Raw genomic sequence first — 107,334 nt, forward strand, 5'->3', positions numbered from 1 at the left:
GCCGGCCTGAGCCCTCGGCTATGTGGCAGGCCTGTCCTCGGCTGGTAGCACAAGGTAGACGAAGGGTGACGGCGGGGTCCCTCACACCTGGGCCTGTACTCCATGCCGAGCCTTGTCCACCCTGTGGAGGCGGGCTTCCAGGGGTTGTCCCGCTGCCTGCTCCACCCAGGGCATCAGTGTGGGGTACACTCGCGTCCTCGTGGCTGGACACGACTGTCATGTGTGCCTGGGTCACATCCATGCCAGCGATGAGCCAGGACTGCATCCCAGCATCTCCCTGGGAGGGCCCGATGGGAGGATGGTCCTGACTCCCAGGGGTTCTGAGAGCCGAGCAGGGCCTGGCTGGGGACTCTGTGCAGCTCACAGCCGGGGGTTTCTGGCCCCACTGAAACCACTTTTGTGCCTCTCTTCTCTTCCCTGAGATAAATGTCTAGTCGTGGACTCTTGTAGGAAATGCTGTCCCTGCCTCAGGGCATGTGTGTCCCTGGGGGTTCTGCACACATTGGGGTGGGTGGGGACCCTGGCCTTAGGTGGGGGAGGGCACCTAGACGCCAGGGGCCCCGTGGGTGTGGCCACGTGGCCCAGGCCACAGGTGCCACCTTCCACACTTTCAGCGACTGTGCCCGGCACTCTCATGCCTGGGACCCCCTGGGGTCAGGGTGCTCGGTCTTCGGTTCCCTTGACTGAACTCAGGGCAAGGCAGAAATAGTTTGAAAAAAAGCAGCATAAAAGTACTAAGGACGATGTAACAAGCACTTTGAAGGAAACCCTTCCTCTAGGACATAGAGGGTTAGGGTTAGGGTTAGGAACTAGTGTGACTTGGATCTTCCATGAAGGAGAGAATGGCCCTCAGTGAAGACCTGCGAGTCCCTCCCCTACCCAGTGTCCCCTCCGGCCCGCCGGTGCAGCATCCACAGATCCTGTTTCATTCCTGATTGTACCGATCTCTAGTTTCGCATAGAGAGTACTACACTGCACTGGGTCAGTCTGCATTTTCATTCAGTGTAGGTTTTTCCAAGCAGCCACCCCCCATCTAGGTCTAGTTTATTTGGCTGCTCGTTGAGGACATGGGTTTTCAGTTCTTTGCCACTGACTAGGGCCGGGCTGCCGGGGGGTGTCCCCAGGGCACGGGCGCCCCCCGACTGCCTTGGTGGCTGCGCTGTCCACAGAGCGGGAAGGCCCCTCCCCTCCTCCTCAGGCTTCTCAGACCTTGTTCTCTGTGGGAATCTCACGGGGAAATCAGAACTAACACCAAGCCTTAATTCATGATGGGCATTCAAGGTGGTGGGCGGCGGGACCTCGCTCCTCCCCCAGACCCAGGGCCCCAACACCTGTACCCCTGATCTAGGGGACCGTGGGCGGGGGGCTGAGTGGCACTCCGGGGAGATTCCCGAAGTCCACGCCCCCACGGCCAGTCCGGGAACTCTGGGCTCCTGGCGGAGGTCATGGTCGCCACGTGCGGACGTGGGTCCTAGGGGCGCGGCCCTCTCCCGCTCCCCACCGCCCGCGAGGAGGGCGACCAGGAAACGGCAAGCCACGCGGGGCAGGTGTTGGGGCGCGGGGGGCGTGGCCACCAGGAGAGGTGGGGGACTTGCCCGCCGCCCCGACCCCCGTCACCATTTGAAACCACTTACGACACAAGCTAGAGGGGGCGCACGGGGCGCGGCGGGGGCAGGGGTCTTGGGACCCAGGGCGCCAAGGCCATGCGCGGACTTCCTCTGGCTCAACACGGCCTTGCCTGCCACTCCTCCACAGACCCTCGCGCGGCCCCGGGGGCTCCCGGCGCGAGACCAACGCGGGCAGGACGCGGGGGGCGGGCCGCCGGGTCTGGAGGCGTCCCCGGCCCCGAGCCGGAGGGGAAGGCCCCGGCGGGAAGGCCCCGCCAAGTCGCGGACACCGGGCTCTCTCTTGCTTCAGAGGGACCCTCTGCTCCTACTCAGACCCTGCTCAGCACCCCGGTCCCCCCGCCCTCTCCGCACAACTCCCGTGGTCTCCGAGGCCGCGGCCCCCTCCACCCCCGTCCGCTCGCCCCCACGCGGGCCCCTCTCCGTCCAGGCCCGTGGTCCCGGGCCGGCCGTGTCGTGGTCGGGGCGCTCTCTCGAGAGGCGGCTCCGCCCGCGCCGGGACTCAGGGACGCAGTTGGGGGGCGCAGTGGAGGGCGGGGGCGAGCCGGGAGGGGCGGGGCCGGCGCTAGCTCCACCCCGTCCACGCGACGCCGGGGCGGATCTTGGGCCCCCGCTGGAAGCAGGGTGGTGACCAGAGGATCCTGGGGACCTGCGCTCGGAGCCAGGCCCACCGGCCCGCAAGCCGACCCCGGATGTGTCGCTCGTGAAGTCGGTGTAGCGCCCACCCCAGCCCTTCCTCTGGCCCCAGCCTGTGGCGGTCGAAGAGTGGGTCCCCGTGCACCTCCATGTGCGAATTACACCATTCTTGCTCTTCTAACCCAAGCCTACCCCAAATCCACCCGCTCACCCCTGCCCTGCCCCTTCGTACCTCTGAATCTCCTGCTCAGACCAAACCCCCAGCTCCACCTTGGTGAGCCCGAAAGTCCCCAGCCTTCTGTGTTGTCTCTGACCGCCTCCTGCCCTCTTCCCAGGATTCACCCTGAAGCACTTGGGGCCCAGGAATCCGAGCATCTTCCAGGATGCGTCCAGGCTCCAGGCGGCCCCCGCTGAGGCCCCAGGCGGGGTGGAGTCTTTCCCCAGGCCACGCCAGCCCCCAGCCCCTGCTGATGACAGCCTGCTTGACCTGCTTCACTCAGCGTGACAACCATATGTGCCCAGCGCTGGGACTGGGGCCCCATCTCCTGGCCGGGGCGCGCCCGAGCTTCCCTTCCTGCCTTATGGCAGCCGCCGCTGGGGAAAGGGGTAGCACCTCACAGGCTGACGAACCTGAGATTGACCCTGGAGACACCATTCTCAGGCTGGACAGTCCTGGAGGCACTGCCCAGGGACGGTGGGCGAAGCCCTCAGCAGGCCGGTGCATCATGGGAGCTTCTGGACTAGTGTATGGGGTGGTCTGCACCCCCCTCCCCCTATCAAGCTGTGACCATATGTCCAGGCTGTAGCTCCATCTTCCCAGCTCCCCTCAACTTCTCCCCCAGGCGCCTGCCCCGCCCCTCCCCCCAGCCTCTGCTGGGCCCCAGAGGAGCCCAGATGCCCAGAAAGGCAGCCCAAGGGCCACCTGGCTCCCAACCCCCAGTCAGTCCACCAGAGAGTTTCCTAGGGATGGGCTTGTCCATCCCTGGAGAGAGCCTTCTCCCCAGACTGGAATCCCTTGATGTACCCAGTAAGCTGTGTTGAGTGTTACCCCAGGAGAGTCTTGGACCTCGGTTCTGGTCCTCTCTCTGGGAGTAGGAGGCTCCCAGGGGCTGGAGGCATTGCTCCCTTTCATCGGCATCCTGAAGAACCTCCCCCTGTGCTGTTTGGAAAGTGACCCACTTCTACCACCGCCACTGGGGCCTGGCAGGAAATGGGTTCAAGAAGTCCCCTAGCCTGTGGCCTAACCTCCCCAAGCTGCCTTGGATGAGCGGACCACAGCCTGAGGGGGCAGATCCTCTGGTTCAGGCCACCTGCCTCCCAATTCTGCCCTAAGCCCCCAGTGTTGTCCTCTCCCAGGGGCTGGGGGCCGAGTTGGGTGGGGGCAGCTGGGCCCTTTCCTTTCAGCTGCATCTGTGTGCCATAGCACGTGAGATGTGTGTGTGTGGTGTTGATACATGCATGTGCATGTGTGGGTTTGGTCTATCTCGGGGAGCTGGTCAGCGCCTAGCTGGACTCTGGGGAGGCCTCCAGGGAATGACCTAGCCCCTCCCTGGCCCCTGATTAACTGTCCCTTTTCTGGGAAGACCTGGCTTGACAGAAAGGCATCTTCCCGGCCTCAGGGCCCCAGCACCCCTCCTAAGCAGGGCCCAGCCGGGTTCCCAGCACACAGCACGAGAATGGCAGAGTGAGTGAGTGGGGGCTCTGGAACATGGGAGAGGAGTCCACTCACCAGCTTGGGCAGGAGAAGCTCCTCCTGCTGACCTCTGGGCCCTGTGTTGATTCTCTGCCCCTGGTGTCTGGCCACCCCTTGGACAAGCCTCCTGCCTTTATCTGCCTGCCCTTGGCCTGGCCCCCACCCAGTGACTTCCTGTCCCCGCCCCCACAACAGGTTTTTCCATGACATATGGCCTTTGGTTGGGGGGGGGGACCAAGGAGACCAGGAGGGCAGGAAAGAGGCAAGACACAGGTCGGGACAACAGAGGGGTAGGGAGACTGGGGGTGCCTGACAGCCCATCCCCAGCAGTCCAGAGGTCTGCCTACCCTACCCAGGCAGGCCTGCCAGACAGGCTGTCTGGAGGGAGCCAGAGAAGCCTGCCTCTGTCCTTGAGCCCAGAAGCAATGAAGACAGGGCTAGAGGTGGGTTTCCGGCCCTGAACAGCATGGCTGGCCCACGGAAGCTGTGTGGCCATCTCCCCTGCAAGTGGAGCTCTTGCCAGTGGTAGGTACCAAGGCTTCACTCCCTCCTACAGCCGCCCACACACTGATTTCCGCTGGGTTCCCCGACAGTACAAACACGTGGTGGGGGCGGGGGTGGTGGATGGCTGCAGAGGCTCCCTCTTGAGATCCAGAGTCCTAGGTCCAGGCCAGGGGGCCGCCAAGGGGCCCCCCTAGCAGAGCCAGGAGCTGTGGGCCCCAGCTCTGTTCTCCTAAATCTGACACTGCACCTGGACTGTAGGGAAAGCCCAGCGCGGGCCTAGGAATGCCTGTTCTGCCGCTCATAAGGCGAGGTTCTGACCAGGCTCCTCAACTCCCTTCCTCTCTATGGTGCCCTGCAGCCTGGGGGCTGGGGCTACTCCTCACGCCCAGGTCCCAGGCAGGACAGCACCCGAGGGCCCCCAGCTAACCAGGCACGGCTTCATTTTCCCAAACTTTATTGTATAAAACGTACAGAGTAAGTTACAGCGGTCATATCCTTTTTAATTAAAATAAGTTAGGACTTGTCTGGAAGCAAGGCCATGAGGCAGGAAGAGGCGGGGCGGCGGCAAGAGCGGGCAGGCTCAGGGCGGGCGGCTAGCTCGTGGAGGCCCCTTCCTCCTCATCACTGCCGTCAGGCGCCGCGTCCGTCCCGAAGTAGCGGTCACCGAAGTTACCTGCGGCAAGAAGCAGGCCCTTGTGGTGGGGACTCAGGCCCACCAGGCCCCGGGGCACCACTGGTCAGCCCCGGGTCAGCCTCACCAATGCCGGGGATGATGCGGAACAGGTCGTTGACGCGCTTGTCCACCGCCGTGGTGATAATCCTCACTCGTGGGAAGGCGTAGGCCACCGAGTGAACGCCCATCTCGGCCATGAGCAGCGACAGCAGGAAGATCTTGTCTTCCGGAACATCATGGTCCTGCGCCGTAAGGGGCCAGTGTATCCCCACCCGGGCCTGCCGCGCAGCCCCCCGCGCGCAGCCCCCCGCGCGCAGCCCCCCGCGCGCAGCCCCCCGCGCGCACTCACCAGGAGCACACGCACAGCCATCATGGCCGCCGCGCCCGTGGACACCGTGCAGTCCATCAGGATCACGTGGTCGTCACTGATGTCCTTGGGCAGCCGCAGGTAGTGGAGCTGACAGAAGCCAGAGTCAGAGCCAGCCCAAACCTGGAGCTGCCCTCCGGGGGCTCCCACCCCCGCCCCTCGGGCCACCCCGCTGCCCCCTTCCCCGCCCTGATGTCCCTCCCCCAGGCCCCCCAGACTCCCTCAGCCCCTGCCCTCTAGGCCCGCTCCCCCCACCCCCACCCCCCCGCCGCCACACCTCGGGCTCCCCGGTGAGCTGGTTGGTCTGGATGAGGATGGTGCCGATGCGCACGTCTTTGCACACAGCCCGCAGCGCCGGCTCCATAGTCTCACCCGCACGCAGGATGGACACGCCAGTGATCTGCGGGCCCGGAGGGAGGGGGAGAGGAGCTGGCCGGACCTCCCACCTCCCGGGCCGCCCCAGCCCCGGCCCCCGGGCTGCGCCCCAGCTGGTACCTGCTTCCCCGCATAGCACTTGCCCGCGTAGTCCTGCCCCTGCGGGGTCTGCACGACGCAGTCCTGCGCACAGAGGGCGTGAGGGCGCTCGTGAGCACGGGGAGCCGCGCCCCGCCCGTCCCAGATACCTGCCCCACACCCCGCTCCGCACCTGGAAGGGCAGGAAGGAGAGCGCGTGCTCGATGAGCAGCCGCATCAGCCTCTTGGAGTAGAAGATGAATTCATCACGGCTGGTCTCCTTGTCCCTGCGGACCGGTTGGGTTAAGCAGACGTGTGGGCCGCCAGGGGCCACCTCGCCTCACGTAAGGGCCCTCACCTGATGATGGTGTGCATGCCCCGCACCTGCGGCGTGCTCTTGAGAACACTCAACGTTCGCGGCAGGGGGTGGCACTGATGCGCCGAGGCCAGCGCGGCCCTGGGAACACAAACCGATTGGGGACTCAAGAAGGGGGTGTCTTCTCCCAGAGCCCTATCCTCCCACTCCGGACACTGTGTGGGGGCGCATGTGATGGGACAATGAGCTGTGCAGGTGGGGGCCGCCGCCTCCCTGTGGCTGATCTGGAGGGAGGGCCCCAACCCCCGAATACTCCCATCAGGCGAAGGTTGGGCAGAGCAGCTGACCATCAGGTGGGAAAGGGAGGGGCTGGGGTGTGAGCCTCCCCTCCCAGCCCAGATCCCCTCCTGCGCTTGCACGGAGAAAGCAAAAGGGGGACCAGGCAGCGGGAGGGCAAAGGAATCTCAGCCCCCAGGATGGGCAACTGGTCCTCAATCCCAGAACATGTCTCTCTGGGGAACAGCTGAACCTCAGAGCCAAGTCTCGCCCTGACCCTTCCCTCCAGGTGATGCACGGCTCCCCCCTCGGGAGACGCGGGCAAATCTGGCTCAGGGCCAGCCCTGCGGCACCATGCCCGGGGTGGGGAAAGGAGCAGGGGGCGGGAAGGGGCGGAGCAGAGGGGGCGGGGAGGGGCAGGGGCGTGCGGGAGCAGCACCCCCCGCCCTCCCCCCCCCCCCCCGCCCGCCGCACACAGCGCACACCGCAGCACCACAACCAGCGCGCACTCTGTCCTCACATATCCCAGCGCAGCTTCCTCTGCTCGCCAGGTGAAGAGTGTGTTCAGGGAGGGTACAGGGCAGGAAACCCAAGGGTTTACAAAGAGGAGGAAAAGAACAAAGAGAAAAAGACCATTTAGCAAGGGAGCGAGTCCCCGCGGCCACCAGCTGGCCTGAGAGAGAGAAAAGGCAGGTGGCAGGGCGACAGGGAGACCCGGGGAGGCTTGGCCCACACCCTGCTGCCGGGCCCCGCTTCCTGCCCACCAGTCACCACTTCCTTGGCTGGCCAGAGAAGGGGAAATAGCCGGCTGCATTTAGGCGTGTTTTTTTTTTCCCCAAGTTTGAAACTTGATTCTCACGACAAAGGCTTCCAGGGGGCCCGGCAGGGCAAGACCTGCAGTTGCCTTGGTCTGGATGAGAGCCAAGTGGTGACTCGTGCGAGGGCGGCACGCTGCAGGGGCCATTCCCAACGCAGCAGCTTCGGGGCTCCCAAGTGTGAATTGGGGGCTCTCCTGGTGCTCCCCGATTCCACAGAAAGCCTGGGCTAAAGGCAGGTCATTCATGCTGGGGACTGTGGGGGATGGTGCTTCATCGGCTCTCCCCTGGTGCGTTCAGAGGCCCTCCTGGCTCTCTCTCTGCCCTGGGTCCAGGGCCAGAGCAGCCATCTGGGGGCATCCAGACTGGACCCTCAGATCAGGCAGAGGACCCTCTGGCTGCTGAGAGATATGCCTGTGACCACTGACCTAGGGGGCCCAGCAGTGCTGGCTCAGGACAGCTGTGCCCTCTGGCGTCAGACCCCATGCAACCAGCCCCATGTCGGGGAGAGGCCTCCAGAGAGGTCTGACCAGCATAGAGTCAGGGCACTGTGTGATCCTGGGCAAGTTCCTTAACCTCTCTGTGCCTGAGTTTCCTCATCTGCCAGCAAAGACAGACAAAAGCAGTGTGGGGGCCACCACACCATCCTTTCTGCACCTGGGCCAGGGCTGCCATCAGGGATGGGCATGACAGGAGAGGACCCCCCCCACCTGCCCAGGTGACAACCCAAATTCCGCGCTGCCTGTGGATGTTGGAAGTGCCTCCGTCTGTGCAGACAGGTGTGGGAAATCTTACCTGACACTGAGCTCACGCTGCAGCGGCAACACAGGGAAACACAAGGGAATGGGGTGGCGCGTCAGTGGTGGTGGCACTGCTCACCTCGCAGTCACCGGACAGCACGGCCCGTTGCCACCGTGCACCTCGGCCCGCCGGGCCACCCCCACCCGGGAACGGACCTGCCACAGTCCCAAGTGGCTGCCAACCACGGGAGGGAGCCAGCTCTTACGGCCCGTGACCTGGGCACTCTCTGGACCGGGCACAAAGAGCCAGGGCTTCTGAGGCTCCATTCCTCAGACCTCGGGCCTCCAGCACCCCATCCTGAAGCCTGCCCAGAGTGGCAGTGCCCTTAGCCGGCCCAGGGCATGTAACCAGGTTGGGACATCCCTCCTGCAGTGCTCAGGATATGGGACCCTGCACTAAAACCCAATAGTTTGGGAGGGACAACTCAAGGCCCAGCTCAGGCTGGGAGTACCAGAAGGCACCTCTGCACCCCACATTTTCTCAGGGAACCAGCTGCCTCTGGCCGGCACAGGGACATTGGAGGGCCAGAACATGGCAGGGACATGAACACACGGGGGCTGCAGAGCAGGCCTCTGACAGTGGCAGCGGGGGAGTAGGGCCTGGGGCTGGGGGCGCTGCAGGGACCCCGGACCCTAGTCCAGCTGGCTCACCTCCTCCAGCTGGCTGTGCATGTGCTGCACGATCAAGTCGATGGCCACCGTGTTCCCGCTCCCTGGGATGGGACAGATAAGGAGGGTCACATGAGGTCCCAAGGCCCCTTCTGCCCACATTCCCAATGGCAGGTGGGTCTGCAGGCTCACCCCAGGGCACCACGATGTCTGCCACGCGCATAGTGGGCTGGATGTACTGGTCGAAGGCAGGTTTGACAAACTTGTTGTATTGCTTGATGACACCCTCGATGTCTCGGCCTCGCTCGCTAATGTCCCGACGCAGCCGCCGCACAAGGCGGATGTCAGAGTCCGTGTCCACAAAGATCTTCATGTCCAGGAGCTGGATGGGGAGAGCGAGGCGCTGAGCGGGGCCGGTGTGGGTGACCTGGGGACCAGCTCCTGCAAAGACTTCTGGCCCGGGAGCAAACCAGGCCCTTGGGGCACCTTGCAGGTCCAGCTGGCAGTGTGCATGGGTGTGGGGAAACGTAGGGGGGCGTGTACATGGTGAGTGGGGGGCACTATCCACCAGAGGCTTCAGTCAGAGGGCACCGGACAGACCCTGGCTGCAGACGCAGGATGGAACTGGTACCATTACTGCGGGTTGTCAGCTATCTGTGTGCCCTCACACATGTCAGGGGAACGGGGGACATGTCTCCTCCCCACCATACCCCCCACCACAGTGCTTGGGTTTGGTGAGTTCAGGTCTGGCCTAAAGGGGCTGTTGGGGGGCTAGGTACTGCTGCATGGTGGGCAACAGGGTTCCCTGAGCCTGAGCCCAAACTCACTGGCCTCAGAACTACAAGGAACAAGAACCAGAGCACAGGCCTCCCTCATGGCCCTCAGCGGCAGCAGGAAGAAAACCCACATACGGCAGGGCCTGGCGGGAAGGACACAGCTGTGCATGCCTCCCAGGGGTCGGACAGCACAGACACAGGCCATCTCCATCCCAGGCAAGAGCACGCACGCGTGAACCAGCACGCACTACCCCAAGCTCACTCTGACCTCAGTGACTGCATGGGCTCCAGAGAGCAGCAGAGGAAACACAGACAAGAAAGTGAGCAAGCATTAAGAAGAGAAGGTCAAGGCACTGACCCAGGGCTTGCACCCACACCTGGGAGTGAGCCCCTCCTCAGGCTGCCTCCCCCACCAAGGGCATTCCCATTCTCTCTGTGGGAGTGGGGGGTCTGCTCCACCCAAAGTCCTTGACCCACTCTCCGGACAGCAGCCATTCCCCACCCAACGCCCGGTGACTGCACCACCGGGGTGACACAGGTGACCATGTACCACGGGGACAGAGAGAGTGGCTTGGCCTGCTTGGAGGAAGCAAGTTTAAGGTCAGAACCACAGGAGAAGCAGGGAGATGAGCAGGGATGGGCATTCCCAGCAGGACCGTCAGCCTTGAGCCCTGCCCTCACCTCCAGCAAAGTCTTGTCAGCAAAGGCCATGATGCCCTCGAAGATGATGACGTTTGCACCGTAGAGTGTTTTCTGCAAAGGAGTTGTGCAGCCGGTCACCTGCCATGCCTGCCCCGTTCCCAGGCAGGCACGCACAGCCCGAGCCCACGAGGCCTACCCAGTCCTTCTTCCGGCTGTGGGTGGTGAAGTCGTAGACAGGCACCTTGACACTCTTGCCCTGTTTCAGCTTCTTGAGGGTGGACACAATGAGGTCAAAGTCGAAGGCGTCTGGATGGTCGAAGTTGAAGTTGTTGTGGGCAGCCTGCTCCTGTTGCTGCGTGGTCAGCACCTGTGGGGGGAGGCGCCAGGGGCTCCATGGGCCCCTCCACACCATGCCAGGGCCGGGGGCGGGGGCAGGGCCAGGGGCATCCAGGCCCTCCACAGACGTGGCCTGCATGGGCCGGCATGCCCCTCACCTTGTAGAAGGAGTCCATGGACAGCAAGACCACCCAGGGCACGTCCAGGGCCTCGATGATCATCCTGGCCACAGTGGTCTTCCCAGAGGCGCTGCCTCCTCCCAGACCTGCGGAAGGGGGCAGCGTGACCCTGGGCAAGAGCAGCAGGGCCAGCCCCCCAGCCTGGCTCCAGGGGCCCCCCCCGCTCAACACTCTGTCTGCAGCTCCCCTCCCCTGCCCCCCAGGCTTGACAGCCCAAGGGGCCCGAGGCAGCTCACATCAGTGGCAGTGCCACTCGGGGGTTCAACGGCAGGTCCTGCCTTGCTCACCGATGGCAAAGGCCTCCTTGGACTGTGTGCCGTGCTCATTATACCAGGGCGGGCGCCCGGCTGTGTAGATGGTGCGCTTGCTGGTGCGCAGCAGGGGCGGCTCAGACTTGCACTGGCTGGTGGTGCGCTTCCGGGGTGAGCGCCCGGTGCCCACAGGTGGGAGGAGCCTGTCCAAGGATTCCGCATTGCTGCTGCAGAGAAGGACACGCCTGCCTCTGCCCAGGGCCACCAGCCACCCTGCCATCCTGTGTCAGGCCTGGCATGGCCGGCCACGGGGTCCACCCCCCACGCAGGCACACGGGCACCGCCAAGCTAGGCAGATCCAATTGGGGGGCACACGAAAGCCGCCTGCAGCCCATCCACAGGGCTCCTGGCCTTGAACTGTCACTGCCCACACACGTTCAGAGGGACAGCAAACAGCATTAGGGGAAATGAAGAGTGCCATCCTGGGCCTGGCCCGTCCCCTCAGATGAGAGGGGGGCACAGCAGGGCAATCAGGACCCCATCAAGGACCATGTTCCCTCCCACGACACTCTCTGTAAGATCCAATCCCTGCCACCCTGAGGGGCACATGGGGAGGGGGGTTCCCGGACAGAGAGGCTGCTGACAGGAAAGCTGAGCGGGCTGGCAGAGGGGATGGGTGCAGGAGGGAGTCCCTGGGCTTGGAGGCCCGCAGGGCAGCCCTTGCTTCTTGCCGTCCAGCACACTGCAGACCGAGAAGGCAGGAGACCCCAGGAGCCGCAGGCCAGAAAACCCAACCTGGGGGAGGCACGGACAGCATCTGTGCCCTACTCCAGCCGGTGCTGTGCCCCCATGCCTGGTGACATGCTGGCTTCCCCGCGGGCTCATAAAGGGCACAGTGTGACTGCTGGCCCAACGCCTCGAATCCCAGCAGTGAGAGCTCTGGGGAGGCTCCACTTGGCTGGGCGGTAGTGTGTGCTGACGGGCTGGGTCACAAAAGCCTGGCGTAAAGACGGCCGCAGGGCCAGGACAAGCTCGGGGAAGAGAGGGGCCGGGCTGGCCAAACTATCACCTGCTCCAGAGGCCTCCAGGCCGGTGGTGGCCACCGCCGCTGCTGGCTGTCCGGGCAGAGCCCCTGGTGTGTGGGAGGAACGTGCAGGAAGTCATGCAGACGTACTGGGCAAGTCAGGCCTTGCAGGATGCCACCTGCAGCACTGGCTTGTGCACCCCTGGTCTGGGACCCCAGGGATGCACACTGCTCACCGTACTAGCATGAAAGCCTGGGAAGGACACAGACAGGGAAGGTGTCCTGAAGTCCGCTTAGCTGAGAAAGCCAACTGCGGTAGAACGTGAACCCGTGTCTATAAACCCAGCAAAGGGAGAGCGCTCACCTGCACACACCTTCGTGTGAATACATGTGAGCAAAACGGGATGCAGAGAAAGATACAGGCCTGCCAAGACTGCCCTGGGGACCAGGATTTGGGGCTCCTGCCACACTAAACATCTTAAGCACAGACCAAGCCCACTACCACGGCCACCCCCCCCCCCCACCCACGAGCAGTGCGAGGCCACGGGGTGCCAGGAATCCGGCTGGCGAGGGCCACGAGAGTGCCTTCCTGCGTCTGGAACAGCCTGGGCATCTCCACCCCGGGAACGCTGGTGTCCCCGGCTGTGCAGTCCTCCCATAGCACCTGGTGTTGCCGAGAGCCAGAAGGACGGTGTGCATGTATGTTTGGGGGTCGGAGGCAGTGGAAGAAATCCACTAAAGCCAAAGGCGGGACAGGTCACACCAGTAGCACTTGAGAGCCCTGAGGACAACCGCAGCACAAGTCCTAGCAGACAGAAACCAGCCATCGCAGGGCAGGGGCCACGGGGCACCATCCTGGGGGACAGGCAACACACGGCTGCCACGGCTCCTCGTTGTCAGGACAGCACAAGGAGCCAGCAGTGGAGGTAATTAGCCAGTCTATGTGCTCGGTGTCACCTCTGCAGCGCTGGAGACAGGCACTGCCACCCAACAGTCAGTGTGTGGGGGACTCTGCCCAGCCTGGAGCTATCCCAGGCATGCTGCCCACATTCCCGCTCCGGCAAGCCAGAGATGGACGCGGCAGGTGGGGGAGACTGGGGGAGGGGGCCAGGAGGGAACAAGCAGAGGTGTCTCCAGGCCCCGGACAGACTCCTCTAACAGCACAGAGCACGTAGCCTCTGGCGCTCACCAGCACACTGCCCTCCCAGCAGCAACCCACATACCCCGCAGAGGACAGACGGCCCTGGAGGTGATGGGGGGGGCAGAAAACAAAGTCCAGCCCGGCCCCTCCCTCTGTGCCTTCTGGGAGAAAGCTCTACTGTGGAAAACCTGACTTGCAAAGGAGGAGGAGGGCCTCACCATCTCCCGAACACGCTCTTGTGTGCTGGTGCTGAGCAAGTTCCCTCACAGCCGGGCCTGCCTCAGGGCCATGGAGGCCTGTTCCCATCCCCCGCTTCTCACCCCAGTGCACCTCTCCAACAGGAAACTCTGAATCCTTATTTGTGAGGGTTCCTCGTCCCATTGAGGTAGTGATGGCCACGACCACGGACGACTTCTGAGGCTCATGCTGCCGACAGCCTGGGGCAGACACCATCCCAGGGAAGAGTGCCCATGCGCCAGGAAGAGCAGAAAGTAGGCCAGAGAGAGCTTTGCCAGAAACCCGCCCCATCTAGGGCGTGTGATGGGTCTGAACAGTATCAGGCTGGGTGTGCAGCCAAGCCCAGCTCCACGGTCTTCTCCAAAGCCCCGTCTCTCTCTGGGAACCAGGGAGGAAGCCTCGCTGTGACCTCAGAGCAAGCCTCACCCCATTTTCTCAGTGACACGACCTTGGAAATGGGAATGTCGCACCAAAGACCTCTTTACCCAGCCCACAGAAGAACGGGGTGCGTCTGGCTACAGTGACAAAAGGTAATTTCAAACCAAAGGATTATGAGCCACAACGGACAAAGACTCACCTGTAACAGACAGCCCCGGGCAAAACGAGCCCCTGCTGGTGGCCAGCCCAGCCTGGCCCCTCAAGAGCACCTACCCAGCTTGTTTGTCTCCTGACGTCCATTAGACACATGATGCACAGGGCTGCAAGCGGCCAAGACACAGCAAAGGCAGGCTGCCCCACCACAGCCACGGGAGACAACAGGCCTGCCACTCACCTGCCTTCTGCTCCAAGGGCCCAGCACCCCGAGATCCTGATGCCAGGGTAAGCTGGGGGGCTGCTCATGGCTGGGACACAGGGGACACTGGACAGCAGGGTGATCCCAGGTGTGTACAGGAACATCTCCACTGTGCCTCTCAGACCCACAGTAGCCCCCCAGGACAGCTGAGGGGCCGCCTGAACTGCCCCTCCATGGGTGGGCGGGCGGCAGAGCAGGTGAGGGGCTGGGGGAGGGGTCGGAAGAGCCCCGTCCGGAGAGAACAGGACCCACGGCCGCCTCAGAGGCTGAGGCCACAGGCATTAAGAGGATCACCCGGCTGGGGGCTGTGTGCTCTCCTGATATTAATAGCACTGACCCTGCTGAAAAGAACACCGTCGTGGGGCCTGGCAGAGCTCAGGCCGGCCCTGGGTGTGAACTGCACCTCCTGTGCACCGGCTGGTATACTGCTGGCCCAGGCTTGCTGAGGACCACAGTACACCCCGCCCCCCGCCCCCAGAACACCGTGGAAAAAACTCCAGACCCTGCGCCTGCTTGGGACTGTAGAGCCAACCCCCTCCTACCCACCCACAGCAGAACGGGGAAATCTGGGGAAATCGGGAGCTTTGCTGAATGTCAATGCTGAGCCCTGCGTCACACCCTTGGCCCCAAGGTGCCTTCTAGAGGCACAAACAAACCTGAAACTCTAGCTGCCTGCCCCGCCCCTCCAGGGCTAGGCTCCAGCACATCCCCCAAGGCCACCCAGAGCTCAGCGTTCAGCCAGGGGACACAGCCAGTCTCCAGCCTGGCAGCAGGAGGAAGAATGGGTTCAGTTTGCTGAGGATGGGTCAGCCAAAAGATCTTTACTTCAGTGTGTAAAGGGGTCTGCATCCCTAAGTCCCTGGCCTCCTTTCCAGCTTTCTTCCTGACTTGGCTTCTAACAACACGGAGGCTCAGAAAAGAGAAAATTCCAGGTAGGGTTTACATACCTGAAGAGGGGCCACTCCTGGAGGCTGCCTCAGGAGCAGCTTCTCCTGGCTGCCCGGGTACCAAGGATGTATCTGCCTCCCTGTCCGGAGGCACCTGGAGGCAGGACTGAACTGTCCATCTTTGCCCACAACAGCTTCTCCCTCCTGACCCCTGGCCTGGACACATGGGCAGGGGCTAGCCCCCACTTTGGAGGCAGGAGCTGTCCTGGGCAGGGCTGCAGAGGTGGGGCGTGCAGCACCAGGGCCTCCACCCGTGCCTGACACCTTGTCCGGGTTTAGGGAAATTTGCTGGATGAGTGAAAATGAGGCCAGATGGAAGAGGGAGGAGCTGATCCACGGGGGCCTGGCCCCAGGGATCCCAGACTGGCTCAGGGACAGAGAGGTATCGGGGCTTTCTCAGGACAGATCAAGTACTGGGGGGGCTGCGCGGCTACAGCCCTGACGGAGCTGAAACAGGCTTCGGAGACTTGCGTGGCCCCTATCCTACCACCCTGGAAACCTCCCTGCAGAAGCCCCTTGTTCCTGCTGCTCTGGACAGGTCCAGTAGGCCTCCCTCCATTCCCACAGCTTCAGACCCATCTCCACCTGGACCGCGCCGGGAGACTGCCTGAGGGGTTCCCCGTGTTATCACCACCATGCTCATTTCTCTACCAGCACGTCCAGTGCTAAAGTGTCCGAGGTCCTGATCCTCTAGAGGAGCAAACAGACAAAGCACACGGAGGCAGCAGCCGCCAATGTGGATGGAGAAGCTGGACTGACAGTCAGGAGCAAGGGCACATACACCTGGATGCCGACCAGACCCAGCTCTGGGGCCCTCGGGGGGCATACAGGGAAAACAGCCCTCAGGGTACCAGCATCGGGGAATATAACTGTCAAGTCCAGAGGCAGTTCCGAGGCAGACCCCATGGGCCTCTGGAGAAGCGCGCCAGAATCTACACGTGCCACTGCCGGGTCCTGGCTCCCTCCGACCTCTGCCTCCCTGGGCACTGTGAGGGGCACCTGTGCCCACTACCTAACTCTGCACATGGGGTGGGGGCCAGCCTGCAGCTGCCACCGGTCCGTGTCTTCAGGGAGTGCTTCTCTCAAGACTTCATCTGGCCTTACCCTCTCCGATCTCGGCCTAACTCAGACTCTTTGGAACTGCCGGGTGTCACAGACTCAGGTCTACGAGACTCGGTCACCCTGTGCCAGGATCTAGTCAGTTTTCGCTGGGAAGGTGTGAGCCTCCTCAGGGCAGCTCCTGGACCCCTCGCCTCGTTCCTCTCCCTGCCAATTCAGTGGCTCCCTGGCACCCAGACCATCCTGGAGGAGTCCAGGCACACAGCATTTCTGCCGTGGAAAGATCATCCAATCCCCGCGATGAGATGCCCGGGAGGGAACGAAGACTTCCTTGGAGTCCGTGCCCCACCCCACCCCCCCACCCCCCGCCCCGTGGCTGTCGCTAAGCCTTCCTTAAGGGACAGTTCAGGCCCAGAAGTGAGGAGCCAGCCCTCAAGGGTGGGTCTCCAGAGGCCCACCAGGGGGCAGGGCCCCACAAGCACTGAGTAGGACCCCATTTCCTCTTGGCCTCTCCCATCTCCCCGGTCAGGGTGACAAAAGGGCTCTTTCCCCGCTCTACTCCTCCAACTCTTGCAGAGCCTCCAGAGCCTCGGGGTCCGGCACAACAGTGGGCAGTCGGCAGGCCCTCCAGATTCACGAACCCTGGCCTCTCGGCTTATAGGCAGGAGCGGGGACAGGGCCTGGGTCCCCCTCAGAGCGTAAGGGAGGCACACGCTCCAGCCCCGGGGACGGACACCAAAGTCAACTTTAGGAGAATGCGCTTTATCCGGCAGGCCTGCCCACGGGCCCGTCTCCGCTGGCCACCCGGGAGCGGCGGTGCACGCACAGCCTCACCTCCCGGCCCCGCGCCGCCGGCCCCGCCAGGCCCCACCGCGGGCGCCGGCAGCCCTCGCGCGTCCAGATCCCGCCGGTCGTGGTCGCCCCTGCCCTCAGGCCAGCGCCCCACGGCACGGCGGGCGGGGGCTCCGGCTCACCGGGCCTCCCCCTCCCGCAGCAGACGCGAGGGGGCGTGCGCGGCCCCCAGCCCGTGCTCGGCGCGCCGCGCCTACCGGTCCTCGCACGCGGTCTCGCTCCTCTCCGCCGGCCGGTGGGGCCCGTCTCCGGCCGCAGCGGGCGGCGGAGGTAAGCGGGGCGCGTCAGCAGAGGCTGGGGGCGCCGCCATGGAGCTCGAAGGCCTCGCCGCGGGCCGCCGGCCGCAGGGCAGGCCTCTGGAGCCAGCCGCACTGGCCTCCGGGAGTCGTAGTTCGGGGCTTTGCGCCGCGCCCTCGTTGGCGTGCCCCGCGAACTACAAGTCCCACAAGGCCCTCCGGCTGTGCATGCCGGGACTTGTAGTCCGGCCTCACCCGCCGCGAGAGGGAGTCTTCCGCGGGGAAGGATTCCCACCCCGAGCTTTACCACAAACTCAGCCGCACAAAGCCCCTGGAAAAAAATCAATAAACATTTATTTGATACAGTCATATTTAATACATACAGTTGATGGCCCACCCCCGCGCCACTTTGGGCCGGGAGGCGGGGACGAGGACCGGGGACAGATGGTCACAAGGTGGGCAGGGCCCGAGCTCACCGTCAAAACATCTTGCAAATAAACACTTTGTAGATAGAATATATATGTATATATATGGTTACAAGTGATAGCTGGAACCTCTCTTTCAAAATGCACTTATGTACGGAGAACTGGCATTAAAAAACCCAAACCAAGAAACCCAAAGCACAGGATGTGTGGTTGCCGGGCCAGAGCTGCTGGCCAGGCCCCCGAACCCCAGGCCTCCGGGGCAAGCCACCTGGGGCCCACCGACCTGGACACACCGGGACAGCCCTGCCCTCCGCAGACCAGAGCGCACCCGTTCTCTCCCTTCTGAACCGGAGGGACAGCAGGGGGGCTGCAGTGGGAGGGCCACTGGTCACACCAGGATGCACCCTCATCTGCCTTTGCACAAGCAAATAAAGTGCATCCTCTTTTTGTGTGAAGTGTCAGCCCCTTGAGTCGGCCCCTTCCTGTTCTCAGGGCAGGATGGGGGAGGCGGTGGGCTGGGCCAGAGGTAGATCTTCAGAAAGGGACCTGGCATTGTGCCCTGGGCTTGGGTCTTGGGCAGGGTCCGTGCCCACCATGCCCCGGGGGGTCTGCCACGCCAGTCCCTCTCATCGAAGGTGTCAATCAAGGCCAGGTGGTTACCTGGCTGAACGCCCACCAGAGCGGGAGATGGGCAGATCCTGCTGAGCCCCCCCCCAAGGGCTCTGCTCCCTTTGGAGGAGGGCTCTGCCGACCAGCTCACCAGTGCCACTCACCAGAGCATGGGAAGCAGGCAAGGAAGAAGGGAGAGAGGGGTCCGACCCAACAGCCATGTTTGGCAGCAGCTCCCCACACCCACTTTAAAGACAAAGAAGGGGGTTAAAGTGCTAAACATCAAGTTACCCAGGACCCCACCTCTTCCCACACATCTCGGCGGGGTTCCCAAACCGGGGACCATCTGTGGACTTCAGGGGGCGACCTGGAAACTCACCCCCCAGCAAAAAACCAGCCCCCCACTCCCCAAGGGCCAAGTACCTGAGAGGCTGGGGCGGACGGCCGTCCCCAGCAGAGGTGTTGAGGTCCAACCTCCTCCAGCCACTGGTGACAAGGACAAAATGCACCTAGGGCTCCTGCCAGCCCTGCCCAAGGCTGCCCCTGCAGTGGCTGCCTGACCCCACCTCTGCCCCCACCAGCTGTACACCATAGTGACCCCCAGAACACAGAAAAGAAAACCCTTCTGCCCATGCAGTCCAAAGCCCTGCCCACACTGCCCTCCCTTGACCTTTGACACTGGATCACACCCACCTGCCCATGCCTCTACCCTTTGATCAAATCAAGGTGTGTGTGACTGGGGCTAGCCCATGTCTCTATACCCCCTCCCTACATCAGGCCAGGATTGCCCAAGTCAGAGCCTTTTGGCCAAAGGAAGAAGCTGGAGACAGGCAGCACGACATGCCCCAGAGGCCCCCCTGGAACCTGTCTCCTTACTGCAGAGCTAGGAGAGCTGAGCCCGACTGGGAGCCTCTCCTCTTCTGGGACTAGATGAGGACGGGAGCTGGGGGGGGGGGGCAGAGAGGTGCCCAGTCAGCACTGCCTCCCTGAGCAGGGGAGAGACACCCCCTCAGTCCCCAGATCCACCGTCGGCACCAGGAAACCCTTAGCACCAAAATGTCAGATTGTTGTGTTTTTGTATAAAAAACAGAATAAAAAAAAGGTTGTTACTTGTCACAGCAACAAGACTGGCATCCACTACACCCAGGAGACACACGCACACGGGCAAATATCAAAATTCACATCGTCCAGGATCGGCAAGACCGAGCCCTCAGCCCACCCCCACCCCCCAGTGGGAAATAGCCTCTGTCCAAACCCAGGGGCTCTGAGGATCCTCCTCCTCCCTACACTGCCAAAGTTGGAAGGTGGGGCCCAGGGAGGAGACCAGAGGCAGTGTGGCCACCTCCTCTGGGTGCCCTGAACCCTAGTCAACCTGCACACCTAGCCATCCCCTTTGGGGCCCAACACAGAGCCACAGAGCTGCCACCAACACAATGTGACCTTGGGCAAGCTCCCTCCCTGGCCTTTAGCTCTCATATCAAAAGACCACACAACCAGAAACAAAAGGGCAGGTAAAAAAAGGGGGATGGGGACTCCCACGGGAGCCTAGCTACAAGCCAACCCAGACCAGCAGACAGAAGGCTGATTCCCACAGGGATTACTCCTCAGGGCTGGGCCCCAGTTCCCCACCCCACATGCCTGTGGGTCCCAGGCTGACCCCAGAGCCTAGACTGGCCCATCTCTAACCTGTTGGACTGCCCCAACCTAGACCAGTGGCGTTAGTGAAGCTGGAGACTGGAGGCAAAGCTGTGCTCCACGCGGCCCCCCACCCCCTGCTCCTGCAGCCCTGCAGGTCAGACCAGAACCCTCCCCTCGCCCCAGGCAGGGAGCACCCATGGAGATGGGACGGCAGAGAGTCCACCCACCATGATGGACAGGGGCCAGTGGGGCAGGAGCCCAAGCACAGCAAGGGTTGCACAGGCAGGGGAGGGTAGGCCTGGAGAGGTAGAGAACAGAAGCAGAGGACCGAGGCGGAAGGACAAGGGAGGCCACGGTGGGGCAGGCTGTCAGGTCAGCACGGTAGCAGTCAGACTCAGGGTCTGTCCTGGGAGGTAGCTGGGGGTGCTGGGGCCCAGTGTCGGGTGGAGAGGTGAGGCTGCTCAGGTGCCCTCATCAGCCCAGAACCATGGGTCACCAAGGACCCCCAAGCCTTGGGCCTGAGAAAGCAGACAGGGCATGGAGCTCACACGGTGAAGGCCCGCTGCCTGCCCTGCACCGCCCTGTGGCCCTGAGGCCTAAGCTGCAGACCCTCCTCCTGCCCACCCGGGGCCCCCGACTCTGCCAGGCCCATGAATGTCCCTGCACACTACTGCGCGTCTGTTACTGCCACAGGCCCTCCCCCAAGGGACCCCCAGCCCTGTGTGCCCTCCACAGCCTGCACCGGGGGTGGGGGGGGCACCTTCAGGAAGGAGAGAGGGGCTGGCTGCCTCCACTGGACAGATGAACAGGCAGGGGTGGGGGATGGAGAACTGGAGAGCAGGAGGTGCTGGAGCTAGCTACCCCTGCCCTCAACAGAGTGGACCTGGCATCCAGTGTGGGGGCCAGGCCCCACCCACCTGCCAGCCACCACGCTCACTTCTCAGGGGCCTTGCTGGCTCCCATCTTCCGGCCAGTGGAGCCCCGGGCTCCCTTGTCTCTGCCTCCTGGGGGCCAGTCGTCCCGACGGGGGGGGATCTTGGGCGCGGGCTCCTCAGGGGTCCGCTCCTTGGGCTTTCGGCCTCTCTTCTTTCCGCCCGCCAGACTCCTCTTCTCCTCTTTCTTGGGCGCCAGTGAGTCCTGGCTCCTGTGTTTGGGAAGTGGGTCTGCCGAAGTACGAAACCAGTTCTGGAAAGAAAATACACAATGTAGACCCTGGGGCAGGAAGTGCTGGCCACTGCACTAAGGTGGCTGAGCAGCACCCAAGCTTCTCTGCTCCTCCAGGGAAGCCAGAAGCCCCGCTGAAGGGAAACCAGCAGATCTCTCAACTTTGGCTGCTCACTCCAAGGCCATACAAGCCGTCGCCCCCCCCCACCCCCGCACTCCCGCCCAGGCCCAGCAGGGCGCTCAGCCCATCCCACCTCTGCATGGGTCTTGAGGATGTGGTATTTGACGCCACTCTCAGAGCTGAACTCCTTCGGACACAGCAGACAACAATACTTCCCCACCAGGTGGTCTCCCTGCAAGGCACAGGGCGGGCTGGCCCCCAGAGATTGAACCCCACCCCCACCCCTTGGAAGACCAGAAACACCAGCTCCAACCAGGGCACCTGCCTCTCTGCCTGCACCTTTGTGCCTATAGGGTTGAGGCACCCACAGCTCATCTGGCTGGGTGCTCAACAGGTGGGCTTCCGGGACCCATGAGGCTTCTCTGTGGCAGGACCTTGGAGTTGCCCCCACTACGGGAAGATAAGGGACACAGAGAGGATGGGAAGAGGCAGGTACCCCGGGAAAGGGTTGCAGCCTTTTCTTGAGGGCCCTCACCCCAAGCCCAGGTCAGTGTGTCCACTTACACCCTCACACACAAGGAGCCCCTGTGGGCAGAACAACTTGGGGCTGACGGACTCATGGATAGGGCTGGAGTACCCTCGGCAGGGCTGGCCACTGGGCCCTGGCCAGTCCCTGCGCTTATGGAGGAGGCTGCCCCATGGGGGTAGGGTAGGGTCACACACCCAACGTGTGGGGACCTCTAGGGGTTGGCTGGGAGTGTCAAGCACCCGCCCCACCCTGACAAAGGGCCTGGGGACTGACCTTGCTGCAGCTAGCAAGATGCGCCTTAAGACCGGACACACTGGAGTAGATGGCTTCACAGCACTGGGGACAGAAGGCAACCGTGAGAGAGGGCCTCCCAGCAGACGCTCCCAACAAATATACACGCACCCACTGCCCACGGGATATGAGTGCAGGGCTTGGCCCCAGGAATCTTGGGGTATGGGCAGGCGGGACCTCTCCATCTAAGGACCCTGCAGAGGCCCAGGGATCACAGGTGAGCTGGTCACTTGGAGGCCCCCTCCCCAGGGCCATACCTGAGCTCTTTGTCCTTGAATATCCCAGTGTGCCCACAACCCACTCCACCAGCCTGCCCCAACTCACGTCATTGGGGCAGTTGACATGGCCTTTCTCCTTGACTTCATTCTTCCATGCCTCCAGCAGCTGGGGGTTGAGCGTGGGGAGGCCTGGCCGAGTGTAGTTGAGCTGTAAAAACAGGTGCACACCGGGGTGAGCCCAGTGGGCCTGCGTAAGGGGAGCTCCCAAGTGCCAGGCCGGGGCTGAGCCCAGATACCCACAGCTGCTCGAAGGACCTCAACTGCACCCTCCACATATGTAAGATCTGAACCTGGACAATCAGCCAATGGCCCAGGTCACAGGGGCAGGGCTGCCACAGGGGACCCGGAGCTAAGTCATGTCCTCACCCGGGCAGTCTCAGGTACCAGGTCGTCCTTCACCCGCCGCTTGGTCCAGTCTCGAGCCAGTTCGTCCTCCGCAATCTCCTGCAGGTGGAATACGGCCACCTGGGCTGACGTGCGGCGGATGCGGCCGCTGGGGGTCCGCTCGACTCCCAGCAGGTCCTCAGTTTCAGGGGGCTTGTCCTCAGGCTCCTCAGGTGGCTGCAGAGCAGGGAGGCTGGAGTGAACCACGGGAGCCACGGGAGCCATGGGGCATATGGGCCATGAGTAGCAAACACAGAGGCACCTTGGCAGGGGGGGTCCCAGGCTCACGACTCCTCATGCACTCGGCCCCCAGGAAGGGAGGACCCAGGCCACGGGCTGCTCACCGGGGCCGTGTGCTCTGAGCGCATGTGGTAATCGTGTCCAGCCTTGGAGCGGTAGGTCTTTCCACAGTGGGTGCAGGGGAAGGAGGGGCTGTCCACCTCACACGGAGGCTTTCCACAGCGTCGCTGGTGGTACTGGTAGCCCATGAGGCTGGAGAAGGCGGCCCCACAGCCCTGGGGTCGGGCGTGGGTAAGTGGCCAGCAAGAGGCTGGGCCCCATCCCACACGTGGGCCCCGCACCCCGCCGTCCCACTGACCTCCTGGGGGCAGCGCAGCCTCCCCATCTGTTTCAGCACCTTGCGCAGCCGCTCCCGCTCCTCCTGCTCACTCCCCTCCGAGGCCTCAGCGTCAGAGGGCTGGGGGGCAGGCCCAGCCTTAAGATCCCCACCACCACAGGGCCCCTGCCCCTGCCCAGGGTCAGGGCCACAGATGTCCAAGGTCAGGCATGGGAGCCACTATGCTCTGCTGCCACATGGTGATGAAAGGTCAGCAGGCAGGGCAGGGGGGGCGGGAGGGGGATGGACTAGGAAGCCAGCGGCGGGCGGGTCAGGGTGTACCTTGGCGCTGTGTTCGGCCATGGTGTGGTAGTTGAGGCCGGCCTTCGATTTGAACTGTTTCCGACAGTGCTGACACTTGAGAGCGTCCTGCAGCTGCAGACACGTCCCGGCCGTGAGACGCTGACTCTGAGCCCCTCCCCACCCGGATCCCCGGGCAGCTTTACCTTCTGACACACTTCCATGTGCTTCTTGAGCCCCACAAGGGTCTTTCGGGTGACCACATTGCAGGTGGGGCAGACGGCCTCCCCCCGTTCATGGATGGCCCGCTGCCACTGCTCCTCAGGGCCACCTGTGGGGCAGGGCCAGGGCCTCAGGGACTGGTGGGGGCTCCCGGACGCCCTGGATGCCAAGCACAGGACCCACGGTCCACACTCAGCCCCCAGTCCCTGTGGTCCAGGATCTGCCCCACAGTTGAGATCTGTCCTGGGCCCCGCCTCCCGGCAGCCCCCCGACCTGGAGCTGGGTGGGCCGTGGGGGCCGGCACTTCCTTGCTGACAGTGCTAGCCGGAGCCAGCACCTTCTTCCGCACGTCCTCAGGGCCCGGCCCCTCCTGCTTCTTGGCACGGTGCATGCGGGATTTGTCCTCTGCCTTGGTTAGGCCTGCGTGCACACACAGGAGAAGGCAGCTGTGAGCCAAGGGTGCAGTCACACGTGTGCATCCAGCTCCAGATGCTCAACGGGCCAGGGCCCTACCTTTGAGTCCGAAGGTCCCTGAGATGGACGGCTGCTCCCCTGTAAACTTCTTGGGTGTTTTCTGTTTCCTTCCTGACTCGGGGGAGAGAAGACAGGGGCCGAGGTTCTGGTCAAATAACCATCGGGAAGCTTGGGCCAGCGGACGGCTACCCCACGCCAGCCACTGCCCCCCCGCTCTCCTCTTACTGTGCTTTGTGCGCTCTGCTCCCGCCTCGGGTGGGGACACAGGGCCTGCGGCCCTCGGTGCTTCCTTGCTCCCCAAGAGCCTGCTGCCCAGGGAGAGGGGGCTGCCACCGGGGTCTGTGCTCAGCTGGAAGGCCGAGCTGTGGCCCGTGGTGGAGGGGCCATACTCCCCGTTCTCCGGCCTCGCCTGCTTTGGCAGGATGGGGCAGGCATCCAGGCTGTCCGCTGCCCTGCAGGGAGCAGGCAGGTGAGGGGCAGGAGGGCCCACTTTGGGCCCTGTTACCACCTCCAACCCAGAAGGAGACCCCATACCTTTTCTTACCGCTGCTCCTCCCCGTGGCACGAGGAGCTTTGTTCTCAGACTTGGTCAGCAGCACCATTTTGCAAGGTGGTGTGTGTCTGCTGATGGCGATGGGCCGGCTGACCGTCACTGGCTTACTGACCACAACGGGCCTGCTGACTGTCACTGGCTTCGTGACTGGCATGGGTTTCGTAACCGTCACAAGCTTTGTCATCGGCACCGGTTTGTTGATGGTCACTGGTTTGGTAACCGGCACAGATTTGGTGACTGGCACTGGCTTATTGAGAGTCACTGGCTTGGTGACTGGCACAGGTTTGGTGACCGGCACAGACTTGGTGACTGGTATGGGTTTGGTGACCGGCACAGGCCTGCTGACCGTGACAGCCTTGGTGACCGGCACAGGCCTGCTGACCGTCACTGGCTTGGTGACCGGCACAGGCCTGCTGACCGTCACTGGCTTGCTGATGCCGATGGGTTTGCTGACACCCACAGGTTTGCCAATAGTGACAGGTTTGCTCACTCCAATGGGCTTGCTGACCCCAACGGGCCGGCTGATGGTGACCGGCCGGCTGACTGGCCCAGGCTTGGGGGCAGGCAGGGGTCGGTCCATGTGGTTCCAAATGCGGTGCTTCTCCAGCTGGGTCTTGGAGGTGAAGGCAGCCTCACAGAAGGGGCAGGGAAAGGTCAGCCTTTCTGGGATGGCGCCCTGAGGGGAAGGGCAGACATGGGGAGGACAGCCTGAGGCCACTGCCCGCACACACCCTGCACAGGCAGGTGGGGCAGGGTGGGCCCCGGGCTTCTCCCTCCTCCCTGCCCCACTGCCCCTTACCCCTTGACACCGCTGGTAATGATACTTGAGCCCGTAGATGCTGGGGAATTCCAGCCAGCACCCTGAGTTTGGACACTTCACCCTTGAGTGGGCCTTGAATTCGTCTTTCCACTGGTTCATCAGGGAGAGCTGGGCATGGAAAAGGCGAGGCTGCTGACCCTTCAGCCAGCTGGGCCTCTGCCAAGCCCAGCCCCAGACTCAGCACCCTCCCAGGCCTGCAGGGCAGACAGGCAGCAAGAACCCCCGCACCTCAGGACTGCAGACAGACTCAGGCTGCTCCAAGCAGCGACTGTGTACTAGACCTGTTCTAAAGCCCCACAGACGTGGTCCACTAGGTCCCAGGCCACAACACGAAGCCTTAAAGCACGGAGTGACCCTCTGACACAGGCTGGGAGGGCTTGGGGCTGGATGTATGGCAAGCTAGCTAAGGCAGGGCAGTGGTCATGACAGGCAGATCCCAGCGTTGAGTCCCACCCCAGCCTTCAAGGAGCTCACAGGAATGTCTCGGAGGGCCTGGTTCTCAGCTTTCGGACGCCCCTTCTTCTTCCCTTCAGTCCTGTCACTGGCTGGACTTCCCGAGTCAAAGCAGAGTGGGGCCTGGCTGGGCACTGTCTGCCCACCCCGGGCCACTGGCATCCCTGCAACACATGATATGTCAAGACTTAGAAGCTGTGCTGCCCACGGCCTCGCCTGCCACCCAGGGGGCTGGTCAGGCCTGGAATAAGCCCCACTTCCCCCATAGTGAAGCATGGGGAATGGGAGACTATGGTCAGCCTAGGACAAGAATCCAGGGCCCCAGGCTGCCCCCACCCTGGGAAGGCTCTCAAGAGCCCAGGCAGCCCAGGAGCCGGACCACTGGGGAACTGGGAGCCAGGCAGGAGTCCCACACCCAGCACTGGCTGCCCACGATGATCGCCTAGAGTTGACCTTGGCCTGACCTCTCTTACCCAACTTTGGTGGGTCGTGCAGCACAGGAAGTCGGACCTCATTCCGGCCTCCATCCTTCCCAGGTCCACTCTTGGTGGACCCTGGGAGCCGGCGGCCTCCTCCAACGCAGAAGGGATCAGTCATCTCTGCACAGCAAGTGGACAGACCTGTGAGGCCTACCAGGCCTGAGTCAAGACTTGAAATGGGCTGGCCCTGAGCCCCGCCCCCCCAACAGGCCCCTCTCTGGCTCAGGAGAAGAGAGACTACCTGCTTATGTATTTGGCCACATGGGAAAATAGATGATGGAGGCCCCTGGCTTAGGGGACGGGCTGCCCAGATGAGATCCCCCCCAATTATACAGGAGACACAATTATCTTGGAAGCATCTAACACTGTCCTGAAACCCTCATCAGCTCCCACAGACTTCTTCTGTCCCCAGACACACAGTCCCAGAGAGTGCCAAGAATCACACCTGCTACTGGGCTGGGGGGGGGGGGGCTAGAGAGTGTTCAGAAGGAAAGAGGTCAACAGCATCCCTCCTAGGGGCCAATTATGGCACCAGTATGGCTGCTAGCTCACGGGCTGTGCTGGCCCAGGACCTTGGGACACCTTTCTCCACAGCCCCACCCAGACCAAAGGCAATGCCACACTACTTGGGTAGGCGTCCCTGGATACTTCTCTCCACGACACAGGTGGCAGATGGCCAAGATGGGCACTGAGGGCCCCTAGCCTACTCCCCAACTTAGCAAGTTCCCCAGGCGACGTAGGTGGCTAAGGACCGGGCACCCTACAAGCACCTGGTTCTGGTCCCCATGCCAGCTGAACCTTCCGATCTGACCCTCTTCTCAGCCTTGTCTCCAGCAGGAATCCCTCAGCCAAACCTCTACCTGGCTGACCTCCTCCCCACCTCCACCCTCAAAAGCCTCTCTGTCCCCCACCTACAGGCCCACCAGCACCACTCCTCCAGAGACCACCAGCCACTGGCCACAAGGAATACCCCACTGCCCAAGGCTGGGTCTCCATAGGCCTGTTCTGCTGGGGGACCCCAGACCCTGAGAGCTGGGGGGAGGGACTCTGAGCTCAGCCCTTCTGGATCCTCCCACAGGGACACCCAAGGCCACAGGAAGGGGGCTGGGGGCAGTTGTGTGGGTAGGGGGCCCCTCTGGCAGTTCCCAACTAACTTTAGATCAGAGGAGATGGGGAGGGACTGCAGTGCCTAGAGGGGGTCCAGAGGCTGAGGTAAAAAGGTAAGGACAGTCACTACCCGCTGCCAAGGGGGTGCCCGTACCCTAAGCCTGGGGGGAGGTACGGGTCTACGTGGGCCTAAACAAACTTCTCCGAAGTCCTCACGAGGAAACTTCTAAAGGAGACTGCCAGCATCAGTCACCCCAGCCCCAGGATAACTCCAACAGCCTGGGGTGTGGGTGCCTGCCAAGAACCCACTTTCCAATCTCTCTCCAGCTTGGGTGGAGAATTCATAGCTGGGGGGTTGGGGACAGGGCTGCCCTAGGAGGCTGACACCCTCTTTCCATCCGGGACCTGTCACTTGCACAACAGGAGGAAGAGATTCCACCCTGCCTCAGGGCCCAGCAGGGTCGCAGGGGTGGGACCCTCGCGGGGGGGGGGGGGCGCGCCCCAAGCAACCCTGGCGGCAGGACCGGGGCCCAGGCTGGGCGCACGGATGAGGCTGGCCAGGGAACGCACACCTGGAGGCTGGCCTTGCCACCCACCTGCCACCTGCGGCCGAGGTGCGGAGCCCTGACTTGGCCCCAAAACGGCCGATTGCAGGCGCCCGGGGGGGGGGGGCGGGGGGGCGAAGGCAGTGAACCAAAATGGCGACTTTTTCTGGAGAAGGAGGAGGCAGGAGCGCGGCGCCGGCGCGGGGCGCGGCGCTGGGTGGGGGGGGCGGGGGGGGTCCGGGCGCGGCGGGGGTGCGGCGGGCGGGGGCTCCGGGCCCGGCCCCCACACACCCCCCCCCCCCGACCTGCGCGCGGGGTCAGGGTCGGGGACGCGGCCGAGCGACGGCTGCTCCGGGGTCCGGCCCGGGGCGCGGCCGGGGGCTTACCTGCGGCGCCCAGCGGGACGGCGGCCGGGGCGGGGGCCGGGGCCGGGGCGGGGGCCGGGGCCGGGGCGCTGGGCGCGGGGCGCGGGGTCCGGGCGGCGCAGGCTGCGCGCCGCGCTGCGCACATGCGCGCTCCCGCCCCTCCCACCTTTGACAGTTTTACTGTGGGGGGGAGGGGGCGAACTCTCGCGGTATTCCTGCAGCCGCTCCGCGACGGGGAGGAACGGGTTGGGGGGAGGGGGCCCATCGGCCGGGCCGGCCCCCTGTCCCCGCTCCCGACTCCGTCGGTCAGGGCTCCGGTGCAAAGTGGCCAGTTATGCCGCCCGTGGGGCAAGAGGCGTTTTTCAGGCAATGGGGTAAACTGAGGCACTATAGGGGCTCTGGGAACTGCTCGAAGCCCAGGGTACGCGGATCCAAGCGACCAGATGCCTTTAGGTGCTGGCTCTGGGAGGGTGCAGCCATGGAGACTACCGTCCCCTGGGAGTCGAACTCCTGGCCCGTGGGAGTCTTGCGCCTGCAGAGCAGGATCTGGGTGTCTTCCAAAGAGCCCCGTGGCCACACTCAGAGGATTGCCTGGCTCCTAGCAGTGCTGGGGCAGTTTGAGGCCATGGGCCCTATTGGGGCTACTGACCGTTGGACCAGCCTCCGTCTGCTTCGGGTGGAGGTGATTCTAGGCCAGTCGTGCTTTGCTACACGGTACCCCAGAACCCGGGCCTGTGAGGGCACCCCAGTATCAGGTCTGGGGGAAATGGGGCACCAACCCTACCAGGACTTGGGAATAAATGAAGTAGGGGAAGAGGTACTAGTTGGGAAACAGTTGCAAGGTGCACCCTTCCCCACCCCCTACTCCTCTCCCGACTTCACACTTCTGTGTACCCTGGAACAGGTTGGGTGCATTGCTTGGGGGCAGGGCACAAAAGGTCAGATTGGGGTCTGCCTGTTCTCACAGGGATTCTTGGGACCTGCTTCTCTAATGGCTGGCACAAAGTGCTCACAGAGAGAGGGGTGGGGGCCCTCTGTGCAGGGTTCAGTGGGTTAGAACTTCCCTTGGAAATCAGAGCCAGAGAAAGGCCCACGTGACCCCAGGAGGAAGAGGGAGGGTCCTGTCCTTCCCTTATTGACGGAGCCCACACTGGGGGCAGGACATGCAGGATTTGGGGAGGGGTCAGTGCATGAGATGCAGACAAGTTTGTCATATTTCCCCATGTAAGTCTGCATGTTCACGTGTGTAATACATCAATGCCCATTGGTAGGTGTGTGTCTGAGTGACCATATGTGCTGGGCTGTGTCCTGTGTGGACGACTGATCTCAGCGTCTGTCTCTGTGTCCTGTACTAGTGGAAAAGGGTACCTGTCTGTATGTTAGTATCTGCATGACTAGACGCAAGGTGTGTGTGGGTGGAGGGACACCTGTATCTTAGATGTGTGTCCAGGCTACAGCATGCCTGGATGTCAGGACATTGTGTGCTGTGCCCCCTGTGTTTCTGTATGTTAGGGGGTCATTGTGTGTCAGGGGGTACTGTGGGTCTGGATACTAGCATCCTTGTGTCTCTGTGTGTCCAGACTCCGGTGGTCAGTTTATGCCTCTGTGTTACCGTGTGTCTGGTGGCCGTGTGAGTACCTGTGTCGGGGGTGTCGTGACCTGTGTGTTTCTCATGTTAGAGCATTACCCTGTGTGGGGCGCTTAACGGGGGCCCTCCAAGATTGCCACGTCAAATCCCTGGAACCCATGAATGGGACCTCATTTGGGAAAAAAAGGTCTTTGTAGATTTGCTTAAGGGAAGGGTTTGGAGATGAGAAGATCGTCCTGGATTGTCCAGGTGGTCCTTAAATCCGGTGACAAGTTTCCTTGTAGGAGGAAGATTTGACACAGACAGAAGGTGATGTGAGCACCGAGGCTGGGACAGAGTGACATGCCACGCGCCCAGGAGTCCCTGGGGCAGCCACAGAAGCTGGGGGAGGTGAGGAAGGGTTCTACGCGGGGCTCCAGGAGGCAGTGTGACCCTGCTGGGTTTCAGACTGGTGGCCTGCATTACTGGAACAAAATCCGTTTCTCTTGTGTTAAGCTTCCCAGTTGTGCTCATTTGTCACGGCAGCCCCAGGAAAGTAATGCACCTCTGTCCCTGCGTCCGGGTGCAGTCCACAGGGCTGAGCCCAGGACTCCAGCCCTCTGCCTCTTTCCCCACCTGGCCCTGGGGTAAACAGGAGCCCTGTCCAGATGCGACGCCACTGCCCCCTAGTGGCCCCGGCGAGGCACCTGAACTGGGCGCCGGCACCCTCTCCTCCCACAGCCAGGGGCCCCTCCACCCAGGGCTCTTCCCACTCTCAAACACCCAGTTGGCTGGAGCCGAACACACACTTGGGGCACTTGAGAACCAGCTTTATTTCTGGTCTTTTTGTCGGAATATAAAAAAGCGCAAAACAAAGAAGACAAGACAAGAGCATGGGGGCATGGGGGCATGGGGGCATGGGGGCGAGACAAAAATGGGAGAAGGTGGGGGCAGTAATAGGAAGGACCCTCCGGAAAAGACAACGCCGTGATGGCACAAGGTGGGCTGGGACAATCAGGGTGGCCAGACAGGACATGGGGGCTTCCTATATCGGCCTACAGGATGGGGAGCACCAGGCCAGTTGTCCAAATTCCACTGGGGACCTGCAGCAACCAACCTCCCACCTGGAGGCCAGCTCAGGGCACAGAGAAGAGGCTGGAGGCTCAGCCTCATCTGTCCCTGAGATTTTCAGAGTTCCCTCGGGGAATGGGAAGGCAGAGGGACAAGAGGGCGGGGGCTACCAGGACCACCCTCACCGTCCCTCTGCTGGGCAGCACCAGTCCCAACCTTGGGCCCCTTGACCTGCCGAGTGGCTGCTCAGGGGCTGGCTGGGTCCCTGGTGGGTGGGTGTGGGGGAAGTAGCCCTCAGGACAGTGTCTTCTATGAATTCGGATTTTCCTGGGAAAGGAGCAGTGAGAACACACATGCCCCCAGCTGTGCCTCGGGGCAGCCCCCCAACAAATGTTGGGGGAGCAGGAGCTGGACTCCCAAACCCAAGGCCACAACATGGCTGAGGCTAATCCTGGCTATGGGGTCCTCATGGTGCTGTGTTAGGTCTTAGGCACCTGAGCAATCCCCAGACCTCTCTTGCTTCAGGTCCTGGGAATAGATGGGGGTGTGGTGAGGGTCTCAGAAATCATGAGGGAGAGCTCCTGGCGGTGCTGCTGACCATGGGGGGTGGGGGTGGCCCTGGCCAAAGGGAGCCTGCACAGTTTATCCCACCCTTGCCGGCAATTCTCTAGGTGCTGGGTGAAGGTGTAGAACTGGACAAATGGGCGGACACAAACCTCTTGCCCTGGGGAGGGCAGGATGCCCAGAGGGAGCGTGACTCAGCAGGCAATAGGGGTGCTGACATCAGTGTGGGTGAAGGGAATATAAATAACAAAGAGACTCCCTGGGGGTCTAGGGGGGTAACCAGACCCTGCTCTGACTCCAGGTAGCTGCCCCGCACGCTGCCAGCAGCACCAGAGGGTGGATTTGGGCTCAGGTCCTGGGAGGAAGGGCCACACCCAAGCAGCCCCCACCTGCTCACAGCCCAGAATGCACAACCAGAGATGGCAATCCTGGTCCCACCTGGGCTGGGCTCAGCCCCTGGCGCCTCTGGCGGGGTCCGAGAGGGGCTGTGTGCCAGGTCTGCATCGTCCTTGCCACAGGCTTTGGTCACAGTGCTGGGGTCCGGGCTTCAAGCCCCAGGCAGCAGCTAGGACGTGTTTCCGAAAGAGGCTATGGGGTGGATGGGGGTGAGGACCGGTGGAGATCTCGGGCATCTCCGTTCTGCCCTGGGCACAGGACAGCCCTGACTGGCGCCTGCGGCTGCCCCCTGAGGTCAGGCCACCCACTCCACACTTGGGCCTCCCAGCCCAGCCTCTCCCCCACCCCCATGCCTCCCGGCACTCCTGGCTCCCCCCACTGACCTTGGCTGAGCAGCTGTAGGCTCCGCCCCTCCTCGCGCACCTGCAGGCGCAGCACCTGCTGTAGCACCTCTTGCCGCTGTGCTTCCTGTGCCAGCCCCATCCGCTGCAGTTTCTCCCCATTTAGCCGCAGCAGCGCCCGGCCTGAGAGCGAGGGGGAGAGGGCCGAGCCAAGGTCAGCATCCAAGGGGCATCAGGAGCCGAGGCCGAGAGAGAGAGAGAGAGAGAGAGAGAGAGAGAGAGAGAGAGAGAGAGAGGAGGGGCACACAGAGAGACTCAAGGACAGAGAGAGCGAGGTAGAGACACAGAGATTTAGAGAGACAGGGAAAGAAAGTGAGAGGTGGCGGAAAGGCAAGGGCAGGCAGAGCCCGGGCAGAGAAACACACTGGGGAGACTGAAGAGACTGGAAGGAGAGGTCGGCTCAGCAGGAAACAGAGAATGGAGGGAACAAGGGCTGGCTGGGGGGGTTCCCTATGCCCCTCCCCACACCCCGCCCCCAAGGCACCTGTGATGGCATGCTGGGAGAAGGCTTCCACATAGACGAGGTAGTTGTGGGGACAGTGCTTCTTGAGCCACTTGCACACATCCTGCTGACTCCACAGGACCACAGGCCTCGTCAGGCCGCCCAGGGAGGGGCTTGTGTGGTACAGGCCACAGTGGTCAGAGTACAGCCGGCCCTGTGGAGCAGATGGGTGGCAGCTGGGGTGAGGTGGTGGGAAGGGCAGGGGCTGAGGTGGGTACGGTGGGTGGGTACCTGGGGGGCCTCTGTGCCAGGCTGCTGCAGGAGCTTGACAGGCCGGCCACCAGCGGCCCTCTGGCTACGGGAGTCGTGCCACGTGAGGCTGGTGCCTGGTGTCCGAGGCAGGTGGCAGGGGATGCTCTCAGCAGACACCGTGTGCTCCAGGAGGGTTCGGCAGAAGCTGAAGTGTGCAGCGGCTGCAGAGCATGGGTGCCTGATCAGAGTGGTCAGGGGCAGGGCCAGAGGATCATCTCTCTGCAAACCAGCTCCCTGCTCAACCCATCCTCCCTCCAACAAAGGAGAGGGTCCCAAGCCCCCAAAGGTAGAAAGGAAGCGTGCAAAGGCTGTCTTGAGTACCCCACCCAGTCCAAAGATGATGAACTGGGAACGTCTTTCCTCTTCTGAGTGCATCTGGGGAGCAGGATGGATTCTGCTTAGATTAGAGAGACAATGTGCCCACCAGGGAGCGTAAGACTTATAGCCTGGTGAGGGGCTATCCTGAGACAGGCCTGATGTCATCCTTGCTTTGGGCTGACGAATGCTGAACCAAACCAGGGTTCAGGAAACCCAGACCAGGGAATGAGACCAGGCCCGTATGTCCTGGGAGACCCTGTGTGATGGTGACCCTCTGAGTATGCTGCCTGCCCATCACCATTGAAGGCACCCAGGCTCTGCGGCCGTACCTGGCATTTGAGACTTGGCTCCTGCCCTGCTGTGCTCATCTGCCAACCCATCAACAAGAAGCCTGAATGAACTCTGGGCAAGCCGGCAACCAGGATACCTGCTCTTCCACCTGCCACAGGGCCCTTGGCCCAGGACAGCTCCTGTGCATGCTGGGTGTCCAGCGGGCATGGGCTGCTCAGTGCAGGTGTGTAGGGCCCAGCCATATGCTCAGAGAGCCATAGTGACAGCTTGTGCCCTCTCTTCCCACACACACTTCATTACACTCAGGTTGTAGTTTCACCGTCATTTCTACCTTTGTTGCTCACATGGCTCACAGGAGGCAGACACCTGAACGGTCGCCTCCCAGCCCTTGCACAGGTCTTGGCACACAGGAGGTGCCCAGAAACATTGTGAATGGATGGGTGGATGAAGAAAGGCTCTGTGTGGTGTCCACAAGTCAGTAGAGCCCTGGGGAGAGGGAGGAACCTGGGCCCAGGCTTGCCCTCATCTTTACAGCATCTAGGTCCCAACTCAGCAGGCAGAAGCAAGTTCCTGGTCAGGGCCCTTGCCTCACTGGCTCTCAGCACTAGAATGAGAGACCCTCTCTCTCATGGACACACCTCAAGCCCTCAACTGAGGGCAGGGTTTGGCGATGTGCCCAGGAGGTCTCAGTAATGGGGAAAACCAATCACTCCCCCTCCTTCTACCCCTTAAGATTCCTTGGATTTAGCAACCCCTCTTCATTCTTGCAACTTCCCGGAATTGAATGACCCCAGGTGACTCTAAATTTGAGATCCAGGGTCAAACAGAGGGTGTGGCTGGTGCGGTCGCTGCCCTGATGTGGCTTCTAATATCGTGGAAGAAGACTTATTCTAAGCTGGCATCTTTCAGGGCACAGGTTCCTGAGCCACTTGGCCTCACATCGCAGGGCCTCACGGAGCCCGGCCGGGCCAGGGCAGGAGCCTGAAGCTCTGGGCGAACCAGTCGGACGCCACAGCGTGCGCTGCACCTGTCCGGGTCCAAGCCGGGCCCCGCCCATTTCCTGCCCTTGCTCGGGGAAGGATCTCCGTCTTTCCGTCTGTCCGCCCGTCGTTCCGTCCCTCCCTCTCAGCCCCAACGTCAGAATTCCAGCATAAAATGCGGCGGGGGCGCCCAAGCCCGGCTGTGGCCTCGGCTCTCTCTCGGCCCCACGGCAAGCGCTAGGGAAGGAAGGGCGCGCAAAGGAAAAGCGGACCGCGGGATGGTGCCGGCCTAAGGACAGGAGCCCCAGCCGGTAACCTCCAAGCCAAGGGTGCGCTGATCCCCAAAGCCTGAGGCCACCCCCCCAGCTCAGGACAAAGACACCAGGGACCCCGTTCGGCCAGGACGCGCCCCCCACTCCGCGCCAAGCCGTTACTTGGAGTCCGCCAGATCCCGCCCCCGTCCCTCTCGGCCCCCCCAGCCCCCAACCCGCGACATCCCCGCGCCCTGGTCCAGCCCTGCTCACCGTCCACATCCCGGCGCTCCCCGAAGCCGGCACGCACAGCCCCGGCGCGGCCTCGCGGGGGGCTCAGCTTGGTCCTTAGCTCCGTGAACATGGGGCCCAAGGATCCCGGGCCGGTGCACACGCCCCTCGCCGGGGGCAAGGCGGCCCGTGTGGCCGGCGGGGAACGCGCGCCGCTGCCCCGCCCCAGCCGGCCCCGCGCCCGAGCCGGTCCCCGCGCCCGGCGAGTCTGCGCGGCGAGGCACCTGCCTGTGAGCCCCAAGTGCCGGGCGCGCTCCGGGAGCTCCGAGGTGTGTCGGCGGCGCGCAGGTCTGCGTATGCAAAGGGTGTCTGCCGGGGTGTAAGGGGCGATCTCGCACACCTCGGCGTGGCTTCAAGGACGAGTGCCTCTGTGCACCTTTAGGGGTCCAGACATCTCAAGGGGCTTCTGAGGCAGGGAAATAAGGAAGCGATCTTCCCCACGCCGAGGGAGGGGGCAGGAGGGGAGCACCCTACCTGCTCCCGGGATCATCTGTCCACTGGGGCCCAGGGTCAAGGGCCAGACCGACCCCTCTCAACCATTTCCCTCCATTCTCCTACCTCAATTTACTGACTCCTTTATTCACGCGTTCTCCAGACCTCTCCAAAGGCACTTGCTTCCCCAGACCCTCTCTTTTTTTTTTAGGTTTTATTTATTTACTTGACAGTGAGAGAGGGAACTCAAGCAGGGGGAGTGGGAGAGGGAGAAGCAAGCTTCCTGCCGAGCAGGGAGCCCGATGCTGGGCTCCATCCCAGGACCCTGGGATCCTGACCTGAGCCGAAGGCAGACGCTTAACGACTGAGCCATCCTGGAGCCCCAGACCTTCTCTTAACCCCCACCACAATGTGAAATCCAGGAAGACAGCCAGTCAGGGTCTCTCTCCTTCCCTCTGTAGCCCCAGAGTGACTCAGTGCCCAGGATGTGGCTCTGAAAGCAGTTTGGCTGGGAATGGGGAGGAGAGAGAAGCTCCGAGGAGGCTGCAGCAGGCAAGAGGGAAGAGTTTGCTCCAGGACCCCACTGAGAGGTGCTCGGGTGGGCTGGAGGCTGCCCGGTGCAGAAGGCCAGACTTGGCCTTAAGTTATGCCTGCTCTGCCAGAAGTCTGGGTGTAAGTGGGAGCAGCTGTCCCACAGAAGGAGCAGAGGTACACACAGAGATCCAGAAGTGTATGCAGAGTAGTCATGTGTGTCCACCAGGTCATCCGACTAGTGCCCAAGCCCACGACACACTCAACTAGAGATTTGCACGGAATTCACCACGTGCCGTGGCCACGTGTGTCCCATACCGAACTGTTCCCGGCATATCTCCTGCATTTATTTATTTTCGCCAATTAGCCTCCACCCTCACTGCCATGTTCAGGGTATGGTGGGGGTGGTTGGGGTGGCGGCGGAGCCTGTACGGGGACCGGTGCCTGAACTGCGGCTCCGGAATCTGAGCGCTAAGAGCTAGAGCCTGCACACCGGGGCACGCGCAGACAGGTGTGCCCACAATCACGACACATACACCGCACACCAGCTGTCCACAACCAGACAGGTGTGCGGCACTGCTCAGATGTGTTACGGTCGGCCCCGTGGCCGAGACAACTCTGAAGGGAGAGGTGAATGAGTGGGCCTGATTCTGAGGGGTCCTTGGCAGCTGGGCTGACTCAGAGAGGGAGGGGGCCCATGGCTCCCGCTCGTACAGGCGGGTCTCCTCGGAAATGCGCAGATGCCCCACGCTCAGTTTTGAGCTCCTGCAGGGTTTCTCCAGGATGAGGTCGCTCCCGCACGTCCCCTGCAGGGCCGCCCGCACACCTCGCCACCATCAGGCGCCTCCGCGCATGCGCCTATCAGATCCCCTCGCCGCAACCGCAACCGGAAGTCGCTTTTCAGGAACTTCCGCCCGGGGAAGGCAGAACGGGCGGGGCTTCGTGCAGCCCGCGAGTTCTGCTTCCGGGGCGCGGGTGACGCATTTCCCGCTTGCTGTTCCCGCTGAGGAGCCGGAGTCGTCAGTGGTCTTTTTCGCCTTCGGCCGGCCGCGGCTTCCGTCCCGTCCCTTCCCGGCCCCTAGTCATCACCGGCACCATGAACAAGAAGAAGAAGCCGTTCTTGGGCATGCCCGCGCCGCTCGGCTACGTGCCAGGGCTAGGCCGGGGGTGAGGCCTGGCGCGAACCGCGCTCGGGGGGCGGGAGCGGGCGGCGCGGGCCCCGGGGCCCGGCGGGCAGAGCGGGTCGCGCGCGCTTGGGGCAGGGGCGGGGGACGGGCCCGGGCCAGGCCGTCCTCGCTCCCCGCCCTTGTCTCGGGGAGGCCGTGAGATGCGGCTGGCGACGGGGAAGACGAGGAGGACCCGTTAGGGTGTGTGGCCACACGGTCTGGAAGGTATCACTGGGCTTGGCTTACCGCTCGTTGGAGGAGTGCTTTGGGGCCGGGGCAGAGCCGGGTACCACTGCTGCTTGCCCCCGAGATGGGAGCCTCGGGCTTGAGCCGTGCGTTGGCTGTGAGCCCGTGTCCGGGCTCTGAGATGCGGAGTGGGTGACTCCTCGAGCTGGGGTGGGACCTCCGTGGCTCCTCTGCCCAAGCCGGGCAGACCCGCGCCCTCGTCTGAAGCGCGAGCGATCCCTCCCCTGTGCTGTCGGTCGTCATGCACGGCGCTCAGCCCTGGCAGGGACGGGGTCTCCCGTGCCTGGCGCACAGATGACTGCCATAAATTGTCGAGTAAACGAGCCATCGTCGTCATTCTGTCTGCCTGGTCCTTCGTTTGTGTAGAACAAGTACTGGGTTTCGTGTGGGGGTGTGGTGTTAGCGTCTGTGGGGAATGCACAGTCTCCCTTACGGATACCGGCTCCCGCGGACCTGCAGTTTACGAGGAGATGTGAGAGATTTGCATTATTAAGTACATAGAGAGAAACATTTAGAAGTCTGGGGTGGCAGCGGTCAGGAATGCTCTGTGGAATGGTAGCATTTGAGCCCCGTTTGACACAAGAGCCGCATTTAGGGATGTAGAAATGTGGTAGGGTTAAAGGAGGGATTGACCTTTTGTGTGTTGGGTAGTTAAGAAAAAAAAGAGCGGCATGGAGGAGGATGAGGGACTCTCACGGAGTCTGTGAATGGAGTGTGCGGCGAGTGGTGTCACAGGGGCCGGAGCTATAGGAGAGACAGGCGTCAGAGTGCCGTGGTCAGAGCTGTGTTGAAGCAACAGGACGGCTAGAGGCAGGGTGGCTGACTAGGCTCCCAGCTGTGATGGGGGCCAGGGTTTGGGGAGGGGACGATTTCGAAGGTGGACTCAGTAGAACTTGATGACTGATAGGGTGGAGAAGAAGGGAGGGCTGATGGTGTAGTGCCGCTGTGGTACTTGGGATGGCCCTGCAGTCATCAGCTGAGACAACCCAGGGCCGGTGCAGGATGAGCACGGAGAAGGAGTTCTGATGGAGTCACGCTGGGTTTGAGGGCCCGGTTGGATGTGTGCTGGGGGAGATGGTCAGCAGGTTGTTAGAAATGGGAGGGTGGAAGTTGGGAGGGGGGAGGTCTGATGCTCTGGTGAATCTCTCAAGGAGAGTATGGGGTGGTAACCTCCTCAGGGTAGGTCAGAAGGTTTCTCACCTGAAGAGAACAGGACTAGTAGCGTTTGAGAGTGCAGCGTGCCTCGTTTGTTGCTCCCTGGATCTTCTGCAGTTTCTCAGAGATGTTAAAAAAGGAGGTGTTATTAAGTGAGGACTGTGGAGGGAAGAACAAAGGAACACGGTCACCCAGGTAAATGGGTGTCTTGGGGTCTCCTGCAGTGCCACTGGCTTTACCACCCGGTCAGACATTGGGCCCGCCCGCGATGCAAATGATCCTGTGGATGACCGCCATGCGCCCCCAGGAAAGAGGACCGTCGGGGACCAAATGAAGAAAAGCCAGGCTGCGGATGATGATGACGAGGATCTGAATGACACCAACTATGATGAGGTGACTTGTGGTGCACCCCCAGCCAGTCTCCAGGAGGGCTGACCAGCTTCTTAAGCCAGTGCTCAGGGAGGTGGGCACGCCTAGTGTTTCAGTCTGCTTATGGGGTGTCTTTAGCAGTGTGAGGGGGGAGCAGGGAGTCATAGAAAGAAATGTACATTTTGTTGTCTCTTCAGGAGAGATGTACTTGCATTGGGGTTTTGTCTCAGCTGGTCCTTGATGAAAATTCTAGGTGGAATTGGTGATGATACCATGATTTATTTTGTCTCAGTGCATACTCTCTTACTTAACTAGTATTTGGTCAGTTGAAGTTTTCTTCAGGTGTGTTCCGACAGAATTTTTGCTCAGAGGAAAAAGATTTTTAAAATTTCAATTCTGAAATGATTTTAAACTTCCAGGGAACTTGCAAAAATAGTATGGACAATTCCTGCATACCCTTCATAAGCTTCTCTCCATCTTACACGGCTTTAGTACAGCTACTGACACAGCACTGTTAGCTGCTTTGTAGGCCCCACTTGAATTCCACCAGTTTTTCATTGGTGTCCTGTTCCTGAGCCAGGACCCTGCATTGCACTTAGTGTGTCTCTTAGTGTCTTCCCGTTGGGGTAGCTCCTCCATCTTTCGTGCCCATGACACCCTTTTTTTTAAGATTTATTTTTATTGTTTTTTAGAGAGCGCGCGTGCTTGCTCACATGCACACACGGAGGCGCGCGCGCGCGCGCACACACACACACACACACACACACACACAGTGGGGGAGGGGCAGAGGGAGAGGGAGAGAGAATCTCAAGCAGGCTCCCTGCTGATCCTGAGCCCGGAGCCCGATCTGGGGCTCCATCTCACCACCCTGAGATCATGACCTGAGCCAAAATCAAGAGTCAGATGCTCAACCAACTGAGCCACCCAGGTGCCCCTCGTGCCCACCCCCCCCCCCCCGTGACACATCTGAAGAGTACTGGTGAGTTATTTTGTTTTCCCTCATTTTGGGGTTGTCTGATTGAAAAAAATTGTTCAGCAAGCATTTTATAACTAGAAGTATTCTCTGTTTCTGCTTGAGGGAATTGTGTTGTAGGAAAAGTTGACCTATGTTGTTTTGTGCTTAGTTTAATGGCTATGCTGGGAGCCTCTTCTCAAGTGGGCCCTATGAAAAAGATGATGAGGAAGCAGATGCTATTTATGCAGCTCTGGATAAAAGGATGGATGAAAGAAGAAAAGAAAGAAGGTAAGATAAATTATTGCTCTTTACGCTGTAATTACCCAACTTTATTTCTCTATTATTTTATTTAATTTTTTTAAATTTATTCATTTGAGAGAGTCAGAGAGAGCGAGAGAGACAGCACAAGCAGGGGGAGAGGCAGAGGGAGAGGGAGAAGCAGACTCTCCGCCGAACTGGGAGCCTGACATGGGGCTTGATCCCAGGACCCTGGGATCATGACTTGAGCTGAAGGTAGACGCTTAACCAGCTGAGCCACCCAGGCGCCCCCTATTTACTTAATTTTTTTTTTTAAGATTTTATTTATTTTTTAACAGAGAGAGAGACAGCAAGAAAGGGAACACAAGCAGGGAGCGTGGGAGAGGGAGAAGCAGGCTTCCCACTGAGCAGGGAGCCCGATGTGGGACTCGATCCCAGGACCCTGGGATCATGACCTGAGCCGGAGGCAGACGCTTAACGACTGAGCCACCCAGGCGCCCTACTTAATTTTTTTAAAAAAGATTTTATTTATTTATTTGAGAGCGAGAGACAGAGAACATGAGAGAGAGAGCACGCATAAGTGGGGAGGGTGGGGCAGAGAGAGAGGGTGAAGCAGACTCCCTACTGAGCAGGGAGCCCCACATGGGGCTCGATCCTAGGACCCTGAGATCATGACCTGAGCCACCCAGGTGTCCCTATTTTATTTTATTTTATTTTACTTTTTTAAGTGGGCTCCACACCCAGCATGGAGCCCAGTGTGGGGCTCAAACTCACAACCCCGAGATCAAGAGCCACACATTCCCTGATGAGTCAGCCAGGCACCCCTGTATTTATCCAACTTTAAAAGAAAGTTTTGTTTTGGCTTATTTCAGACATGGACAAAAATTGCAAGTATAGTACATGTGTCTGCTCAGCTCTGAGGCCACCTGGGTCTTGGTTTATGGCAGCCACACTTGGATAAACACCAGGCAGTTGGAGAGTAGCCTTAGGGTCTGGGGACCGGAACGGGGAGCTCAAGATCGCTTTGGCTTTCCAGAAAGCAATGGGATTTGGGGGATTATTCTTTTTTTTTTTTTAGATTTTTATTTATTTATTTGACAGAGCGAGAGAGACAGCGAGAGAGGGAACACAGGCAGGGGGAGTGGGAGAGGGAGAAGCAGACTCCCTGCCAAGTGGGGAGCCGGACGCAAGGCTCGATCCCAGGACCTGGGATCATGACCTGAGCTGAAGGCAGATGCTTAACGACTGAGCCACCCAGGCGCCCCTGGGGGATTATTCTGACCATGAGTTAGGATTACTGTCTTTGAAATGGGTGTAGTGGTGTTGATTAATGTATATTAAGTAATTTGAAAGTTAACTGAAGGGCGCCTGGGTGGCTCAGATGGTTAAGCGTCTGCTTTCAGCTCAGGTCATGATCCCAGGGTCCTGGGATCGAGTCCCGCATCGGGCTCCCTGCTCCTTGGGAGCCTGCTTCTCCCTCTGCCTCTCTCTCTCTCTCTCTCTCTCTCTCTTTCTGTCTCTCATTAATAAAATAAATAAAATCTTAAAAAAAAAGTTAACTGAAGAGGACAAATGAACATGTAAATCCTCATAGGCAGGGATTGTGTCTTGAGAATCTCGTTCCACACATCCGTGTTGGGACATGAATGTGGGGTGTTGGGCTAGGCTGGTGGGGACAGACTGCAGTGAGTCTGGAGGGAGCATGTGTGCTCTGTCCTTGGGGGGCCTGTTTGAAAGAAGACTACTCAGCAAGGCTGTTGTATTTTGTCTTCGGGGGCTCTCAGGTGGGTATTTTGCACTGAACTTTGGTCTAGCAAATTTTTTTTTAAAGATTTTATTTATTTACTTGAGTGAGAGAGCATGTGAACGAGTGGGGGCTGGGGGGGTGGCGCAGAGGGAGAGGGAGAAGCAGACTCCCCTCGGAGCAGGGAGCCCATCGTGGGGGCGCGATCCCAGGACCCCGAGATCATGACCTGAGCCAAAGGCAGATAGATGCTTAATGGACTGAGCCACCCAGGTGCCTCAAGGTCTAACAAGTTTGTTTATTGATGTTATCTCAGTGTACCATTTGATGTGGCAACTTTCTGAATTCCCTGTCCTTGTTTCTAGGGAAATTTAAGCAAAGTGAGCGCATAATCTTTTATTTATTTATTTATTTATTTTAAGGATTTTATTTATTCACCTGAGAGAGAGAGACACAGTGAGAGACGGAACACAAGCAGGGGGAGTGGGAGAGGGAGAAGCAGGCTTCCTGCGGAGCAGGGAGACCGATGTGGGGCTTGATTCCAGGACCCTGGGACCGTGACCTGAGCCGAAGGCAGATGCCCAATGACTAAGCCACCCAGGCGCCCCAAGCACATAATCTTTTAAACCGTAATAAAATATATAGCTTTGTAAGTCTTCTAATATTTATAAAAAATTTTTAAAAATGAAGTTATGAATAAACTTATAATTTTTACTACTGAGAGAACGCGTTATCGTTAAAGCGCATCAGGACAGTGAGATGAAGTATAGGCAAGAGGAGGATGATGTTCCAAGTCTGGAAAGTGAGAGTTAACGTGGTTCACTTTCCTCTTTCTATTGCTCATTCTTGTGATTCTGTGACTTCCCATAATGTATGTAGTGTTTTCAGTTTTAGAAGAGTGAAATACAGTTGTTCAGGATTTTTTTGTAATACTTGTTATTAAATTGATGTGCATGAACTTACATATATAGAATAAGTATACGTGGTTTTGCATATTAAGGACGGTTTGATTTCAGTCTTCTGGAATTTATTTAAAAAAAACTGAGTGACATGGATACATGTAGAAAGTCATCTCATTAAGTGTGTTTTTATTATTATTTAAAGATTTTATTTATTTGTCAGAGAGACAGAGCACAAGCAGGGGGAGCGGCAGAGGGAGGAGACTCCCCGCTGAGCAGGGAGCCCGACACAGGACTCGATCCCAGGTCCCTGGGATCATGACCTGAGCTGAAGGCAGATGCTTAACTGACTGAGCCTCCCAGGCGCCCCTTATTAAGTGGCTTTAGAAAAATGGTTGGCTTTTAAAAACTTTGTTAGGAATGCTTTTCAGGATACAAACCAGTAGAAAGAACAGTGCAGCAAATACCGCTGCCCTCGTGGAGTCTGAGTCCTGGGTCACAGCTTGCATGTTTGTTTCTTCCACACCTGCTGGTGGTCTTTGCTGGGTCGTATCAGGGTCAGTTTATGCTCTGCCCTGACAGCACCTTTGTTGCATCAGCAGCATGAACCCCAAAGCTCTAACCCAAAGATGTCCTGAAGCCAGTTCACATCCATATTCTCCTGCTCGTCTTCAGAATAGAGTAGAACTGCATTTTTTCAAACCAGGACACAATCAGAATCACTCCTCATGTCATGTCTCCTTAGTCTACTCCCCTCCGCTGCCTTTTTCACCTCTTGGTGATATTGGCTTTTTGAAGAGATCAGTTGTTTTGTAGAAGGGCCCAAGCTATGGAACGGCTGCCTACCTCCTCAGGTATCCTTTAACTTGTTCTGCTCGCACTATTTCCTGTGGAGTGGAAGTTGGATCCTGAGGCTGCATTCAAATCAGGTAAAACGTGTTTGACCAGAAAGTCTTGATAGGTGCATCTGTGCATGTTGCTTCACATCAGAAGCCACAAGGACTGACTTTCTCCAGCTGCTGGAGCGGTGTTTGTCTTTTCCAAGCACATCATTTGTCCTAATACATTCACATTCCTGATATTTTCCTTTTACCTTATGGAAGAGAATGTAAATTTCCATGTTAGGAAGTATTAGCTATGTGGGTCACATTAACTCTGGTTTGCTTAACTTGGTTGATGCTTTGTCACAGTAACCCACAGATTTCTTCCGAGTGCCTAGACCTGGTCCTCGATCACCAGAACCCAGTAGCTGTCCATCCCTGAAGACCAGTTGCATGGGTGGATAAAACAGCCCATGAGTTCTGGCAGGTGGAGCAGAGAGCTGTCTTGACAGGTGCACTTGCTGCTTCGAAGGGAGGGAGGCAGTGACAGGCAGAGAGTCAGAAGGGCAACTGGGGACAGTGGGTCAGCTTTCCTGAGTCTTTGTAGGGTGGCCCTACCTTTGGAATTTTGTAGAAGTTTAAAGCTGTAAATACACTCATGTTCAAATACAAGTATTTGTATCAGAGTAAGACAACTTGTTTTTATTTTAGTGAGTTTCTGCCTATTTTCATTTGGTAAATCATTGAGTCAGTATATTTGTGGATGTATTCATTGCGCCCTTTGATTTAGCTGCTTGGGTGTGGAATTATGCTTCTGGTGGTTTAAGTATAATAAAATGACCTTGTTTCAGAATGGGTTTCAGTATTTCTAATGCATGCACACATTTTACTTCCTAGGGAGCAAAGGGAGAAGGAAGAAATTGAGAAATACCGAATGGAACGCCCCAAAATCCAACAGCAGTTCTCAGATCTCAAAGTAAGTGGATGGATAGCGTACACCTAACCTACTCAGCAGAGAACTGGGTAGAACTGATGAGACTTTACTAACTTTGCTTTTTTGCTCTTTATTAGATTCAGATGGTAGAGGAAGGTCCCTGCTTTAGTGTGTTTAATTTTACGTGTATGTGTGCAAAAAAATCTCTTCCTCCACTGAAAAAAATGGGACATACGAGCTTATTTTCTTAGTAACTTTAACTCTGTTTGTACATAAAGTTCTCCACCTTGTGTCTTCTGGGCTTTGACAGAGCAGTTTACATTTGAGTGAAGTAGAGCAGATCCAAGAAATTGAATTTTCTAAGTGAAGTAGATAATTTCTGCATCAAAATTCCTTCTAAACCATGACGATTTGGGGGTTAGGGGTCAGGGAGAACATAGTTATTCTTGTGCATATGAAATTTTGCCAGAGAATAAATGTTTTTGGGGGGGCCAAATGTTCCCAGAGGAAGTTGGCAGAAGTCACCGAAGAAGAGTGGCTGAGCATCCCTGAGGTTGGCGATGCCAGAAACAAACGTCAACGGCACCCACGCTACGAGAAGCTGACTCCTGTTCCCGACAGTTTCTTTGCCAAACATCTACAGACTGGGGAGAACCATACCTCAGTGGATCCCCGGCAAACTGTGAGCATCAGAAAAGAAGGCGAATAGGTCTTTAGGCTGCTTGGGTAGACCCGTAGTGGGAGCCTTGGGTGGTGTTAGAGTAAGTGCTTCTGTAGTTCAGAAGCTGGGCTGTGCTGAGTCTGGAGGATTGCATGTCTGTCGGGCTACAATGGAAAGACGTCAGACTTGATAGGGTTCTTCTGCATGAAGATACAATCCAGTGTTTTTGTCCTCCCCCCGCCCCTGCCCCCAGCAATTTGGAGGTCTTAACACACCCTATCCAGGCGGCCTGAACACTCCATACCCAGGTGGAATGACACCTGGATTGATGACACCTGGCACAGGTGAACTGGACATGAGGAAGATAGGACAAGCAAGGAACACGCTGATGGACATGAGGCTGAGCCAGGTGAGCCTGTGTCATGCAACATTTTCCTACAGATTGAGAAAATTGTTTTCTGATTATAAAACTAATCTATGTCAGTGGCAAGTTCATCTTTCAGAGTGCTTTATCACAAGATAAGCAGACCCGTGAGGATGTATTTCCTGTCCCATCGTCAAGAGTGGCAGGACCCTGCACGCAGGCTGGTCTGTGCATCTTCCTACGGGGTATGCACAGGTGCAGTGCGCCCGTGTGGCACTCCTACTCCCTCTTAGGGGGCTGAGGACTGTTGCAGGTGACAGAGGGTGGCCTGGCAGGCAGGCTGAACAAAGGCACTTAGGACAAGCTGCATGCTCTCTGTTGCTGAAGTCTCATCCTTCCATAGAAATTAAGTGCATGTGTACATCACTCAGCCATACGAAAGAATGAGATCTTGTCATTTACAACAATAGGGGTCGGCCCAGAAGGTATTATGCTAAGTGAAATAAGTCAGAGAAAGATAAATACCATATGATTTGATTTATGTGTGGACTTTAAAAAACAAAACAAGTGAGCAAACCCACCAACCAGAAACCAGACCCTTAAACACAGAGAACAGATTGGTGGATGCTGGAGGGAACTGGGGGAATGGGTGAAATAAAGGGGGTTAAGAGGTACAAACCTCTGGTTATAAAACACGTCAAGGAGGGAGAAGGACAGCGTAGGGAGTACGGTCAGTAACGTAACGTTGTCCGGTGCCTGCATCTGTTGTGGGGAACACTGCGTAACGTACGAAGTTTTCAAATCATTGTTATACACCTGTTACACGTTGTATGTTAGTTACACTTCAGTAAAAAAAGTTAGGTGCGCATATTTTTCCCCCTGCACTTGAGTGAATTGTTCAGTGCTCTAGAAAACCCTTTCTGATTATGACATGCACACCAGAAACCATGAAGAAAAAGACTTTCAAATTTGATTACATACGAATTAAAAACTTGTGTGTAGTAGAAAACACTGTAAGGTCAAAAGAACACGCAAACTGGAAGAAGAGTGCTCGTGTGCTTGACTGCCAGTGGTGGGGTTGTGTGTAACACTCCTGTGCACACGCAGATGTCCAGGCTACACTCTCACACCACCGGGGCATGAAGTAGGGGTGTGGAGTGGGAGCTTCATGTTACATTATTTTAAGGAAAAATTTCACATGTAATTGCAAGTGGAAAGATAGCGTAGTGCTTGATGCAGTAGGAAACTTGTACATTTTAATTGAGCTTTTACTGTACTTGAATTTTTTATAGTGAGCAAATATTTTATAATAAAAATCAGTAGCTTGTAAATTTAAAAAATTGCAGCTTTTTATGTTCCTGGCTGTGTACTCTATAAACTGGAGAATAGTTCACTGTTTATGGGTATTGTGATTTAATCTTTAATTGAGGGACTTTTTGGGTTTCTACTTTTTTTGCTATGACAAACCATGTGTTGGTGAACGTCTTGTGAATCTGTCATTTAAACATTTTTATAGTATCTTTAAAGTAAAATTAGTGGATTTTTTTTTCATTTAAATACTAAATTGTCTCTCCCGCATGTGGCATTTCAGAGTCTGTGGGCACTGGGTTGAGGGCATCACCTCTGTCGTCATCACTGATTTGAGGGCAGGACCCCCTCTGCCTCCCCCCCCCATAAGCAAGCCTTGGTTTAGTTTTCGGTTTTATTAGTGGTGAGGTCGAGCATCTTTCCCTGTATGTTTTAGTCAGTCTTTGGCAGTTTTTCTGTGACAAGCTTCTTTTGTCATTTGCTCTGCCCATTTCCCTCCTTTTTTTTTTTTTTAAGATTTTATTTGACAGAGGGAGACACAGTGAGAGAGGGAACACAAGCAGGGGGAGTGGGAGAGGGAGAAGCAGGCTTCCCGCGGAGCAGGGAGCCCGATGTGGGGCTTGATCCCAGGAACCTGGGATCATGACCCGAGCTGAAGGCAGACGCTTAACCCACTGAGCCCCCCGGGCGCCCCTCCCTCCTTTGTTTTCATGAGAATTATCATCTCTGTTGCATGTGTCTTCTGTACTTGTTACTCTTTTAGACTTGTTTGTGGAATATAGAAATAAATTCTTTATTTTTATTTTTATTTTTTTAAGATTTTATCTTTTTATTTGACAGAGAGAGAGAGCACAAGCAGGGGAAGGGGCAGAGGGAGAAGCAGACTCCCCACTGAGCAGGAAACCTAATGCGGGGCTCCATCCCAGGACCCTAGGATCATGACCTGAGCTGAAGGCAGACGCTTAACAACTGAGCCACCCAGGCGCCCCAGAAATAATTTCTTTAGAAAAACTTTATATGGTAACTTTTTTGGGGTAAAATATGTATGATAAAAGCTACCATTATAACAATTTTTAAGTGTACAGACAGTGACATTAAGTGCATTCATACTATTGTACAGCTGTCGCCACCACTGGTCTCTGGAACTTTTTCATCTTCCCAAACTGAGGCTCTGTCCCCATGAACTTCCCATTTCCTACCCCAGACCCTGTTAACTTCTGTCTTTATGAATGTGACAGCTCTGGGTTCCTCCTGTGACTGGATCCGTACAGTATTTGTCCTTCTGGGCCTGGCTTGTTTCACTTAGCATAACATTCCCAAGGCTCATCCACGTTGTAGTTGTGTGTGTCCATATTTCCTTTCTTTTTAAAGCTGAAAAATACTCCATTGTATGAATGGATGGATCCCGTTTTATCTACTAGTCTGTCAACAGACACTTGGGTAGCTTCCACCTTTTGGCCATTATGCATAGTGCTGCTGTGGACATGGGTGTGCAGATAGTTGTTTGAGTCCCTGCTTCTAGTTCTTTTGGGTATAAACCCAGAAGTGGAATTGTGGATCATATGGTGATTCTTTGTTTAATGTTTTGAGGAGCCTCCATACTGTTTGCCAGAGCAGCTGCACCATTCTATATTTCCAGCAGAGCAGTGCTGTGTAAGGGTTTTGGTTCCTCCATATCCTGGACAACATCTGTTATTTTCTGATATTTTGGAAATAGCCATTGTGATGGGTGTGAAGTAGTATCTCATTGTGGTGGTTCTCCTTCATGTTTCCCTGATTAGTGTTTTTGAGTGTCTTTTCATGCGGAGAAATGTCTTCTTGTGTCTTTTCCTTGGAGAAATGTGTACTCAGGTCCTTTACCCATTTTTTTTTTGATAGTTTTACAGTTATATTCACAAATAAAACATGCACGTAAGCCGTCTTTTCATTTTCTTTGCTGTGCAGCCTGGCATTGAGATTGGTGACTCTGAGGGCCAGCTGGGTTGCTCTTTCCACAGTGGCTCTGCAGTTCTTGGAGGAAAAATTGTGAGCAGTCTCTTCACAGTGGATTTGTTGCGCTCAGCACCTCAGGCTTCTTGACACTGGGATTAGGAACTTCCAGAGCCCCTGGCAGTGTGTGCGTTGTCTTGTTGCTGCTGTAATCATTGCTGGGCGTCAAGATCTGGCCCTTGAATCTTGCATGCACCCTGCTGTCAGTGCCTCTGGGTTTCCACCGGTTGCACTTAATTTTGACATACCGGTCTGATTGGTGCTGGATGAACTTTTTGGTCCACTTTTTGATGATCTTGGGCTTCACCAGAGGTCAAGGGCAGCCTTGATGCTGAACAGGAGATGGCTGCCACCTCTGCAGCAGCACTGGGGAGGAGCTGCCCATTTTTTTTTTTTTTTTTTAAGAGCAGTTTTTAGATTCACAGCAAAGTTGAGATGAAAGGACAGAGATTTCCCATGTAACCTCTGTGCCTGCACATGCACAACGTCTTCTGTTACCAACGTCCTCCCTGGAGTGGGCCATTTATTAAAATTGATGAACCTACATTTACGTATCGTCACCCAAATCCATAGTTTATGTTAGGATTCATTCTTGGTGTTGTGCATTTTATGGATTTGGACAAATGTGTAATGACATGTATCCACCATTATGTAGTCGACTTTTGAACAATGCAGGGGTTGGGGCATTGACTTCCTGCTCAATTGGAAATCCGCATATAACTTTTTACTCCCCAAAAACTTAACTGCTAAAGCCTGTTGTTGACTGGAAGCCTTATTGATAACTTCAACAGTTGACGAACACATTTCACATGTTATATCTATCACGTACCGTACCCTTAGAATAACATAAGCTCAAGAAAAGAAAATGTTATTAAGAAAATCATAAGGGAAAATATATCTATAGTACTATGTCGTGTTGAAAAAGATCCATGTGGACCTGTGTAGTTCAGCCGGCGCTGTTCAAGGATAAGCTACAGTATCACAGAATAGTCTCACTGCCCTGAGAATGCTCTGTGTTCTGCCTGCTCATCCCTCCTCACCCCCTAACGCCTGGCAACCACTGATGTTTTATTGTCTCCATAGTTCTGCTTTTTCCACAACGTCACATAGTTGGAACCATACCGTGTGTAGCTTTCTCAGATTGGCTTCTCTCACTTAGTGATAGACATTTAAGGTTCCTCCGTGCCCGTCCTTTTTTTTTTTTAAATTCACATTAGCCTTAATTTTAATAAGATTTGGCATCTTTTTGCATGCTTGATGGCTGTTTCTTTAAAAAAATTTTTTTTAATTGACGTATAGTTGACACACAATGTTACATTAATTTCACTCCTGTATGTTTTTTCATGGCTTGACAGCTCCTTTCTTTTTTTTTTTTTTAAGATTTTATTTATTCCAGAGAGAGAGAGAAAGCACATGCATGAGTGGGGAGAGGGGCAGAGGGAGAGGGAGAAGTGGACTCGCTGAGCAGGGAGCCTGACGCGGGGCTCGATCTCAGCACCTTGAGATGACCTGAGCCGCAGGCAGACGCTTAAGAGACTGAGCCACGCAGGCGCCCCGACAGCTCATTTCTTTTATCACTGAATATTGCTCCGTTTTCTGGATCTACTGCGGTTTATTTATCTCTCATCACTTACTGAAGGACATCTTGGTTGCTTCCAAGTTTTGGCAGTTTTGAATAGAGCCGCTACAAACATCTGTGTGCAGTGTTTTTTTGTGTGTGTGTAGATAGAAGTTTTCGACTCCTTTGGGTAAATATCAAGGAGTGTGGTTGCAGGATTATATGGAAGAGTATGTTTAGCTTGGTAAGAAACCACCAAACTGTCTTCCAAAGTGACTGCGCCATTTTGCATTCCCACCAGCAACCAATGAGAGTTCCTGTTGCTCCACACCCTCACCAGCCTTTGGTGTCAGTGTTCTGGGTTTTGCCCATTTTAAGAGGTGTGTAGTAGTATCTCACTGTTGTTCTCATTTGCATTTCTCTGGTGACATATGTAGAGCATCTTTTTTCATATGCTTATTTGTCATCTGTATGTCTTCTTTGGTGAGGTGTCTCAGGGTCTTTGACCCTTTTTTTTTTTTAAGATTCTATTTACTTATCAGGGAGCACACACAAGCAGCGGGGAGGGGAGAGGGAGAAGCAGACTCCTTGCTGAGCAAGGAGCCCGACGCGACTTGATCCCAGGATCATGACCTGAGCCAAAGGCAGACACTTAACCGACTGAGCCAACCAGATGCCCTGACCCATTTTTTAGTTGGATTGTTTTCTTATTGTTGGGTTTTGATAGTTCTTTGTGTGTTTTGGGTATAAGTCTTTTATCAGATATGTCTTTTATGGCTTGTCTTTTTATTTCCTTGACCAGTGTCTTTCAGAGAAATTTTTTAATTTAATGAAGTCTAGTTTTCTTTCTGTTGTGGATTGTGCCTTTGGTGTTGTATCTAAAAAGTCATCACCAAAGGGTGTAAGGTCTGTGTCTGGTTTTGTTTTTCTGCATGTGGATGTCCAGTGGGTCAGCACCATTTGTGGAAGAGACTGTTCTTGCTCCATTATGTTCCTCTGCTCCTTTGTCAAAGACCAGTTGACTGCATTTCTGGGCTCTGTTCCCCCTCCCTCCCCCCACCAAAGTAAGTTCTGTGCCCAACACGGGGCTTAAACTCACGACTCTTAGATCAAGTGTCACATGCTCTAGCAACTGAGCTAGCCAGGCGCCCCTGGGCTCTATTCTGTTCCACTGATGTACTTGTCTAATTTTTCAACATTACACACTGTCTTGATTACTGTGACTTTGCAGTAAGTCTTAAAGTTGGGTAGTATCAGCCCTCTGACTTTGTTCTTCAGTGTTGTGTCAGCTACTGTGGCTCATTGATTTTCTATAGGAGCGTTAGAATCAATTTGTCGATATCCGCAAAAATGGCTTGCTGGATTTTGACTGGGATTGCGAGGACTCTGCAGATGAAGATGGGAAGAAGGGACATCTTCTTCCTGCCCAGGAACATGGACTGTCTCTCCATTCATCTAGTTCTTTGATTTCTTTCCTCAGAGTTTGGTAGATTTCCTCATAGAGATCGTGTATGTATTTGTTAGATTAACACGTAAGTATTTCACGTTTTTGTGCTAACGTAAATGATACTGTGTGTGTTTTTTTTTTAAAGATTTTATTTATTCATTTGAGACACAGAGAGAGAGAGAGAGAGAGCATGAGCAGGGGGAGAGGCAGAGGGAGAGGGAGAGGGAGAGGCAGAGGCAGGCTTCCCGCTGAGCCAGGAGCCTGATGCGGGGCTCGATCCCAGGACCCTGGGACCATGACCTGAGCCAAAGGCAGACGCTTGACCATCTGAGCCACCCAGGCGCCCCGGTACTGTGTTTTTAATTTCAGATCCCTTTTGCTCATTGCTGATATATAAGAAAATGGTTGACTTTTGTATGTCAACCTTGTATCCTACAATCTTGCTAAAATTGTTTTTATGTTGATTCTTTGGATTTTCTACATAGACAGTCACCTACAGACAGAACTTTACCTTTTCCACCCCAGTCTGTGCCACTTTCCTCCTTGTCTTGCTGTGTTCCCTAGGACCCTCTGCCCATGTTTCATTTGGGTTTTTTTGGTTATTGTTTATCGTGGTGATTTTAAGACTCACAGCTGGAGAGAATGGTATAATGAACTGCTGTTAGCATATTTAAAGAAAGTTAGCTGGAATAATCTTTTACTTTGATTTCTAGGTTTCACTCATTTTTAAAACTTATGTTTAGTTGAGTTTTTTTCCTGGGCCTTTTATGATTTCTTTTTTATGTATTTATCTTTGTTTTATAGATGTGAAATTCGTTTGTGATCATCACAAACTGTTTGAGTTAAGGTTTTCCTACTTTTACAGTTTCCATGTTCACTCATGGTCAGGATCATGGGAGGGGCTCCAGGGGCCTCTGGGTACTTGCTTTTGGGCATCTTTGACTCTCTGCAATCCACTTGGCTTGGCCTGTCTTGTAGGTGTCTGACTCGGTGAGTGGACAGACTGTGGTTGACCCCAAAGGCTATCTGACGGATTTAAACTCCATGATCCCAACCCACGGAGGGGATATCAAGTGAGTGCTCTGTGGAACTGGTAGGGTGGGGTGGGACTCAGGTTGCCTAGAATATTTTGGATTTTGTTTGAAAAATATGCAGCCAAAATAGGATGTGGTTACTCCAAGAAATACACGGTGAAGTGGGTTGGTTTTCTACGTATCTCTGTTCATTGTGGATATTAAATGTGTTATGAATAATATTCCAAATTTGTGTGCATGCTGAGAAAGCACCTTGCTAACAGTGTCCTACACTGCTACTTACATCACTTAGGACATCACATTTGACAGTCGCTACACGGGTGCCTGCACTCTGGGGCCGGGCATATCCTCAGTAGTGTGGCTGCTGACCCTGTGTGCTTTCTCGCCCTCACAGTGACATCAAGAAGGCACGGCTGCTCCTTAAGTCTGTTCGGGAGACTAACCCTCATCACCCACCAGCCTGGATTGCATCAGCCCGCCTGGAAGAAGTCACTGGGAAGCTGCAAGTAGCACGAAACCTTATCATGAAAGGGACAGAGATGTGCCCCAAGGTAAGGCCCGAGTTAGGGCATTTTCCTGGAAGGCTGTACCATGCCAACCCCAGGGGGAACCTGGGTGTCTGTCGTAGGCAGGAGGGGCGTGTCCCGTGGGATGTGAACTCGAGGTAGACTAACCTACCTGCCTTTTGGTGTTGAAACTGCAGACAGGAGGACAGGCAAGAGGGAAGAGGGGAAAAAGTGGGAAAAGGCTTTTCCTGCTTATTTTCACTTAAGAGTGAAGGCCCACCTACGATTAGTTTAATGGCAGGATAACCTTAACAAGAAAGGTAACTTGGTCAGCTTTTCCACCCCACCTAATGTAAGAAACATAAAAATTAATGTAACTCTTGGGAGACTATTCCAGCACTTTTTTGGGAGGTAGAGTGACTAGACAAGTTTTAAAAAGTCCTATGAGACCTGTAAAGGTCGCTCTCTGTTGTGCAGACTAGGGCGCCCTTGGCAATGAAAGATACCCTCTCTGAATACTTACGCCAGGACATCAGGCATAAAGGAGAACTCAGGCCATCGCACAGCCAGCTGCTGATAGGTCTCTGTTTCGTCTGTTGGTTTACCTGTCACCCTGAAGGGCAGACTATTCTCTCATGGTGCTGTTGTGTGTCTCCCCGACTTGGGGACACAGAGGTGCTGTAACCACGTTCCCAAGCAGTGACATTACAGGGGTCTCTGGTGTAGGCGTACTTGAGGCCAAGCTGATGGATTTTTGTTTGATTGTAAAACCTGGGGCCATAGGTCTGATGAGCCCAGCCCCTCCTGTTCCTGAGGCTCCATCTCAGATTCCAGTCTGCATGTACACTTCCTATTCTTTCATTTTGCCCCACAGAGTGAAGATGTCTGGCTAGAAGCAGCCAGGTTGCAGCCTGGGGACACAGCCAAAGCTGTGGTAGCTCAAGCTGTCCGTCACCTTCCACAGTCTGTTAGGATTTACATCCGAGCAGCAGAGCTGGAAACAGACATTCGTGCCAAGAAGCGGGTTCTCCGGAAAGGTGAGCCTCCCTGGGAAGGCCATCACCAGCAGGCGCGTCTGGGGCTGTGGTCCCCCTGAAGGAGGTGCTGTCTCTTCTGTTCCTGGTGCCCAGGCTCTTGGAGAGCAGACTTTTTGCTGCTTTGCTCAGTTTTTTGGTGGTACTGGCTAAGGAATGGGTAGCATTTTGGGGCCTTTTTCTGGGCTGGGTTGTCCCTGCTCCTGGACTGTCTGGGACTGGGAGGCAGTTTCCGGTTTGGGTTTAGGTCCCACTCCTGCCTTTTCCTGTCGTGTGCCCTTGAGTGAAGTGAGCAGGTTTTCCACATCTGTAAGATGAGAGCAGTACTCACTCGGAACCTGCTGCTTAGGGCTCGATGTGGGGGTGTATTTGAAGGGCAAGCCAAGCCAGTCCAAAGCAGGTCTCGGGGTGTTGGTCCTTTCCACCATGAGGAGCCTGATGCTGTGGCAGCTAGCAGCACATCATTTGGTTCTAAGGCTGAACCAGTTGGGTAGTCACAGCAGAGGTGTGCATTAATTGAGCCCCTCCCATCTCCTGAAGCCTGTGCAAGGTCACGTGACAGCACCTCATCTTCTCACCTGGTGCTGCAAGCAAGGTGGCGTGTGCCGTCAGCTCCTGTCAGTGCGTGGTTTGCATACGGGGGAAGCCGATTCCATCCAGGATTCACTGCCGAGATGGAGCTTTTGTCGTGCTTTGTCATTATTGTGGAGTTGGTATAAAGAGCAGCATTTCTCCCTCCCCCGAACTGTGCTTTCGATCTTCCTTCCAGAGCAGATGCGAGTCAGAGGGTTGATGTGGAGTAAACTCGTGCAGATGGCATATTCTACTTGAACTTGTAGTGCAGGTCAAATAAAGTATATTTTGTGGGATTGAGGGCAGTTTTCAGTGAGGTTTCCAACTCTTATTGTTAAGATGTGTGTTTGAGTAAAATATTAGAGGTGTGTGACATCAGGCCATGCGAGTGTTATCACATACAGTTTCTGTGTTTGATAGAGGCCAGGCGGAGTCCCCCTTCTGTGTGACCATGACTGTGTGCTTCTGTGCATTCAAGTGTGTTTTCCTCTCTTGGGTCTGGTTTCCTGTTTTGCTACCCATTAAATACTCAGAGCCACTCTTAAAATGAGGCCAGGAACAGAAAGTTAGAACCTGTCTTGGTTTATAGGAATCAACTTATCTTGGGGTGCCTAGGGGGCTCGGTTGGGTGTCCAACTCTTGGTTTTGGCTCAGGTCATGATCTCGTGGTGGTGGGATCCAGCCCTGCCTTGCGTGGGGTTCTGCACTCAGCGGGAGTCTGCTTCAGATTCATTCTCCCTCTCCCACCCCCTCTGCCCTTCTCCCCTCTCCCCCTCTCCTCTCTCCCTCTCAAATAGATGAATAAATAAAATCTTAAAAAAAAATCAACTTATCTTTTTTCAGCCAGAAAAATAGTTCTTTAATGACAAACACATTAAACTCTGGGTAATTAGCATTATTTATTTGGGAAAGCTCTCCTGAATCTCGCCTGCCACAATCTCGTGATGAATGGTCAGAATGTCTTTGTGGCCACTCCTTTTTCACCACCAGATTACCTGGGTTCATTTCCAGCTGGCTTCAGATTTGGAGAGGGGAGTGGGGCATGGAGGTGGGGCCTGCAGGGCCTGCAGGGCAGTGTTGAGTGATGGCTTTTCCAGGACGTCCTGGATCTCTAGGGCAATGGCTGTCCTGGCTCTGCTTCTCTCAGAGAGTTGTGCTAAGGTAGAGAGAACACTGAGTCCCCAAGCCGGCCTCTGCCCCTGCTCCCTGGTCTTAGTCCTGGCCTGCCCCCATCCTTAGACTACTTCCAAAAACAGCATTCTTTTTTTCAGGTGCCACTTCATTTAGTTCTTGGTGAAAATCAAGATGACAGTTACTTCCATCAGTGACTCAGGACACCCTGCCAGCCCTTAGTCGCTGGCATGTGAGCTCTGGGTCTTAGTTGGTTGGCAGCTGACATCTTAGTCCTTTGTTGGGAGAACTTGAGCTTGGAATGCTAGTCTGACACCTGAAGAGGCCGAGTGACCTTGAGTGTGATACTTGACCTCTGAGCTGCGATATCCTTGTCTGTAAGGGCACATGTGGGCCTGTGGCTGGGCCATTGGCTGCTTCCTGTCAGTTCAGCTCACCACGATAGGTATGAAGCCCTATGTTACTCTGTAATTAATACAGTCCTATAAAAGCGAGGTTACTTTGCCCCGAAACCCTGTGTTGGGGTGCATAAAGCACAGCAGCCTCCAGTGGCTGTCACTGTTGGGTCACTGTGAGCACAGGGATAGCACCGGAGTGTCCTCCCTGCAGGGCCAGAGCTGTGTGTGCCCATCCTCTGCTGGCAGGTATATCTAGTTCCGTCTGGTCTTTTCCCGTCTGGGCTGCCCCTTATACACCGGCTGCGTGTAGCCTCTCAAAGTAGCCTTACAGCATGGTCGCTGTCTCTGGGAAGACCCTTGGTAGGAGCTGGACTGGCTGGCAGCAGTTGGCTTTAGCTTTATCGTCTGGATAGCTGATGGGACGCCAGTGGAGGAGTTCCCACTGTCTCCCAAAAAGTGGAGACACAGGTTCCTTGGTGTCATACCCATCTCTGGGTGAAGTTAGTGACTCTGAAGTTAATGACTTCAGTTCCACCTGGAAGTTCTGTGTGCTAGAGGTTGAATTATGAAGTTCACTTCCACTGATACCCAGTGTAATAGGGAGAAGGAAGGCAGAGGCAGAGGAGTCAGCATGCGTCTGCAGAAGCAGCAGGAGAATGGGTGTAGTTCTGTGTCCTTGTTTCTCTGGCTGGTTACTGGACTGCTAGCACCTTACCTGGTCAGGGTTCTTTACCTGGACCAGTGACTCAAACTATTATTTCTGAAGGGGCTAAAGCCTCAGCGGTCTTGCTTTCTTGGGCTGCTGTACTCCCATGAACTAACTCTTGGAAATGGGAATACTGAGCCAGGCCTTAAGACTCTGGGCTCTTGTCCCCCAGGACACTGTGGCAGCTCAGTCTCACCTTGGGCGTCAGGGCTCCTTTCTTCAGCCAGGGCTGGTGCACTGGCGTCAGAAGGTGGAGAGATGCATGCCTGTGTCGGTGTTCAGTGTGGGACGGCTGTGGCTGTGTGCCTTGGTGGGCACATCTTCCCTTGGGAGGAGACCTCCTGACAGCAGAGTTCACAGGTTGAGGTGGGAACCAGGCTTTCCCAGTGGGACCTTCAGTCGCTTGGATGTCACTCCTTTTTCCTAGACCTATGTGTTTTGGCTGTGTGAGAACCACCACTGTAGTTTGTTTTGGTTTTTTTTTGCATCCTGTAGGGTCAAGGCCTGTTGCTTTGGGGTGTTTCTCCCAGACAGTGTTTTGAATGCTCTGTAGTGTCCCACTGTTCTGCCAGGCCTTGGCTTCGAATGATGGGGGTGTGGTAAGGCCAGGGTATCCCATGGCCTGACCCCTTTGCTGCATGTCTTTTGCTGTGAGGTAAGTTTCTTGAACACATGATGAGTGTGTGGTGCTGGCATCCAGCTCTGTGGATGGTGGTGCTGGCAGAGTTCTGTAGGCAGGGAAGGCACATCCAACAGTGAGAGCCAATCCCTACCCCTCCCGATGGATTGGGTCCAGGATATCAGCCGGGTCCAGGATATCAGCCTAGTCCAGGGGCTGACAAGGGAATGGTTCTCTGGGAAGGGACTTGGCTCAGTGGTGGGCTCAGTGGCACCCTTGGGAGGGATTCTGTGAACCCCGAATGGCCCTGTGTGATCCTGCTACATGTACACAGCCCCATGGAGCAGGTGGGGGCCATGTGCCCCCTGAGGCCTGCCAACTGCTTCTGCCGGTGAGGGAGGCTCAGCATGTTGCATCCTGGCTTCCTCCAGGTGTCCTAGGTGGCCCCAGTCTGTGCCCTGATTCCATGCGAGAAACTTTGTGGGTCTGCAGATTCTGCACTGTTACATATTAGGAATGTTTTCTACACGCTTGGCCCTTCTGTTTCTGAGAAACAAGAACCCCTTTGGGATCTGCCTTAGAGGTGCTCTGGCTTCCTGCTGGTGACCTGAGCTGTGCTTTTCTCTGTCAGCCCACCCCTGCCAGGGGCTGACTAAGGCCCTGACCTCACTCTCCTGATACTCATACCGCAGAGCTCTGTGTTTATCTGCCTTCTGTTGGGGGCTTTTTGGTAAATTGCATATGAAGAAAGGTTGCTTAAACAAAGGTTTGGAAGTTTCTGGACTGCACAAACTGGTAGCTTTTTCTGGGAGCCTGTCCCCCTTCCCTGATGTCCCTACATGTGCTGGCTGCCTGTGGGCCACCAAAGGAGCCCACCTGCTCCGGAGCACGTGAGGCTCGGCTGCCGTGATCGTGATGTCACCACACAGCGTGTGGCTCAGGGGCCAGGAAGGAGCTCACGCCCAGCCAGCCCTCTGATGCACGCCAGCCTGGAGATGCGTGTATCCCAGGGCCACTTCTGCTTTCCTTTCCCTTGACCTCTGCACACTCACCCACAACCTGCCTGGCCGAGCTCTTCATGTGAAGGTGATTTTCTTCTTGTGGTTGCCTGGCTTTGTTTTATAACGTTGATTTTCAAGCCTGGATGGGAGCAGAGACCACGCACAGCCCCCTGTGCCGCCTTCAGTCGTCTGCTGTGGCTCAGCCTTGCTTGTGATTCAGGATGCTCCACCTTGATCTTGGTTGCGTCTGCCCCAGACTTGAGAGGCCCTGTATAAGGGGCAGGTGTATGATCCTGGCCTGTCCCTGAGGGAGAGGTCTTCTGACCCTGCTGGCAGCAACATTCTTTGGGACATGAGCATCCTGCTTTTGCTTCTGCTTTTCTGTGACCTTTTCTTGTTTGACCTTTCCAAGCCCTTGAACATGTTCCAAACTCTGTTCGCTTGTGGAAGGCGGCTGTTGAGCTGGAGGAGCCTGAAGATGCTCGAATCATGCTCAGCCGAGCTGTGGAGTGCTGCCCCACCAGTGTGGAGGTGAGTCCACCAGGCTTGGCCTGCGTCCAAGTACAGCGGCGGGAAGTGGCATCAGCTGAGCATTGAACCCTGATTTCTGGGACTGTGAGGAAGCATGAAGTCACAGGAGGCCACCTTGTACTGCAGCTGCCAGGCAGAGTCACGCTCTTGATGCAAGTGCAGAACAGGAACTTAGCTGGTCTCTGGCCACTCCAGAGAGTTCTGTGCACAGCACTCTTTTTCAGGGCCCAGGCCTAATTCAGCTCAGAGTTTGTAAATGGGACCTGAACAGTGGAGGGTGATAGAAAATACTGATCGATCTTTCTCTCAGCCCAGCATGAGCTTGGCTCGTTGCCTCAAAGCTAGTTGGATGTCTTTAGTTTCAAACATTCTGGTTCACAACATTCTGTGCGATGATTTTTAGTCTTGGTTTTTTGATATCCAATATGTCCTTAATTATCTTAAGGGTATTGTGAAATTCTCCAAGCAAAATTAATCTTAATTTATTTATATAAAAGTAAATAGAGCCCATACACATCTTTGGTGATGAAATGTTGCAGAATTAACAGCCAGGGTGTGAGAACCCCAGAAAGCTGAACACCCATGTGTCCTTTGTGAAGTCAGCAGTCACGTCCTGCTCACCCTCTGTCCAACACCCGGAATGAGTCTGACATACTGTGTACGTTTAACTGGTGTTTGAAACGTGTGACTGAGAATCTCAGCGTCTCACGTTAACCAGAGTCACTAAGTCAGAAACATAACTGAACAGTTATCAGATCAGGTGAAAATGTTGTACACATTGGTGGGTTCTGTTTAAAGGATCCTTGAGAGCTATTAGAAAGAATTTTGTGGAGGGGCGCCTGGGTGGTTCAGTCGGTTAATCGTCCGACTCTTGGTTTCAGCTCAGGTCATGATCTCAGGGTCGTGAGATCGAGCCCCACATCGGGCTCTGCTCAGCGTGGAGTCTGCTTGAGATTTTTTCCTTCTCATTCTGCCCCTCCCACCCTGCTTTCTTTCTTGCTGTCTCTCAATAAATAAGATCTAAAAGAAGGAGGGAAGGAGGGGAAGGGAGAATTTTGTGGAAGTGTTGCAGCCCAATAAGGTTGGCTCACCGTTTGACCTGGCAGGTTGTGCTGACTACCGTCCTCTTGTTTGCTGGTGTTCTCTCCATACAGCTCTGGCTTGCTCTGGCAAGGCTAGAGACCTATGAAAATGCCCGCAAGGTCTTAAATAAGGCGCGTGAGAACATCCCTACAGACCGGCACATCTGGATCACGGCTGCCAAGCTGGAGGAAGCCAATGGGAACACACAGATGGTAGAGAAGATCATTGACCGAGCCATCACCTCACTGCGGGCCAATGGTGTGGAGATCAACCGCGAGCAGTGGATCCAGGTGAGGTCAGCAGGTAGGACTCCCCGCTGCGAGCAGGTGTCAGTGTCTGCTTTAAAAATGCACGTTGGAGTCTCTCATAGGGTAGGGGCTGCTGGATGGTACCTGAGGGTTTTCATGTCGGCAGGGGAAGCAGGCATGTGTGGCCTTGCCTTATGTGATTGTGACATAGGTTTTTATAGAGTTGACACTTAAGAGTACGTCTTGGGGTTGGATACTCTGAAGAACTTTCTGTGTATGGACACTGGTGAGTAGTACTGATTTGTAAGTAGAAATAATATGACATAAGGAGAATGATTGTTCCATGGCTAGTGAAGTCTCTGAAGATCTTCTGACCCAGCCTCCAGGCCAGGTGACCTCTCCTGCCTTCCACTTCCATGTGAGCTCTCTGGGCGTGGGCCCCTCATCTCCTGGGGGGCCCTGTCTGAAGTGTAGTCAGCATAGGGGAAAGTGCTTCTTCACAGTGATCTGCTCCGTTCGGCCACAAAGGGCCCTAGAGGGCAAGGCTCCTTGCTTCACCTGCTGCCCCTTGGCACTGGAAGATGGCCTCAGGCCTCCTGTGCCCTCCCTTCTCCTGCTCCTGCTGCCACACTTCTGATGACCATTCTCAGAACAGCCCCCGAGCTAAACTGTCCCCAGTGTGGCCAGGAGGGCCTCAAGTGGTGCTGCACTATTTCTGGGGTCCCTTGGATCAGTGCCCCTACTCTTCCTCACATGGGTATTAAGCCATGTGGCCCCTTTCTGTGTTTAGGCAATTTTTTTTTTTTTTTTTAAATCCTGAATGCGTGAGGCCTTGCGTCTCCCTCTAAAATTTAATCATTGAGATTCAGTCCCTTTATTTCTTTGGTGTTTTTAGCCATGTTGTTACAGTTTTGATGCCTCATCCTTTTGTGCAGATCCACCTGTCCAGCCAGTGTCTTCTTCCCTGTGCCTGAGAGACTGTAATTTTTCTTGCAGTGCAGGCCTGACAGTAGATTCTTCTAGCTCTTACACGTCTGCAAACAGTCTGTATATCACCTTTGTTTTTGGAGGTATTTTAAAGATTTTATTTATTTATTTCAGAGAGAGAGGGAGAGCACAGAGAGAGAGGGAGAGGGAGAAGCCGACTCCCGCTGAGCAGAGAGCCTGTTGTGGGGCTTGATCCCAGGACCCCGGGATCATGATCTGAGCTGAGGCAGACGCTTAACTGACTGAGCCACCCAGGGGCCCCCAATCTTCTCCTTTTAAAATTGGGTTGTATGTCTTTATTATTGCTCACTTATTTTCCATTTTTTACTATCAAGTTGAGTTGTGAGGGTTTTTATATATTCTGGATATAAGTCTCTTTTCAGCTTATATGATTTGCAAATATTTGCTCCCATTTTGTGAGTCATCTTTGCACTTTCCTGATTGTATTGCTTATAGCACAAATGTTTGTAATTTTTGTAGAGTCCAGCTTATCCTTTTTTCTTTTTGTTGCTCATGCTTTAGGTGTCATATCTAAGGATCCTTCCCTAGCCCAAGGTCATGGAGATTTGCTCCTGTGTTTTCTAAGATTTTTATCGTTTTAGCTCTTATATTTAGATCTGTGTATCTAGTTTTTGTATGTGGTGTGAGGGAAGGGTTTCACTTCATCCTTGTGCACATGGCGAGATTTTGGTGCTATTGTAGGAGCCAGTGGTCATCAGTGTCCGAGGTTATTTGTGGACTCAGTCCTGTCTCCTAGACTGTATACCCTGACGCCAGCACTGTGGTCCTGCGACTGCCGTGGTTCTGTAGAAAGCTTTGAAGTCAGGAAGTGTGAGTCCTCCTCCGTTGTTTACGAGATCAGCTGTGCTTGCTTCTTTGTGTTTCCATAGGAATTTTAGGATCAACTTACTAGTTTCTGCAAAAAAGAAACTTGGACCATCTTTGATTTTGATAGGGATCCCATGGGACCTGCAGATTGCTTTGCGGACCGTTGCCATCCTGACAGTATTAAGCCTTCTGATCCATGAACATGGGATGTCTTTCCATTTATTTATTTAGGTCTTCAGTTTTTTTCAACACTATTTCAGTGTATTAATATTGCACTTCTTTTGTTTTATTCCAAGGTATTTTATTATTTTTGATGCTATTACAAGTGGAATTTTAATACCGTTTTCAGGTAGTTCATTGTTGGTGTATAGAAATACAGTTTGGGTGCCTGGGTGGCTCAGTCGTTAAGCGTCTGCCTTCAGCTCAGGTCATGATCCCAGGGTCCTGGGATCGAGCCCCGCGTCGGGCTCCCTGCTCGGCGGGAAGCCTGCTTCTCCCTCTCCCACTCCCGCTGCTTGTGTTCCCTCTCTCGCTGTGTCTCTCTCTGTTAAAAAATAAATTAAAAAATCTTAAAAAAAAAAAAAAAGAAATACAGTTCATTTCTGAATATTGAGCTTGTGTTATATGATCTTGATGAAATTTAAATCATAATAAATTTTGTGGATTCTCTAGGATTTTCTGCTTATGGGATCTTGCCATCTGCCTGTTATAATCTTACCCATCCCTCCCCCGGCCTTTCTGAATGCCTTTTTATTTCTTGTCTAGTTGCCTTGGTTAGAACCTCTAGTGAAGTGTTGACTAGAAATGGGGAGAGCCAACATTGTTGTCTTGTTCCTGATCTAGTTGAATATGGTGTTAGTTCTGTAGCTCACTGATGCTCTGATCATGTTTTAAAGACTAATTCTTTTTCTCTCACCATTTTGTTTTGGATCACTTCTATGGCTTTGTCCCCAGAGTCTATTCTTTAACATCTGATCTGCCTTTTATCTCATCTAGGGGGTTTTTTTCCTCAGATCTTGTCATTTTCATTTCTAGGAATTTAATTTTGGTCTTTGAAAAATGTCTCTCGTGGGGTGCCTGGGTGGCTCAGTCAGCTGAGGTTCCTACTCTTGGTTTCGGCTCAGGTCATGATCGTAGGTCCTGGGTTTGAGCCTTGCATTGGGCTCTGTGCTTGGCATGGAGTCTGCTTGAGATTTTCTCTCTCCCTCTCCCTCTGCCCCTCCTCCCGCTCACGCTCTCTCGCTCACGCTCTCTAAAATGAACAAATCTTTAAAAAAAACTGTCTTTCACTTTTTTAATGTGAAACGTTAGATTTTTTGCTGCCTCTACCTGATATTTTGAATACATGGAACACAGTGATAACAACTGGTTTAGTGTCCTTGTCTCCTAACTCTGACGTCTGTCAGTTTGGGATTGATTCTGATACCTACGTTTCCTTTCGTTACAAGTTGCATTTTTTGTTTCTTTGCATAACTGGTAATCTTTGATTTGTTGCCAGATATTGTGAATTTTCCCTTTTTGGGTGCTGGGTATTTTAAGCATTCCTGTAAATATTCTAGACTTCCCTGTTGGGGTGCAGTGCATTACTGGAGGCAGTTCGACCCTTTGGCTCTTGCTTTGCTAGGTCGGACCCAGCAGCGGTGGATGTGGGACAGTTTAGAGCTAATTGTCCTATGGAGGTAAGACCTTTCTGTGCATTCCACCCAGTGACCTGTTTCTCCTGGGGGTTTCCAGTCAGGCTAGTGGAAACAAGCACTGTCCCTGGTCCCCTGTGAGCTCCGATCCTTTCGGATGGTTCTTTCCAAACACTCATGCTGTGTTTGGTGCTCAGTGAAGACTTTAGGTGACCCTCTGCAGAGCACAACGCCAGGGTTCTCTCTCTGTGTTGCACTATTCCTCTCTGGTGCTTGGTCCTGTGTACTGGATGCTCCTTGATCTTCTAGGGCTTGGCTCTGCCTCCTCCACTGGCCCTGCCTGGGTCCCCCTCTCTGCACCGCGGCCTGGAAAGTCTCTAAGCAGGGAGCTGGATCGACATGGGGTTCCCCTTGACTGTTTCTGTATCTCAGTCATCACACCCCTTTGTTACCCACTGTGTTCCATGTATTCAAAACATCCTCCGTTTCATGATCATCATCTGGGTTTGTGGTTGTCTCAGGAGCAGGGGATTCCGGCTGGGTCAGCAGTGTTTCTCTGGTCCTCTGAGGACTTTTGGAGGGTGATGGTGCACCTGCCAGGGCTTGCTGCTCCAGCTCTCTTGAGTGCCTTCTTGGTCTCCTTTGAGCCCTGGGAACTGTGTTGCACGCAGTAGAGCTGAGATTCCTGTGCTCCCAGAAATGCCCACCTGTCAGTTCCCATTCCTGATCCCCCTTTTGGGACGCACTTGCTTGGCCACAGCGAGTCCATTTCTTCTGCTGTGTTTCCATCTTGTCAGGACAGATGATTGCAAGAGGTGACGGTGTCCTCTCCCCTTGCTCGTTCTCACACCAGCCTCCTACAAACCCTTCATTGAGAACACTGCCCGTGTGCAGAAAAGTATAGCATGAGCTAGAATTTTTTTAAAACTTTCTTCAGATTTTGTGTTTTGCTTTTACTTCTACTAGAACGTAATGAAAAGGATCTGAATGTACATTAGTTTTACTTCAGTAATTTTAAGGTTAATACATACTTTTTGCGTGTGTGGTGTCCTGCGAAGTGTTATGACTTTCAGGTGTTTTGCCTCCTGAGCAAGTCACCGTTTACTGAGCACCCACTGTGTACCAGACTCTGCTAAATGCATTTTACCCTTGCCTTCTTACTTCCCATTTCCTATTGTTTGTGGAGCCCAGTCCAGGCCCTGAACCCACAGCTCTGCTGCAGACAGGAGCCTCCATGGCAGGTCCGGCTCAGCCCGCCTGCGCCCTTGAACCACGTCTGCATGTTTTCCTTTTGTCTCGCTGGTGCCTCTTCTTCTCCTTTCTTTGCTGGTTCTCTTTCTCCTCTTGTAATCTAAATGCCTTGGTGGTTTGGCCCTCAGCCCTTTTTTGAGACTTCTCTGTGCTTCTATGGTGATCTAATCTTCCCACATTGTCAGGAATGTAGCTTCCATGCCAGGAACCCCCAAATGTGGACTTTGCTCTGGGCGCTCCCCACGTCCTGGATCACTCCCCTCCTGCCCTACATCCCCCTGGGACATGTGACAGCACCACAGCCTGATGTGTCCGGGATGCATCTCCTGCTTTCCCCACAAAATCTACCAGTCCGGCCTAGCTCACCGCGGCAAGCAGTTTGAGTCTGTCTTCCCATCTATCCCTGGTCCAGGTACTCCTTGTCACCCAGCTGCGGCCATCCTCGGCCAGACACAGCCTCTCCTGGATGTGGCAGTGACTCCTAATGTATATCCCTGTTGGTGCTCCACCCAGTAGTCAGGGCGGTCCGTTTATTTTTTTATTTTTTTTCAAAGATCTTATTTGAGAGAGAGAGAGAGAGAGATCGCATGCACACAAGCAGGGGGGAGCGGCAGGCAGAGGCAGAGGGACAAGCAGCCTCCCCGCTGAGCGTGGAGCCCGACATGGGACTTGATCCCAGGACCCTGGGATCATGACCTGAGCCGGAGGCAGTTGCTTAACCGGCTGAGCCACCCAGGCGCCCCATCAGTCTTATTTTAAAAGGGCCGCCCCAGGGGCACCTGGGTGGCTCAGTCGTTAAGTGTCTGCCTTTGGCTTAGGTCATGATCCCAGGGTCCTGGGATCGAGCCCCACACATCAGGCTTCCTGCTTCGGCTGGAAACCTGCTTCTCCCTCTCCCACTCCCCCCACTTGTGTTCCCTCTCTCGCTGTGTCTCTCTCCGTCAAATAATCTTTAAAAAAAAAAAAAACAAATGAAAAATAAAATAAGATTGATTATATATGACTCATTCTCTGATTTAAAAGTCTCTGGGTGCCTTCCTGCCACACTGCAGTAGAACCCAGAGCTCTTGCTATGGCCTGCAAGGCCCTGAGCTCCGGGCTCGGCCATCGCCCCACTAATTTGCCACTATGCTTCCTTGCTCATTACTGGCCTTCTCATCATGCCTTCTCCTCAGGTCTTTGCTGTTGGCTCTGCTCCCTGCTTGGGATGCTTCTCTGACGCTTGTAGGGCCCCGAGGACCTCTGCGTGGGGCTTCTGTGGCCCCTTTCACATGGAGGTCCAGCTAGGGTCACCTCTGGGTCAGCATGTCCAGCATGTCTCCTGCACCCTGTTGCCCTGACCACTTACCATAAGTCTCTTCTCAGTAGAGAGAATAGGGTGGTTTCTACCCTTTCTTGTTGCAAAGAGTGCTATAAAAGTGTCCCAGTATGTAGGTTGTTTTGCACGTATGGAAACGTATTTGTAAGGTGAATTACTTAAAGTAGAATTGCTGGGTCAATAGATACACTTTTTATTTTGATGGAGAACTTGAAATTGCCCTCTGGGGGATTGTCTATTTGTGCTCCTCGGCCGTGTGCAAGTGTCTGTGTCCCCACCTTTGCCATACAAGTGTCTTGGCACACGTTCTGATGTTACTGATTTGATGTGTATAAAATGTGCTTATAAAAATTAAGAATGGCTTCTTTTCCGATGTTTAAAAGTCTCTTGTAGTTTTGTTTTCTGGAGAACTGTGTGTTTATGTCCTTTGCTTAATTGCATTTTGGTCCTTCCCTAATTGGCGTGCGAGAGACTTGAGTGACACGTTTCTGTGTCTCAGCTGTAGAACCACGACTGTCTTTTCTTTGCACATCCCAAGATCTGCTTCTGGGGCCCACCTGCCCACCTGCCTGATGGGGCAGCCTTGTGGTGGTCCTTCCTCTGGGCTTCTCTCTTACCTTCCATGTGCCAGGCTCCTCCACTCCCATCCCCCGTCTGTTTTGGTGTGAATATGTCTTTCTTTTGTCCATTTTGAATCCTGAGTTCAGACCCTCAGACCCGTGGATACAAATGTTTGTGAACTTGTCTTGATTCCTATTACTTTGGAAGTTTCTTTTGTGTAGGAACCTCTTATAGCCACTGAGTTGCTTACTACAGTACTTTGTATGCAGTAGGTGCTTATGTAATGTTTGTTGAGTGGATAGAAGCGGCTTTGTTAAGTGCTTAGGTATTTGTCTAGCATATATCTGCTTGGTGGCAGGGATGGGTACACCCGTGAACGAGCAGACCCAGTCGGGTGGGCTGTGGCGGGGCCCGACAGACATCAGAACCTTGTGTGCACACCCCACTTGCCATGCAGAGGCTCTCTCGGTCCTCATCCCATAGGAATAGTGTGCCCCCCGTCAGGCACCTGCAGCTCTGGACTATAGTCTTATGCCCCTCTTTCAGGATGCCGAGGAGTGTGACAAGGCCGGGAGTGTGGCCACCTGCCAGGCTGTCATGCGTGCTGTGATTGGCATCGGGATTGAGGAGGAAGATCGGAAGCACACGTGGATGGAAGATGCTGACAGTGTAAGTCCAGCCCAAGGGCCTGGAGTCCATCTGGGGGGGACTAGCCCGCTGTGAGTCCGGCACAGGGGCCTGGATCTCCGTCCATGGGGGGCTAGGCTGCCGTTGGAAAGTGTTTTTGATCTGCTGATTTTTGAACATAGTTGTCAGGAATCCAGTTTTCTCTTCACCCGGGTTTACCTGGGGAGCTACTCTTTGCATACCTCCTGATCTGCAGCGGTCTGGGTGAGCTGATTTTATGCTGTGGACCGGAGGCCAGTACAGAGTGGGCGCCCACAGAGCTCTCCCAGCTGTTCCCTCTCCGCACCCTCCGTGGTTGCTCTTGTAAGTTGCAGTTCGGAGAGTAGTTTCCTACTTTGAGATTATTTCCTTAGAATAGGCTTCCAGAGAAGAGAGCATGGGGTCAAAATCGATAAATATTTTAGGTACTTAATGCCTTAATTGTGGCCCTTCTTTTTTTTTTTTATCTTGTTATTTTGAAATAATTTGAGATTTATAGAAAAGTCGCAAAACTGTACAAAGAATTCTTACATGCCCTTCACCCAGACTCCCCCAAATTCGACCACTTCGCCACATCTGCCTTCTCACCCTCCAGTCGTACTCACAAACCCACATCTCTTACTTTGAACATGCTGCAGAGGGGGTGGCCCCTTTCCTCTAAGTGCTTCGGTGTGTATTTCCTTACAAGAGGGTGTTTTCCTACACAATCTCAGCACAGCTATCAGAATCAGGAAATCATATTGATACCGTACTATTATGTAATTTGCAGACCTTCCCCAAATGTCACCCATCGCCTCCCTAAGTGTCCTGTTAACAGAAGGAAAACCCCAGCTGTGCGATGATGCAGTAGCTTCCCAGGGTGACATTGTCAGGCCCTGGCGGCCCTGATATCTGCAGGAGGGCTTTGGTCTGTCTTTGTTTCTCATGAGGCTGACTGTTGTCAGGACAGGCCAGTGACTTTGTGGAGCCCCCTTGATTCAGGTCTCCGTGATGTTTCTGTACCATGGGGTTGAGGTTCTGCATCTTTGCGGGACGTTGGGTCCTCCTGGCAGGTTGTGTTGGTAGGTTTAGGTGCCTGTTCAACTCTGACCAGCTCAAGTGGCATCTCCACTGGAAGGTTATTCTTGTTCTTTGTAATTAATAAGTGTTTTATGGGGCGGCACTCTGAGACTAAACATCTGGTTTCTTGTCAAACTTTGACCTACTAGTTTGCAGGTCCGTTAATGAGGTTTTTGGCCTGTATCAGTTACTACTGTGGTATTTGCCAACCAGCGCTTTTCTAAGATCGTTTCTTCTACGTAGTATTAGTTTATCAGCGGGAATTCTACAGTAATGAAGAGCTTTCCTCTGTCCGTTATTCACATGGGTATTTGCTTCCTTACATTAGCAGAGACTAGGGATCCCGGCTCCGTTCTGTGAGTCTATAGCGCCTGCTCGCCTCACCTGTGTGGAGCCTCACAGAATCTCCTCTCGAAGGCCGCATGTGCCCTGACCCAGACCACAGGTGCTGGCCGCACCATGCATTTCCAGGGGCCTGTGGCCGACGCATGGCCTTGTGCACAGTGATATACTCCTGGTTCTTTTTTTTTTTTTTTTTTTAAAGATTTTATTTATTTATTTGACAGAGCCCGATGTGGGACTCGATCCCAGGATCCCGGGATCGTGACCTGAGCTGAAGGCAGCCGCTTAACGGACTGAGCCACTCAGGCGCCCCATACTCTTGGTTCTTTAGGGGGGACAAGACACAGGCCAACTGTGATGATTTTTAAAAGCTTTTCGTGATGTGGAGACACAAGTATAACAAATATGCTCAGTCTCTATATTGGAAGAAATTTCCTAAATACATAAAAGAATCCCAGTTCCTGGTTGTTGCGCTCCTTTTTATTCTAGATGTGGGGTTAAACACCTCACTTCTTTTTATTTTCCTTGTCTTTGACAGCATTGGAGGCCCTGGGAGTCAGGTGGAGGGCATTGCCCTATGGCTAACGGATTGTGAGAGCAGAAACCCACGAGCTGTTGCAGATCTTCTCTTTCTTTGTTGCGTCTTCCAAGTGTACCGGAGTGAGCACAGCTGTCTGTCACAGAGCTGTGCACTTCTGGAGGAAGAGCTGGAGTCCCTGTGCTTAGAAGCAGAGTGTTTTCCTGATACTCCCACGGCTCAGGGACTGGCCCAGGTCACCCACACCTGAGACCCTGGGCAAGCTGTCCCGTGATCCTGGGGGGCCATGTTAACTGTCCTCAGGACCTTGGTCAGAAGTCACAGAGAGGGGTACAGACCAGTTCGTATGGGGTCTAATCCTCACTTTTCCAGACGCTGCTGGTCAGGACTCACCCGAGGCAGGGCCCTTCCTGGTTTTTGTGGTGGTTGAGTCAGATTGAGGCCATGTGACCGAGGAGGAGCCCAGTCTGAACAAGGGGGTCTTAGCTGCGTGCCTGCTCTTTAGACTCCTCCACACCCATTTCCACGCTGGTGGTCTTTGAACAGCAGGAGGCTTCCTAGTGGTTCTCTTGGAGAATGCGGCTGTCAATCTGGGAAGTGGCCTCAGGAGGCCTAGACGCTGTGAGGCTGCCTGTCTAGTTCCATCCGTGCCGTTTGGATGATCACTGTTGCAGAACTTTGTTTCTGACACACTTCTAGTGGCTTTTCACTTCCCTCAAGACACACAGCTTCTTTCGGTACGAGAGTGCTTCCCGAGTCTGCAGCGTGTGGGAGAGCCACAGGTTTTCCTGGGCAGCCCAAGTGTGCGTCGTGAGGCTCCGTGACAACAGATCTCAGCCTGTCCTAGTGAGAGTGTCCCTGGGTGTCGTGACCATCTAGAGACATTATCACCGTAAACAGTGACTGGTTTTCTTGTGTTGCTTAATGCTAACCAGGGAATAAAATCATTCTTGAGTGAGGAAAACAGCATCTGAAGAGAATAACATGTGTTTATGGTAGGTCTGTTTGAGTGGACGGGTTTTTTCTTTTTTAAGCTGCATTTTTTATTGTGGTAAAATACACATATCCTGGGGCGCCTGGGTGGCTCGGTTGGGCGTCTGCCTTCGGCTCAGATCATGATTCCAGAACCCTGGGGTCGAGTCTCGCATTGGGCTCCTTGCTCAGCGGGGAGTCTGCTTCTCTCTCGCCCTCTGTCCCCCCACTTGTTCACTCTCTCTCCCAAATACATAAATAAAATCTTTAAAAAAAACATACACATATCCTAAAAGTTGCCTTTCCAACCACTTGGAAGGCTGTGACTCAGTGCATCCAGCGCATCCACAGTGTTGTGCAGCCAGCCCCGCTGCCTGACTCTAGAGCTGCTCCATCCCTCACGCCAGAACCCACACCCGTTCACACTCACTTGAGTGCGTGGGTGCTTGCTGTTTCTTCTTTGTAATCACGTGTGTTTTACAGATTGCTGACGACTGTGTCTTTATAGTGGAGAGTATATAGTACACCTAATTTTTAAGAAGGAACCCGTATGTGTAGTGTGTGGTCGCAGCATGCCTGTCTCACTCACCTGTGGCTGGTGTCTGCCGTTTGTCTGCACCAGTTCCTGCTGTTTGTTGAAGGCTAGCAGACAGCCCCAGGCCCCCGTGTGCTTCATATCCCCGTTCTCCAGGACTTCCCTCTCCTGGACTGTGTTTCTCACTGGGTCATCCTGTTGTGTGATTTTGAGCAGAGGTCGTCACGCCTCCTGCTCTGGTGCCGTGCTGGGCTGCCCGCTCTCATGCCTGTCTCTCTGCTCTAGTGTGTGGCCCATAATGCCCTTGAGTGTGCACGTGCCATCTATGCCTACGCCCTGCAAGTGTTCCCCAGCAAGAAGAGTGTGTGGCTGCGAGCCGCGTACTTCGAGAAGAACCATGGCACCAGGTACGTGGTTGGGCCTCAGGTGCAGGGGGTCACTCTCCACCTCTGTGTGTGCATTGACCCTCTGACTGCAGGTTGGACAGAGCTGAATTTAAACCTCATGTCCCCACAGGTGGGCGAGGGCCTGAATTTGAGATCCAGTTCTCTGTGATGAGGGGCGGGGGCTTCTACAACATGTGAGACTGTGAGATCTGTCTTGATGGCTCCTTCTGCCATAAGGTCATCACTGCTCTATAGCTGAGAGACTGAGACACCGAGGGTGTCTGTGCAGCAGAACCTGCAGCTGAGCTGGTGGATGCCCGGTGGCCCAAGGGTGCCTGGGGCGAGGCAGGGGCCTGAGGCCCCACGTCCGTGCTAGGACTGGCTTTAGCAGTATGGGCGGTGTGGCGTCCGGCCCAGGCAGGCATGGTTTTCATTTAAGCTGGGCTGACTCTGGGTTTGGGCTAGTTTTGTGCTCTGAGGAGGTCCTTGACAGTTTTCTCTAATTGTATTCTTTAATTGAAAAAACCTTTTGGGTCTGCCTTATTGGCTGTAACTGCTGATTAAATTAGGTGTTGCAATTTCTGGTGTTCAGGGGGTGCCTCTTCAGGGCACCAGGCCCATGTTGCTGTATGCACCCTCTGCCTGGGCCCTCCGCTGCCCTTCGCTGTGCTAGGGTGAGGTGAGGGGGGCAGGGCTTGCTGATCTCTGCAGGGCTTCTGCTGGGAGCACACCGAGGCTCTGCTTCTTTCCTTTCCTGGTGTTGCTGAATCTCAGTCTGCTCAGGGTGTCTGTCCTTATGTGTTGCTGAGGCTCCTGTCTCCTCCCCACTCCCACCATCTGGTTTGGTGTTTGGGAATTAACTCCCTTGGGGATGCTTTGAGATGACTCTGCTGGCTCACCCCTGTGCAAGTTCACCTGTGACAGTCCAGGTACGGAGCAGGGCCTCTCCTGGAGACTGTGGTTTGTGGATGTGCCTCACTGGCACTGCTACCCTTGGTCCCTGGTCTCGGGACCATTCCCTCCCCGTCTCTGGCACCCTTCCCATCCAGCTGACTCATGGAATGGAATGGCGAGAGGAGGTGGGGCGCTATGGATCTGGGGTCCTGGTTCTGCTGTTGCCTGGGAAGCATGGTGTGTGCTCTCTCGGGCTTCACTCCACACAGAGCGAGTCCTTCGTCTTGCTGTTGAGGCCCAAAGAGGTCATCTGTGCCAGGTGCTGCAGCAGAGGGGTGGTGGCCACATGAGGGTTGGGGGCTTCATACCTGATACCCAGGCTGGCGGTATTCTTGCTCAGTAGTGACCAGAATAATTTGTTTCCAATAAGGCAATTTCTTTGGATACCGAAAATAGGTTCTGGGTCATAATCTTTATCGGCGGATCTGTGGTTATAGATGAAAAGAGGTCTCCTGTCACCCAGACCGTGAAGTTATCATTCCCCTCAGGACACATGGCCATAAAAGGGCCCCTGAGAAGTCCCTCCATCAGGCTTAGCCACATAACAATGCCTTGCTTTGTAGCACCCTCTTCAGTAGTTGATTTTAGAACCTTTATGAAGAGAAAAGATTTCCCCACACTCTCCCCATTGTAAAATCTGGTAAATCATTTATAGCACCGAACTTTGGAGCAGTTAACTATCTTTTCAGCACCCACGCTGAGGCTGTGAGCACCCTGCATGCTCTGGGTGGTGACTGTGGCCCCCTGTCTTCCAGGGAGTCCCTGGAAGCGCTGCTGCAGAGGGCCGTGGCCCATTGCCCCAAAGCGGAGGTGCTGTGGCTTATGGGCGCCAAGTCCAAGTGGCTAGCAGGGGATGTGCCTGCGGCGAGGAGCATCCTGGCTCTGGCCTTCCAGGTGGGTTGAGGGGTCAGCGGGGCTGCAGGGGGCGTGTGCACTTGAACCCCGACCCAGTGCCTGTTGGGGACTGAGGGCTCCAGAGTGCATGTGCCCTCAAGCCCTCCCCCTGCTCATTGATGGGAGCTGACCTAAGAGAGGGGATGTGTGTGGTCAGAATGCACCGAACTTGGGGTGCTTTACAGGCAGCTGGGGTCCTGAGGGGTTCCAAGAGTGGGAGAATGGCCAGCTGGTGGACCTGCCTTGTGGTAATGGCCACTCACTGTAACCACAGGCCACATGTTCCAGAGCAGAGAACATAGGGCCAATGGGTGATATTGCCCAGCAGTCGCCAGACACCGTTTCCCCACATAAGAGCACAGTGACAACCTCTTTCCTATGTGGAAATTCGATGGTCAGTCCCTGCACTCTGCACGTGGGCCACCGGCTGCAGCCAGGCCTCGTAGGTGGCTGGAGTCGCACCCAGCCAGGCTGACGATGGCTGACGTCATGAGCTGGGCAGTATGAGTGTTAGTAGTTTGCAGCATACTTAATTCTGTGAAATTTTCATTCCAGGAGAGTTAACGTACAGTGTTATGTTCGTCTCAGGAAGTGTGCGACATAGTGATTCAACACTTCGATGGGTTACTCAGTGCTCACAGCATAGGTTGTTTTTTGGGTTTTTTTTTATTTGACAGAGAGAGACACAACAAGAGAGGGAACACAAGCAGGGGGAGTGGGAGAGGGAGAAGCAGGCCTCCCTCGGGGCTTGATCCCAGGACCCCGGGATCATGACCTGAGCCAAAGGGAGATGCTTAACTGGGCCACCCAGGTGCCCCACAGGTTTTTATACACTGTTGAGTGCAGCATAAATGTCAGTCTGCTGTTGCAACCCTGACGAGCATAATAATAAAGTCTGTCCTTCCTTGAGTAAATGCCGCGAGAGGGATTGTATCTGGCCTTTGGCTTTCTGCTGTCCGTTGGAGGACAGCCACATGTTGAGGATGCTGCTCCTCTCTGGCTCACAGCGTCTCCTGCCATCTGCCTGGACATTGCTGCTTGTCCCCAACACCCCCTTCCAGGTGGCTCTCCTCTCCCTGACAGTCACCCAGGGGATGCCTACCAGGTCTATGATGCAGCCAGGCAAGTGTGGCCAGTGGGTGGCTGTGCTTTCAGGAGGCCGTGAGGATACCACCCCTGTGTCTGCTGGATTCTGGGTTGCATGTGGCCCAGTCCTACCCCGTGGGAGCCCTCCACACCATTGGTGATGCCCTTGGCATCCTTCTTTCCTGCTCCCGTGGACACACTGAGATGGCTGGTTTTCCTTGTCACCAGGCTTGGGAGAGGATTGGGTGTGGCAGATCCACACGGGTCGTTTTGAGAGGTCCCTGGGGCTTAGAGTGGGCCCTGGGGAAGATGGCTCTGCCACTGCCGGTGTTGTTGCCTGGGCGCCTAGAAAATGCGCTGGCTGGTTTTCAGGCGGGTCAGCATTCTTGGGCTGGACCCGACTTTGTCAATCTGTTAGCCCTGGAAGTGCTTGGATCACACTGTCCTGCAGCAGAGGGGGCCCCGGCCCCATGCCCAGGCTGGCTGCTTTTGATTAAGTGTAACCTAGCCCTGGCCACTTTGTTCTGATCCCCTCCTGACACTGTTGCTCTCTCCCTCCAGGCCAACCCCAACAGCGAGGAGATCTGGTTGGCTGCTGTGAAGCTGGAGTCAGAGAACAATGAATATGAGCGAGCCCGGCGGCTGCTGGCCAAGGCGCGGAGCAGTGCACCCACTGCCCGGGTGAGCAGGCTGCCTGGGTCTCATGGGGTCCCCAGGGCCTGTGGCGTCAGGAAGCTGTGAGGTGCCCACTAAAGCCTCGGTACACTAGGCTTGTTGGTTCATCCTTGACTTTGACACGTGTTTGTGTATTTAGGCCCCCATCTTGTTGCAGGGGATGCAAAACAGCTTACGAAAGTCTGTAAAACATGGTGGGGCAAATGACATTTGAGGGGAGCTATGGTGTGAAGCCTGTGTCCTCCTGGTGCAGGTGCCTGTCCTGGCTGGGCCCAGTGCTAGAGGTGGTCATGCTGTCCAGACAGATGGTGGGGGTGGGGGCGGGGGCTGCCTGACAGCGTGTCTGCCTCGCAGGTGTTCATGAAGTCTGTGAAGCTGGAGTGGGTGCTGGGGAACATTGCAGCAGCCCAGGAGCTGTGTGAAGAGGCACTGAAGCACTACGAGGACTTCCCCAAGCTGTGGATGATGAAGGGGCAGATTGAGGAGCAGGAGGAGCTGATGGAGAAGGCTCGGGAAGCCTACAACCAGGGGGTGAGCCTGTGTCCTTGGCTGCAGCTCAGAGCTTCCCCTTGCAGACGGAACACCTGGCCCTGGGGTGCCATCTGTCCCCCCTTGTATGGGAATTGGAGGCCTAGGGGTCAGTGACTTGCTTAGGCCCCAGCAGGGCCAGACCCTGGTCCCCTCACTCAGACCTGTGCTTTTCCTTCTGCAGAGCCTTATGCACTGCACTCAGTGAAGCGTGGTTACAGCTCACCTCATGTAAGGGCTGCTGTGTATGCTCCCCATACGCACGCGGGCACACACAGCCGTGTAGTTGGCACACACGTACGTGTGGCATGGCCATGCACATAAATCTCCACACCCAGATGTGAAACGGGCAGGTCTCTATGGACGCAAGCATCCCCTACTCTCCCGGCCTGAGGAGCTGGCCGCAGCTGTCACAACCCCTCCCTGACACCAGCCGAGCGCTCTCTTGTCTTTGTTGGCTGCAGTTGAAGAAATGTCCCCACTCCACCCCTCTGTGGCTTTTGCTTTCTCGGCTGGAGGAGAAGGTTGGGCAGCTGACCCGAGCTCGGGCCATTTTGGAGAAGTCTCGCCTGAAGAACCCAAAGAACCCGGGCCTGTGGTGAGTCCTGGCAGACCCAGCTCACCCCTCCGACGGGCTGTCCTCCCTCAGTTGTTCACGAGGAGTCCTTTGTGCAGCAGTGTTTCCAGCTCAGGCTCCGTGGGAAACATGGCAGGTGCTGTCCATGAGGAAGCACGGTTCCTGCCTTGGGAGCGTTCAGCCCGGACACTCAGACGGGCCTGTAGATAGTTGGATGCAGCTTAATTTGTGCTCTGGTAGAAGGTGCCCAGGGGAGCCAGGAGCTAACAGTGGGGGATCGGGGATGGATGAAGCCAAGAAGGTAGACCCCACAGAAGAGGTCACATCTAGACGAGGCTTTAAGGGATGAACACGAAGTTGTCAGGTGAGGATGGTGTTCTGTCCATAGGAAACAGCTTGCGGAGAGGTGCCGTGTAGGGTTCATGGTGTCAGAGCTGGGGTGTGGTGGTTGCCAGAGGAGACCTCAGAAAGATGGGCAGGTCCTGGATGCTGCTGACATGGTGCTCATTGTTCCAGTGGTGACAGCATGCCAGCCGGACCTCGTCCTGCACGTGTTTACCCGCACCTGCATGGTGTCAGGGTCCCAGGCCTCCTCACTTCTCTGGCGGATGGGCTCTGCTTGGCAGCGCAGGGAGCTCCAGCCACGGGGGCTTCCCAGGAACTTCTGGGACTGTAGCTAGGCTTGTCCTTGGGCTTCTGTGCATGGGTGCTGGACCTGCCCTGTGGGCCCCATTCCTCAGGTTGGAGTCTGTCAGGCTGGAGTACCGTGCAGGGCTGAAGAACATTGCCAACACGCTCATGGCCAAGGCGCTGCAGGAGTGCCCCAACTCCGGTAAGCGGCTTCCTGGCTTCCCAGACTCGGCAGGCAGTGGCACTTCCTGAGGGAGTGGATCTCAGGGTTCAAACGTGCTATGAAAGCGTTTTGTTTGTGAGAATTTTAGCTCTGCTTGGTCTTTCAGACATTTGAGTTACGTCTCCAGTCTCGTTGTGGGGAGTTTGACTTCGTGTTCTGATGCGCCCCCATTACTTTTTCTTCTGAAACTTAATTTCCATTTTCTTACCCTGCATCTAAACATACATGTATCATGAACATATTTGGAGTTAAAAAAAAAAAAAAGGATATTAAAAATCACCTATAGGGGCGCCTGGCTGGCTTAGTCGGTGGAGCATCCAACTCTTGATCTCTGGGTCGTGAGTTCAAGCCCCACGGTGGGTGTAGAGATTACTCAGGAAAAAAAAAAAATCACCCATAAGCCCACTACTGAGAAATTGTTACTTTTTGCTTATTTGTATTCTTACAGCTTGTGTTACTACACACAATGGAAGTCCTAGTGTGTTTAGTGTTGTGCCTTGTAAAGCTGAAAGCTTTGTTTTGTTTTTTTGAGATTTTTTTTATATGAGACAGAGCAAGAGAGAGAGAGCACAAACAGGGAGAGCGGCAGGGAGAGGGAGAAGCAGGCTCCCCACTGAGCAGGGAGCCCGATGTGGGACTCAGTCCCAGCACCCCAGGATCATGACTTGAGCCGATGGCAGGTGCTTCACCATCTGAGCCACCCAGGTGCCCCTAGAGCTGAAAGTTTTGTGAGAATTTTCCATTATCATCAAATCTTCAAGAAAGTAAATTTTTCAGTGGCTTCATGGAATGTAGCAGTGTGGGTATGCCGGAAGTATACCACTCCCCTGTTGGTCAATTTTAATCTTTACTAGCATTTCTGATTGTTTTGTTCTAATAAATCCTTGGATGTGGAATTACAGAGTTGGTGGGAGTGAACCTTGTAGGTTTGGGGTTCTTCCAACCCAGTCACCACCTGTGATGGTCCGGCCTGTGCCATCAGGGCTGCTGTGTGGCAGGCAGGCCCTGTGGGCAGACATGTGGGAGGTCATAGCCATGGTCAGAGGACGCCCCGGGTTAGAATCTTAGCAAGCCCCTCTCGGGGTAGCCTGCACATGGACAGGCCACTTCTGAAAGCAGAGGTGGGGTCTGAGTTGTGCTCTTACGTCTGAATTGCAGGTGTCCTGTGGTCTGAAGCCATCTTCCTTGAGGCAAGGCCCCAGAGGAAGACCAAGAGCGTCGATGCCCTGAAGAAGTGTGAGCATGACCCCCATGTCCTCCTGGCTGTGGCCAAGTGAGTGGGGGCATCCTCGTGGGGTTGCTGACCCTGGAGACCTGATGGAATCTCTTAGGGTCCTTGGCCACCAAAGCTCCATGATAAAGCACTTTTGCTTTGACCCAAAGCAGGCACATCTCCAGGCAGAGGCCATGCAGACCTATGCTGCCCCAGTGGCCTGGGCTGTCCCTGACCCACAGACAGGCAGCTTCCTGTGGGCCTGGCCCTCCTTTCCTCCGTCCTGGGCTCCTTCTGATGGGAGTGCTCTGTCTGTGGCACTTTTCAGTCTACACCTACACGTGTCCTAGGTTGTAAGAAGGAAACTTGCTGATGTTGGTCCACACAGAATTGAAGTAGTAAGCAAAGCAAAGGGCTCTAAGCAAGGAAGTTGTTTTTCTTGTGTGAAAGTGAGAAAGCAGACATTTTCACCTTGGTGACCTCAGGGACAATCCAGGGTCTGTCGGTCAGGCCCAGTCAGCCCGCCTGGGGGTGCAGAGATGTATGTCCTGGAGACCATCGTTCCTTTAGGGTGCATGATCCCAAGAGCAAGAGGAGGTCAGCCAGTGACCTCACACCATCAGCTCGAGTGTCGGGGGCTGGGTCAGGGGCTCTCTGGGGAGGCATGTGGTGTGCGGGGTGTGGGAGGGAGCTCGGGGCCTTGGGAAGATTGAGTGACGTTGTGGTCGTTGCATGGAGGGCCTGAAAGCAGGATGGGGGTTGGGTGTGTTGAGAGGAGGCTGGGAGGGGACCGGTGTGTTTGAGGTGGAGGGTCATCAGGAAGAGCCTTGGCTGGGCTCCTGGGACTGCTGCTCAGGCCTCACCTTGGGGAGGCGGCACGTGTGGCCCAGGAGCTCCCGTGTGCTGCTCTTGCTGGCTGAGCAGGAGTCGCCCCCCCCCCCCCCCCCGCCACAAGGTATGCCCAGATGGCGTTGGCCCCACTTCTCAGGTCCTGCAGGACACCCCCTCACCAGCTGCTGCGAGGCTCCCCACCGGCTCCTGAGGCCCAGCTTGGGCCCGTCTGGGGCCCCCTCCCTCCTGCTCTGGGCTTCCGCCTCCCAGAATGACTGTTATGTATGACACTCTGATAGGGTGGCCATAAAACCTCGTAAAAGGCTTTGCTAAAGTAAATAAGTCACTCTTTGCTGTTCCCAGGTTGGTGTTCTGTGTACCTGCTATCTGGGTTTGTGCTCTTTAAGTCATAGTTTATCTAACACCAAGCAATTAAGAATACCACAAGGCTTAAAAAACAATCAAGCTATCAGGGCATGAAATCACTCCTTGTTGTAACTGAGACCAGCCCAAGCAGCTGCCCTGAATGGCGGGTTCGTTGTGCGGGGGCTGCTTTGGTGCCTGTAGCTACGGGGCCGGGGGAGCCCTGGGCTGTCAGCGGGTCACCCCACCGCCCTTCCCACCTCCTGCCTTCACCGGTGTGTTGGGGAGGGTGCTTATGGGTCCTTCATTTGGTTTCTGACCGTCCTCACTTGTGGCTTCTAGCCCGGGCCTGGGTTTTGGGTGTCTGTGTCTGCTGTGGGTCCAAGTTCCTGGTACTGACCCGAGGCCTATCTTGTCAGTGTTGGCTGGGTTCTGCTGGAGGCTGCCAGGGGTGGGCAGAATGATCTAGAAGGTATCTGTTGAGCAGGTTGAAACTTGACTTTTTCTGATCAAAGTCTTAATGGAGTTTGAAGTTCTTGCTCTATGTGGACTTTTTAAGAAAGAGCTGTTTAGACCCTTGAAGGACAGTTGCAGGTTGGTGACCTGGAGTGACACCCAGGGAGCCAGGCCCCATTCCTCGGCCCTCCTGTTGGGAGCCCAGGGCCTCACCAGGGAGAGGAGAAAACTCTGTGCTGGCCGCAGCAGGGGCTGGGCTCACCGTCCACCTCTCGCACGGGTGAGCAGCAGCCAGAGGAGGCCAGGGCTGGGCCACGCCCAAGGCCTCTGTGGCTTGTGCTGGCCAGCACCCCTCAGGCACCGTGAGATGGGGCCACTTACTCTGGGTCCCTGCACCGATGCTTCTGGACAGGCTCTTCTGGAGTGAGCGGAAGATCACCAAGGCCAGGGAGTGGTTCCACCGCACAGTGAAGATCGACTCGGACTTGGGGGACGCCTGGGCCTTCTTCTACAAGTTTGAGCTGCAGCACGGCACAGAGGTGAGGTGTTGCATACGGCGGCTGGTGACTGGGGTGTGGGATCACTATAGAAATGGGGGTGGGGTGGGGTTCAAGCCCTGAGGATTGGCCTTGTGCCCCGGCGAGTTCTGTCCTGCTCCACACGAGCCTGGGGGTGGCGTGCGGGGGAGCCTGGGCAGCAACCACCCACATTCCCCCCCCCGCCAGTGCTAAACATTGCTAGAATTGTGCTCATGGGGTTGGGGATGGCCAGGCTGTCCTGGGATCCCCACAGGAACTGTGGAATCTGGGCAACTCCTTGTTCAGAGAAGGCAGGCTCGGGGCACTCGTTTGAGGCAGAGACGTGGGGGCTTGACTTGGCTCAGCATCTGTGTGCTGAAGCTAGCTCCTGGGAGGGTCCGCGCAGTGGGGCTTGCCCCCTGGAGGAGGGACTGTCTCAGGAATACATCTGAAAGACAACTCTACCCCCTGCCTGCCCGGGGCTGTGGTGAGTGTGGTGGGGTGAGCAGGAGGGGCCACCTGGGAGGAGCCCTGACTCAAATGCCCGCTGGTGCCTGCTCAGGAGCAGCGGGAGGAGGTGAGGAGGCGCTGTGAGAACGCCGAGCCCCGGCACGGGGAGCTGTGGTGTGCTGTGTCCAAGGACATCGCCAACTGGCAGAGGAAGATTGGGGAGATCCTCGTGCTGGTGGCTGCTCACATCAAGAACACCTTCTGAACGTCCAGTCCCTGTGGGGCACGGTCCTCGGGACAGCACGTGGAGGAGTGCGTGATAGTGAGGGGTGGGGTGGAAGGGGTCCTGAGTTGTCCATCTTGCTCTTTAATTAAACGTTTTCCAGGTAGCGTGTCCGGGTGGTGCCCTGCTGGTTTCCTCCGCGCCCTCGCCCCACCAGGAGCAGACTCGCTTGTGGTCCCGGTGGGCTCACCGGGGTTCTGGTTCTCAAGGGGGCCACTTGCAGACAGCCTGTATCCCGCAGAGAAAGCCTCCTTGGGACTCTGTGAGGAGGACCTGGGCAGCTCCTGTTTTGGGAACAGCTGGGATAGGCTCTCCTGGTGACCCTCTGGGTGGGGGGCATTGCATAGGTCTGCCCACCGGGGAGTGCACACAGCAGGCTCAGCTTCCTAGAGTGCCTCCCAAAGTGTGTTGCTACGGGGTCACTGGGAGGCTCCTTGGGTGTGCGTTCGTGTGTTCAAGGGAAATGTTACTGGAAGAGATTTTCTCACATTTGCACGTGAATTTATTTTTGCTAATTTATAATCAGTTTTGTTCTAAAGCACTTGTAACTGCCCTCATCCCTGGATTGACAAATGCATAACCTGGGAAGCGTATTTTCACTGTGGACGTTGTGTGAGGACAAAGTCCTTCCTTAGGCTGTGGACCTCTGTATGTGTGTCGGGCTGGAAACCAGCGGATCCTCTTAGAAGGGTTGTGTTGGCCTCAGCTGCAGGCATGTGGCCAGAGGCCATGGGTTGCCGGGAGGCCGTGGGCCAGGGAGAGGAGATGCTACTTATTCCATGTGGTGTGGAGAAGAGTAAGCTGGCCGCTGTCCTCACATGTTCATGTACAAGAAGATTCCAGAGCGGCCCCTGGGTGCCTCTGGGTGTCCCGTGACACCGATGAGGGGGCCTGTGGTGGGGCTCAGTCACTGACCCACGGCTCGGCCCTCCCCAGGCAGCCCAGGTTGGGGAGCGCTTGCCTCCACGGCAGCATCCAGGGCACGGGCAGCTTTGCCTGGAGAGGGCAGGCCCTGCCAGGTCCACCTCTGACATTCTGGGAGCCACAAGGACACTGCCAGCCCAGAGCGGGCAGCAGACCATCCGTGTGGCCTGGATCCCACTCACAGACTGTGGATCTGGAAATGCTTCCTCTGCTTCTCACCCTGAGTTGGGCTAGGCCTGAGAAGTGGTGCCAGGAGGCTCACGGGGTCTTCACTGAGCCTTAGAGGAGTCTCCGTTGATCTCTCGGAGGAGACGGGAGGGATCCTGCCTGTTACACTGAAGAGGGAGTCCTGAAGCTTTGAGGAGCTTGAAAACCAGCCCGTTCCTATACAGACATAGAAACCAAGGCCCCTGCAGGAGCAGTGACTCGGCCACAGTCAGGTGAGGCCTTCTGCGGAGCCCTTGGAAGGTTCTGGAGCATCTGGATCATCTAGTGTGAATGTCTTCTCCTTGGCGTGGGGTTATTTGCTCTAAGGTGGGGAAACTGCTTTCCTCTCTGGGAAAAATGAACCTTAGCTTTTCTTCACTGACATTTCTTCGGTTCCAGCTCAAGGCAAGTTGGCTTCTGGAGGCTGCCCTTGTTCTGAGGTGCTGGTTGTGGGGGTGACCCCCCCGGGCACTGCCAGACCAGGGGTGTGGTGGCCCAGCTCCCCGAGAGCCTGCTTGGGCAAGTGGCCATGACCTCCCCCAGCAGAAGACCCCCTCAGCCCAGGAGGCCTGAGCGGCAGGAGGAGCCTGGGAAGTCCCGCGCCTGGGACCTGCTGGGGCAGGACCCCCCCCCCCCCCCGGACGTCAGGGTGCGGGGCCTGGTGGCTGTGGCAGGGCTTAGGTCCAGCTCACCTGGGAGCCAGGTTCCCAGAAGGGGCAGTACCTACTGACCACTGGAGGGGTGCAGACAGGCAGGTCCCTGGCCTCTTCTGGCTACCCCCCTGCCACCAGCTGGATCCTGCCCTGCCCACCGGACACCCCACCTCCTCCTCAACAGTGCATATCTTCCTGGGGCTGATGGCTTAATCTGAGACCCACTGGATGGGAAGAGAGCCCGCAGCTGCTGGGCTCCAGGGTCAGGTTAATTGAAGAAGCAATTGGATAGGAGGTGGGGAGAGGGAGGGTTAGGGCTGGGATCCTGGGGCCTCCCTCCTGCTCCCTCCCTCCTTTGCTCAGAGGAGCCAACTTCAAAAGCCTTGTCTGCCTGCCGCCAGCCTGCCCTGCTGCAGCCTGTCCTGGGAAGCCCTGTTGGCCAGGCTTGGAGCAGGAGGACCTGGAGTGGCAGCCACACTCCCTCCCTACCTGGGGACCCAGGATCATGTGCAAGGCCCACTGGCGGGAGTGAGGGAGGGCCTTGCCCTGAGAGGCCCATGGTGAGTGGCATTGGGCCATTGGGGAAGGGGCTCACCCACGGCCGCAGAGGGTCTGGGAGTGAGCATATCCCAGGGGAGGCTGCATGACCTTCCGTGCCCTACTGGGAAATCCCCCTCGGTTCCCGTCACCTTGGCCTGGCCCTGGTGCTCTTGTCTGTTCTTCCCGGCAGTGGGGGGAGGGGGAAGGGGGTCTGCTGGGCCGTCCTGGTGCCAGGGCTGCCCCGACTGGGCTGGGAGATGGGCAGGCCTTCCGAGGAGCACCTGGGCAGCCCTCCTACCCCATGGGGCTCTCTCTCCAGCACCCACAGCTCCTGCTCTGGCTGTGACCTCTGACCTGCCGGGCATGCCTGGGGGCAGGTTTGAGGAGGGGCTACAGCAAATGGCATCTGCTCCTCCTGCCAGTGCTGCACCCCAGGTCTCTGTGCTGGTTGGGGTGCTGCTCGGTCAGGCTCCCCTCCTGGGGCTGGGAAGCGGAGTCGAGTCCTGCGTCTCGCTGGCTTCACATGATTAATTTTCCAGTCGCTGTTTGACTCCAGCCGGGGTGCCTGAGGGTGGGTGTGTGGCCCAGGGTCTGGGAACTAGCTGCTCTCTCTCTTTGATGTTGGGGCTTCTCGGTGGGGGTGGGCTTCTCCCCAAGCCAGTCCCTTCTGGAGGGGGAGGCCTGTAGAAGGACTGTCCGGTGGGGCACCAAGTGGCCCCTTCCTCCCTTGTCCCTGGGGGTTTCCCCAAGCCTTCCCCTCCCAAAGGGGTGTGGCCTTGAGCTCTGAGCCCTCATCCCTGTCCTGGCGGGAGTGAGGGAGGGCCTCACTGGAGGCTGAGGGGGGGCTGGAGGTGCAGGGGTACCCCATTTCCCATGGCTGTGAGAGCTGCTGGTGGCAGATCCATTGATGAGTGGGAGCAGGTCAGTTCTGCCCCTGCTGTGGGGACCCAGAAGTGAGCAGTGTTCTGGGGAGCAGAGGGTGCTCCTCAGGAAGAGAGCCTGGCTCTGGTGGGGGTTGTGTCAGGGAAGTGTGGGGATGAGGTAGGGCACGGCCAGGGGAGAGGCCGTACCCCTAGACCGAGGTCAGCCCTGCCCCACAGTCTTCTGGACTCTTGGCCCGGTGCTGCTGCCGCTGGAGTGCCCTGTCTCCTTCCTGGCCCTTCAGGGCTCAGTGGGCCTGCCTTCCCAGCCACTCCCCCCACCCCATATCATTCACCCCACGGATCTCTGCCTCGAGTGTTGAGCTGTCTGGTTTGCAGGCCTGCTGTCTATCCTTCCTCTGCTCGGTCCATGCCTAGATCATGAACGGCACCGTGACCTCTCCATTTTATACCAGCTCAGAGATTCCCTGGTGGTTGTCTGGGGGGCTGTCCAAAGCAAACTGCCTGAGGGCTTGCTATAGGGGAGGCCCCTTCCCCAGGCCTGAGCACCCCATCCTGACGCAGTGTCCCTTCCAGGTGCCTCCCAAGCCTGCACTCTGGGCGCTCCTGCTGGCTCTGCTGGGGATGGCCCCTGGCCAGGCAGGGCTCCGCACCTGCAGCGTCCCTGACGTGCTCCACCACTACCGAGCGGTCATCTTTGAGGACCTGCAGGCCGCTGTGAGGCAGGGTGGGCCAGGGGCACAATGGACTGGGCCAGGCTCCCAACACCTCCATTTCATTCAGAAAAACCTGACTGGACCTGCAGCCCCTGGATGGCGGGGTCGGGTGGGAGCTTCCTGCAGTGCCCAGAAGGTATGGAGGAGACGCCCCCACCCGTGCCCTCTGGTCCCCTCTCGGGGCCTCCTCATAGGGCTCTTCCCCCAGCCTCCAATTTCCTCCCTTCCTTCCCCAGGAGCACAGTATCCTACTGTCCATTGCGTCCCTGGGTCGGACCCTGCGCAGGGTGGTGGCCCGGGGCCGCCGCGGGGCACTGGAGAAAGCAGCGTGGACCGTAGCCTTGCGCACCGAGGCGGTGATGCGGCGCCACTGCTGGATGCTGCGCCAGGTGTGCGGGGCCGGACCCAGCTCCCTCCCCTCCCACAGGTTCCCCCCCACCCCCCACTGAGCCTCCCGTAGCCCCGCGGTGTCGCCATCTGGGAGCTGCAGGGGTTCGACGCAAGCTTGTGGGGGTAGGGACCGTGGGCACTCGCTGACCGTCCCGTTCCCAACAGCGGAGCCGGTGGCCCGAGAGGCGCCCTCCCCGGCGTCGCGGCAGCCGGAGGAGGCTCCTACTGCGCGCCCTGGACGCCGTCGCCACCTGCTGGGAGAAGCTCTTCGCGCTGCGCGCGGCGGCCACGGAGGGCGCCTAGCGCGCTTCCTGCGCGGGCCCGAGAACAGCCGGCGGGGCCGCGGAGCCTGGGAACGAGCTTCGTTAGGTGACGACCGCGTTCTCTCCCTCTTGGCTCACCGCTGGGTCCCGGCCCCTCCCTTGTCGGAGCCCGCGCTCCTCGGAGGGCCCTAGACCTGGAGGTGATGCTCCGGGCGCCAAGCCAGGACTCAATAAACTGCTGGTGCTGCGGTCTGGTCTTCTTCCCTTCGCCTGCTGGCCGCGAGGCCGGCCGCCCCCGGATCTGCGCCTCGGCGGGGAGCGGGCGCCGGGGGGCGACACGGCACCTGCTCGGGGAGCCAGCCTTACCCGCCACACCTGGACGAGGACGAGGGCGCTGCGCTCCCAGCCTTGGGCAGCAGGGGGCGGCTCGGGACCCTGGATGGGACTCCCCTTGTCAGTGGGCAGCTCCAGGCTGAGGGCGGGGTGGGGGGTGGGGGCTCTAGCGGGCCCTGAAATATCCGGTATCCGTCCTGCTCCACTCTGGAATGGGGGAAGGGGTGGACATGGAGGGGAAGGGAAGGCTGAGCTTTGTGAATTCAGAGCAAAACAACCGGATAAAGGAAACGGGCCTGAAGGGAAGCCAGAGTCGCTGGCCCTGGCTGCAAGTGGGGCCAGGCCATTTCCTGTGGCCCTGGGAGGGGTGGCCACTGCCCCATCTGTGGACCCGGACAGGCTGGTCAGGGATCCACTGTCTCGTGCTCTAGGACGCTATGTTTGTTGGCAGGGTGCGGGGCTGACCCTGGACTCCCCAGCCCACAGCTGCATAGACCTGGGTGTCCATGGCCCCCTCCCCAATCACAGCTGATGCAGGAGGGACAGTGGGGCAAATAGAGCCCCTAGCCAAGGAGGATGCCTGGTGGACTCAACACCCATCACACTCCTCTCTGCCAAGCAGATGGACCGAGGAGGCAGCAGAGCAGGCCCTGGCAGAACAGAGACAAGCCGGGGATGCAGAAGGGCCTTCCTGGTGGGGCAGTCAGCACCAGCACAAAGTGAAGAACTAGAGAAGGTGACCCTGACCTAGCGCCCCGCTGTACATGTGCTAACACATTTAGTCTGTGTGACAGGAACTACTGTCCCTGATGAGACCGAGGCACTGGGAGGTTATCCCTGGTCCCAAATCACACAGCCGGGAAGTGTAAAAACTGAGATAAGACCCGGGCCCTGAGCATGGTTCCACCCCACGTGCGCCCCGTGCCCAGGGTGGGGAACCAAGCTTCCACCCCACGTGCGCCCCGTGCCCAGGATGGGGAACCAAGCTTCCACCCCACGTGCGCCCCGTGCCCAGGATGGGGAACCAAGCTTCCACCCCACGTGCGCCCCGTGCCCAGGATGGGGAACCAAGCTTCCCAGACCTCAGTGTGCACTCAGTCGCCTGCTGCCGCAGTGTGTGGCTGCCCTGGGGGCCTCGTCGTGCGCATGAGGGGGATGCCCACAGTGCAGCTACTGCATGCCCCGTGGAGCATTCCATGGCTCCAGTTTCTGCAGCACATGCTCCGTGCATGTGCCACGGTATGGAGTGGGCCAGTGTGGGGGCTACAGCTGGGGCTAAAGGACATGGAAGGAAGCTCAGCTCAGGCTGAGGAGGTGGCATGGGCGTGGAGGGTCTAAGCTGAGGACGGTTCCTGGAGTCCGGATCAGGAAAGATCCCCATACCTTGCATGGAGATGGTATGTGGGGGCTGGGGCTGTGTGGTGGAGGTGAGGCTGTAGGAGGTGGGCTGGACCTGGAGGGGTGAGGAGTGACCAGGCAATGCCAGGGTCCTGGCCCGAGTGCCTGGATGCGTCCTTGTGTGGGACCTGGAGAGGGCTGATAGAGGAGCAGACGTGTGTGGTGCAGTTCCTGTCGCTGGCTCCCCAGCCTGGGCCCTTGCCTGCATGGGGCGGGGGGTGGGGGGCAGATCCAATTTGGTTGGAGCATAAGGTGTGGGGTCACTGGGTTGAGGGCTGAAGGTCAGTAAGAGGGTCCAGGGGTGTGGGTTCAGGGACAGGGCGGGGACAGGCTCTCTCTGGAGGCCCCCACCCTGCTCCTGTTTCCCCAAGGGCTCCTTACACGTAGATCTGCCCCGGCCCAGAGCCCATGGGGACAGCACTCCTCTCCTAATGGCCCCTGAGCACAGCCTCCTGGGCTGTCAGGCCTGCTGCCCACCCGCAGCACCCCCTTTCTGCTGCTGAGCGCAGTCGGGCTGTCCTGGGGAGAGGTAGGTGGGCAAGAGTGCAGCCCCTCCATCCACGGATGCCTGAGGACAGTTCAAATGAAGAGCAGCTTGGGGTGGGGGCGGTGGGACGGGGAGCAGAGGCCTCAGAGTTTTGGGGATGCAATCCCTGAGTCCTAGACCATGACCACATGAATGGGCACCCTGACCCCACTGTTCTCCCCTGGAGGCTCCTGCCAGAGCCCACCCGCAGGCATGTGTACGTGTGTGAGCGTGCATGCACAGGTGTGCCGAGGGGCTGCCCGTGAGTATGTGCACCCAGGTGTGTGTGTCCTAGATCTAGCCCAGCCCCCTGCCTGGCAGAGCCTCCCTCTTTCAGGCAGCCCTCCTGAAGTCTAACTCTGGTCTGTCCTGGCAAATTGAACACCTCGGGGCAGGGACTGGAGGCCTGTGGCCTGAGCCGGCAGAACCCAGTGCCCCCAGGCTTGCTCCCGACTTGTTCTCAGCGTGAGCCACCCCTCCCCATCCACTTTCTGCCCTAGTGAGTGGCGTCCATGCTGGGCAGAAGCCCCGCATGTCTTGCCAACCCCCCTGATGATAGGCCAGCGTTATGGGTGTGGAGACCTGGGCCCTTGTCCCCATATCTCACACTGTATCAGTTTCCTGGGGCTCTTGTGACAAATCATCACAAATGGTGTGTCTTAACACAGTAGAAACTTCTTCCCTCACGGTTCTGGAGGCTAGAAATCCAAAATCATTGTCATGGGTTGGAAATCAAGGTGTCATTGGGCTGTGTTCCCTGCTGGGGCAAATCCATCCTGGCTTCCGGCAGCTGCTGCAGGCTCTTCCCTTCACGTGGCCTTCTCCTTCTTGTGAGGGTCTTTGCCACTGGGCTAAGGGCCACGTGGGTGATCCAGGATGACCTCCTCACTTCAAGATCCTGAGTCACACCTGCCAAGACCATTTTTTTTCTAAATAAGCTCCCACCCACAGGCTCTGGGAGGTGGACCTCACTCTCCTGGGGCCACCATCCCACCACGGCCACGTCATTGCTCACACAGGATGGTGGCAAGTTGGGCTTCTGGCTCCTGGGACAAAGTTCACTTGTCCAGGGTGTGGCTATCCCAACCAGACCAGGCCTGGGGGCGGGAATAGAGCCACAGTGACCTGCCAAGACAGAGAGCAGAGGGAAAGCTGGGGGGTGCCCCACTCAGACCCCACCGTGTTCGCTTGCAGGTTCGGCACCCAGACCCCCTTTGTGGCTTTTTCCCCACAGCACAGGCTGCTCAGGAGCCGCTGGCTGGGTCTGACCAGAACCAACAGAGACGAGGGACACAACCAGGACAGAGCTGTGGGCCTGTGCCACGTGTCCCTCCTTGCTGAGGCCGGGGGCATGGGTCGGGGCCTGTGCCGCGTGGCATCGTGTCCCTGTCCCGTACATGTGCCTTCTCAGCTGCTTCCAGGGAGGTGGGGGCTGGGTCCCAGAAGGGGGGGCCGTGCCAGGGTGGTAGATGGGGCCGCAGGGCACGGGCCGGGGTTGTGCAACTTCCTGAAGCCAGGGAGCCAGACCCCCCATGTGCAGCGCCAAAAGGAGGGGGGCCAGGCAGACTTTGAAGGGTAGCCTGGTCCCACAGCCTCCCCAGACTGGGAGCCTTTGAAAGAACATCTGGAACACGGGCGACTGGCAAACTAGTCTCTGGATTTGAAAACCAAAAAGTTAATTCCGACTTTGCCACTTGTGTGTTCCCCACCCCCGCCCACATGCTCCTCTCCCCCCACCCCCACTTCCTACCTCTGCCTCTTTGCAGGCTGCCAAAGACCACATGGGGTGGGGTCCGTGCCAGCCCAGTGTGCTGCCCCCTCTGAGGGTGGCGGACGGCCTCTGCCCTGCCCAGCACCTCCCTCCATGTCCCCTCCCTTATGGTCCACCAGTGCAGCCTGACCGAGCAAGGGGAGGTGGTGGGAAAGATGAGTGTCTGCCCAGACTCTGGACAGATGCGGCTCCCATGTTCATGGAGCCATAGCTGTGGGACAGGATGTGAGTTAGCCAGGCCCTGCATCTGGCTCTGGGCGCCGAGAAGGCATGGGGCCACACTCAGGCCGGGAGGAAGCACCTGCACCCAGACCTGAAGGGTGTGCTGGCCTTGCCTGGCACTTGGCCCTTGCATGTGAATCTGCGTGTGGGGTCCCCTGGTCTGCAGGTGTGCAAGGAGGCGGCCTGCGCCATCTGTGGCTGATGTGGGAACAAACAAGGTCCCCCACACCAGGAAACAAAGCAAATACTCGGGGGTGGGGGGTGTATGCCAGGTGCTGCAGCCCATTGTCCCTGCCAGTGGCCTGCAGGACCCTGGGGGGCTCCCAGGGACAGTCCCCATCCTGTCCCCTCCCTAGGAAAAGACCCAGCTTTGTAAACACAGAAGCAAACAACAACCATCATCCCCCCCAACCCCAATGAACCCCCACCTCCCCAGCCTTCCTCCTGAAGAACCAGCAGGGATTCACACTTGCTGGGGGAAGTGAGTCCTTGTTTTGGGGGAAATGGGAAGGTCAGGACCTGGGAAGGGGAGTGTGTTGTGGGGGAGGTGGGCCAGCCTGGGATTGGACACTGGCCCCTGAGTCACCTCTGGGCTGTGGGTTTTGTTTTTTTTTTTTTAAGTTTATTTTTTTTAGTAATCTCTACATCCAGCGTGGGGCTTGAACTCACGACCCCAAGATCAAGAGTCGCAGGCTCTTCCCACTGAGCCCGCCAGGCGCCCCTGAGCTGCGTCTCCATGGGACCTCTGCTCACATCTGTGCAGCTGCATAGCCTGGCTCTGTGAAGGCCTGTCACTGGCCTTGTGGCCTCCGTAGCCCGCCTGTGACCACCGTCGCTTGGGGGGAGGTGGCCGGGGCTCCTCGCCAGGTGAGCAGGCCCTGTCCTCCGGTCCACCGGGCCTGTGCGGGGCGTGAGGCCAGGGGTTCCCGGCTGTGGCCCAAGATAAGCTCCGCACCGGCGGCCACTTCCTGCACCTCCTCACAGCGCCGCCGCCGCGCACCCCTTCCTGTTTTCTCGGGCGGGCGCGCAGGCTGGCAGGAGCGTGGGATACGGGGCGGGGTCCTGGGGCACAGGTTTGGGTGATGAGGGTTGGGGACGGGGTCGTGGGGGACAAAGTGGGGTCACAGGAGACATGTGGAGGTCAGGGAGCTCCCACCGTGCTGAGCTGGCCCACAGGCATCCTGCCTGGCTTCCTCGCAGGGCTAGAGGTGGGGAGGGAGCCCCAGCGGACTTGCGGACACAATGAGGAAGAGCCTTGGCATTCCCACCGCTCTCTCCCCAGTCCTGGGCCAGGGATTCCCACACACCTGGCCAAGACCCTCTGTGGACTGGAGCCTGGTCCATGGGGCCCCTCCCCAGCCTGGGGCAGGAGTGGGGTAGGCTGGGTGGAGGACTGAGCCTTGGGCTTGGCTGTTGGGTTTGCAGGTCAGCTGCTCTGGACTCCCCTTCTGGGAGCAGCTGTTCTAATGTACTTAACCTACCTGCTCAGACTCTGTCATTAGAGATATAAATGTGTGCGGTTTTAATGAAAACACATGTCCACACAAAACCTTTGTACACAAACGTTCACTGCAGCATTATTCACAATCGCAAAACGGTAACAATCTAAGCGCACATCGTTTGGTGTGGTCTAGTCACACAGTGGAATATTATTCAGCCTTACAAAGGAATGAAGGACACGACCACATGGATGAACCTTGAAAACATTACTCTCTGTGAACAAAGCCACACTCAAAATTCACGTATTGTATGATTTCATTTCTGTGAAATGTCCAGAATAGGCAAACCACAGGGAAGGGGGCTGGGGTCAGAAAGGGCTGGGGAGTCACCGCTCACAAGTGAGGGCTTCTTGTTGAGGAATTGGGAAAACATTGGAATGAGAGGCGTGGAGGCTGCACAGCCCTGCACGTTTCTCTCCATGCACTAAAACCACCAACTTCTCTGCCAAAATCCTATGTAGTTTCTGTAGAATGTGGGCTACGTGGTGGGATTGTCTGGAGTGCTTGTCCAGTTGAGACGAGGGTGATTTAAGTCCATCCTTGCCTGCCCAGCATGGCCTTGTTGGGATTGGGCAAATAAGCACAGCCTTGGCCCTGACGTAACCCCTGGTAGGCTGTGTGGCTGGTGGTGTGTGTGGTGTCCTTAAATGTGTCTCAGGGGATGAGCATGTCTGCTCAGGAGAGGGTGCACCTAACCTGCTCCCAGCCTCCCTGACCTCCTCCTCTGGGCCGTTTGCTGGGGAGGGTTCGACACCTGGGCCCAGGTCCTTCCAGGTCCAGGCTGGGTCCTGGGCGTGGGAGCTGTGGCCTGTGCCAGGCAGGGCTGCTAGAACTTCCTGCCAGGCACTAGGCCCCAGGGTCTGTTCCTGGCCAGCCTGACTCAGCGGGAGCTGGGGGTGGGGACTTCCCTTCTCTGACCCTCCTGGAGGCAGGTGGGTGGAGCCAGGAGGGGGAGCAGTGGGAAACCTGACCCAGGGCTGGAGCCTCCCAGGCCCCGGGGCTGTGGTTCCGCCCAGGACAGCAGCTCTGTCCAGCCTGGGTAAAGCCAGGTCCCTTGGAGAGCTCCCCAGGCAGGGCGCTGGGCAGGGGTCCTTTGAGGAGACCCCTACCCACCCTGCTGTGCTGGCCCACCACTGCTGAGGAGCTGCTATTGGAAACAGCTGCTCTCTGTGGGAGGCCCTCCCATGTTCTGATTCTGCGCCTGGACTCCCCCAGCCCCTGGCGATGGGGACTGCTCCAAATTGGGCCCCCCACTGGCCTCCTGCCCCGCCATTGTGGGAGGGGCTTCTAGGCATCAAGCTGCTCTGCCTTCTCCCTACTGGGGCAATGGTGTGTTCTGTCCCCTGGAGGCACCCTTGTGGCTCCCCATCCTACTGACCCCGAGGGGCCTGGAAGGGTGGACCTTCTGGGTGGGATGGGGGTGGGGTTAAGAGCCCAGAACGGAGGATGGGAGACTATTGCTCCAGCCTGTGCCAGAAAACAGGAGAGACAGCTGGCCATGTCTGCTTGTCTGGCACTTTCCCTGTGTGTCCATGGGTGTCTCTGCGGTGGGACGACAGGGGGGACAATGGACAGTGCCTCAGCCCAGGCAGGGAGGTCCTTAGTGGGACTGTTCGCATGGCTGTGAGCAACGGGACAAGCTGGGCGGGCTCTGCCTCCTGCCTGCCAGGCCAGTGGGTGGAGTGAGGGGAGGGGAGGGTCCACACCTGGGTCAGAGGCTCCTGGACTCAGGCTGCTATGGGTCCCCACAGTGGGGCACACTCTGGTCCAGCTGACCCAGGGCTCTAGGGGACAGGCCCAGAGCAGAGCAGGGCTTGGGCCATGAGAGCTGGTGAAGTACACTCAAGGGTCATGCGCATTTCTCTCCATGCATGAGCCCAGGACTCAGGCTCCGGGGCCTCAGAGCACCACCCCCCAAGCCCATGACAGATGTGGCTGGAGCGGACCACCCTTTCCCCTTTGTGCCCTGGTGTCCCTGCCGTGCACCATACTTGTCACGCACACTCGGAAGGAGCAGACGGTGTCCTTGGGGTCCTGTGGCTCTTTCTGTGCCCCCACCACCCACTCACGAGTGGGGGGTTCATCTCCTGCCCTCTTCAGATTGTCTGTTTCTGCTCTTTTATGTCTCTGTCTTTGGGTTTTCTGGACCTGGCTGCTGATGGGGCGGGGTTAGGGGGCGCAGGGACACCACCCCACTCTGCCGGCCGCCGTGTGGAGCTCCTGCCAGTCAACACAGAGGTGACGTCACTGCCTCTGAGAGGCAGGATACCTGGAAAAACAGCCCCACAGCCTGTTCACCGCCCCCCTGCCCTCCAACCGCTGGGTGGACACACGCACATCCAGCCGCAGACTCACAGGACAACTGTGTGCACGCAGACACGGAGTGTCACGCGGTCACCCTCATGGGTGCTCCCATGGTCACATGGTCGCAGCATCACACCCACGCTCGGAGCCCCCGTGCACACACGCCTGGATGTGCTGGCTCACCTGCTCTCATGGAGCACAGACAGCCCCTGCAGAACCACGCGCCTCACGCAAACACGGGACACTGAGCTGTGAGAGCCTTTTCCACATCAGGGTGTCAGAGATCAGCTCCCCAGTGGGGGGCAGGGGACCAAGGAATATGGGCTGCTGCAAGTGGGGAAGGGCTAGCGTGAAGAGTCCTGAGCCTCCCTGCTCAGGTCATTGACCTTCTGTCACTGGGCAGAGCCTGGACAGGTCATTGTGGGAAGAGCATTGCTGTCACGGTACTGCCCCTTCTGGGGACTCTGGTTTAAAAATGACAGACGGGGCACCAGGGTGCCATGTCTGTTAGAGGTGTCAACCTTTGCCACCCTCCTTTGGAGAGGAGGACAGCCCTGAGCCGTAGTCCCTGGGCTTGAAGGAGGTTTTAGTTATGTATTTATTTTTTATTTTATGTATGTATTTATTCATTTAGAAGAAATTTTTAAAAAGGAGATGAGGATGAGGAATCCTGGGTGGGGGGGTGGGGGGATTGCTGATCCCTATTAGGCTTCAGTTAAAATGGGGGTTGGGACAGGAGGGGAATGGAAGGCTGGGAGGGTGGGGAGCGCCCACACCTCATGCCTCCCCCCAACTCTGCTGCGTAGCCTGGAAGGATGGAGAAGTGGGTGCTTCGGGGCCCAAGCGGGGAGGAGGGGGCTCTCTGGGGGAAAGGCACGTCCAGGGTCATTGGTGTACCGGTCCCCCTTCCCCCAACGACCACAGACTCGGGTGTTCAGAGGAAAGAGCGAGTCACTTTATTGTGGCCTCGCCTGGCCCAGGGGCGACCCAGCTCCTGCTTCTCCTTTAAAGCAAACAAACAGTGGTAGTCTTCATATTTAAAAAGCCTTGCTACATTGGTGCTTTTGGTCACTGAAACCCCTTGGAAGAAAAAGTTTAATTAAAAATTAAATACGTTGTATTATGTATATAAAAAAAGGCAAAGTAAAAAATACAGCCTGGTTCTAGAAAATACACTGCAAGAAAAGAATTAGACGCTTCAAAAACTTAACCCTGGCGGGGCCAGCCAACAGGCCCTAGGCCTGGGCTTCCTGGAAAAGCCCCAGCACACGTGGGAACCGCCCTTGCAGGGAGACCTAGGCCTGCCTGCGGGAGAGAGACAGAGCAGGAGTGCACAGCAATCCAGTTGCGCTTAGCTGCGGGAGCAAGCCCCGGGCCCCGCCGGCCGCCTAGCCGGAGATGCACGCGCTGTAGTAGACCGCGCTGCTGGCGTCGGACAGCGCGGCTATCAGGCTGCTCTCCTCCGGGCAGGACATGGCGCGCGGGCCCAGCTTGGCCAGCGCCACGTGGTACGGGAGCCCCGCGGCGTCGGGCCGAGTCCGGCTGCAGTTGAGGTACTGGTCGAACTCGGTGAGGTCCACGTCGGCCCACAGGTCGGCGGCGGGCCCCAGCGTCTCGGCGCCCTCGGGCGGGGGGGCCTCGGGCGGTGGCGACAGCGGGCCGGGGTACGGGCCCGGTCCGGGCGCGCCCAGGGCGCCATAGTAGAGGCCGGAGAGCGGCGCGGCGGTAGCGGGCGCGGTCCTGAGCGCCTCGGCCAAGGGCGCACCGTAGCAGCCACCGGGGTCCCGGGGCAACTCGGAGGGGGCGTAGGGCGCGCGGAAGGCTCGCAGCGCGCAGTCCTCGGGCACCGCGGGTGGCGGGAAGAAGGCGGCCTCGCCGGGCTCCAGGCCGTCCAGCGGCGAGCGCTCGGGCGTGGGCAGCCCCAGGCCGTCGAACTCGGCGCCCAGCGGGGGCAGCTCGCGGAAGGCACGCGCCGGACCAGGCGCCGCGGAGAAGGGCTCGGGTGGCGGCGGCGGGGGCGCCAGGCCCGGGAGCAGGAGGCCGGGCTCCAGCCGCCGGGCCTTGCGCGCCTGCTTCTTGCGGCGCGGCCGGTACTTGTAGTTGGGGTGGTCTCGCAGGTGCTGCACTCGCAGCCGTTCCGCCTCCTCCACGAAGGGCCGCTTCTCCGCCGTGCTCAGCTCCTTCCACGCCTTGCCTGCAGGGCGGTGCGCGCGGGTCAGTGGGCTGCCGTCGGGCCGGCGGCCTGCCGGGCCCTGCGTGTGCCCTGGGCGCGCCGCGAGGGTGGGGCGCGGCCCCCGCCCGCCCTGGCCCACCCCTGCGCTAGGTCCCTCCTCCCCCGACCGCTCAGCTCACCCTTCCCCGCCCGCCCGTGCCCCTCACCCAGCATCTTGCTGAGCACCGCGTTGTGGAGGTCCGGGTTCTGCTGCGCCAGCCGCTTGCGCTCGTCCTTCGCCCACACCATGAAGGCATTCATGGGCCGCCGGATGCGCGACTCGTCGGCCGCCTGGCGCTCCCCGCGGCCGGCCGGGCTGAGGCCATAGCGCCCCGGCTCGGGGCTTCGCGTCGGGCTGCGCTGCGGGCTGGGCGGCGAGGCGGGGGCGGCGGGCGCTGCGAGGGCAGCGGGGGCGGCGGGGAGGCCGCGCGGCTCAGCGGCGGCCCCGGGTCCCGGGGCCCATGCACAGTCGCGGCGGGCTGGCGGGTCGTCCTGTGCGCCGTAGCCGGGCGGCGATCTCTGCATTCCAGCTGGGCGCGGCCTGGTCGGAACGGAGCGCGGGAGCGCGGAGGGTGGATAGCAGGCACCTCGGGGTCGGGCGCGGAGGTTAGGGCGGACGGCGGCGGAGACGGCGGTGGCCTCGAGCCGGGTGGGCGCCCAGATATAGCGGCGCGGGGCCAATAGGCGGCGGGGCGGGCGGGGCGGGGCGGGCTGGGGCCGGCCCCCTCCCCGGGGGCTCCCTTTCTTCTCGGGCCCGCCGGATTCCACCGCAGCCTCCTCCGCGCAGCTGCCCCCGCACCCTCTCTGAAGGAAGGACCCCCTCCCCCCCCACCCCGAGTGGGAATGGGCCGCTGATGTGGGCTGGAGCTTGGAAGGGGGCATCCTCATGGGGGCTGTCAGACTTTCAGAGATGAGCTGCCGTCCCCACCCACGGAGTCAGACCCCCGGACGGTAATTAGGGGAGGGTGGCTGCCCCCTCACGAAATTACATTGGGAGGAGAGGGGCATATTTTAATCCATGTTCTTGGGAGGCTTCCCAAGAAGCCTTCTTGGGGTTTAGCTCAAAAGGACAGGGCACTTTGGAAAAAGCGCCTTGTATCTTGGGGGAGCGTGTTCTGGATAACCGCAGGGCATCATGTCCCCAACCCTCCACACACATGTGGAATTTTCACCACTGGGGGCTTCGAGCCCGTGTCTGTCCATGGGGTTCAAGAAGTCGGACTTCGTGTTCCCTGCATGGCTCCCGAGCCCACTCCCAACAGGGCAAACCTCAGCGTTGGTTGCCCTGGACCCATACCAGAGTGAAGGGAGACCAGAGAGTAGAGGAACCTCCAGAGAAGGTGCAGAGCCCCAGGCCTTGTTCCCCCTCTCCGGGGCCCGTTGGGGTCAGGGGCTGGGGCCAGCAGTAACTGGCTGCCCTGCCCAGCTCAGGCCACTGCTACCACAATAGAGTGAAGCCGGATCCAGGGTTGGGGCAGGTGGAGGGGAAAGGGGGGCCCCTCCCCTGGGCCAAGAAGTCTGGGAGGGTTTCCAGAGGAGCTTCCAGCCTCCTGGAAGTCCGGGAGGGGACCTGGGCTCCAGAAACTGAGGGGTCTGAGGGGTGTCCCCCAGGACTGTTTCCCTACCGTCCAGCTGAGGACGGTTCTCTTGGGGTTGGGATGAGTGTGCTCAGCAGCTCTGGGGTGGGACCTGAGTTTTCCCTCCTGTACATCCATTTATATAGCCTGGAAGCTGTGCAGCCCTCCTTCCCACCAACACCGCAAGTGCTGGGAGCTCCATGGTGCATGACCGCAGGCGTCGGTGACCCTGGGCTTGTGTGGCTAGAGGCCCTCAGTTCCCTGGCCCTTGTCGTGCTGCTCAGCCACAAAGTCAGTGCTTAGGAATGGGGTGGGTCCTCCAGCCCCCCCGACTGGCCCCCCCGTGGCCCTCCTGGTTTGAGGAAAGGCAGGCACCCCCACAGGGGTCCCTCAATCTGAGGGCTGTTGGGTGTCCATCCCCTCTCTCCATGGGGTTCTGTCATGTAGGGTCTTGTCCATCGGCTGGGGGAGTAAAGCCCTGAGTGTCCCAGACTGGTTTCCAGATTCCCCAGGCCCCACAGCTTCGTTCACGACGTGGAGCCTGTGCTGGTGCACTCAAGGCACCAGGAAGCGGATTCTCTGGGTCTAGAGGGAAGATTAGCTTTTCCTGGGAGGCAGCAAGAATGGGGGGCCCTGGGGTGGGCAGGTGCACAGTCCTCTCCCAGTCTGACCAGTGTTAGTGGGTGGACTGGGCACCCGGCAGGGGGTGGGGGGAGAGATGTGTGAGGAAGACTCTAGGTTGGAAGAATGAGTCCAAGGAGCCAGCCCCTGGTAGAGACCACCTTTACCCTTCTAGGTGTGGACTGGGGTTACCAGGGCCTGGTTTAGCCTGGGCAGTAGCTGGTCTGGGATGATGGTCACTTGGGAAGGAGACCGAGAGGGTGGTCCGTTGCAGCCTCTCCCCTCATTAGGATGGATGTTCGGATCCTGTAGAGGCCCTGCCTGGCCCTCTGCAGCTCCTGACAGCCCAGAGTTGACCAGGCGGCTCCAAATGCGGTTGTGGGCATCATCGGCATTACCTCACCACTACACTGCCCCCTCCCCCAGGAGCGCCGCCTCGCCTGGCACCAGCCAACAACCCTCCCTCGTGGCAGAGCTGGGCTACTCAGGTGTCCAGCTGTCATGTCCTGTGGGCTGAGGCTGGTCAGGGCAAGAGGAGAGCCTCCTGGGGTGCCCCTGCCTCTTTGGAGTCAGGCTGTCCCTCCTGTGTGTGTGCTGCCTGGTACGGGTCAGGATGGTGGCTCTGGCCCACTGTCCAGATGGGAAGACGGTGGGGGTGGGGACTGCAGTCGGGGTGGCCCTGACCTCAGAGGCACAGGGCTGGGGGACTCCCCAGGGCTCTACAAGGGCTGGTGTGGGTGTGGTCAGCTGTGCTGGGGGGAGGGGCATCAGATGTGTGTGTCTGTGTGTTTGTGTGTGGTCTGTGGGGTCTGTGTGACGGGGAAGGTCTGTGTCTGCCTGCATGAGGGGTGAGGTAGACTCTGGCTTTGGAGTCGGCCCGAGGCCTTTGGAGCCAGGCAGAGGCTGGACTCTGCCATGAGATGGGGTCCCACGGGGTGTAGAATGGGGGTCCTGCCCAGTGAAGTCCTCACCCTCAACACCCACCAAGGGAGGGGTCCGCAAGAGCACACTCCAGCCAAAGTGGGGGGTGGTTTGTGAGCCTGGGGCATTCCTGTGTCTCCAGAACCCGCCTCTGGCTGGCCTGGCCCAGACTGGCTACTGCCCACCCTCATGGGGTCCCTGTGTGCAGCCCCCAAGTCCCCAGACAGAAAGGTGGAGCAGAGGGGCAAGCTTTCTCTGCAAGTGTGGGGCTGGCCTGTGTTGAGTGGACACTGCCCTCCCTGGCCTCCACCCACTCCCTTGCTCAGCTAGGACCAGACCCCCAGGCTCTGGGTGAAGCCTGCAAAGGATGCTGGGCAGTCCCCCTCGGTGGCTCTGGGTGGGGGGTTGGCTGGGCTCTGGGAGTGGCAGACCTCCCAGGCGCTGCCCGGGGCACAGACCTCACAGGCTCCCACCCACCCGGCCCTGGCTGCTGCAGGAGCAGGAGGCTGGGACCAATTACTGAATCCCTTGGGGCCGGACCCTCCTTCTCCTGGAGGGTGGGGGTGGGGTCCCCGTCAGACACAGGTCCAGGTGGAGGGGAGTCTTCTGTCTCCTGAGACCTTGGCTTTGGAGTCAGGCTGCTCAGTTCAGATCCCACCTCAGGGTCCTTGAGACCAGGGCTCTGGGCCTGGCCCTTGTCCCCGGGCTCCTCCTTCAGAGCCCCCCGCAAGGGCTAGGGCAGGGGGCGGGGAAGGCAAGGTACAGGGTACAGGTCACCCCCGACCTCTGTCCAGGGGTCAGGGCTTCTGAGGAAGATGCCCAATAGCCTAGAAGTATACACGTGCGTGTCCCTCCCCGAGTGAGGGGCCTGGTCCAGGTGGACGCTGGGACTCGCGCTGCTCCCTGGGCCTTCTTGCTCTCAGCCCCAGGATGCTAGGCCTGGTGTGCACAGAGCACTGGACTTCCAGAAGGGAAGAGGTGGGTGGGGTGGGCATGAGGGAGCTCACCGGCTGCAGCCGTCACAGGGGTCGGGTTTGGCGTCAGTGGACCTGAGTCGCGGGCCGAGCCAGGTGTTTTGGGGACTAGGGTGTCAGTAGGCTTGTGGTGGGTGTCAGACTGGCTGAGGGTCTTGAGCAGAGGGGGTGGGTGTGGTGCTGTCACTGTGGGCATTTTGGGTGTGTGACGAGGACGGGGGCCAGCAGGACTGAACAGGTGGGGGGCACAGGGCCTTGTGGGTGTGAGGAGGGTGATAGAGGAGGCTTCGGAGCACTCTGTGATGTTCCAGGTGTCGAGGCTGTTGCAGAGGCTGGGGTGTTGCTCTAGCTGAGTTGGGGTGCTGGGCTCTGTGAACCCTGGGGCGGAGTGGTGTGGCCTTGTGTGTCCTGGGGGTTTCTGCGAGCTGTGTGGGCCCCACTCAGGCTCAGCAGGGGCTCCATGGGAACCAGGCTCTAGGTTTCCGTGGCAACAGCAGGGAGGAGCCAGGAAACGCCGGCTCAGGAAGGAAGGCCACAGCTGTGAGGAGGGAGCCGAGGGCCAGCCTGGCTGAGCAGGCGCCAGACACTCTGTCTGTCCAGTCGTCCGGCGGGCCGGGCCTGGAGCTCCTGCCCCCAGCTTTGCCCCCACCCCCCGCCCCGCATGCCACCCAGTCCGGGCTCGGGGCAGCTGCTGCCATGGCTGTCTTTACTCAAACCAGGGTGTCCTGGGTCTGGGTCTGCAGGTGTCCCAGTCCTACAGGAGTTGTGCCCTGCTCCCCTCAGGGGCTCTTGGAGGAGCGGAGGTGGGGCTGTCTGGGTGTCCTGGGCAGTGCCCACCCTGACCTCCCTGCCTGGGCTGGCCTGGCCTCTCTCTCTCCTGCCAGGCTCTGGTGACAGTCCTCAGCTGCCCTGGGAATGGAGCAGAGAAGGGGCAGAGCCCCAGTGGGCCCTGCAGCTGTATGTTTCTTTTCTGCTGCTGCCCTAGCTTTGTGACAAGTGGCTTTGATGGCCCAACCAGCTGGGACTGCCAAATGGGCTGGGGGGGCAGGCTTGTGTTCCTGGGGACCACCCATCCCTTCTCACTCAGGGGCAGGAATCATTCGTTCATGCCTTCATTCGTTTGTTATTGAGTGCCTGCTATGAACTCAGCTCTGTTCTAGGAGACAGTGAACAAAACAGACCCAAGCCCTTGCCTGGGGAGGGGGTTCCTGTTCTAGGGGAGAGGGACAGACAATCAAGAGATCCACAAACAAGGCAGAATGTGGGGCGCCAGGCTGTGGTGCGTGCTCTGGAGAATGGTGCTGCCGGCTGTGGAGTCCAGGGTGCTCATGGCCTGTCACTTCATGAGGTGACTTTGGAGCCAACCCCAGCAGGGAACATGGAAGAGAGACGAGGGGATATCTGGAGAGCCTTGTTCACAGTGGGAGCAGCACAGGCAAAGGCCCTGGGGCAGGGAGTTGAGCTGATATGTGGGAAGAGCAGGGAGTGCAGAAGGGAGTGGGCAGGGAGCTGTGTAAGGGCTGGGAGGGTCTCCTTTTTTTCTCTGAAGGAGGGTTGGTGACTTAGGAGGGTTTTGAGCAGAGGAGGGTGTGATGTGACTTAGCTTTCCACAGCCTCAGCTTAGCTGCTGTGTGGAGATGGGCCTGGGCAGCTCAGGAAGGATGGACTCACCACCAGGAAAGAAGGGGAGGGGTCCGCTCCTGGAGTGGGCCTGGCTTCTCAGCTGAAAGCTGCCTCCCTGAGGAGTTTCCAGGAGGGCAGCGGGGTTGGTGTGCCTGGACCCCTGGGAGATGCTACCTCAGGGACCCCTGGGTTTGGTGCCCTGGGAGTCAGACCTCCTCCTTTCACCCATAACCCTTGACACTGCCCCCCCCCCCCCCCCCCCCCCCGCCCAGGGCCCCTGGGGATGGGGAGGGTGGAGTGGCCGCCAGGCTGGCTGGCAGGGCAGGGAGGGCTGCCTTTCTGGGAATTGTGTGAGGGAAGCACATTGTTCAAGCCTGGAGCAGGCCGCCAGGGCTGCTGCTGGCCTCTGGGGGATGCCTCCTGCCTCCCCCAAGTGCTGCCTCTGGGGAAGGGAGCTGGGCTGGGGCCAAGGCTATGGGCTGGGCTGGGGACTTTCCTAAAGATGTTACCCTGGGTGGGCAGCTCTTCCCATTCTGCAGACTGAGAGGCTGAGGCCCAGAGAAAGGGCTGCTGCAGTGGCAGAGCCAAGATATCTGAGAGCACATGGGACAGGGGACTGTTGCTGGATCTCAGTCCCGGGTCGCTGCCCTGCCCGACTTAAGATGCCAGGATCTGAGGGACGCCTCAGTGGGATTGGCTGGGGTCACAGCTCTACACAACCCCCATGGTGAGCTGGAGGGTCTGGTGGACGAGGTGCAGAGACAGCTGGGTGCCCAGGCCAGGGGAGAGCTGCCTAAAGGTGGCAGGGGATGGGTGGGGGCTTCTGGGGCCACGGGAAGTGAGGTGGGGCTCCATGTGAGCGCGGCAGCACAGGCCTTCCCACTGAGGCCCCTGCCTCCGCCAGAAAGGAAGCACGGATGCGACCTGCTTGGGTCACGGCCGGCTTTGGGCGGGCAGGGGGCGGGGGACACAAATAGAAAAATAAATGGCCTGAGCTTCCGACGTTTCCGGGCTGAAGATGGGGGAGGGCCTCCGGGCCAAAGGTGTGGTCCGGCCTATGTGTCCTGGACCTTGGGGGGGTCGCTGGGGTGTCCCCAGGTCTCTCTCAGGGCAGAACTCCCAGGACAGGGCCGGGCTTCCCACAGAGGAGGCTCCTGAGGGCAGGCCTGCGTGTTTCTCTTCTGTGGGGCCTGCCCCATGGGACCGTCATGGGCCCTGAGGGAGGGCCCCTGGCAGCGGGCCTGTGGAGTGTCCAGGAGGGCATTCTGGAGAAGCGCAGGTGCGGTGGGTCTGGGGGGGTAAGCACTCTGTCTCCCATCCCTTGGGGGCTCCTTCTTTGCTCCTTGCTGATCCCTCTTCACCTCTGACCTCCAGTCAGGAGCCCCTGGACCTCCACCCACACATCTACATTTTCATGGCTCAGTCTCCCAACCCAGCGAGGCCCTGCCTCGACTCCCACCACATTGTCAGGTCCACCTGGCTCTCAGCTCTCTGTCCCCCCTGCCCTTCCTGGGCCCATCTCAGCAGGAGAGGCTGGGGGTCCTCAGGGGAGGGCCCCGTCTGGTTCTAGGAGGGTCTGTGTGTCAGGCCTTCAGCCCAACGCAGCAGGGGAGGTCAGTCCGGAGCCGGCCCTCCCTGGGCGTGTGGGCGGGGCCTGTCTTTGGGGCTCCCTTGCTGGGCGGTGGCTGGTAAGTGTGGGTCCCTTCCTGCCCACCCCCGTGTGCTATTGTTTCTTCCTTCCTTCATGAGACACATATTTACTGAGCAACTCTTAGGTGTCCTGGGCTAGGGATGGGGCAGAGGGTGGGTGGAAGGCCTTGTTTTCCCGGCTGAGCGGTCCCTGGGAGACAGACACCTCATGGACAGTCCCAGGTGGTTCTGAGTGTCTGTGCATGAGGACCTCAGGTATGGCATTGAACACACATGTGAGCAACTTTGTGTCCCCTGTGACTTGGGTTGCTTGTGGGTAGCAAAGAGAAATGAAATTCTTCATTTGCAGAGGGGTCAGGGTAAGGTCTGGAAGGCCGCAGCCCTGGGGAGTGCCCTAGTGGGGTACAGCCAGGTTTACATAAATCCCCTCCAGGAGAACGCCCACGGTCCTGATGCTACCCTCTGGGGGCAGTTTTCTGAGGGTACCGGATGGTCTGGGGGCCCAGGCAGCTTCTTGGAGGAGGACGTTCCCAAGGTTGGGTAGGGTCCATGAGGGGTCTGGGGTGGGCTGTGAACGTGCTGAGCAAGGTTCCAAGGGTCATGAACTCACGAGGGCCCCCAGACCAGGGACTTTGAAGGTGGAATACTGACTTTTGGGATTGGTGGGTGCTGCCCCAGCTTTAGCCCTGCTGAGGGTGGGAGCCCCCACAGCCCCCACAGATGAGGCCCTCTCTGCCCTACTCTGGCAGCTTCACAGCTGTGGCCAGAATGGACTGCACCTCCCCCAGCGGAGGGCAGCGGACACCTGGCTGGCCAGCTGGTCTGTGGCTCCCTCCTGCCACCTAGAGGCCACTGCTCATCATGGACCACACAGGCCCCGCCGCAGGATCACCCTGTCTGCATCCTGGGCTTCCCATTCATGCTGCGTGGGGCCACACCCCTTCCATGCAGGACTGGACCTGCCAGGGTTCAGGGTTCCTGTCACAGGGGAACAGCTGTGGCCTCCAGGTCTCCAGCTCGGAAGTACCCTGCCTCCTCTGCCACCTGCGCCCACCTGTTCCGTCTACTCCCTCTTCCCCATCACCTGCCCTGCCCTGGGCTGGGCTCCTGGGATGGCCTCTGCAGCCGTACAGCCCAGCCCTCTGCTGGGCATTCCTCTTGCAGGGAGCCCCCACCTCCTGGCTGTCATCCTTCAGGGGCCCCAGTGTCTTGGTCTCCATTCATCTGCAACCTCATGGGCCTCAATCAAGATCCACCAAGACATGCCAGGCTCCTTACAAGCTGTCCTGTGGCTTATCGCTGGAGCCTCTGGAGGTGGAGACCATCTAGTTTCCTATGGAGGAGAAAGGGTCCAAGGAAGGCAGGCCAGGATTTCCATTATGGCGGTGTAGAGGAAGGGCCCTAGTTCTCAGCCAACAGCTCCTCCTCTCCTCCGTGTCCTTACCTTGGTGCCACATAATGGGGCAGTGCAGAAAGTAAAGCTCATAGGGTTACAAAGGAAACCAGTTACAGTGAAACACAGTTATCAAAATATTTCCTAAAATATGTGATATAGAAAAACAAAAAAGTGTGATATAGAAACCTAAGCACTTTTTTAAAATAAAGATTTTATTTTGAGAGAGAGAGAGCACATGCAGGAGGTGGGGAGAGGGAGAAGGAGGCTGAGCAGGGAGCCCGATGTGGGACTTGATCCCAGGACCCCGGGCTCATGACCTGAGCAGAAGGCAGACGCTTCACCGACTGAGTCCCCCGGGCGCCCCAGTCTAAGCCCTTCTTTCTTGCTGCAGACTCCAGCAGCAGTGAGCGCCCGGAGCATCAGCAGGACAGCCGTGGCGGGAAGTGGCTCTAGTCTGTGCTATGGTCGGTCCTGGCACTGCTGCGAGATGCGGGTCATTGCTTCAAAACCAAAGGAACAACTGTATGCGTCCACCAGAGGGCAGCGGGAAGGGCATGAACATTCCTCCCCGCTTGGTTTCTTTTCTGACGGGCTGTGCGTCCCTGACCCCCAGCTTGAGCCCCGGGTCCTGTTCTCCCTCCCACCCCACCCAGTGCCCCTGCTCAGCAGCCAGACTCGTCCTGTCTCCCCCATCCCCCAGTCTCTATCCTGCCACTGCCTCTGCCCCTCTCAGCAGCTTGGATAAGATCACAGGGGCTGGGTACAAACTCCAGACCACCAACCACCTCCCAGTCCTGGGACACCGTCTGCACACTTGGGAGCACAGCCCCCCAGCTTCCTGAGCCCCTGCCCTCCTCTGGGTGCCCATTGCTCGGGATCCACCCTGGCTGGCCAGGGTTCTGTGCCTCTGTACCCTATGGACTGGGGACAAAGACCTCAAAGCCCACCCATGGAGTATAAGAGGCAAGGGTCTTTTTTTTAAAGATTTTATTTATTTATTTGACAGAGAGAGAGTGTGCACAAGCAGGGGAGGTTACAGAGGGGGAGGGAGAAGCAGGCTTCCCGCCGAGCAGGGAGCCCGATGCGGGGCTCGATCCCAAGACCCTGGGATCATGACCTGAGCCGAAGGCAGACGCTTCACCGACTGAGCCACCCAGGCGCCCCTAAGAGTCTTCATTCTTAACCAGCTCCCTTAGTTATACTTTAGTCACATCTTTGTGGCTTAAACCATTCAACCAGCCCCACACTGAGAGGCATTCCTTACACTGAGTTCCTTGCACAGAGAGGCATTCCTTACACTGAGTTCCTTGCACAGATGGTGGGACAGTCCCTCATCAGCAGGTCTTCCCAAGCAGGGTCAAGAGTGAACCCCCACTAGTTTTCCAGGGTGTCTGCCTGCCTGCTCTCCTCCCCAGCACCTGGTGCCCATCTGTCTCGTGGAGAAATCAGATGGAGACTGACCCTGAAGCTGGGCCTTGACAGTGCCCTGCCCCAGGGGGCTGTGCTGATGGCCCAGACCCTACCCCAACTGATGCCTTGGCCAAGGTCAGGTGTCTGGCACAAATCTTCACAACCAGGTGATGCTTCTGAGAGGCCTGTCCTGATCTCCTCATTCTTTTTTTTTTTTTTTTTTTAAAGATTTTATTTATTTATTTGACAGAGAGAGACACAGCGAGAGAGGGAACACAAGCAGGGGGAGTGGGAGAGGGAGAAGCAGGCTTCCCGCGGAGCAGGGAGCCTGATGCGGGGCTTGATCCCAGGACCCCGGGATCATGACCTGAGCCGAAGGCAGACGCTTAACGACTGAGCCACCCAGGCACCCCTCTCCTTTCTGATT

At 57.3% G+C, this 107,334-nt stretch overlaps 6 protein-coding genes across 23 annotated transcripts; 2 read left to right on the top strand and 4 right to left on the bottom strand.

The window, feature by feature from the left end:
- Nucleotides 1–4,895: 4,895 nt before the first annotated feature.
- On the bottom strand, nt 4,896–17,409 carry UCKL1 (uridine-cytidine kinase 1 like 1). 15 transcript variants are annotated; one of them, XM_027621150.1, is made up of 16 exons: nt 17,202–17,391; nt 12,021–12,083; nt 10,988–11,178; nt 10,680–10,786; nt 10,382–10,552; nt 10,225–10,296; nt 8,960–9,149; nt 8,810–8,871; nt 7,064–7,083; nt 6,310–6,408; nt 6,145–6,238; nt 5,994–6,056; nt 5,776–5,898; nt 5,481–5,588; nt 5,217–5,373; nt 4,896–5,131 (listed from the first exon to the last, which is right to left on the bottom strand). In XM_027621150.1, the coding sequence occupies exons 1-16, from the start codon at nt 17,312–17,314 to the stop codon at nt 5,052–5,054; spliced, it is 1,713 nt and encodes a 570-aa protein (XP_027476951.1). In that variant the 5' UTR covers nt 17,315–17,391; the 3' UTR covers nt 4,896–5,051. The 15 variants fall into 15 exon arrangements, 14 of the variants coding, with proteins under 14 accessions (XP_027476951.1, XP_027476953.1, XP_027476952.1 ...); XM_027621152.1 differs by having other exon boundaries at nt 4,990–5,131; nt 10,988–11,175; nt 17,202–17,393; XM_027621151.1 differs by lacking the exon at nt 7,064–7,083 and adding an exon at nt 8,154–8,170 and having other exon boundaries at nt 4,990–5,131; nt 17,202–17,388.
- A 163-nt stretch (nt 17,410–17,572) lies between these two features.
- ZNF512B (zinc finger protein 512B) lies at nt 17,573–28,618 on the bottom strand. 4 transcript variants are annotated; one of them, XM_027621168.1, is made up of 17 exons: nt 28,575–28,618; nt 26,531–26,656; nt 26,079–26,221; nt 25,584–25,712; nt 24,766–25,460; nt 24,457–24,683; nt 24,271–24,342; nt 24,031–24,177; nt 23,742–23,866; nt 23,578–23,670; nt 23,278–23,376; nt 23,024–23,194; nt 22,662–22,856; nt 22,342–22,443; nt 22,000–22,062; nt 21,331–21,429; nt 17,573–21,097 (listed from the first exon to the last, which is right to left on the bottom strand). In XM_027621168.1, the coding sequence occupies exons 2-17, from the start codon at nt 26,652–26,654 to the stop codon at nt 20,846–20,848; spliced, it is 2,736 nt and encodes a 911-aa protein (XP_027476969.1). In that variant the 5' UTR covers nt 26,655–26,656; nt 28,575–28,618; the 3' UTR covers nt 17,573–20,845. The 4 variants fall into 4 exon arrangements, with proteins under 4 accessions (XP_027476969.1, XP_027476966.1, XP_027476968.1 ...); XM_027621165.1 differs by lacking the exon at nt 28,575–28,618 and having other exon boundaries at nt 17,573–19,217; nt 20,830–21,097; nt 26,531–26,670; XM_027621167.1 differs by lacking the exons at nt 21,331–21,429; nt 28,575–28,618 and having other exon boundaries at nt 26,531–26,670.
- A 2,328-nt stretch (nt 28,619–30,946) lies between these two features.
- Nucleotides 30,947–35,627, bottom strand: SAMD10 (sterile alpha motif domain containing 10). The gene is made up of 5 exons (XM_027622737.1): nt 35,420–35,627; nt 33,286–33,467; nt 33,037–33,208; nt 32,535–32,675; nt 30,947–32,343 (listed from the first exon to the last, which is right to left on the bottom strand). The coding sequence occupies exons 1-5, from the start codon at nt 35,508–35,510 to the stop codon at nt 32,321–32,323; spliced, it is 609 nt and encodes a 202-aa protein (XP_027478538.1). The 5' UTR covers nt 35,511–35,627; the 3' UTR covers nt 30,947–32,320.
- Nucleotides 35,628–37,379: 1,752 nt separating this feature from the next.
- On the top strand, nt 37,380–82,003 carry PRPF6 (pre-mRNA processing factor 6). The gene is made up of 21 exons (XM_027623223.1): nt 37,380–37,567; nt 39,192–39,360; nt 40,461–40,579; nt 44,911–44,989; nt 45,453–45,629; nt 45,862–46,017; nt 53,253–53,347; nt 53,703–53,859; nt 54,689–54,851; nt 59,689–59,807; nt 60,962–61,180; nt 68,264–68,386; nt 72,115–72,236; nt 73,925–74,063; nt 75,711–75,830; nt 76,179–76,355; nt 76,817–76,950; nt 77,670–77,761; nt 78,941–79,055; nt 81,058–81,184; nt 81,726–82,003. Exons 1-21 carry the CDS (start codon nt 37,497–37,499, stop codon nt 81,876–81,878), a joined length of 2,826 nt encoding a protein of 941 aa, XP_027479024.1. The 5' UTR covers nt 37,380–37,496; the 3' UTR covers nt 81,879–82,003.
- Nucleotides 82,004–82,122: 119 nt separating this feature from the next.
- C8H20orf204 (chromosome 8 C20orf204 homolog) lies at nt 82,123–86,688 on the top strand. Its single transcript, XM_027623242.1, has 4 exons — nt 82,123–83,260; nt 85,678–85,953; nt 86,054–86,206; nt 86,373–86,688. Exons 2-4 carry the CDS (start codon nt 85,726–85,728, stop codon nt 86,508–86,510), a joined length of 519 nt encoding a protein of 172 aa, XP_027479043.1. The 5' UTR covers nt 82,123–83,260; nt 85,678–85,725; the 3' UTR covers nt 86,511–86,688.
- Nucleotides 86,689–95,153: 8,465 nt separating this feature from the next.
- On the bottom strand, nt 95,154–97,354 carry SOX18 (SRY-box transcription factor 18). The gene is made up of 2 exons (XM_027623224.1): nt 96,903–97,354; nt 95,154–96,717 (listed from the first exon to the last, which is right to left on the bottom strand). Exons 1-2 carry the CDS (start codon nt 97,258–97,260, stop codon nt 95,912–95,914), a joined length of 1,164 nt encoding a protein of 387 aa, XP_027479025.1. The 5' UTR covers nt 97,261–97,354; the 3' UTR covers nt 95,154–95,911.
- Nucleotides 97,355–107,334: the final 9,980 nt, after the last annotated feature.

The sequence above is a fragment of the Zalophus californianus genome, chromosome 8 (genome assembly GCF_009762305.2).
Source record: "Zalophus californianus isolate mZalCal1 chromosome 8, mZalCal1.pri.v2, whole genome shotgun sequence".
NCBI lineage: Eukaryota > Metazoa > Chordata > Mammalia > Carnivora > Otariidae > Zalophus > Zalophus californianus.

Coding starts and splice junctions, on each gene's coding strand:
- UCKL1 (XM_027621150.1), bottom strand. CDS start 17,314: ATGGCGGCGCCCCCAGCCTCTGCTGACGCGCCCCGCTTACCTCCGCCG. Junction 12,084..17,201: donor GAGACCGCGTGCGAGGACCG/GTAGGCGCGGCG, acceptor CCCACACACCAG/GGGCTCTGCCCGGACAGCCA. Junction 7,084..8,809: donor TGCACAGCCAGCTGGAGGAG/GTGAGCCAGCTG, acceptor CCTGGCGAGCAG/AGGAAGCTGCGCTGGGATAT.
- ZNF512B (XM_027621168.1), bottom strand. CDS start 26,654: ATGACTGATCCCTTCTGCGTTGGAGGAGGCCGCCGGCTCCCAGGGTCC. Junction 24,684..24,765: donor AGGAGCAGCGGTAAGAAAAG/GTATGGGGTCTC, acceptor TGCTCCCTGCAG/GGCAGCGGACAGCCTGGATG. Junction 23,867..24,030: donor CACGGCCCACCCAGCTCCAG/GTCGGGGGGCTG, acceptor CCTGCCCCACAG/GTGGCCCTGAGGAGCAGTGG.
- SAMD10 (XM_027622737.1), bottom strand. CDS start 35,510: ATGTTCACGGAGCTAAGGACCAAGCTGAGCCCCCCGCGAGGCCGCGCC. Junction 33,468..35,419: donor GGAGCGCCGGGATGTGGACG/GTGAGCAGGGCT, acceptor CATGCTCTGCAG/CCGCTGCACACTTCAGCTTC. Junction 32,676..33,036: donor CTCCCAGCATGCCATCACAG/GTGCCTTGGGGG, acceptor CCTCGCTCTCAG/GCCGGGCGCTGCTGCGGCTA.
- PRPF6 (XM_027623223.1), top strand. CDS start 37,497: ATGAACAAGAAGAAGAAGCCGTTCTTGGGCATGCCCGCGCCGCTCGGC. Junction 59,808..60,961: donor GCTGCCCCACCAGTGTGGAG/GTGAGTCCACCA, acceptor CTCTCCATACAG/CTCTGGCTTGCTCTGGCAAG. Junction 72,237..73,924: donor GAGAAGAACCATGGCACCAG/GTACGTGGTTGG, acceptor CCTGTCTTCCAG/GGAGTCCCTGGAAGCGCTGC.
- C8H20orf204 (XM_027623242.1), top strand. CDS start 85,726: ATGGCCCCTGGCCAGGCAGGGCTCCGCACCTGCAGCGTCCCTGACGTG. Junction 85,954..86,053: donor CTTCCTGCAGTGCCCAGAAG/GTATGGAGGAGA, acceptor TTCCTTCCCCAG/GAGCACAGTATCCTACTGTC. Junction 86,207..86,372: donor ACTGCTGGATGCTGCGCCAG/GTGTGCGGGGCC, acceptor CGTTCCCAACAG/CGGAGCCGGTGGCCCGAGAG.
- SOX18 (XM_027623224.1), bottom strand. CDS start 97,260: ATGCAGAGATCGCCGCCCGGCTACGGCGCACAGGACGACCCGCCAGCC. Junction 96,718..96,902: donor GGTGCTCAGCAAGATGCTGG/GTGAGGGGCACG, acceptor ACCGCCCTGCAG/GCAAGGCGTGGAAGGAGCTG.